The 142,846-nt window shown below is 42.7% G+C and overlaps 6 protein-coding genes across 30 annotated transcripts; 1 reads left to right on the top strand and 5 right to left on the bottom strand.

Annotated features, from left to right (window-relative positions):
• Positions 1–5,826: 5,826 nt before the first annotated feature.
• On the bottom strand, positions 5,827–31,004 carry REEP2 (receptor accessory protein 2). 6 transcript variants are annotated; one of them, XM_083488611.1, is made up of 10 exons: positions 30,828–31,004; positions 30,151–30,223; positions 25,107–25,183; positions 23,565–23,685; positions 18,735–18,848; positions 18,128–18,275; positions 16,676–16,836; positions 14,381–14,571; positions 8,854–13,547; positions 5,827–8,309 (listed from the first exon to the last, which is right to left on the bottom strand). In XM_083488611.1, exons 1-8 carry the CDS (start codon positions 30,857–30,859, stop codon positions 14,497–14,499), a joined length of 801 nt encoding a protein of 266 aa, XP_083344737.1. In that variant the 5' UTR covers positions 30,860–31,004; the 3' UTR covers positions 5,827–8,309; positions 8,854–13,547; positions 14,381–14,496. The 6 variants fall into 6 exon arrangements, with proteins under 6 accessions (XP_083344737.1, XP_083344738.1, XP_083344736.1 ...); XM_083488612.1 differs by having other exon boundaries at positions 14,419–14,571; XM_083488610.1 differs by having other exon boundaries at positions 8,854–14,571.
• A 4,253-nt stretch (positions 31,005–35,257) lies between these two features.
• On the bottom strand, positions 35,258–72,019 carry KDM3B (lysine demethylase 3B). 6 transcript variants are annotated; one of them, XM_083488591.1, is made up of 24 exons: positions 71,646–72,019; positions 65,415–65,582; positions 64,822–64,935; positions 63,330–63,435; positions 61,335–61,459; positions 60,661–60,729; positions 58,949–59,524; positions 56,397–57,642; positions 55,236–55,437; positions 52,186–52,400; positions 50,528–50,680; positions 48,951–49,058; positions 47,989–48,116; positions 47,023–47,305; positions 45,481–45,737; positions 44,480–44,746; positions 43,154–43,325; positions 42,814–42,904; positions 42,577–42,707; positions 41,058–41,177; positions 40,195–40,334; positions 39,684–39,860; positions 37,440–37,574; positions 35,258–36,493 (listed from the first exon to the last, which is right to left on the bottom strand). In XM_083488591.1, exons 1-24 carry the CDS (start codon positions 71,817–71,819, stop codon positions 36,413–36,415), a joined length of 5,238 nt encoding a protein of 1,745 aa, XP_083344717.1. In that variant the 5' UTR covers positions 71,820–72,019; the 3' UTR covers positions 35,258–36,412. The 6 variants fall into 6 exon arrangements, with proteins under 6 accessions (XP_083344717.1, XP_083344718.1, XP_083344716.1 ...); XM_083488592.1 differs by having other exon boundaries at positions 47,023–47,302; XM_083488590.1 differs by having other exon boundaries at positions 47,023–47,302; positions 65,415–65,606; positions 71,646–71,970.
• A 2,634-nt stretch (positions 72,020–74,653) lies between these two features.
• LOC310699844 (C-terminal-binding protein 2-like) lies at positions 74,654–89,919 on the bottom strand. Of its 2 annotated transcripts, none has more exons than XM_083488464.1 (9): positions 89,370–89,919; positions 86,170–86,324; positions 85,481–85,625; positions 83,539–83,745; positions 81,445–81,659; positions 80,438–80,568; positions 80,193–80,320; positions 79,454–79,574; positions 74,654–78,941 (listed from the first exon to the last, which is right to left on the bottom strand). In XM_083488464.1, exons 1-9 carry the CDS (start codon positions 89,416–89,418, stop codon positions 78,773–78,775), a joined length of 1,320 nt encoding a protein of 439 aa, XP_083344590.1. In that variant the 5' UTR covers positions 89,419–89,919; the 3' UTR covers positions 74,654–78,772. The 2 variants fall into 2 exon arrangements, with proteins under 2 accessions (XP_083344590.1, XP_083344591.1); XM_083488465.1 differs by lacking the exon at positions 89,370–89,919 and adding an exon at positions 88,423–88,672.
• Positions 89,920–91,925: 2,006 nt separating this feature from the next.
• On the bottom strand, positions 91,926–110,109 carry FAM53C (family with sequence similarity 53 member C). 7 transcript variants are annotated; one of them, XM_083488484.1, is made up of 5 exons: positions 110,003–110,109; positions 105,687–105,934; positions 97,699–97,756; positions 93,744–94,483; positions 91,926–92,361 (listed from the first exon to the last, which is right to left on the bottom strand). In XM_083488484.1, exons 2-5 carry the CDS (start codon positions 105,762–105,764, stop codon positions 92,089–92,091), a joined length of 1,149 nt encoding a protein of 382 aa, XP_083344610.1. In that variant the 5' UTR covers positions 105,765–105,934; positions 110,003–110,109; the 3' UTR covers positions 91,926–92,088. The 7 variants fall into 7 exon arrangements, with proteins under 7 accessions (XP_083344610.1, XP_083344611.1, XP_083344609.1 ...); XM_083488485.1 differs by lacking the exon at positions 110,003–110,109 and adding an exon at positions 109,913–109,932; XM_083488483.1 differs by lacking the exon at positions 110,003–110,109 and adding an exon at positions 109,714–109,849.
• A 1,552-nt stretch (positions 110,110–111,661) lies between these two features.
• LOC310700341 (oocyte-specific histone RNA stem-loop-binding protein 2-like) lies at positions 111,662–122,666 on the bottom strand. 3 transcript variants are annotated; one of them, XM_083489646.1, is made up of 6 exons: positions 122,537–122,666; positions 121,810–121,887; positions 120,425–120,502; positions 119,455–119,562; positions 118,115–119,201; positions 111,662–111,937 (listed from the first exon to the last, which is right to left on the bottom strand). In XM_083489646.1, the coding sequence occupies exons 1-5, from the start codon at positions 122,584–122,586 to the stop codon at positions 119,039–119,041; spliced, it is 477 nt and encodes a 158-aa protein (XP_083345772.1). In that variant the 5' UTR covers positions 122,587–122,666; the 3' UTR covers positions 111,662–111,937; positions 118,115–119,038. The 3 variants fall into 3 exon arrangements, with proteins under 3 accessions (XP_083345772.1, XP_083345773.1, XP_083345774.1); XM_083489647.1 differs by having other exon boundaries at positions 119,455–119,559; XM_083489648.1 differs by lacking the exon at positions 122,537–122,666 and adding an exon at positions 122,393–122,507.
• CDC25C (cell division cycle 25C) lies at positions 119,559–142,627 on the top strand. 6 transcript variants are annotated; one of them, XM_083489640.1, is made up of 17 exons: positions 119,559–119,630; positions 122,481–122,580; positions 125,174–125,385; positions 127,446–127,528; positions 130,468–130,501; positions 132,255–132,288; positions 132,444–132,533; positions 132,758–132,856; positions 133,574–133,702; positions 134,729–134,809; positions 136,137–136,292; positions 137,686–137,787; positions 139,592–139,654; positions 140,132–140,230; positions 140,451–140,584; positions 140,717–140,828; positions 142,205–142,627. In XM_083489640.1, exons 1-17 carry the CDS (start codon positions 119,626–119,628, stop codon positions 142,343–142,345), a joined length of 1,674 nt encoding a protein of 557 aa, XP_083345766.1. In that variant the 5' UTR covers positions 119,559–119,625; the 3' UTR covers positions 142,346–142,627. The 6 variants fall into 6 exon arrangements, with proteins under 6 accessions (XP_083345766.1, XP_083345769.1, XP_083345767.1 ...); XM_083489643.1 differs by lacking the exons at positions 119,559–119,630; positions 122,481–122,580 and adding an exon at positions 122,928–123,081; XM_083489641.1 differs by lacking the exons at positions 119,559–119,630; positions 122,481–122,580 and adding an exon at positions 122,928–123,081 and having other exon boundaries at positions 132,252–132,288.
• The last annotated feature ends 219 nt before the right edge of the window (positions 142,628–142,846 follow it).

Genomic DNA, 142,846 nt, shown 5'->3' with positions numbered 1-142,846 from the left:
CTCCTAATTGTGGTTTGGAATTTTCTTTTGCTTGTTCTCAATAAATATCTAGGTCAGAAAGGAATGCAGCGACAATACAGTGATCTTGTTAAGAGAATTTATGTTCCTCTCTATTGCTCTCCAATGCAATAAGAAAATTCTGAATTTTGCTTGGAAAGGTGTGTCTGTATAGTGTATACAGCATCAACAAAAGGTTGAGAGGCAACAGCGAGCTTTAAATGGGTGCTATGATCCAAGAGCAGAAATCTCTCCAGCCAACGTCATAGCAAACAGCCTGCCATCACACACACCGAGACGCCAATTTAAAGCCACCGCATCACAATATTTCAACCTGAGCATGTCATAAATGCTACCTCCCTGGCACCTGCAGGGTTAATGCAAAAATATTTCCCCCAGAAACATTTCTGCACAGTTAATTGGCTATGCCTTTTCCTTTCTTTTTTTAACTGTCCTCCATCAGATCACAAAGCTAGCATTTAGTTACCATGGTCACCTATTACCCTGGAAACCATTAGATATTTTCTATATTTTTAGAATTTCACAATTGGTTCCTTTCCCATAGGAGATGGATACAGTTAACAGCATTGCCCTCCCACCCTGTCCCAGGGAATCACATTGGGCAGGGGCCGGGGGGGCGGGGGCACACACAATGTCAGCACAGTTACAAGTGTAAGCGGCATTTACAAGTAGGTTACAAGACAAACAAGTCCTTGCAGGATGCCCTTCCCTGTAGAGACGGCATCCAAGAGGCTGATTGGATATTGCTGGAATGAAACATGTGGAATAATGGGAATGAAAAACACTTTAAGTATGCTTAACTGGTGAGCCTTTCATTAACAGCACCAATAAAGCTGGAAAGGCTTTTTGTAGCCAAAGGCGAAAACTAACTTCATTCTACAGTCCCTCCATGACTTTCAAACCCGTAATTTTACACATAAAGATACAGTCTTTACATAAAAGCTATTTCAGACTCTCAGCCGGCATCATTATTCAAATCACTCTCATCTACTTCCAGGCTGTTGGGCACTTGAGCAAAGTTTCAGCAGGTGTGATACTTACTCCCTCTGGTGGACAAAAGATAACAATCCCGAGTTTTCCTGCTTTAATTTTAGGTGAATGATAACAGTCAAATCACAACAGGCAGGTGATTAAGGTATAATAAACAGTATTTAAACCTTAATTCCTCAATGTCAGCATAAAGAGTAATCATATATTCTAATTTAGAGCTGTCCAATTTCCAGTCCCTGGGGATTAACTGAATTTCAGAAGAGGCAGCATCTCTCTTATTTTGCTTCAAATTATTGCCCTACTCAGGCTTTGCTCAGTGTGGTTTCAGCTCAGTGTTCAGACATCCATGGGAAAATACGTAACAAAGGACAGAACACTGTACAATTCTAGGCAGGATTCTCTTGTTTTAGAATGCTGCCTAAAATTGTAGAACGTTCTGTCCTTTGTCAAGTTCATCAGAAACAAAACAAATCAACACAAATCCCAAGACAACCATGTTGGTAAAAAAAAAAAAAGCCAGAATCTACCTTTGGGTAATACTTTTATTAGGACTACCAAAATGTCACAAAATAGCACACAGGCCATGGGCGTAGCTAAAGGGGGAGGGCAGAGGCGCAGCTCCCCCCCCGCCCCACCCCACAATACCAAGTAAAACAATAGAAATACTTAGTGCTTTTTTTCCTAAAAAATGTTTAGGGGTACTCAAGAAAATCACCATTTTATGGTTCAAATTGGGAAAAATAAAAGGCAGGCCTTATGGTTTTTCCAAAATGGAGATTAGCCATTGGGTGAAACCTGATACCTGCAAGCACCTAGCAGGGACTACCGTAATTCCGCCAGCCTGCGGTCTCCATCTTCAGGCTTCAAGACTTCAACAGTTAGCCCAATTTTGGGACTTTGGGGGGGTGCCCCCTTATCTGCCTCACAAACTTTTGCTTCATGTAACATCCAGCCTGACTTATAAGAATTTTAATGTGTTTATATATATATATATATATATATATATATATATATATATATATATATATATATAAATGTTCATAACTGTATATATAAACCACATGTCTGAAACCCCACAAAAAAAGTCCTGAACAAATGGACCTCAAATATTTCTATGCAAGGTCAAAGTGGGAAACCTCCCCAATGTCTCTTTCCTCACAAATCCTGCCTTAAGAGCACATTCAAGATATGAACAGGGTGAGCCTGTGACCTGTGACCTAGATTCAGGAATTAAGTAGTTATAATAACAAAAGAATGGCCAAAACCCAGATAATGCAATCGGATAACTTGCCGGACAGGAGATAAACAACACACTCAGGATTCTGTTTTAGACCGCCTCTTCTGTGATGTGTGTATGATGTTTCTGGGGGTGGTCTGGAGTTTGAAGGTGGGCAATTTAAAACGTCTATATAAGGGCTTGCACGCCATTGTTCGGGGTCCCTCCTCTCTCCTGCATGTGGTTGTGAAGTACCATGTTGCAGCAGCTTTAATAAAGATCAAGCTTACTAGCTGCCTTGCTTCTCAATATTCTCTGGTTGGCCTCTGTTATTTTCTCCTCCCGATAGAGAACCTAAAAAGAGGACTCTATATGGGCGCTTGGATACCCCATAAGGGGAAAAGAGCAGTTTTTTTCTTATAACACTGACGAAACATTCTGGAGAACTTTACGGATGCGCACATTTTGCAACGTTTCTTGTCAGTCCTAATAAAAGTCTTGCCAATGTGTGGAGCTTGGTCTTTTTAAAAACAAGTTTCTATACATCACCTAATTCTTATAGGCACTCAGCAACTATTATCAGAGCTGCAATGTTTAGTCAATTACTTAGTTATGTGATTAAAAAGATTTGGCAGACTACAATATGTCCCTGCTTAAATCAGTCAGCTGTTTAAAATAATTATTTAAATTTAAGTACTTGTAGAAATGGTTCTGGCCTGTTGAGTTCTCTGGGAAGGAGGGCTGTTCTCACTTCTATCCAATACTGAAGTGGAGGAATAATAATAATAATAATAATAATAATAATAATAATAATAATAATAATAATAATAATAATGTTTATTAAATTTGTTCATCGTTTTATCCTGTCCAAGGTAACCCAAAGCGATTTACAACAAAATTATGGACATTATGTATTTTTTTATATTCCATGTCATTACTTTTTATGCTGTTTTTGGTTGCAAGCTTAAAAAAAAGCTCATTTTTCTATGCAGTTGATCAATAGATAGCCTCTTGTTCTGGTCCTGAAAAGTAAGTAACCTTGCCTTATATAACAATTTAGCAATCTTCTGCGACGATGTCTGCTGCAACACATTTATGCAGAATCTAAAAACCAGTACATGTTCTTTACAACTATTTTCTCCTGTACATTTCTTCAGATTTAATACAGCAATTGACTAAAACTCATACTATCTTAAGTGCCGTTATTATATTTTATTGGTGACAGAGTTAAACCTAAGGGTAAACAAAGGACTCCTTCAAAACACTAGCTCTCGTGTTTTAGAACTGGTTCTCCAAACCTTTAAAGCTAGTTCTACAAGCTGTTACTGTATTTTCTTCTATGCTAATAAAAACTCTGCAATCTGTTGCCAGGAAACAATTGCTTATCTCACAGATGACAAATTTTATCTTAGTTGGGCAAGTTGGGGCCAAGTGTCACAAAGGTGTAGCAAGTTTTCAAGTTCTCCAGCGCTCTTCAACAGGCAAGGTGTTGCACAATGCAGGGGGCAGCGCAGGGGAACAGAAGTACCAAAATTAGACTGATGTTGTAGTTATGGGGTTAGTTTGTAGACTCAGTTCCAAGACAGGGATTGCAGACAGGTTCCAGGTTACACACCTAGAATTCTGGAATAAATAAGCAATGGCTGCTTTCCCCACTTGTGAGTAACTCTCAGGCTTGTAACCCTGATCAGTCCCAAGCCTTAAGCAAAGCACAAAGATTCCTGGGATAGGCAGAGGTTTTACCTTAAGCATCAGAGATGGACTGACTTGTAATGATCATTTTCTAATCCCATATTCCTGTATTTGGTATTAGGGCAGTGTTAGTCACCCTAAGCTGCAAGTGCAGCTTTCTCCCGATTGAAGTTCAGAGTGTTTGAAAATGCTTGTTTACAAAGCCATTGTACTACCAACCTTGCTGTAAACTTGTGAAACATGGACCACTTCCTCGAAAGATTCCATCAACGGTGTCTCTGAAAAATTTCACACTTCACTTGGGAAGACAGGCGAACTAATGCCAGTGGACTGAAAGAAGCAAAGATCACCAGTGTTGAAGCAATGATTCTTCAACATCAACTTTGTTGGACTGGTCATGTTGTGCGGATGCCTGATGATTGTCTTCCAAAGCAACTACTCTATTCCAAACTTAAAAATGGAAAGCGTAATGCTGGTGGTCAACAATACAGGTTTAAAGACTGTCTCAAGGCAAATCTTTTAAAATGTAGTATAAACACTGACAGCTGGGAAACACTGGCCTGCAAGCACTCCAGTTGGAGAACAGCCTTTACCAAAGGTGTCATGGGCTTTGAAGACACTCGAACTCAGGACGCAAGGGAGAAATGTGCTAAGAGGAAGGCACGCTTGGCAAATTCACACCGTGATCAACTCCCGCCCAGAAACCTATGTCCCCGCTGTGGAAGGACGTGTGGATCCAGAATTGGCCTCCACAGTCACTTACGGACTCACTGTTAAAACCGTGTTTATGGAAGACAATCTTACTCACTACGAAAATTCCACTTTAGGCATTTTGGGAAAATGTTTGGGAACTGTTGTGAGTAGACCTTATGACCATTTTTGCATGCTAAGGAAATGGCTTAGAAGTGATGTACAATAGAATAACAATCAAGTTCAATAGTCAAAAGTATTTGAACAGCTAGAACATCTTGTCAGGATATTTCTTGACTGTTTTCGTTCCAGGCACTAGCCTAGCATGGAAAAGCACTTTGACTGGGCCCCAACTCAGGGTTGCTATACAAGAGAAAATGATGGCAGTCATACACTAGGGTGCTGCAGATCTTTTGCCTGTAGCAGCTGCAGAAACAGCAACATTCAGATGCTAGACTAAGAGGTGAAGCTTAAGACTTGTAAATGGGGGTGTATATTTGTAAAAAGCAATATGCAACATATGAAACACTTTTGGAATATATTGTGTGCATGAGTGCTTTCTATGTGCACTACATGTGTGCAAGTGCATGTCCATAAGAAAGTTAAAGTACTTTGGCCACACCCACTGCTGGCATGGAGCCTTTTGAAGCTTGGTCAATCCTCAATGTGGCCCTCAGCCAAAGAAAGGTTAGCCAACACTGGACTATGGGAAGAACAAACTTGGGACATATTGCCTCTTGCCTTTCTGTTGAATCAACAGACATAAAAATAGTCAATGGCAATGCTCACAAGTTATAAAATTCATACTATATGTAAAGCTTTGGATTTTTTTTATTAGTACATGATTTATAGAATTTGAAAAGTGTCATGAAAAGAGAGCTCTTGCTTGGAATCTTTATGAAAGCCCCATGAACAATTTTGTTCATAGAAAATAGAAAATAGTGGCAGGGAAAGATGGTCTCCTCACATATCCCTATTTTCTGTGTAAAAGGGCAAAAACATTCATAAATCAATGTTGATTACTCATTTTGAACAACTTGTCTTTGGCATATTTCCAGTGTGGAAGTAGCTTCCTGAAAGAAAGAGCCCAAATTCTGAAATCACAACACAATACAATACAATAATTGGTGGAAGGAAGCAAGTTATGAACAGCCCTTCCAAGAACGGGGAAAGATTCGTGTTTACTGTACTTAAAAAATTAAAGAGACAAGAGGCCAATATATATTTGTCTACATTCCATATTATTTCTGATTCCAGTTTGTCATTGCAAATAAAACAGTAGCAGCTTTGATACTGGACTTTGCTACAAACACTTGTTCAAATATCTGTAATTCTCAAAGGTCTAACATCAAAGTTCATTCTTCCAGGCCAGAGAATTTCCAGGAAAGGTCAATTTCACAGTCTCAGGTGGCTGCTGTAAACTTTTTCTCCTCTGGAATCTTACTGCATTTGGTCCCACTGGTCCCAATACTTGGGTCCCAGGCTGCAACCTCTCTGCAGCTACGATACTCTTTTGAGGAAGGAGGAAATTCAACCACCATTGTCCTGAAGTGACAAATATTCTAATGAAGAGAATTCAAGGCCTGCTTGGGGTGAAAAAACAGGAAGAGACACAGAATATAGTCATGATCTACCTAGTGAGAAATGGTGCAGAAGCTGTGCTGGAGGCCAATTGATTGATTGAAGTACATTCCGTGGCCTTCAAACAAACCTTTAATGCAATTGGTGTTGCTCTCCTCAACCTTTCATGTGATATGATTTCAGTTAGTACATAAAGTGTAAAAACACTCAAATAACCATGCAAACTGTTCCCAAATATATGTTAGATACCTCTTCTTACTAGATCACAACTTTATAAAGGGCTCAAGTAGGAATAACAACAATTTGTTCTGGTAGAGTAAAATTATACAAGGTCATCTAGCAGGAGCCTTTGCCAGTCACCAAGAGCCTGAAAAACCCAGATAAAATACTACTAAGGGTTCACAAAGTAATACTGATGAATGCATGTATACAGAGGCTCTGGCATACTTACACTGATACGTAACAAGACACCCAGACTTCCAGAGTCTGATGCAGGTGCCTGAAGTGTAAGCACAGATTCCAGAGCATTTGCACAATGGCTACAATATGCTATGGCTCAACCAGGTAACAAGATTGCCACTTAAAAGAGAACAGGGATAAGAGGGTGGTTTCCCACAGAGCAGGGCTAAGTTTTTTCCTGTAATACAGCATCTTCATATCCAGCGATAAAAGAGAACTGTGTGTTCTCTCCATAGGAGATCAATGATTTTTCTGCAAGGCAGCAGGAAATAGGTTTTTTTTGGGGGGGTGCTGAGGTACATAGCTTCCTTCTTAAGAGGTGCCCCTGACTGTGAACATCCTCTATTCATGAGGTGGTGGTGGGGAGATGCATGTTTCTGAATAAATTCCAGTGAGACAGAACATGGACTCCTAGGGAAGCAAGAGATCACGGGGCAATCTTTCCAGGGCTAGTAAAATAATTTGTGCCAGACAGAGCGGTACCGTGAAGAGCTCACTACAAGATGAAAGATGCAGGTGACAATCCAAGTCTGAAAACAGCAGCTGCCAGTAAGGTGGGTACAAAGAATGGTGCAGCATCCAGGATGAATTGTTTCCTGAACATCTATCTGATCTCAACAGGCAGTCTTAGCATAGTCAGTATACGTAAGAAATACCTTGGTAGACAGAATATGGTGGAGGAGCTTTTCATTTCCCATTAAACTGCAACACATGATAAGGTTGAGGGTGAGCAGCTGGGCTCATCTCTCTCAATAAGACAAGGAAATGGCTTCACTCAGACTGCCTACCGATATGTTTCTATTAGTTCATGTAGCTGACTCATCCTTGGAGTCTCACCAGATCCTGAGAATAACTGGCTATTATCCCATCTCCTTGGAAATCCCCTTTCCTTTTCTCAGTTTAGTCACATAAATCCTGTGGGAGGACCTCCTCTAGTCATTTGCTTAACAGCACCCTGTCCTGTCCTGCCTTGTTCATAAGTCAAGATACTCTTCATCCTTCCACCAGTGTATAGATAGCTGCTGTGTACGGATTATTCTTTCTCTGGAGCAATGCAAGCAGTCCCCGCCCCCTTTTTTAATGCTACTAACACTGGCAGCTTGACAACAGCACAAAACAACATGTGGGGAGGAAGGTAGCCCTGCTGAGAAGGGAAAAGTTGTTTATTCAATTTGGAGTCTAACTCCTGACAGAGGCAGCTTCCTACAGTCCCCTACAAGCCCAAGCAGGAGTAAAGCTGACTAGACCCGATCTTCTGCTCTAGCCCATTTCACTCCCAAGGGGACATTTATTTTTTATAAGAACAAAATATTTTTTTCTCTCAGCACAAGCTATTTTGCTGCCTGAGGTGGAACAGCAGATACCCTCCAACCCAAACAAAGTGTGCAGTACCCAAGGCTGACAAAGTTATTTTTTTCACCAGAGACACAAAATCCTACAATCACCTCTACTTGGCAGTCAAAATACAATAATAAATTAGAAGTAAAAATTAGTTGCAAATTCAGGCCACCCAAAATCTGCTTTCTGATGAAGTATACCCACTTAGCCTAATGGTAGAAGAGGCTCTGAAAGAGTGTCATTTCCTTATAATGAACATTGTTTCTACAGAGATCACATTAAAATGGGCATATTTAGTGTTTCTTCTGCTACGAGGTTGCTTCAACTTCCCCTAGACCAGTGTTTCCCAAACGTTTTTGGGCAACGGCACACCTGTTTACCGGAAAAAAATCTCGCGGCACACCACCATTAAAGCCCCGCCCCCGTGACGTCATTCGGGGAGCCGGCGGCCCGGGCCTGAGCTGGAAGGAGAGGCGGTGCTTTTCGGCACAAGGCAATCGGCCTGGAATTGTTTCCCGCGCGCTGCGAAAGGGAACAGCTGCGGTCGCGCGAACCCTCCGGCGCTGGGAGGGGAAAGGGCGGAGTCGCAGAGCACCAGCTGGCCGAGCGGTTGCGCGCAGCGTTGCGCTTTTGGAGAGCGTGCGGCTGCTGCTAGGGGATCCGGGGACGTGAGCAGGCCTGGCCCGACCCGGGTTGAAGGAGGACAAGCCGGCAGCGCGCCAAGTGAGTTCGGTTGCGCGCGACGGCCCCCGCTCCCCCCACCCCCGCCGGATCCTCGCCGCCGCCGCCTCTCGCCCGCCTCCCTCCCACGGCACACCAGCCGATGTCTCACGGCACAGTAGTGTGCCGCGGAACACCGGTTGGGAAACACTGCCCTAGACTGCTTGAAATGCTACAAAGTCTGCAAAACTAGTTTGACCAGAGATCAGAAGAAGAGGGTATGACATATAGGCAATGGTCACTCCAAAATGCTGCCTCCTGTTCTCTGAAAAGCTATTGCTTACCCTCAGCCAGTATACTCACTGAAGACTTGACACAGTGGCCGAAGAGGTACTGGAGCTGCCAATGACAGCTGTAACTGAACTATGATGGCAAGGATCTGACTGACTGGGCAGCAGGATTAAGACCTTTAAATAAGTTTGCTTTACCCAATCTTGTTGTCCACTTCTTACTGACTGACCGCTGTTCCTCTAGCAGGCAGAAGGGAATACACTGGTATAGCATCCTATCCTTGTCACGTCTACTGCTGCCTGTTCAACAAACAAGGGAAATGGCTGGCATTCAACCTAATGAGTCTCCGTTTCTTGGCTCTCCTCCAGACCTGCCATGCAAATTCAAATCAGTCACTGTGAATGTCTGCAAAAGAATGACAGCAGCACTGTCCCCTTTACACAGCAGAAATCAGAGAATGCAAGTACTAAGGCTATCTTAGATTAAAAGAATCCTGATGAAAGGAGGCAAACACAGACTGCTGCTGCTGGAGAACTGGATCTACGTAACAACAGTGGCAGAGGAGTGACTTGTCAGTAAGCAAGCTGCTCCCAATGGAAAGGCTCTGTGAAACTTCAAGGCTTGTATTTGCTTACATTTGAGAGAGAAGGGTTCAACCAATAGGAGTTGGCACTTCAACAGAAGTTGGTTGAAGAGAAGGCCATTGGATAAGACCAGCTGTTGTTCTGGTGCAAGGATAATATCCCGAAGAGGTTCTAAATACCATGTCCAACATGACAACACAAGAAAAGAAAAACAAAAGCCCCCCCCCCCCCAATTCCTGGAGAAACAAGAAACATTTCACCGCTACACAATGTTGAAAGACACTGTTGCCTAGAATGGGGAAGAGCCCAGATTTCATGATAAAAGTCTCTTCCAGCTATATTCTGCCTCTGAAGAACAGCAGTATTAGAGCCTTCTGCTAGCTACATGGGTTCTCTTGCTATTACTCTTCTAATCTTACAAACCCAAAACACAACAGCAGAGCCAGACTGTGGGAAGGATGCAAAAATAGGAGCACATTCTTACCACACTCTAAATCCAAGGTTCTCTGTACCTCAATGAAGTTTATTTATTTATTTCCTAAGATGTATACAATGCTTGATTGTAGAAAAAAAACGCAAAACTGATTAAGTGGCAATTCCATTTTGCACCTGACTAAAAACAAGTTTTGAATTCTTCCATCGTGGACCACCTAACACGTAAGAGGTAAAGAGAGGTTAAAAAAAAGAAAAGAATTCAGATTACCATGTTATTTATATGGTGTTTGTTCTGTCCTATGATAGTCTCAATATCAGACTCTTTCATCACAGAGCCATTAATTGCACAACCCTATAATGTTTACATAGAGATAAGTCTTATGATGTTTAGTGGTCCCAAGCAAGTGTACATAGGATCATGGCCTTATTGTGATAAAGTCTCTTAAGAATAAGAGCAGCCAATAGAGAGGAAAATCTCCATTCAAGGAGCTCTATCATCCCCTCCCCCCATGAATTGTTAAACAGGCTACCCAAGGGCCAGCTACACATGATGTTAATCACATGGTTTAACATCCTGCATATCTCCTGCTCCAAAGATTGTAAATAGCAACCACTGGTCAGGATCAGGTGCATGGGGAGGAGGTTTAACCCTTTCCTTCCACACTGCAGTTCCGATACCTGCCCTCACGGGGGGGGGGATGGGGACGGGACAGCTATTTGGCATATGAGGGGAGTTCTCACTGCTGCCAACGGAAGCTTTCCTCCCATGCCAAACAGCAGCTGAGTGGGGGGTATTTTTGTTGGGACTGTAGCATAGGAGTTGAAAAAGGTGCAGGAAAGGGCAACTAAAATGATCAAGGGGCTAGAGAAACTGCCATATGAGAAAATATTACAGCATTTGGAACTTTTGTTTCAAAAAAAGGGAGAAAAGGTGGGGAGATATTACGGAGGTGTATAAAATAATACATGGTGTAGAAAAAGGGACTAGGGGAAAAAGCAGTCATGTGAAGTACCGTATCTTGAGTCACTCTGTTTCCTCCCATATATGACAGAACAGTAAATAAATGGATCAAGATCTTAGAAACTACCCTATGAAGAACAACCGAAAAGGGTAAGATGTGGAATATTATGTCCCCTGACAGGTGTGTGCAGCATAGGCCACCAGACCAAATGCAGCCCACCAGCCATATACGAGGGCCTGCCAGCTATCTAACCTCTGACTCCATTTTTGCAGCCTGAAGTATGCATCAAAAATAAGTTTATTGGGCCTCTGGCAGGTTCCCATATATATTTGATCATCAAGCTGAATATGAAGCCCAGCTGCAGGATAATGATGTTCTTAAACATAAAACTGATAGGAAATTTAAAATAATTAAGGGACACAAATATGAAAAGACCACATGGTGTTACACAAAAGCAAACCAACAAAAACCAGATGCCTAACAACTTAGATATTTTGTTGCCTGCTGAAAACGTTTCTTTTATGACAATTGTTTTCAGAGGATTAATCTGATTCAGTGTAGGTCAATTGTTCTGTATTTTAGATTGTTTGAATACTTATACATTGCACACCATCCTGATATTTTCTTATGAGCCAGTGGTTTAGAAATACTTTAATAAGTATAATAAAAGTAAAACACCCAATTGGACTACAATTAAAACTGATCCAACAGGATGTTGAGATGGGGACTGAGAAGCAAACCAGGCTAATATGAAAAGGTAGAAACTGCCTCAGGACTTAAGCATCTCTGGGAATGGGCTCAAGTTATTCAGCATCATCCCATCCTTATACTTCACTGGAAGAACTGCTGAAAAACTGTGCACACTTCTAGGAGAAGTGCTAACCCTGATCCCAGTTTATCAACTTCTATGCAAAAGTACTGCCTCATACAAAGGATGCTGGAAAGAGTTTGATGTATGTGCTGTAAAAAACACAAGGCAGTATCTACAAGCAACAACCACAGTGTGCTGCTGAAACACAAGTTGATAAAAGCAAACAAGTTGATAATAGTAGTGCTGCTTTCTCTGTGAAACAGAAAGGCTTTCCCTTTCATATACTACAGCAATACAAATGTCTCATTTACAGCCAGCCCAGCATTCAAATGCACTTTCCCCAGCCATACATATTCCAAGCATAAGGAAGTGCAGCCATTTCACATGTAAACCCCTACTTGATTCAAACAAAACTACTGAAGATTAATTGCATGGTACTAGGAGAGAGGGATCAGCTGTGTAAAAAGTACAGTATGTTTCTACATTCTCACACTCAGCAAACCAAAGTACCTTCCAAATAGTAAAAACCTAATCTGAGATTTAGGGTCTGCATCCTTGACAAATTACAAAATGTAATTTGTAATTATAGCTTGCCAATTTTTTGGCATTAAATAGCTGCTGCCAAAAAGAATGGCAAAAATGTTGTGATTCATTTTCTTTGAACTTGCATAGGCTGAACTATCAGGTGTCCAGAAGAGAAGTACAGCACACGAGTGCAGGTTTGTAACTGATTTGGAAGAGGATAAAAGGAGTCTCTTCAACTATGGAATCTTAATGATAAGCCTTCTCTGCTCTGAAAATATACAAATTAAAAAATGTGCCTAAAGGTGCAATCCTAAAATACACTGATTAGGAAGCAGTCTCACAGAACTCAATGGAGGTTAGCTTCTTAAAAAAACTTATTTAGGAAGCAGTACATGTCAGCCTGTAGTGAAAAGGATTTAAACTGCATAGTGAAGCAGCTGCGTGGGCATGTTGCATACCCAACATCAGCCTGATTTGCCATTAACCTATAGTAGATGAAGGTAACTGAAATTTGTTTCCAGCACTGTTAGATCTCATATATTTGCTCCACTATTTAAAAGACTAGTGGCTTTGGCACATATTCAGAAGTTGGATAATTTATTAAAGGGCTAGGTTAGAGAACAGCAGGGTTTATCTATATACTATGTGTCTCAGTATCCCTGCACTATAGTCCTAGATCAGGACAGTCATATCTGTATATGTTAAACTGTCTGGAACAGAAATGTTTATCATTATTTATTTATCCATTTGATTTGATACAAAACTGAATTCAGTTTTTCAGAGAATGCTAGATGGTTAGAGCGTGGTGCTAATAATGCCAAGGTTGCAGGTTTGATCTTTGTATGGGACAGCTGCATATTCCTGCACTGCAAGGAGTTGAGCTAGATGATCCTCAGGGTCCCTTCCAATGCTACAATTCTATGATAGCCTCAAACACTAAATAATATTGCCTCCAAAATGTAACCAGAGTTAAGAGGGAATGATGGAAGTCAGTAGTGGCAGAAATGAGTAGTTCCTGAGAGCCAAGTAACGTTATCCCTTATCCACCCATGGAATCATTTAGGAATGTCCCATCACTTATTTACCTCATTACAAAATGCCAGAAAAGCTCCAAAAAGGGTTGCTACTTTTTGCCTACTTATCAGGCTAAACTGATCGAGCTCCAACCTTATATTCCCAGTGCAAATAAAGCATAATAAAGAACACAGCAGAAACTTAAGGTACCATCCATATTTCCTCCAGCTTCTTCCATACACATGCCTTTTCCAAACAATTCTTACAGAAAACAGACTGACCTGTAAAATATAAAGGCAACTCTGAAGCAGGGGGCCAAAGTGTTTGGTTCTTAGACAGTGGCAATTCAGGATTTCAACTCTTTGGAGAGACTGATGTGTGCCGAGGCACCCTCACACCCCCTGCTCCAACCGTGGTCCTCTTAGCTTCGTCACCTTCCTCCCAGCCTTATTCTACTTGAAAAAAACCATGCAAATAGTTCTACCATCGCAACATCTACCATGAGCAGAGTTAAAACCAGCTTTCAACCATGCAAAAGAGGCTGCTTAGAAATAGGCACCAGATAGTGGTAAAGAAGCCAGCCACTTGCATTCTCACCTTCCACCCCTCTCCCAAACATCTACAGACTCCCTGCAAAAAATACCACTTTACCCAATCCCACAGGCAAGCAGTTGCCCATGTAGCAAAGCACCAAGCAAACCTACACTTTTGTCTCTTGCTTCTGCCCAAATGAGTTTAGATAACACTTTCCCTCAGTACCAGTCACTTTGCTCCAGGCACTTCCTAACAATTCCCCACAGCAGCTACAGCATGACAACCAGTGAAATGCTGAAATATTATTGGGGAGCTCCCCACCTCCAATTAGAATTTCAGTGGCACCCGTCTTGATTTTTTTTTTCTTCCAGCCTCTCTGTCAAAGATGGCTCTAACCCTAATTGAAGAGTTGTTCCAGCAAAGAGTTTCCCTATTAGGGTTACACACAGAGAGGGAATCCCAAAACCACAGGCTATGTACAGACAGATTAGCATTCTCTCCATCACAGAGATGAAGTGTAAATAATTCCTGAGGATGGCCATCCTCTAATCTGTGTGCCAAATTTCAGTCACCCTCTTGCCTTGGAATGAGCTCTACAAAGCAGTAGCTGTTATGTACATGATCTCAGCTCCCTTTCCTTGGAGAGTGCTCATCAAAGTGTCTGAAGAGCCCTAGGACAGACAGGCTGGGGTGTCCTTAGGCTGACTCGCCAGCAGCACTGGAACCTGTAACTTTCTTCTTGGGACGGGCTTTGACAGTCTTTTGTGGGGGCTGGAAAGCAAGAGAGGAGAGAAATAACATGAAACTAGTTGCAGGACAAGGAGTTTTAAAAAAGAAAGAACTTTGATGAAATTTTTGCTGAGACCTCAGATCATTCACTGAACTCCTGCTTCCAGAACAAAAGGAACTGATTGCTATCCAATTTTAAGCCCTCTTACTTCTGTAATTCTATTAATGAATCAATTCAATTAGTAACCTCAGAATAAGAAATACTTCTGGTACAGCAGCACTAACAGAAAATGACAAAAAAAATAAAACAAACCTATAAAGCAGTCAGCAGAGGGCACTCAAAGAAAATAGGTTATTCTCCTACACAGCCATTTCCTGGCTCTTTACCAGCTCCTTCAAAATTATTTCCAGAAACAGAACCTGAGCAATCAAACTGAGTAACCAGTATAATTTCAGCTACTCTTGAAGGAGTGTCCAGATGTGTAGGAAACCTTTGATTCAGATACAACCCAAAACTTCATGAAGGAAGCCAGCCACAGCCAATTCCTGCCACCCAATGATATACCATCAGCTGTAATCTAGCTGGGGGCCAGGACAGCTAAAGCACTCTACACTAAATGACCTGATGTGCTGCATGTGGCCAGCAAGACCACCACCAAATTTCAATTAATGTCAAATATGTGAAACTTTTTAGCTCTTTAACAAGGGGTGCTTCCAGATAAAGGTTTATTGTGAAACTGGTGCTGTCCGTGCACACAAGTATTTTTGCACAGTCCACAGGAGACTGTCATCATCAAAATGCCAGCCTATGCTTTTTGACATTTAATCCAAATTCCCTCTTAATGTGAAATATATATGGAAGCTCATTAGTGCATTTTTGGTTGGGCCTTTCCCCCTAAAAATAGTAATTTAATTTTGATTTTTACAAACAAAATGAAAATTGATATCCCCATATAGTTGTGTATATACCCAGAGCAGAAAAGGTTACTGAAGGACAAGGGAGCAATTATTGAAGGGAGAGGCCAGAAAACCACAGCATGGAAACATTTCTTCAAGGTGTGGCGTGGACCTGATACAGTGGAATTCCTACGAAAAATCTAAGATTAAAAGCTGGATGCGTGGACATGTGCACAAACTGCGCACACAGAAAATCTTATTTGAGCCAGTTGTTTGCAACATAAAACCACACTATATAATATATTTCGGCACTGGAAAAATCAAGAAGTGGAGCCCAAACAAAAACAGCTGATGGAATGTCTGCAGGCTGTGTCCCTAATGTCAGCAGCAGATCATGCAAAAACTCATAAAACTGGATGCATCCTGAGTGCCAAATAAGATGTGGCAGTAGCACATTCATGTTTATTCATTCATGTGCCTATGCATTCACAAATGAAGCAGGGGAGTCCAACTTTAACATCAAAAGGGAGTACATAAGAGAAGGAAATTGAATCTCCCCTCCTCTGTCTTTCCTTCCCATGTTCCAACACCCCAAGCCCTTTCTCAAAGCTCAGCCAACTTCCAGTACTGCAAGAGGGGAGTGGGGACAATAGAGCATGGGAAGGTAAGCAAATGAATGAAGAAGTATTCAGCTGGTCATGCACATTCTCATTTAAAAATGAGACACTATCCACTCTCTGCTTGGCATAGCAATGGTGCAAATGAACAAACAAGTTGCTACTGCCATCACATCTACTTTCAGCCCTTAGTAATGCCTTAAATTCTTACTAAAGAGGCATTTAAATTATTGACAGAATAGGAATGTGAAACAACAGGAGGAATTCAACATCACACTCTTCTGATTGTTCTGTTACTGCAAACATTTCAGCCTGCCAAACAGAATGATCCCTCTTTCCTTCTCGTGAGCAGTTCTGGGTGTTCTCCTGATCCCCTCCGAGCCAATTTTGGGAGATGCAGGGGAGAAAGCCCTTTTGTACAAGTTCTTGTGCAGGCTTCTGCTGATGGGACCCATTAGTTGAATCCTGTCCAATACTTCAAAATCTAGTGAAAGATATCTGGCAGGCAAGCAAAGCACACTTGCAAGGGAGGGGCAGCTATTAAAAGGGATTATGTGCCAAGCTGAAGCACACAAGTTGTACATGGGGCAGGATCCAGCTGCAAGCTTTCCAAACAATTACATCCAGCTCACCTCAGTCTTTGTCACTTTCTTAGGAGCTTTAAGGCTCTGGGTCCGTTTGGGAACTTTGTCTCCTGTATCGTCATCTGATGGGTCTGTTCTGGCATCAGACTGGGCCCCATTATGTCTTTGAGACAGAGTCATCTCTTCCGATGAGGAATAACAGGATGCACCTGAGGAGAAAACCAAAAACAGAGATGCCCCTTATTTTTTAATATGGAGGAGGAGCAGAAAACGAAAATGCCATCTCTGATACCAAGGTTATTGAAGGAAAGGAGAAAATAAATAATACTAATACAGTGGTGCCTCGCAAGACGAAATTAATCCGTTCTGCGAGTCTCTTCGTCTAGCGGTTTTTTCGTCTTGCGAAGCAACCCTATTAGCGGCTTAGCGGATTAGCGCTATTAGCGGTTTAGCAGCTATTAAAGGCTTAGCGGATTAGCGGCTAAAAGGCTATTAGCGGCTTAGCGGCATAGAAAAGGGGGGGGGAGCGAAAAAAAATCGGAACACTCGCAAGACGTTTTCGTCTTGCAAAGCAAGCCCATAGGGAAAATCGTCTTGCGAAGCAGCTCAAAAACGAAAAACCCTTTCGTCTAGCAGGTTTTCTGTCTTGCGAGGCATTCGTCTTGCGGGGCACCACTGTACTAAGGCGACTAATAATTTATTACACACACACACACACGTGCCCCACCCATCTGACTGGGTTGACCCAGCCACTGTGGGCAGCTTCCAACAGAATATAACAGAACACAGTGAAACATCAGACATTAAAAACTTCCCCAAAAGGGGAGCCTTCAGGTGTCTATGGAAAGTTGTGGAGAATCAAACTGTCAAGGTGACAAAAGACTCAGCGTCTTTAAATGACTCTTTGAATCACTTTATTGGGATTCACCTCCCCACCCCCCTTTTAACAAAAGTAACAGGAGTTTGGTTCCTCCCCCAATCCAGACCAGTGTGGATTGGTGGTGTGCAGTGTAAAGTGAAGAAGGGGTGCCCAGGTGAAGAGGAGATCAAACCCTTCCTTTGCGCACATCCTCTCCCCTCCCCCAGTCTATCTTCTAGCTAGGATCACTGGTTGAATGAAAATTACAGAGAGGTATAGAAGATAAAGATAAAAGAAGTTGTTTTGTGTATGTGAACACAGAAACCTCCTTTTATGCTTCCACGCCTTGCTTTATATATTACTGGAAAATACCCACATTTAAAAATATGGGCCTGCTGCTGTCATGAGTAGCGTGGCCCAAGCTATAATATCTTGCTGCTGGGAAAATGTGAATTCTTTCTTTAAGCAGCATGTCCATTGCAATTGTGAGTACTGCATGAAAAATAGGTGTGCATGAACTCCAAGTTCAAAACATAAACACAGCTAACTACCACTGAAGTTAGACGCTTCAATATTTGCCCCAAGCCCACAACTCTTAGACATCTGCCCTCATTAAATAATATGAATGGATTGCTGTTAACCTGAATCATCAACAGTTTCAAGATGACCAGTAGCAGAAGTACGCATGCGTGGCTCAGGGCTCCGTAAATGCACAGTGTCATCATCCCGAATCAAAGTCAAGTCCTGCATGCTGAAACTCCGTAGTTTTTCAGACAAAACTCCTTGGCCCTTTAAGACACAATTTCTAGTTGTAACTATTCACATGAGTTGAACCATTCAGAACACATCAGAGGACATGCTAAAACAGCTTCCAATGGAAAAGAACACACGACAGCAGTTAGATGAGGGGGACACAGCTTGGGTCTGGTAAGAACAACAACAACAACAACAACAAAATTATTTATACCCCCCCTCCCCAGCCAAAACCGGGCTCAGAGTGGCTAACATCAAATGTATAGCACATTAACATAAAATCAAGCAATCAGTTAAAATACATCCTAAAATCAGATCAGGGTCAGAATAAAATCCAATCAGATGGCAAGCTGCAGATGAGTTTGTCTCATGTCTAACTTGAAAGAACAGCTTAGCAGACAGCATGGAGGTGGGGAAGTGGGATAGAGTTATGACACCAAAAGTCCAACAGAAGGGAACAGGGTTGATATGGCACATAGGTATATAAGGAGTTACCTTTGCAGCTGCAGTAACTGCTGCATTGGCTGCCAAATTTAATCCTCGCTTGCCAACTCGCATCATAGTTTCATAACTCTTGTCACGGGCCTGGCTGATATACTCATCGATTTCCTAGGATTTAATTGGTGGGGAAGGCCACATTAAAAAATGATTTGCATAGCTATAACCCTCAAGAATGATACATACTCACACAAAAGCTTTTAAGAGGAAGTTTTTTGGGGAAGGGCTGAAGCTCAGTAGTAGAGCATCTGCTTTGAATACTGAATTGCTTAGGATTTAATTCTCAGTACCTCCAGGAAGGGCTGGGAATGTTGCCTGTCTGAACCCCTGGTGAAGGCTGCTAGTCAGTGTACACAATTCTTGGCTAGATGGACTTATAGTCCAACTAGGTATAAGGCAAGAAGGTCCAAGTGCATAGGGTTTGAACAACCAAACAGAACAGAAGTTCTCAAAGTCATCATAATGTTTTAATTTTGTTAATTATAAAACCTTTCAAACTTTCTCTAATGACTAAGTAAATCTTTCCAGAGGTTATAAACTATCCATCGACAGCTTGCATGGTGGAATGAGAAAAAGAATCACCTATGGATCATCAATGCCTATACACACAACAGAACAAATGCAGCCGCACTAATTAACAATACACTAGATTACAGAGTACAAAAATAGTTCAGCAGGACAAGGTAACAGAAAAACCAACACCTCTCATTTTGAGAATCATGTACTTAGAAGTACCCATCACATCTTAACACAGGCAACCCAAGTAAGAGGGGAAGAAAAACATGCTTAAACAATTATTCACATGGAAGAATATATCTTTAAGTAAGACTAAGATCAAGCAGTAACTTGTCTTTATGGAACAGAAGAGAGGAATTTCACAAACTAGTTCTGGCAGCAATGAAGCATAATTCTAAAGGCCAGTTTTAAAGTATCATGACATAACAGTAAATGTTAACTTCAATGTCAAGATCAATGTCAACATGTTGACTTCCAGTAAATGTTAAATAGGACATTTCTGGATTTTTTTCTGGAAAGCTTTTTGGAAAATTTCCTATGCAATTTTGGTAGTTAGCAATAGAAAACCTTGTTTGCATTGGAAATTTTCTAGGACATACAGAAAATTTATCTAATTTAGCATGTTTATTTTATATGCATTTTGTAAACAAAACTAAAAACTTGGAAACTTCTAAGTCTGTCTAATGCTATGTTGACATTCATTCACTGATATTAATCACCTTATAAAATGGAAATTTTTCCTCCACTGCCATTCCAAAAAACACACAGGAAGAAATTCTTACACCACTGGTTCAATGACTTACATACATCAGAGGCCGGGCTAAACTCATCTGTATTATGAGTCTGGTGAAGATTTTGTCACTGATTGATTTGCATTTTAGTCTATTGAAATGGAGAGAATGTTTTGTCTATCCAACCTGGAGAGAATGTAGCCCTGATAGACTCTAAATGCATGGGCTAGTTATTGTTAAAGGTGGCTGCTATCAAATCACTCTATCTACAGAAACAATTGAATTGTATGGACTTTGGAACTCACCGTTCACCTGTAGGCATAAACATAGCTAGCAGGTCAATAAGCAAAAATAGCTGCACTTGTCATGTCTAGTCTGATTCTAAAATAGCCAAATTTTATGAAAGATTAACCAATTAACTATAAGAGAAATTTCAGGACTATTATTCTTAGTTTTAACAACAGTGGGGGGATCTCTTCCAAGACTGGGTGGAATCAAGACCCTCATCAGTTTGTTAGAAGTATTGAGAGTGTGACCTCTCCTATTTATCAGAATACAGATACTGTATTGGCCCGAATATAAGCCGCCCCTTTAAAATTGGGGGGGGGGGCAGAGAGACAATACCCGGGCCGCTTCCTGGGGGGAGCTGCACCGCTTTGCTGGCAGCTTGAGGTCACGAAAATAAGCCTCACTTTAACTTTTCACTGTTGGAATTTGGGGGGAAAGTGTGGCTTATATTCAGGCCAATACAATATACCATGACCACTTGGCTCATACTCCTTTTTTTTAGAGCACAAGAGCATACTAATATCCAGTGAGAACTTGAATGATTAGCCACTCAAGAGAAGAGACACAGGTTCTTCACAGCAAAAAAAAACCCTGTGTCCTGCTATTGTGAAATCAGATCCCCAGGAGAAAAATGGGAAGCATGTACCCTTGGTTCTTAAATGAGAAATGAACATCAAGGCTCATGTAATTGTTGTATTGTGTTTCGTTGTGCCAAATTCAGCGTTGTGCCAATTTCAGTCTTCCTCAACATTAGCAGCATCAAGGAGAAAACAAATTACACATATACCAAAACTTTGCCACAGAAAAAAAGCTACTTCCTGGGATCAATTTTCTTAAATCTCTTCTACAAGAAGACCTTCCACACTTCAGACACACATGACAAAAATATCCACTTGTGGTATTCTATACTCAGCAACTGAATCCTTTCTTGATTTTGCATTCTGTATCACAACTATGATGACCTAGCAAGCCGAGTGCAAAAGTCATTGTTGACTCCAGCAGGTGGATGATCAAGGGGAAAGAGAAACAAAGGTTGCAGCTTTTGGAACTTTTTAGTTTCGAGAAAAGGCAAGAAAGAGGTGACACGTTAGAAATTTAAAGTTATGCATGCCATAGAGAAAGTGGCTAGAGAAAATTTTTTCCCCTCTTTCATAACACTAGAACTCATATCCAGTGAAGCTGAATGTTGGAAGATTCAGGACAGATAAAAGAAAGTACTAATTCACACAGTGCCTAGTGAAACCATGTTACTCACTCCCACTGCAGGCAGTGATGGCCACCAAGTTGAGTGGATTTTAAATTTATGGAGGATAAAGTTAACAATGTCTACTAGCCATGATGGCTATGTTCTGCCTCCACAGTTAAGAGGCAGTAAAGTTGCTGGAAACTCCAAGAGGCGAGTGCTCTTTTCTTCAGCCCCTGCTTCAGTTTCCCACAGACATCTTGTTAGTCACTATGAGAACAGGATGTTAGACTAGATGGCCCATTGGCCTGATCCAGCAGGCTCTTCAAATGTCCTTATGCGTAGTGTTATTTAGTGGGAAATTCACCATAGCCACATTTTCCAATGTGTGATACTGACTGTCCTAGTCAGTCCCATGCTTGGAACAGATTTAACATTTAGTTGAAAATATAAAACTTTGAAATCCTGCTATGCTCATGCTCTGGATCTCTTTAGAAATACAGAAGTCTGAATTTCAAGAAGGAATGTGAAGCAGCATGAAAAAGCAGCACCAGTCTGAGAAGTCAGTCAGTGCTAGAGGAAGCTTAACTAAATGTATGCATAGAGACATTGTGATTGAATACAGTGCTTTGTGCCCCCTCCCCCAAAACATAGAGGTGTACAGTGCTTCTCAAGAAATGCAGACTGGGAGAATGTCTGTGTTAGCATACCTTTGCCTTACATGGATCCATGGGATCCCTATCAAATACAGTGAGAATTAGCTTCCTCATTTCACAATTATCAGACCTGTTTATTTTGTGAATAACAGTCATCATTTAAACATACATGTGCTATCATAACTGACACAAGGCAGATATACTAATATCGTTATAAAAAGTATGGTAAGAAGCAGTCCTCAGACAGAGCCAGCCAGCCTTTGGCCTGCTAATTCCTAGGGACTGCCTAGCTCTCTTTTGCAACACTGAGGGATTAGCAGAAAAAGGATTAAATATAGTTCATGTGATTTAAAGCCGTACATGGAACTTGTTTCCTTGTGCAGTACATTCTTCTTTTTTAGCATTATGACCACGTATCCATAATTTTTCAGAATCTCAAGACACTTCTGCCTGAAATCCTAACCCCTTCTTGCACCAACATCATGAAGCCAACTATAAAATCCAGAAATCCAGGAAAACATTACATATTAGATAGCACAGCAGAATGGATCGTATAGCAAGTGCTCTGAGTTTCCCAAAGTAATAATAATAATAGTAATAATAATTATAATAATACTAATACTAATTTATTATTTATACCCCGCCCATCTGGCTGGGCTTCCCCAGCCACTCTGGGCGGCTTCCAAAAGAATATTAAAATACTATAATACATCAAAAGTGTTGCCCAGCACTAACATATAGTGTTTGAAAGGAAGAAAACTCAATATTCCAGTGAATGCTACTCCCAGAAGGCTGAAATATTACTAAAAAAAATTCTGTCCTAAGGTAAAAATGCATAAGGCACTTACAAGTGGATTGAGACTGTCACCCCTTATCTGCAGGCTCAAACTAAATGAATGACAATGTCTATACTTTGCCCTGTGCTAGAACTACATGAGATTAAGGAGAGTAATTATGCATCTACCACTAATCACAGTGTAGACTACGAAGAGTAAAGGTCCCAAAAATTAATAAAGGATCAATTAATACAGCAGCAAATGCTGAAAACATTAGCCAGAATCCATATTGTCTCATGCATGAATGGACTGCAGTTCTGCACACACAGAAAAAGTTTGTAGTTTCTCTTCTGGTTATAGTCCCCTGCCCTGCAATAAATGTTGTTCCAAAGAGTCCCTCAAACTCTCCATGCATGGCCCTTTGGCTCACAGTTAGGAGCCATGAATAAAGCTACTTTATTCAGGTTAGAGCTAACAAATTCTCATCAGGTTACAAACTAGGAATTCACTATTGCTCTGTAAAAGCAGCAGTTGCCACACATCTATTACGAGCAGGCATAAACAGGATTAATATCAAGCACAGACAGAGCTAATACCAGTATCTTTTCTGCAATCTATCATGATCTCATGCCACTAAACTTCCAGGATTTATATGTAGGGCAATCTGAAGGAAGTACCTTCTCCTTATTGGAGAGCGTTGGGTGAACAAACTTCCTGTAGAGCACGCTGGAGCCCTTGGTGTAAGGAGAGAGCAGCCAGATCACAAATGCGATTTTCAGCTCGAAATAAAAGGGAAACCTGAGAGAAATGGAAAAGCTAGAATCAAGCTCAGGTTAGAGATGAACAAAGACTGACAGTCCAGAGAGAAGCAAAGATGAGATAAGCAGAAGGAAGAAGAGAGAAGCTACAGATGGAACAGAATCAACATGACAAGGCCAGCTATTGAACAGGCCACAGATACCCTTTACGGGATGTATTTTCTTAAAGTCTCTTTTTAAGTTTTTGCCATAGCCTTGATAAGTCTATATCCAAAGTTATCCTCAACCCTGCAAACAGAGTTATGTCCTAGCAGTTGCACTACTCAAGTATTTGTGAAGAGAGTCATTGGGAAGAGAGTAACATTGGGATGTTCCATCAGGACTGGCCCTCTGCCTGGGAATGACTGATGTTTTCAACCCAGGAATTACCCCCTTCATTTTAGACTTCTGGACAAAGTGGCAGCTAGGAGTTTTGAACACAGACACTGCAGGATTAGGACATCATCTCTGTCCTCAGTTCTAGTCAGGACAAGTAAGTCAGCACAATACAGCTCAATGTTTGCCTAACAGGGATTTACATTGTTGAGAACAAATCTTTGGAAATTTGTTAGCAAAGCACAAGACATGCAATAGTGTCAGAACCTAACATTTAATCAGAACTAGAATCACAATATTCAAAGATTACTCTACAACTATCCCTATAGTTTCCATTAGGTTTCAGCTTCTCTCCCTCACACTCCACAAATCAGATTCGTAAAACTAGAATCCCATTCTTCATTCACTTTTTGCTCTCTAGAACAGAGGTTGGCAACCTTAATCGGAGGATGGGCGGGAGCATGTGCGCACGCACGCTCTTCCGGGTCAGAGGAGTTGCCTGTGCACACACACGCTATTTCCGGTGCTCTCCCGACACGGAAGTGCACCGGAAATAGTGTGTGTGCATGCACACAGGGGCTTCTTCATCCCACACGAGTGCGCACACGCTATTTCCGGTGCACATCCAGGCCAGAGGAGCACCCGTGCGCATGCGCCATCAACCCAGAAGTCGGTCCCTGCGCCGCACCACGCTGGTAAGGTGGAGGGCGGTAGGGGTCGCCATGGGCTGGTTAGACAAGCCTCGTGGGCTGCTACCAGCCCATGGGCCTTAGGTTGCCGACCCCTGCTCTAGAAGACCCTATATCTTTTTTTTCTAGGTTGGGAGGACAAACAGAACAACTACACATTTTTGCCAACAACACAACCACAACTTTCACTCATTGTGTATATGGTTTACTACAGAACATTCAAATAATAAACCTGAACAACACCATGTTTGTTTTTCTCAAGTACAGGATAACTACAGGGAAGCTGAATACCTTACCAAATTGCCTCACAGCAACCAATTCTAGATGGATAACTGAAAAAGAATTGAAGTATCCAGTAGTCCCCCCGCTTACTTCCTAAGTGTGGCAGGGTACTTACCAAGAGAGAATGATGTCTGTGAGTGTCTCTGCTGTGGTGAAGAAAGCAAACACAATCCAATACATCATCCATTTGACCTGCAAGACAGCCAGCACCATTACATATCATTTGAAAGCTGCAACCTACTTAAAACAAATTCCTGACTGATGCCAAATCTTGTAATTTTGAAGCAGTTCATTATAATTATACCCATGTCCAAATGTCAGCAATTCTGGGTTTCAAACAGTTGGTCTCTCTCTTCAACAGTGTCTAGTAGCAGAGACATCAAGGAAAGTTCCAAAAACAGAAATTCTGCTTTAAGGTTCGCCTGCCAATAATTTTCAGACACCTATAGCTTTTCACCACACTTACGTCTTATCATTACTTGGCCATGTGTACAGCCTTTTTGTCAATTCAAATGACCTGGAACTTTTGCACTTTTGTGAACAATTTGTGCAGATCTAAGATATACATAGTACAACAGTCCTGTTCACAGTGTAATGCACATTTCTCCTCTAACATCTGCACTGACACCATCAAGGAACCTGGGCAGTTGTAACAGATTCTGAACAACCATCCCTCTTTACCAGATTGTGCTAACTTCACAAAGGAATTAAAACCTTGCACATCCTATTTACAACTGGTGCTTGAGAATAGAGACCTTGTTTGCACATCATGGTGATGGCTTATCATGCAGAATTGTATTACTCCTACTTCACTCTTCTTGACTCATGCAAGCAAGAAACAAACAAACAACAGCTCCTAGCTTTCCATTGTGTCTGAACCATACATTGTGCTTTGTTTAACTCCAACAAGCCACAGTTTGTAACTAAGGTTTATTCATGGCTTACTGATCATGGTTTAATAGAATAGAACAAACCATGATTAAACACTCATCTAAATATAATGGTTTGTTTCCTCCAAACGTGTGCCAGCAGGAGCAAAATAGTCCTGCTTGGCATGTTCATGGTAAATTATTAACTATAGTTTACCACAATGTGTGACCTGGGGCAGTCTTTCATGTCTGATTTTCCTATCCCTTGTTCTCCTGCTTTGGTTGCGCTGATCTTCACTAGGAAGTCTTAACCATTTCCAGGATGAGAGACAGCACAGGAAACTGAGAGATACATTTCATGAGTAAATAATGTTGCTACCCACAAATCAACAATTCTCAGCAAAAAAAAGTTGGGGGTGACCAGAACAACCTAATTATAAGATGGACTACCAATATCAAAGCAGATTACCAGGATAATAGTATAAACAATGCAATGTATCCCCACACCAAAAAGGAGGAGTTGACCTTTATCACAGCATGTCAATTTTGCTACAGTAACGTTTAATACTAGTACGAATATTTTGGCAGCCAAGATTATGCCCTCATCTTTGTCTGAACAATTTAACGAGCCTGTTCCACGCTAGAAAGAGAAGCTAGCTCCCCCTGCTGTTCCTTAACTACAAGGCATTATGTAAAAAAATATTGCCACTGAAATTGGCTCCTGAAAAGCAGCTTGTTCTTAAACAGTAACTTTGAACTTGCAATTCCTTCCAAATACCTGGGTGACTCGCAGGTCTATACTACGATGAAATTTGAAAGTGTCCATTTTTAGCCACTTCACTCTGTATTATGGTTGTGAACAATATTTCTTTTTAGATTTCATACCGTCTACCCTTGATTAATTAGGGTTGCCCATGCCATATTCCCCAAAGTGAAAATCCAGACGGAGTTTTTGAGCCTTTTTTAGGAACATTAAAAAAAATAAAAACAGCCCAAATTTACCATACGTCCAGGTTTTCCCTGAATTTTGCTGAATTTTGCCGATTCAGCAAAAATATGCCTGGATGCCATTTTTCTGAGCAATTCTCAGATGTGTCCAGGAAAGCCCAGACATTTGGCATCCCTATTACTAATCTTTTGAAAAATATTTTTTGATGCTCTTGCATTATTCTTACTAAAGCTTGAGGATATCCAAACAGCCTTTTCCCACTGACACTAACATGTATTTTCAGCTAATACCAACTAATGCCAGAGACATCAAATCCAAGTATAGCTGCTATTTTAAAGTACTTTCCTTCAAATTGTGTTCCTCAGCATTCCTCATATTATCAGGGGTTCCTCAACAAAATGATCAGTAATGGCAGACAAAGTAAAAAAACAGCTTGCTTGCTGTTAACAAATTTGCCTTTCAGTGCACAGCTACACAGAAGTGATGAGGTATTTTAGGGTACATACAACTCATGCAGGACAATGGTCAAGATTCTTTGCTCTCCGTGTAGCCCCTCAATAACTGACCATGCAACCTTGAACAGGGGTGAGCAAGGGAGACTGGGATTTAGTAGCGGTTGGGGAAGGGCTGCCAACTTATAATAATAGTTACAACAAAAATTATTTATTTGGGACCAAGGCTGTTCGAATCCCTGAACTTGTATTTGCAGGTCATCACTGTGCATGAATCATGGAACGCAGCAGAGAGCCAAATTTTCTCCCTAATGGGTCTGGGAAACTTAAGGCAATGAAACAACATGGGCAACAACTGGAATGACAATAGCGGGAGACTCATGACAAATGTGATCACACAGGCTAGAGCTCACTTTCATCACCCTGGTGGTGATGGCAGCAAATAAGTCTGACTTTTCTGCCACCATTGAATCTACTCAGTTGTCCAATGAAACTCTTCTAGTGATCAATGTTTGGCCTTAAAGGTGGGGGAGGACCACTCAACTACTTCACTATGACCCGTTCACTGAACACTTCACAGAAAAAAACTACTCACATCCATTCCAAATTGGGTATCACAGTTAGGGCAGAGCCAGATGTACATTTCACACCTCGTTATTTTGGATACATCTGCAATCCATAGATGTGGGAAGAGTTCTTGGAGGAGTGAGACCTACTACATGTATGTTCAACTTTTGCCCTCCCTGACTAATAAAAGCCCTGCTGGGGTTTCTGGGCCCCAGAGCCCAGGCTAGCCTTGCTGCCATGTCCTGGGCCCTCTTGCTGAATGACTGTTTGGCCGGCGTTCGCACGGCACACTCCTTGGAGGCAGGCAGGCAAGGGGCTGTAAGAAGTAGAGAAAGGTTACAAAGCCTATTTGTTATGCTCACTATGGGATTCTGTAATATCTGCTACATTAAAACAATCAATAGTGAGATCTCTGCTGAAGAATCTCACCATGGATCTCTGAAACAGAAAGCTTATGTTAAACCTCCCTTTTTTGCCAAAGTGGTGGAGCAAACATAAGTTGCTGGATCCGACAGTCTCCATTCTAGTCTAGTACCCCATTTCTAACAATGTTCTGCCAGGTGCTACTGGAAAGCCAACAAACAGCACATGAAGGTAATAGTCCTTCCATGTCATTTGATTCCAAGCAACTGATATTCACACACATGAATGTTACATTTAGTTATCATGGCTAACAGCCAAGGACACTCACTTGCCCCCCACATGGCGGAGGTGCATCTCGTGAGGCATCATGTTACATGGCATGTGACGTGTCCCGCCTGCTGTGATGCCGTCGCTTGTGTGCCGGGCGGGGAATGGGGAACGTGGTTGGCCTCCTTCTCCCTGCACAAGGTTGGTCAGGGAGGAGGCGGCAGAGTGGGGCCACCAGGCTCCCCGCTCAGCCTCCTCATCCCCGCATGACATCAGCAGGGTTTCACGACATAGGTGGGGTAGATGCAGCAGAGCAGGCTACTGGATTTGGAGGGAGCCCAGCCCCCTTCTTGAAAAACTGGGGGGCTGAAGACTGCTTGGTCCCCACCACTGTACATTTGCTAATAGCCACTGATTCATTTTCCTTCAGGAATTTGTCTAATGCTTTAAAAAGCCATCTAACTCAAATATTCTGCAAACCTGGAACACAAACCAAAGAGGGGTTTTCTTACTTAAACTGCTTCAGAAGCATTCCTAGTATGCATTTTCAAATGCAGTCAATATGTTAATTTCCCCACAACTGAACTTTTGTGATAAAGTCATAGAAGTTAAAAAAGAAATTTTATTCATTTCATAATTGAATCACAGAGCAACAAAATGTGGTAAATAAGTAAATGAAGCAGCATTGCCCCTTGGACTAAATTAACTCCCTCTCGAATTCTTTTCAACTATATACGGTATATCCTGCCCATTTAGCAACTATACATACGTACATCCTTTTGCTTGAGCTGCACTGTATCCTAAATTAATTATGCCAGGATTTTCACAAGTAATGGGTAAGGATGGTCTTTGGTCCCACATTTTAAAAGGATGGGCCTACATTTTAAAAACAAATAATCCATTCTGGATTAAAAATGCCTCTTTGCTGCTTTCAATTTTACAATAACTTTCAGAAGAAGCACATCCCATACTAAGAAGAATTCTTAGTATTACTCTTGAAAATGCCACAGTATTCTAGATAGCAATGTCAGGGAAACTGCAGCAAATAGAAAGTGGCAACAAAAAGAAACACTTGCATTTTCACAAATGACACGAAAACGACACTTTTCACACTTTGTGCAAACACGCAAGTGATAGAAGCATAGTTTTTAATGTTCAAAAATGTGCAACCATCTGGTTTAAATTGACTAAAAGCCATGCAGAAAGTGGATTTTGCCATTTATGAAGCACATGCTACAGACTAGGCAAGTGGGCTGCAATAGCTGTAACCTTTACTGCAGAAAAAAGCAAAGAGGTAATGCAAATTAGTTGGAGCTGTGGTGAAGTGACATCATGGATTTGTAGGTGCTAAAAAAAAGTCAATTGTGAAGACACCTCAGGAATTTTCACATTTGAAGTTTCTGTCACTTGGTGCTTAAATGGGTCTATAATGTAATTTTAAAACCGAAACTGAGCAGAATAGGTATTTCAGCTCTATTCCACCATTATTTACTCAAATAAGGCAGAAAATGGTCAGATGAACTATTCAGTGTTGTGTAACATGGGTGACATGGACTGTAGCATCGTTTTGCAGTACAATTCCAATTTCCTGCTTGAACAAGCTATGTCGCTAGTATCTTCACACCACTAGGAGACAAACTACAGTAAGGGTTGATGTTAAACCAAGCTTATGGTTAATTGCCTCACACTTACATATTCCTTCACATTTTTCGTCTTCACAGCTTTGTAAGAGGAGTATGCTGGGTACAAGGTGCCGAAAACCAGCCTGGAACAAGAGGTTGTTATTATTATTTAAACAGAAAAGAGAAAGGAAGAAGAAAAACCTCATGAGATTATTCAATCAGCTTAGAGTCGGCTCCAGGCCGGAGAAGCCCCGGTCCCTGCTAGCCCGCCCATCCACCCTCTTTCCCCCTTCCGCTGCCAGCGCAGAGCAAGGCCTAGCGCAGCGGCTGCAAGGCTGGCAGAGCGTCAGAGGCGCTGGGCGCCCTACCTGCAGCCCTCAGGTGGTGGCGCCCAGAGGCCGTTAAACGGACAGCAGCTTAATAAGCGGGGGGGGGGAGGACCGCGGTGTCCAGGCGACGCCCCTGGGCTCGCTCTTGTCACCTGTCAGGGTCAGGGCTAAGCTGGGCGGGGTGGCAGCAGGGGCGGGGGGGGGTGGGCGTCCGCCTCAGGAGCCCCCGAGAGGCAGAGGAGCGGAGGAGCCGAGAAAAGGGCTGGGCGCAGCGGGCACCACCGGGCGGGGTGGGATTCGGGAGAGCCGCCCGTCCAGACGACCCCCGTCCCCATCTTCTTCCCGTTGCCTAGCAACGGGCGAGGAGGGCCTCCCCGTCGCCGTCGTCCCCCTCCTCCCGCCGCCGCCGCGCGCTTACACCACCAGCCGGGAGATGATCCAGGACACCATGGCGAGGCCGAGGCTCCTCCGGGGGCCGGCGAGGACTGGCGAGCTGGCTTTAGGCAGCGGCACCAGCGAGGAAAGGAGAGAGCGCTGTTAAAGGGCAGGTTCCTGCAGCAAGCGCGGCCCCGCCCCGGCTCCTTAAAGGGGAGGAGCCAGCGGCGCCTGTCGGAGGGAAAAAGAGCAGCGCGCGCGTGGCGGTGGGTTCGGCGTCAGTGCGGCGGTTGCTGCTGCTGCTGCTGCTGCTGGGCCTTCGCGTCATCTCTCTGTGGCAGAGCAGCAGGTCCGGCGCCTCCGCCAGGCCTCGCGTCAAGCGACACGCTCCCCGCCCTAGAGGGCAGAGCCAGCCCCGCAATAGCGCTCGTCTGTGGACCAGCGCTTTAGAGGGCTCGCAGCGCAGTCCTTGCCACGCCTCCTCAGAAGTAAGTCCTGTTGAGTTCAGTACGGCTTACTCTCGGGGAAACGGGGTTCAGGTGGGCAAGCCTGTTTCCGACGCCGCAACTCAACCCTGGAATAGGCAGCCTCAAGCCTCAGCCAGCCAGTTGCGTCTTTCAGATATTCGTGCGCAAGAAGAGCCTCCGGATTTATTATATTGGTCGAAACCGTTAAAGGGGAAGGCCGGGAAATAACCGAAAGGCCCCCTCGCCATAGAAGTAGACAATGGATATTGGTGTGGGCGGGGGGCTCTCTTGCAGGTACTGTTCGATTTGACAGAGTTGCCGCGTTATCCATTGGGAATCCCTAAAATCCTTGGGGTTTTGTTCAGGACCGGGCTGAGGATGCGGAGGAAACACCAGTCTGGGCCTCTGCCAACAGCTCTCGTCGGTGTCTCAGGCAGCAGCTACCCCATGCTTATCAGGTGGCTCTCTCTCCAAAACCAAAGGCACCCAAGGTCTTTTTGCATCCCTGCTCCCTTCCAGAAAGCAAGCAAAACTCCATCTTTCTCACCCAATCCCCTCAGCGTTTCCATCAGAATTGAGATTGAATACCTCTTGTAGTTTGTTAGATCATGTAATTAAATCAAATTATCTTAAACTGGCTTGTTCTTCCGTTTCCAGTATTTAAGACACGTCCCACTGTTCTAGTGGGTCTTTTTTAAACCCCCTTAATAAACAAAGCACTACAACGAATAAGATACCAGAAGTTTAAAAGATAACCCTATTTCGTTTTCTTTTGTTTTACAATTTTCTGACATCCAAGAAAGTAAAGTTAAAATGTACATGCATTCTCAGTGGCCTTGCCATTCTTCTTAAAATGTTTTTAGCATATATATTTAATGGATAAGTGGTGAAAGCGTAAAAAAGGAAAAGGCGCACTGGAGTCTGCGCTTTTCAAATGTTCTACCACAACCTCAGATGTAAGGTTGTGTCAGATATATCTTAGTTAGTCTATTACTCTGTTTTGCCATGTACTAAAAAATGATACTGAAACCTTTACTACTTTTAACTGGCTCCCCAGTAGCTGAATAAGCCATAAGAAAGAAGGAAAGGAAGAGCTGGAAAGTGCCTATCAAAAGGCCAAAAAGGGAAAGAGAGTTCACTGAAACCTTCAAAGCATTTCAACAGCCAGTTGGCTGGCTAAAACATTTCACTGCACAAGAATGAGGATGTGAAAGGAGAACTGAAAGCCACAGTATTTTGATGTGCTCCCATGATGAAATGATTAACAGTTACCCATGGCTGGCCTGCTTAATGCCTCCTGAATGGATTATTCAGCAAAAAAATTGTAATTGCTGGCCAGCACATCTAGGAAGAACAATGAAAGAGGACAAAGGGTGCTATTCAACTAAGTTTTACTCAGAGTAGACCCACTGAATTAATGAACATGACTAAGTTATGTTGTAATGGTGTGTGCCAGTCTGAACTTTTTAGATCATGGCGTTGGAATAGTTGGCATAAACTTGATATAAAATATACCCCTAAATGAACTTCCTTGACCCTGGTCCAGTTACTGTCTCAAATATGTCCCAGAAATATGTTCCTGGGCTCCTAATACTTTACATAAAGTTCAGCACAGTAATCTGGTGTTACCAGTAAACTTTAACATCTCCTGTAAAAAGAATGGGTTTCACAACATTAAGAAAACCTTAAGACTCTGGAAACAAATATAACTAGTTTAGTAATTTCTCAGTAAGGGGACATCATTTCAGTACCAAATAAACAAAATGAGGAACAGACAGGAACTTAATAGGAAATAATGTAACAATGGAATATAGGTGTTATGACAAATCAGTAATCCCAAAGACTCTCCATAGCCTAGTGTTGGCTCAGAATAATAAAAAAACTCCAGATGTTCAGTGGCTGGTTTGCTTTCATGGACCCCTTTTCACACTACTCTCTCAAGGACCAGCATGACACTATGCTTTGCTTCAGGACACCATTCTTCCTCCCTCCCTCCCTCCCTCCCTCCCTCCCTTTGCTTTAGTGTGGGTACTGTGACAAATGTCACACTTAATTTCTCTTTGAGCTTTTGATAGGGATCTTTCTTTGCTCTTTAGACCAAGGTATGTTTGTGTTGTACAGTTTGCAACCAGCTTGTATTTGTACCTGCTTTCTTAAGCCGCATCCATATATTTTGCCACATATATTCAAGTTAATCAATCTTTATTCCTTTTGCATGTGAACGTCTTGGGGCATAACGTTAAGGCTAAACACATATTCATAAATAAATATTACAACTCCAGCAAAAGGTTCAGACACACTATAAAACAACATTCATTAATTTTAATAGGTCTACTCAGCAAAATTTGGTTGACTATCACCCAAACAGGTGGAATTCAACATAGTGCTAAGGAGGTCAGGGATCTTAATTTTATTGCTTTGGCTTCTTCTACAACTTGGAGAGGGCATGTTACATGCTCCTCTAGTATTGCTGCTATGTTTTTAGTAGTAGCAATTGCATGACTTAGGATACAAATACTATACACACTCAAGTTTATTTCCTAAATGTTCAGAATCTAAGCAGTAGCTGAGATTTCCCATTAAAAATCCTATGAAATACAGTGCAACATAGCAATATTTTTAATGCTTAGTCACTGGAGCGCAGATGAGAGAAGCTAAAATCCAGGACAGCTTGAAACCACTACAAATAAAATATGGGTTTGCAATTCAAATCGTTGCTGATTTCCACTAGCATTTTTTGTCCTGAGGCTTAGATGCTTGGCAGCCATGATAAAATGTGTAGTTTGGAAGGCATCAACTCCTGCTTAAGAAGATTCCCTTGCTCTGAGAGAATTACTGGAGCATACAGAAAAGGAAGTACTATTAATGTCACCCACCATAACCAGTACAGTAATGTTGGGCAAATGAGACAAACCAATTGCTAGTTATGATGGCGGTATTAACTTCAGCTATCACAGACATGAATACCAGCTGCTGGGGATCATGAGCCGGAGTGTGTGGTTTTGCTCATGCCCTGCTTGTGGGCTTCCCATAGGCCAGGCTAGCCACAGAATGTAGGGCAAGACAGGCCTTTGGTCTGATTCAGCAGGCCTCTTATGTTCTAATGATGAGACCATGTTGACAGTCTGGAATATATATTGAGAAATTTCAGCTGCTGTCCTATGGTCAGTGCTGATGAACTAGAATTGTTGGGGAGTATGCATGCAGAGAGGGAATAGATCTCTGGGGGTGGCTATTTTACCCCTCGGTCACCCAACAAATGTGGAGAGATGTGACCAGAGCTGCATGTCATGGCACTGATTCTGGCCTTGCACCAACGCAGCTCCAAAAGTATGGGAGCCCAAGTATGCTCCAGCTGCCCAAACCTGGGTATCCAACGTTGGTTGCATGAGGCAGATTTCAAATGAGATTGCCAACGAAATTACGGTATAGCTGTAAATGGATGAGGAACACTTTGCAGGTGGGTGAAGGGAAAACTGAAGGCATTTTGAAGGGGCTTTGTAATTCAGATAAATAGCTGAGAGTAAGCACACACAGAGACTTTATCCCAGTTTGAGTGGTATAGATAAGTGGAAAAACACAATGTTTGCTACATCTTGGTTTCTTCTAAGTGACTACAACTATGACATTTTTGCTCTCCCATAGTAACTCTTACAGGGTTTAGCCTATTCTGAATTGGGGAGTGGAGTCTGTGTTATGCCAGAGTGTTTCATGGGTCACGTTTGACCACATCATACATATAAGAGAAATAAAATACACATGGGATTGCTTGACTGGTTCACTGCTGAAACCATGTTGCAGTTTTGCTGCCTCCTGAAAAAAAGATCATTATTACTAGGTACTGAAGGGAAATGGTGCAGCAAACCTTGGAAGTTGCCTCTGAAAAATATGCATGAATGCAGCTCTCAGGAGTTATGGGAGAGGAGTGGGAGCTCAGAAGCAAAGACACTTCTTTAGCCCCACCCACAATTCCTCTTGCACAGATTCAGTGTAGGTTTAAAGAAGATTCTACAGTAAATGACTTTTATTTTTTAAAAAATGAAATAACCGTGAACATATTAACAGGCCTGCAGGTGGCACTACAGTACAGCTGGATAGAAGGTAGATATAGTCCCAATGTACAGTCAAACAATGGAATCCATCAGTTCAATGGTGACAATTCTGAATACAACTCTATCAAGCAGGAACATTTTACTGAAAATATTTCTGGACAAAGCTGATATTGAAAATTAGCTCTGGGAAGTATAAGTCCCAATCTAGAACTGACAACTGGTGAACTATTACCTGGTTTGCCAGTTTAGGGAGAGATGTACAACATCTCCAAAACATAAAAGTTCTTTCCCCCCCTTGCATTTGTGGAAACTGGTGTTGGAAGTCAATTTCTTTTAGCTCTCCTCTGGCCAATTGTGCTATTTTGGATTTATTTCTAAGAATCATTTCTTGAAAGGTTTTACTGAAAGGAAGACTAAACACAATGTGCCTTTCCTTGTAACCCAGGAACAGTTGTGGTATTTCAAATTCTAAAAATATCTACTTTCATGAAATACTGTTTCACTACAAACCTAGTTTTTCACTAAATACACATTTTTAAATCCTGGAGCCATCAGGGAAAAAGTGGTTTCTCTCTGCGATTCTGCGTTTCTACAGTGTATAGCGAACTCTTAAAAAGGGAGCATGAAGAACATCTTTCTTTCCTTGGCCTGTGTCAGACTCAGGAGGATCTGCTTCAGCAGCTAGGCTCCTGGTGATCGCACTCTTTCAGAGTTGGCTACTCAAGTCTGCAAGAGAATGTCCATCTTCACATCATTCTTTCTAACTTCTTGGAAAGACTAACTAGGCATGAAAAAGGTTCACACGTTCTATTCATAATAGGCAGGAACACCACATGGTTTCCATACAATTTAAATTTGCAAAAGGCCACAGGAAAGGGACACAGCACCTTTCATTAGGTGGGAAACTTTGCATGTTATAGTGACCTTCCTTTAGTTTCCTTAGTATTGAGGCAGCATAGAAGACGGTGGCTGGAGAGTGTAATGAATGCCATGGCATCTCTTAGCGAGAAGCATCTGGCTCCTGCACAGGCAGGTATGTGCGCTCCCCTTCTATACTGTGAGCAAAAAAATGACTCCAGAGGGGGGGGGGTGTTTGGAATCACCAGTTCCTACGACCTAGCCAGTTTGGACTCGTGAGCCTTTAGTGTGCCAACAGCATCTTTCACTGCATGGTAGATAATGTTCTTCACCTGCAAAGAGAAGAAAATGAAGACACTGAAAATCAATACTCTGAACAGTCATTTCCATCTACTATGTAAGACAAGCCAGAGTTTCTCAATTATTAATTCATTGTATTCATAAATGAATATGGGAAGGTGTCTGAGCTGCTAATACTTCTTACAAGGATACTGGATCAAACTCGAAAAGCATCCAATAAAATATTACATTCCAATATGAATGCTGATCTCCCTACTCTCAAACCAAAGTCAGGAGAACCCCTTAATTGCCCTCCCCCCCATTTTTGGCAAAACATGTACACATCTACTATGATGATCTTTTCTTAGCAACAGGCTAAGCCTTTGATACTGGTTTAAGTTGGATTGCCTCTAAAAGTATAGTGTGTTAGTGGAAAAGCACCCCCACAAGGCAGCCTTCCTTATGACCTACTGCAAGCCATTCCAGAGCATCCAGAGGAGTCTTTTGAAAGTGCAGGGGGCTACAGTGAAGAGGAAACAGGAAAGCCCCAGTGGAGTTCTTCTTGCCCTTCTTTAGGTTCAAGCCACTTTATAAGCATTCAGCTAACACAGGGTTGCCATATTTCAAAAAGTAAACAAAACCCATGTTCATTGACCTTTTCTTAAATAAAAAAATGCCCCAAACCCCCATGATTTTTTGATTGACTTGCCTAAGATCCAGGACAAAGCACCACATTTCAGAAATTCCCTCCCATGCGTCAATCCCCCCCCCTCCAATGTATGGCAGCCCTAGCTAACATGACCAGCAGCTAGCTTATAACTTTAGTCAAATTTAACCCAATGCATGTGGAAGACAGGAGTGCCTGGCGTGCTCTGGTCCATGGGGTCACAAAGAGTCGGACACGACTAAACAACAACAACAACCCAATGCAGTTTTGCAAATACTTTCGCCAAATCTGATATGTGCTTTAGAGGTTGTTCCATGAAAACAGATGCTTACCTGCAGCTTATCTTCATGGTTTGTGTGAGTGTTAGACAGGTGCCTGAACTCCTGGGTTAGGCGGAAGCAGTGTTTCACATGTTCTGGAGATACAAAATCTTCTGCTACTTTAATGCAGCTATACAGATTATGAACCTGAAAAAATAAGCAACAGAACCGGGTGCTAGAGAAACATCAAAACTCAACAATCCAATGTATATTCAAAATATTGCTTTCTGCAGTATAAATAAGATTGGTAAATGCTATTTCAATGTGTTCATTAGCCACATCTAACAGGTAGAAAGAGATCAGATGTTCAAAGTAAGTTTTCCAAACTGCCTTCCATTCAAATAATGACTTCGCACTATGAGTCAAATAACAGTTTTTCATCAATACAGGCCAGATTGTGTGGGGAATGTGTGATTTTTTTCCCTAGGGTTATTTTATATTTAAAAAAATGATGAGGCTTCAAGTTAATACTTTTAAAGGAAGACCAAGATGACAGTAATAACCAAGATCAAGAAAACTGAGAAAATAAGAGTGGAGAAAAACAGTTCTTCACAATGAAGATAGGAATAATAAAAAACCCGTGTTAGGTAAGAAAAGTTAGGAGTGGGACGGATCACTCTGGAAAACAAATTTCTCACTGTCCCTTGAATGATGACCAAATGGTGAGATGCCCAAGCTCAGGCAATCGTCTCTCAGCTAAATAAGTCAGGATGCAGAGAAAAACCTTCTGCCCATGCTCACACTCCTCCTCACTCCTCTCATTATGACATTCTGCAATCTCCAACTTGCAAGTCTCCAACTAACCAACTTCCTTTTTCATCCAAACCAAGAAACTATGGTTACCAGCTTCAGAAGAAACAAAGATATTTAAATAGTGGCTTAAAATCCTGCCCTGTTCTGAAACTGGTAGGCGTAGGGTTCAATCCAGAGAAGGACTCTTGGAACAGGGCTTTATGGCTCCCCACCCCCAAGACCCACTGTTCCTCCATAAGCTGCTCCTGAAAACGGACAGACTCACTGGACTAGCATAGAATTTGGTGCCAAGTGAATGAGAGAAAGATAGAAAAACTTGAATAATTTAGTGGGGCCACTTTGCACGAGTCAGTTTCCAGGTTCAGATGAACAGCAAACTCTGGTTAACTGCGGATTTCTGAGTTTTAATTGCTGTGTTCTGCAAACTGAAGGAAAAAGGAGGCTACGTGTGAGAGCAGAAGGCCTGTGCATATCTTGGCATATTAGGCAAAATAAAGTTGACATCTGCTGCTTAACTGCCTCCTGAAACAACTGGCAAACATGCAGAAATAATTATCACCACTTTAGCATACACCTATGCTTTATGATGTGCATGATAAAATTTGCAAGGAGAATTGCACTGTAAATAAAGTTTGAATTCTTATTTAACATATTTATATCCTGTTCTTCTGCTCACAGAATACACAAGAGTTTAGTGGTATAAACAGGAATGAGGAACCCACAGTTCTCCACATGTTTGTGGACTACAACTCCAGTAATTCCTGACCATTGGTCATGCTGGGTGGAGCTGATAGGATTGAACAATATTCAGAGCACCATAGGTACCACAATCCTGGTATAAGAGTAATAAAAGGAGACAACTGCAGCAAGCAGACAAGATCCAGAGCTGGGATGAGGGAACAGTTTTAGTTTGAAAACAAATTATTGGTTCACACCTGGGTGCTAGGCACTACAAAGTTATTGAATCCTTGCGAGACTCAAATAACCAGCTGCACCCAGAATCTACAACAAACATTTTATTCCTTCACCTAAGAATCCCAGATAGTGAATTTACCCTAAAGTAAACACGCTAAGAGCATATGCTTATATTTTACTTTTAATTATTCAAGTTTCCAGTATTCAAGGAATATGGATCCCCCCCCAACCCTTTCAAGAACTGGAATAAATTTTTGAGAAAAACATATGGAGCTTGAGACCCAGGAATAGTAGACATGGAACTCTATAGTAAGGTTCTGAAACTTGACACTTCTGAGAACTAGAGTTCTCCTTATTTCAGCTTCTAGAATTTCACCAAGCACAGTCAGCAGGTTTTCAGTACTCTAAACTTGTTCCCGCCCCCCAACAGAAAAAGCTCAGGAAAACCAACCTAACCAATTGTACAATGTTTCTGAAAATTCTGTCACATTCTAAAGTTGTGCTCTTTTTGGAACGCTCCATGAACAACTTGTTTTATGCCCTTAAGTTTTTACCCTGCTCTTTCAGGCCCTAGCACTCCACACTCACCTGGTGAGGGGCCCCTGCAGGAATAAATACAGCATCTCCCAGGAACTGCACTATTGCCCAGCCTTGTACTCCATACTCCTCATACAGACGCTTACGGAGGGTCTGGTCCAGGTACCAGCTTTGGTCATGGATTGGGTCATGATCTGGAGGATTTTCTTGTCCTTGTTCTTCACCAACCTAATACAAATGTATCAGAGTTTAATGCTCCCTACTTGCAGATTTCTTCTTAATCTGTATTCAGCAAACAACCACAAGTTACTTTATGATGAAATTCTTGCTTTGGCTAAGGTGGACTTTGAGGCAATAAGCAAGTATGACAGGAGAAAATCCAAATCTCATAGCAGGTATTACAGCTGCCCTAGTCCATTCCCAGACTATTTAGGGCATTAATACTCCACTCTTCAACAAGGTTTTTAGGGCAGTCCAATTAAAATATTGGGACACAAGTTTTATCAGAAAGTATAGAATAATGTGTGAAATATTAAACTCCTGAAACATCCAACCATCACACCTTGCGAAGAAGTTCCCTGATCTTCTCAGCATCCTTAGCAGCATAAATGTGCCATAGTGCTCCAGGCTTCTCCTTTGCTTCATGGATTCGCTGTTTTGTAACATCATCAGCATCTCCCTCATCAATCGTTTTCAGCACCTCTGAAATTCACATCAGTAAGTTGCATGGCTTTCTAGTGTAATGTGTAACAATCAAATGAATTCAAAGAAGCACAAAACTACAGCCATAAGAAATTATCTAAGAAAGTTATCCTACTTAATGTTACAGGACAGTTAGGAAATTCGAAAGGACCAAATCATATTATCTTTAGTAATTCTGGAAAAAGCACTAAATTTGTTCCGCTTGTCAAGAGCACATCATTTCAAACTTGCAAAGGTGCTTATGTATGCCTAAAAATCATATATTATGTTTGCACTATCCATATATCACAAATATATAACCTAAGAAACACATCAAACTGGTGACATTTGCATTTGTGCACAGGTGATACTTTCAATCAGGACTCCACATCCAAGTTTCATCCTGGCAGAGTTAGCGCCTCAAAGAAGTACTCTGCTTATTATAATGTTCCGCATGATTATTAGACAGGTATCTTATTTGAAGAGAAACTGATACATCTACTCATGAGTAAATTCACATGACTAGGCATTCCAGTTTGCAGCTGCACTATCTTTCCCCCCCTCTGATTACCTTTGTTAATATGTATTACCAATGTGCAAAGAGCAACACAAGAACAGAGAAGAAATCAAAACAAAAAGAAATTAAATGGTGCAGGCCTAATATAAGCAATATTTTGCATATCTAGGGGGAGATTCAGAAGTTTTTCAAGTTAAATCTTGAAAAAGATCATCTTAGAAGTTTACCATCATCATGAGAACCTTCCCCAATGGGAATTCCAACGTACACCATGACGTTAACGGCATCTGACACATCCAAATGCAGATTGGTTGTACCAACTCTTCTGTCTTCTGCCGTTATCAGTCCTACGAAAAGCAGCAAAGAAGAGAGACGATGACAGCAAGCTTGAAGCTGCTTGTTATAGGTATGCTTTTTATGCTACATTCAAAGTATATCACCACACAGAGAATATTCAGCTATTAGCCATGATAATGTGAACAGTAGCAGAGATACTTGATCTCTGCTGATTAGATATCAAGGGTAGCCAACATGATGTCTTTCAGATGTTATTGGATTCTTAACTCCCACCAGTCCCAGACATTAAGGTCAAATGTCAAGGATGAGGGGGTATGTAGTCCAGCAACATCTGGAGGGCATCATAAGGGCACCTACTATGCATGTTTAACTATAAAAGGAGCCAGACTTAAGGTGCAAACTCCCTATCACTTTGTAATTGCAGCACTTAGTACAAACAGATGTTATGGTCCACTGCTTCAAATCAACAAATGCACTTTATTGAATATTTTTTAACATGGCCACTACCACACTCGAAGTGGTACACAACCTGATAAAAATAAAATGCACACAGAAAAACCACTAAGAACTCAGCTCTTAATAGGTGTCCTAGAAACAGCAGCAGAAAGGAAAATCCAGGCCAATCACCTTCAGCCAATAACAAAGTCTATTCCGAAACATCAGGTTTTCCCAAGCCAACAGAACAAGGGGGCATCAAAACATGTTTCCAGAGTTGACGATCAATGCTTCCTTTAGCCCCTTAAGGAAGTAGCCCCTTCTGCTGTGATCTATTTACCACAGCTAGCAAAAGCTTATTGAACTTGGGCCAGGCAGATTTAACAGCCAAGATGGGCAAGGGTTGAGGATTCTTCTCCCAAGAATCACATCCATTTGTTTGGAAAATAGTAGTTGAAAGCTGCTCATCAAAACTGGACAGGCAGATGCTCCTGAATCCCATACCCAGATCTGCACCAACACTGGAATCCAAGCTGGAGCAGATGTGAGTGATTTTATCTGCAAAATATTTTCCAAACTGATCACAGCACATCTCAGGGGGCTTCTCTCGTTGGGATGAGAAGACGAATACAGTCCTTTTACAGGTTAAGAGCACATGGATGCAACTGAATATGGCCACATAAACTAGTGTAAAAACTCATCTGCTCTTCAGTCTGATGGGCATGGGTCCTTGAGTTCTCTTCCCTGATTTGAACAGCATCATTTCATTTTACAAAGTTCTCTTTGATTCTGACAACACTGTCTGATTCCATTTAGTCTACAATTACCAAATTATCTTCCACTTCTAATGACATTATACTTTTAATTGGAAGCAAACAGATTTAAATGAAACAAATTAATTTTATGACTAACATGGGTAATAATCCATCTCACTCATTTACTTCTCAGTCCATATACTTTCATAAGCCACAAAGTATCAGTAGGGACAAAATTATGCTCTCCTGGTCTACATACCATATGCGTTGTACATTTTGGGACCCAGATCTGGTCGTACAAAGTAGCTTGGCAACCTTGATGCCAGATTCAGTCTTCCATCCCTCTTAGTGTACTCTGGGAGAGGAAGGTTCTCCATTAGGTCCTCAAACCTGAAAAGGGCAAGTACCATGTTAGACACTGGCAAAGGCAAGAAGCATTGCTAGAACACCAACAATTCTCACAGAGGCCCAGACCCAGAGCAACAAGGGAGCTTACCTTGTCGGCATCATGTCTCTAAAATCTTCTCCCGGAGGCCAGTCCTTTAACTTCAGTACCATGGGCTGTCCATCATCAGATCTTAGACGCTCTGAAAAGAAATAGTTTTACTTGGCTTGTATGTCGTTCTATCGCTATTAGTTTGCTTTTCCTATGAAATCTACAGGATATTTTGGGAGTAGGGGAAGGAAGAATGAAACCTAAATCCATAATGAGAGATCTGGGTTTAAATCTCCTGTTCAGCTATGACATTAACAGTGTCATAAGTTGGGGCAGAGACTACAGTGATGTGATAGATAACTTTTCACAAGTAGTATCAACAGAATTAGGTGGCACTTACTAGAAATGACCTCAAAGCCATCCCAGAAGTCACGCACTTTCACATCTGAGATTATGGCACAGTTCCTACAATTGACCAGATCTACATCCTGATCTCCAAATTCTTGACTAAAGGCCTCTGGTTTCCAGAGCTCAGGCTTCAGCTTCTTATGAACACCAGAAACTAAAACAGGCTGTGAAAAGAAAGAGGAGGTATTATTCCAAAATGACAATTCGCAGAAGGCATTTTATTTTTTTATTTACTAATGTATAATCTTTCATAAAAATATAGCCAGACAAAATGAAAATAAGAAACCACTATGTTTCCAGTATTATTCTTTAAATATTTTCTGGTCTGAAAATGTAACAGATGGAAATGTTGGCAAAGGACCAAGCTGTTGTCGTTTTGTTTTTAAAAAATGGATTCCTAAATGATGGACTTGTTTAAGAAGAAAAACAACAACAATTTCTGCAGGAAGGCTGCAACTCAGATAAACAAAATAAACATATATTCTCCACTAATCCTCTGTATATTTTACTTGGCTGCCTTAAAGAAGTTATAAGGAGGGAGCGTTCAGAGTTAGAAGACCTTTTAACAGCAGCAAAAATAATTACAGGCATCAACAGAAACAGAAGCAACTATGGAAGTTACTGATTGTATGAAACAACAAAATAGAGGTAATAACAGATATGCTCTGGTTGCTAAGATATCATTTTGTATAAATACAATATAAAAAAGAAAAATTAAATAATGTAAATTCAAGTTACGTAGGTAATACCTTATAGTGATAAATTTTAAGACTATTATATGTTATAGATTATGTATTTCTAATATTTTGGGAGGTTTCGTAAATTTATATACGGATTAAAAAATCAAAGTCCAACTTCTGTGCTAAGAAAAGCTATTCTAGTTTTATACAAATTGAAATCTATGGGCTGATGACCATCTTTTGATAATACCCAATATATTTACCTTTTTAACAGAAGCACTGAATTCTAAGCTTCTGGCTGCTGGAAATCCTGGTCAACCCAGCCAAGTTCTGAATGTTCATCAGGCATTATCCGTATTCTATCTAGCCCAATTTCCCAACCATAAGGGCCCAAAACTTGTTGCTGGAATTTAACTGAATCCCAGGGTTCTAAGGATACCACACCCTGTTCCAAAAATGAATTTTTGTGCTTGTATCACACATAGACAAGTGCCATTAACTGTGTTTTGTCCTTCAACCTTAAACTACTAACAAAGTCTGCACCAACATAATTATCATTAAATAGCTGCTAGTTTTTTTAAGTACAATGAAAATCTTGCCACAGGCAGAGAGGATGTCCACACAAACTTTTTATTTACCTGGCCCTGTTTCCAACACTCCCTGAAGATCTTCCAGTTGTTTTTATTGCTGGGGTCATGGAGACACAAAAGCCTTCCGTCACAGAGCCAAGAATGGGAAGTGTGTGGGTCCAGCACATTTAATCCCATTACCATCTCTTTCACTTCTTTCTGAGTATCGGCCACGTTGCTTGCTCGCTTGGCAGCATCAGACGTCTTCTTATTTTCCACCACTGAGGCAATAATATGATCAAGGAAATTTGGCAAGCTGGCCTTATTCTTAGCACCCTAGAAGACACAAATCCACATAGCAACCCAGGTCTTGGGTGAAGAATTAGAATATACTGCCTGTGCCACAGATTCTGATCTTTCAACCAACTAAACACTTTCTGAAGTGGCTAAAACAATGCCAAGGAAAGAATAACAATGTGTTGAACCAAAGGGGAACTGTTCCAGAAGCTCTGCAAACGCCATCTGGGTAGTCAAGATAACACCACAATTAACTGGTAGTTGTTGTAACAATGAGCTCATATATGTTTATATTCACTTGCTGTGATAGAAGCTAATTGGCATGTTCATCTGTGGGCTTGGGGCCAGAAAGGGGAACAACCTGTAAGATTTGGATATTTGCCACTTATGCCCTCATCTGCTCAGGCGAAATTATGGGACGTCTTGGCCAAAGTGCTGATGAATAAAGAATGTATACCGTAAATGTTTGCTTGGGTGCGGATTACTCATGTCAACCTCTCACTGTGTCTGTAAAGGCTCCACTGTAAGTCTACATTTCCTTCTTATAATAAAGTACCAGAATTGACCACTCCGGCATTTTCGAAATCTTTCTTTGGTATACTTGAACCAAACCACTCCCACGAACCCACCTTTGGGCCCGTGGACAAACAATAATATGCCTAAATAAATCTTATTTTGAAAAGTTCAGTATAGGTTTTCCTACTGAAGAAAGAGATCATACCACTTTAAAGAAGCAACTATCTATACCTCTAAACAAAAATAGTATTACTTACAGTGGAAGCTCCAGAAAAGACAGGAGGAAAAGGGATGCCTGTATCAAGTGAAGCCTGAGGCAGCTTTCCAGGCCCGGAGTTAAGCAAATCGCGAAGACTGGAACCTTCTGTCTTGTTGCTTGAGGCAACTGGGCCCAATAAGAGACTATTAAAAAGCTTTGGAGTTAAAGGGGAGGCCTTTGCATTGGTGTTGAAGGAATCCAATCCAAAAGGTGATTGAGATTCTTTATTGAGCACTGACCTCAGTGATCCAGCTTCTGTAAAAAAAAGCAAAAAAGGCACCATGAGAAGATGTATATTTCCGCCCCCCCCCCCCAAAGGAAGTATTTTGACAATCACAGAGGAGGGAAGTGAGACTATGAATTGTAACAAGAGATTTCAAACTTATCATAACTACCGCTACAATATTTATGAGGACAAAACAAGTAAGCCAAAATAGCAGCTGTAATTGGGAAAAGATAGCAAGTATGAGAGGAAGGAGAAAATAAAAGATTGCATAAATACTAATGTTTATCTTTGGACATTCTTCAACTGTAGATACAATTCTTGTAATCATAAGCAAGAGACTTTATGACTGCTTTTTTAATCAGCACGGAATGGAATGTCTTAATGTCAAAGGGCCAGTGTTTTATGTGTGACCTTCAAAGGTTTAGCTATGCTCCAGCCGGCATCAGTTTAAATTTGTTAGGACACAAATCTTCCAGAAGATTTACAAAAAAATCCTAGTAGCTATCCAGATACCAGCCACTCATACATTTGATCATTAAACACATGAGGAAAAAAATGCAGTAAGGAGGCCTCAGTATGAAATCCAAGCAAAATAAAACCCAAACCACACCTTTACACAAGTTCTTTACCAGTTTAAGATGTACTAAGATGGCCTAAGAAATGGACAAAACCAAGTATTTATGTATCAATTTTACAAAGCCAAAACAGATAGGTTAGTCCAGAATAACCTAGACTTTTAATCTCAAGGTTTTGAGTTCAGGCCCCATGTTGGGCAAAAGATTCCTGCATTGCGGGGGGTTAACTAGATTACCCTTGTGGTGCCTTCCAACTCTACAATTCTATGTGAAATGCAGGTGCAATACTACTGTTTGGCTAGTTACCAAATTTTCAGACAGGCATGGAATTCCATGTGATATGACTCCCCTCACATCAAATAAATGATGTCAGCACTTGTGAAATGACAAGAGATGTTAAAAAGTATTTTTTCCAATACAGTTGCAGCGTATGTGAAAGTGACATGCTGCATTTGTTTTATTAGTGCTGTAATCTTTTAAACATCCCTGAATAGCTAAATACCCAAAATTAATCCCTCAGCACGCTTGAAACTTCACAGAACTATCCGTTTGCCAGTCCCAGTGTGGATTATGAACATCAAGAGTATTAAAACAATGTGTCTTGACATGCAAAAAGCAGCCATCTTGGAGTGTCCCTGGTTTTTTCAGTCTTCTAAATTCTCATCTTCAAAAACATCCCTCTCTCTCCAGGGTGATAATCTGCTCTCTAGCAAAAATCTTCAGCTCCCCAATAACTTACCTTTTGTTTCTTCTTTTGCCTTTTGTGTTGCTAAATCTGCAAGCCAATGCAGCGCTGAAGAGGGACTTGTTTCTGGACATAGTGACTTATTAGGTTTTGTCTCCCCACTGTTACTGGTTCCTTGAGCCTCTGTCTTTATAGGCTCCTCAGCTTTGTCCTCCGTAGCTTCAGACTTAGGAATAACATTAGTGTCCGTCTGCCCTCCTTCTGTTGTCCCTGTGCCACTGGAGAAAGCGCTTTCATTTGCAGGTGTGGATACACTGGGATTCATACTGGGCAGCTGCTGAAACAGAGGATCACACACGGGGAAGTCAAAATGTGGTAACTGAAACTTAAGTATTTCTTTAAACAACTGAGACAAATGTAAAGTTTTTTTTAAAAAACCTAGCAATATTAAGACTAGACACAAGCATGAGACAAACTCAAAATATTTTAAGGCAGTCCATCTTCCCCCCAGATCAGAAGGGTCTCCCTAACCCTTGGTAGAACATTGGGGTGGAGGGCTGCAATGGGGAATAGGGGGATGGGGGACTTAGCTTCCATGAACCCATTACATGAGCTTATTCTGGATACAAGCCAATATATTGGATAAGGAGACCAGGGTACATTATTATTCTATCAAATTTCAAAAACAAACAAAAAACATTTGACACTAACAGGTTGTGTATATTCCAAACTCAGAAAAAAATAAGTATTCCACTGGTAGACACACTATCTGAGGCCATGTAAAAAGGCAAAATAAGTATGAAATACAACATCTTTAGTAATGGCTTTTTCTTTATAATCTGCATTTTCATTAACATAGCACTTCAAATTGCACAAAGCAATAGCAAATAAATATTTGAACACACAAAACACCAACAACTCTTTTTAAAAACAACAGCCCAGATCAGGATGCCTAGAGTAAGTGGACAATATCTATCAGGATCACATAACAGATTTCGGCCATAATAAAAGTTCACATACCTGTGAAATTCCATTGGTGACGGCAGGTCGCAGCACAGATTTATTCTGCCGATTAATACATGGGCAGTTGGCTTTAATTCCCCATTTGCCACGGGCTGCATGAACCATGTCTCCAATACTATAGAGTGCTGAAAAGTGAGAAACCTTAGTATCAAATTTTGTAACAAAATCTGAAAGTCTTAAAATGCAAGGACTGGTATCTTCCTGCTTACGGGCTGAAATGGTAGATCTTCTAGCTTTTTACAAGCGTGAACCTATGTTTAAGAGTATGGCTTTTAGGCTGGGAAGGGAGACCCTCTGTCCATATAAAAATCATTACCTTTGTTGTGACAATACTATTAATGACACTAATTGTTAGGACACTCTCTTTAACAACTGCCTCAAGTAGCTTTAATAACCTATTAAGCATCCCTGTAAGCGATGAGAACTCTGCAACTGCAGATGCATTCTTGTTACAAAAATGCATTCAAATAATGAATCCACGTGGCTGGATCTGATGGCAAAAACGAACCACGACCTAACAAGGACGTGGCAACAGTCATTACCTCAGGCTGTAAGAGAGGGAGTGAAGGGAAGCAGGATCCTATAAAGCTCAGCTGAGAAGACAGCACCATTAGGCCGCTGCTTCTACCAACTGTTGTAGCAGAGAGGAGGACAATGAGGGAAGCAGAGCCATGCCACTGGCTCAGCTAAGAGAGCGGCAACTTTTTGCTCCTGTCAGCAAACTGTTCTCCATTCCTGCTGATTGTGATAAGAAATTTGTTACCATGAACTCATGCCCAAGGTTGCTGTTCTCCTCCTCCCTCCAACCCTTTCCCCTTGTCTTTTAGATTGTAAGCCTGAGAGCAGAGGCCATCTTATTATTGGTATTTGCAAGCTGATCTGGGAACCTTTGTGGCTGAAAAGCGGGATAAAATCTGTCAAAGAAGAGAGACATGACAGGACATGGAAAACAGATTCACCTGTGCCAGGGATTATCTGTGTTGGCATGAGATTCTCTGGTTCATGCGACTGTCCCTTTGCACACTTCAACCATGAAAAAACCTCTTCATCACCAATCTCCTCTGTCTCTGAAATAGAAAGACAATTAGATCGTTTAACTTTCCAAATGCTTGCTTGCATGTTCCAGTACTACAACAGCTTCAAACTAATAAATTCATAGGTGGCAGGTTTTGCTGAGCACTCTCTTCATAGTCAAACAAAACATGCAACAGCCGTCTGTTGTGGTGCTTAATGTGCTACTAAAACCCTTCAGACACAGTCGCAGCTGGATGGGAGTTTCAGTCCAAAACAGCTGGAGGGCTAATGAAGGCTGTGCTAATGGAAGGTGTGTCAATACAACAACCGTTAGGTATGCAAGATTAAAACATGAACACACAAACCTAGAATCAATATTCTGTCCTATTTCCACACTGGAAGATGTTTTTTCAAGCTCTGTTGAAACTCTCCACAACTCCTTTCAGCAATGTGTTTGTGCATCAATAATCTATATGTGTATCAATAACGGGTATTTGTGCAGCCTTGTGCTTGCTTTTCCACTAGATTATCACATTACCTCTTAAAGATGGAAACATCCTGCCTCAAACATTATATTCATTTTCCTTTTTACAAAAGACATGATAGGTTGGGACAGTTCACAGAATAAAATAGAAAAATCAGACAGAAACCCTTGTTCCCATCTGTCCTAAGTCATCACACAGTTCCTGTTTTAGTTTCAAAGAATTGAAAGGGCTTGCATTCTCTAATGAAGTAAAAACTACCCCACCAAGGGCTTCAATTTTACTAGCAAAAGCACACCTAGAGTATTGCAAAATTATGCATGGCCAAGGATTGTTATATGAATCACAACCATAAAGCCTTTTGTAACCTATTCAGAAGTTATTTTCCTTCAGAACTGTCTCCAGGGAGGCTGGGTGAGAGAGACTCACACACCTCCCCCTTGCTCCCCCACCCGCTAAAGAAACATGAAATGGAAGAACCCAAAGTTATTTCAATACAAGACCTTCTTAGCTCCTGGCTGATGGGTCTGTAATATCCCAAACCTTGTTTTTTTTAATGGTAATACCTGACACTTGGAAAATAACTAAAGGCCTACTTTAGCAATTAGATGACATGCTTTACTCCAAAGGTCAACTGTGTCACATTGAAAGTTCCTTAAGAACGCATTGGTGAATTATTTAAGCTATCCCTAGTGCAAGATTAGGAATTTTCCCTGCGATTCCCTATGTTCTTCCTTATTCCAACTGTCCTCATTCTACATGATGATCCTATACATGCCATCCCTGTTCTTGAAGGCATGGCTAAGCTCAACATAGAAGGTAATTCTGTATTATGCTGCCATGAGGAAGCAGGAGGATGAAGCAGCAGCCGAGGAAATTAGGCCAATACTCTCAATCCATATCATCCTTTATCTTATCTAGCAACATAGCAAACTGATCACTTAGCCTTCACACAGAACAATTCCTCCCCAATCCTACCACCAAAAGCAGAATGCCCATCTAAACTTTACAGCATTCTTGGACAAATATCAAGTACTCACCACTGCGTGGACGGCTTTTTCTGAGACGGTAACAGTCCAGACACACCCCAAAGCCACATTTGCGACAAACCCAGTGAATATTGAACAGTGTTGTTTCACATACATCACACATCTCCCTCACTCCGCGTACAGCTCTCTTCCAGGCTACTTTCTCTATTAAAATAAATAAAATCAAGGAGGCACATGTTAACAGATTATACATTAGAACTATGCTGTAATGTTGGTTTACAACAATTTCCTGGTTTTACAATAATTTATTAAAAGTTGTTCAAATTCAAAATGAAAACATGTGTTTGAGAGAAAGACGTGATGGTGGTATTGAGAGACAAGAAAAAGCCTCTTTGAATGCATGGATCACACATCTACAGTATTGGATTCAGGATACGGTAATTCATGCAATAATTCTGGAGACATTGGGGGGGGGGGGAGAGGTGTTTCCAAGATGCAACGATGGCTACCAACTTGGATGTTTTTAAATGACTAGTCAAATTCATGGAGGGTAAGCCTAGCTGTGGCTACTAGTTATGAAGGCTATGTTCCACCTCCACCGTTGGAGACAACATATCCCTGAATACCAATTGCATACAAGTGGAGAAAGTGTTGTTGTACTCAGGTACGGTTTGAGGGCTTCCAACTGGCATCTGTTTAGCTAATGTAAGAACAAGATGCTGGACTAGATGGGCCTTTGGCCCAATCCTGCAGGGCTCTTCCTATACTCTTATTGCCAATTTTAAAGAGATTCCTTTATATGAAGACTTAAGGAAATTACTCACACCTAGTTACATAACAGCATATAATGCAAAAATGGGACTTAAGAAAATTGGTCCTCTAACAGATTAGTAGGCCAAGGTTTGCTTTATTAAGACATTTTCATAAATTTCATGTGTTCCAGAGAAGTGATATGTAAAAGAAAAATGAATATCACTATCCCTTAGATCAGAGGTTTTCAACCTTTTTCAGTGCACGGCTCCCTTGACCAGTTACATTCTTCCTGCCCCGTGGGGCTCCGGAGCCCAGTTATGTCACCCCTTGCCTGCAGAGCTGGCAGCCTCTCACCCTTTTTTGAACACCCTCCCTTGTGGAGTGTTCCCTCAGCCTCCTTCCCTCTCCCTTCTCACTGGGAGTCCTCTGAGCAGCTGCAGCAGCTGCCCCTGGTGTCTGAGCTGCCTCCCCTGCCCGAAAGAGGCGCGCCTCCTCACAATGCCCCACAAGGGCCTAGAACTTGTCTGTCCATTCCCAACAGTAAGGGCTGGTGGACTGGCTGGCTTGCTTACTCCAAGGCCACCTCAACTTCTGGCAACCAGCACCCCCTGACTAGCCCCAGAGGCACCATTCACCTGCGGAGCCTGTAGCCAGGACAGCTGCAACAAACAGCTGAGCAAGCCTTTGGGAAGCAGAGACACGAGACGGCATCAGAGTAGAGATGGAAGGAAAGAGGGATAGAGGCCAGTGTTGCCCGCAGCACCCCAGGGGGCCAGGGCACACTGGTTGAAAACCACTGCTTTAGATCATTGGCTGGACAAAACTAATATGTGAGAAAGAGGCACACCATCCACTTATACTTGCAGAGTAAACCATAGAGTAATGGGTTGGGTATCTTTTCTTCAATAATCGAGTTCCAGTTACACACACGGATTAAAAAGAAAACACCAACTTACGGTGTGGTTCCACCATCATCATTGCCTCCTTCTCAGACATAACTAACTGACAAAACTGGTCTCCAACATTGGCCAGGATGTATTTGGAAGTTTCCAGGTCAATTCCCTCTGCAGGGGCAGTAGACGGGATCCACAAGCTCAAAGCGTCAGTGTCACTCTGTTGGGGGTTCAAGAATCCCTCCACTCGTAGTATACCCTTCCGAGTAAATATCAGTCTGAAACAAAACTATGAGCTAGTTAAAAGAGCACATTAGCTACAATCTCTTCAAAACACAAATGAAATGGAGGTTTCCTCCATGGCTATTCTTTAGAACTAGTACAATTGATAGATTTGTTCCTGAAGACATGGTGCTGTAGAAACCTTTGTTAGAAACTATCATTAGAGGCTGGTAGGCTTAACATCTGTTCTGAAAAAAACTGGTAGATAGCATTTCTAAAAGATAAAAATTACCAAGCATATAAAAGAGCAAGACTTCCTGAATAACAAGCATGGCTTCTGCAAACTAACCTTTTAGAGTTATCTGACAGTGCCAATAAGCACATGGGGCTGGATGTGTCCACTCACTTTCAAGAAACTTTTGATAAAGCCCTACACCAACTATTGAGAACCAAAGCAATAATGGGATTAAAATGACAGATCGTATTATGGTCCAGTAACTGGTTAAAGAGCAGGGAATAAATGGACAGTGGGCTTGGAAGCAAGTACTCCTTACAAAGTGGGGAACTCTGAATTTCAAAACAAATTGTCAAATTGTCACCATTTCTTTCAGAGAACATATAAACTACCTTAAAATGGTTAGCCCTTGGTCAACACCTCACTCACTCTGCATAAACAGCTCCTACCCCCAAAATCTAGGCTAGTCTTAACTGGAAATTTAACGTGGGGATTTCTGCATGTACAGCTGATGTCCTGCTATTGAGCAATGCTTTCCCCCTGCCTCAGAGGGATTCTTAAAAACAAAACAAAAAGAGGCAATATTATTTAGGATGCACAAACATTATAATCAACTATTTTCTTTATTTTGCACACCACCATTTTTAGAAGGCAAAATTCGTAATAACAATTACTATTTTCCCCACGCTTTTCTTCATTATATCACAAATGAGTTAACAGATACTCAACAGCACAACATGCACTCACACGTACAGAGAAGTATGGTTTAAAGCAGGGTACGCATCACTGTGGGTTTTATGAATTCATGATCTTTTGCCACTTCAACTAGTTCCAACCCAGTTTAACCACATTTCTGTAACATTGACATCCTGCCAAGCAACTTAGTCCTTTATATATATTAGTGTCTTATACAATTAACATCCTTCACGAATGCACACTAAAATCTAAAGCTCTGTGAGGCCAGACTCATACAGTTTCCAAAATGCCTGCATATAACCACCCTCTCATGAAACAGATGTCTATTTTTCAGAATGGATTTCTTAAATTAAGGTGATTTTAATATGCAGCTTAAATCACCAAGAAAAAATATGGATGTAGATCATGGTGCTGCATTCAACTAAATAATTGCATGTCTGGAACAGCTTCCTCAACCACAACAGAGCTTTCCTCTTTCCTGCACCACACCCAGATCTGCTCCAGCAGGTTGGGGGAAGCTTCTGTGTGTGCAATAATTTAGCTGGATACAACCCAACTAAATACAAGCATTTCCAGAATAAGAGTACACACCTATTATTTGCTATAATAATCAACACATCTTGTTTTGTAGCTCAAACACTACAGTACTTAGTACTATCTATGAGAATAATTCAAAGTCTCTGGTCATGCAACCAACATGCCTTTGGTATCATACAATTATTTCAGTTTAGAGAAGAGGGTATATTTTGTCAATAATAGGTTTCTGTTTGGTTTTCTGCTCACATGCAAGCAAAACTGTTAACACAAGAGACACAATCCCATACAGCTGGGTATGTTGGTCCATGGACCAATTCCTCAGAACGTTTTAAAAGTAAGGGGGGTAATTACTATGGATTGTATCCAGTTAGTATCCCATCACTACTAGAGTCTCTCTGATCCAACAAGAACTTCTACCAGGGGAAAGGGAAGGGAGGCAATTTCCCCTTTCTCCTGCACCCTCCCATCCTCCAGAACAGATTGGGGGTGGTGCAGGAGAGCTAGTGCGGGGGGGGGGATAATAAAAAATCACCCCCCTCCTTGTTCCTTGATGGACACCTACATGAGATCAAAGAGTCTCCTATCAGTGGAGGCCTATTAGATACCACTAACACCACTATAAGAACACCATCTCTCTCTGTAACAGGGAAAGTAAATGTTCACATTAGCAGATAATAACTCAGTATTTTTTAATATACTGCAGTACCTATAGTATAATGCTTGCTTGCCTCAAAAATACAATATTTCATCTCATGGTTTGTTTTATGATATAGAAAAGCAGGTTTTAATTCAGTATGCCTGACAAGAGTATTGGATTGGGTTTTAAGTGTAAAATTCAACAAGTTTGTTTAAATGATTTTATAGTAAAATATGAATGAAAGGTTTTTTTAAAGTGCAATGTACCTGAAATGTTTTTTAAAAATATAAAAAACAATATTAAAATTAAAAATCCATCTTTGTTTTTGCTTTTAAATCTTAAAATCTTGCTTTAAATGGCCATCCTGTTATTCTGGTGCAATTTTACAGGCCAGTTTCCAGATGATGTGTGGAACTGAGTAACCTGGAAGGTGGTGGATTCTCCACTGGGGGTTTTTAAACAGAGGTCTGTTGGGGATTATTTAGCTGTGATTCCTGCATTGAAGGGATTGAATTCTACAATTCTATGATCCTAAGAAAAAGCGCCGGGTGGACAGAAGTTCCAGTGGGTTCAGAGATCACTGCTCAATGGAAAGTTCTATGAGTGCAATGAGCCCTCAGAAGCTACAGCAGGAATTGCAACTGTCATCGCAACAAGGATGTACAATTTCGAAGAGATGAAATTACTTAGCATTATCTTGCCATTAAAATATTTAAAAGCCAAGTGACACATTAACCAGCAACAAGCATAGTATACCAACAAGACATGCTCAGGGAGCTTTATTACCTGCGGAAGTGGAAGAAGCGACAGGCTACAGTGGAGTCGTCCTGCTCCTGCTCCTTGAACTTCCGGTAGCGCTCCAACCGACACTCCCGGCACTTGTGCAGATGAGGGGCTACGTTGATACAGGAGCCATCTTGGAGGAATGCTTCCCCTGACTGCTTCAGCTTCCTCACCTTACTCATGTCTTTCAGTACAGACTGGCCAACTATGAAGCAAAGTTAACAATTAGAGGCATTTCACAGAACAACAGAGGGAAAGGATGTCAAATCCCAAGTAGTATTTATTTAATGCTGACTCCTGTAGAATGTAGCACTGTACCGATGTTAGATTTGATAGAGAGCAGGACTGGACTTGTCTGTACTTGACATTTGTGACCTGGGCATCGGCATAGGGGCCTGAGCATGCAAGCCTGATACAGATAATCTCTACATATCAAAGACAGTGCTTCAATCAGGCCTACATATTTACATGCCTTTCAGCAAACATAAGGTAATCAGTTAAGTGAAATTCAAGTAACTTATCCATTGATTCAATGGGACTACTCTGTCCACATTTTTCAATGGCTCTATTTGAACTCAGTAAAGATGGCTATCACTCCTAATTTCAGCCAGGCAAAAGCAGGAGCAGGCATGGTTCCACTCCCACTTTGCATTTAGGCGTTTCCCATAATAATAAAAAAGTCTGCATGGGACTTAATTATTCATACCAAGGATTCCTAAACTTGCTCTAAAGTATCAATATTAATTAGGGGTTTCAAGACGCAGAAACATCTAGTCACAGTAGTACAGTAACATACATTGCTGTGCTCCCTAAGCAGTCCTTCTAAGTTAACATTCAGTTCATACATATACTTCTGCCAGCAACCAGATTGTATCCATTTATAATTTCCTGAAAATAGGGGAGTAAATGTTTTTCTATAATGTGAAGACTGCAAGATAATGCTTTCACCCAAAAAATGAACTGAAAGTACATGCAGACAGATGTAAGGCTCTCAGGTTGGTGGTGTGTTCTTCTGATGCCTTGCTTCTGGCTACATGCACAGAGGACATATTTGACAGAAGGTCACACACCACACGGCTGACCACACAGATAATATGGAAGTACAGAACAAAAAGCAGCCCTCCTTCAGCCTTTCTCAAATAACCCTTCCTTTAAAGCTGTCACCTTTCAAGGGCGCTGTGCGAGGCCTGCCCTTAGGGGTTTGTTTCCCTTTTCCTTTGCCCATCAGTAGTTCCGCATTCCGCTCGCCATTAGGACCCAGTTTCCCAATCAGATGCTCTGGGATTCCCTTCAGACAAGCTTTGGTGTGCAGCTGCTCCTCAGAATCACTCATATCCGAGAGGTCGCTATTGGTACTGGAATCAGAATCCTGCTTAGACGGCATGCTCCGCTCATCTAGAGAGAACCTTTTCACAGTTTCAAAGGGGTTTTTGTTCTCCAGTGCCAGCTCTGCCTGTGAAGAGAAAAAGCCAGCCGGATGTCTGCCAAACACATTAGAAAAGGTTTTCATAAGAGGATTGTCCTGCTGCCCAGGCCCAACAGATGGCTTTTCTTCTGTTGGGCTGGAGGAGAGCGTGGGCATTTCAATGGGTTGTGTCAAGCTTCCGATAGGTGAGGTGGAACGGCCATTCCCCACAGTAGATGAACTCTGAACACCGGGAAAGCGAGTTGAAGTAGGTGCACTGGACAGGATCTTGGAAGAATCAGTCGTTATAAACAAGCTTTTCTTTTTAGCCAAAGAGTCTGCTCCAGTGTGCAAATCTGGCCAGCCAGAAGCTGCCTTGGAACCAAGAACTGAAGAAGGAGTAGCAGTTGCTCCTGGCTGAGATGAAGAGGCGAAGCTGCTGAAAGGACTGAGTTCTGATTTTTCTGAAAATGCCAAGAAAGGGTTTGAGGGCTCCTCTCGTGAGAGTTTTGGGGGTTGCAAAAAGAGATTCTCGTGATTTTCTGGAGGTCGAGTACTCATAATGTTTCGGGGGAAAGCTGGAGTAAGCGTGGGCATAGATTCCGCTGGCAGTTTCCGGTCCACAGAACTGCCCAATTGAGTCCCAGCTTTAGCTTCTCCTGCAAGAGCTTTACCTTTGCAGATGCCTGCACTCAGGGTCTCTGAATTTTTTTTTAACGAGTCCTGACTAGCGGGCTCTTCAGCCAGGTTCTCTGACAAGGCTGTGAAGTAGTTGCTGGAGGGAAGATTCTGGGACATGCACTGAAAAAACAAGTTATTTGATAAATCAGAGTCTTTCTGGACCTCATGACCAGTGCTACTACCAAATGGAAATCCAACAGGCTTCTTCTCTGGAGCTATTACTCCATTGGACTGGCTTCGCCCGCTGTCAAACACCACAGGTTGGGAACCAGCTGAGTGTGCCACTCCAAACCCTGATGAAGCCAACATTGAATTGGGGGAAATCTGAAACAAAACAGGAAACCAGTCAGTTGTTCTCCTCTCCCAAGAGAGGACAAAACACTTTCCCGAAGGCTGCTTTATTTCTCCCAATATACTGCCTTTGCAGTATCTCTTGGCAGCTTGTTCTTTATCAGAAATCTACATGTTGCACAACAACAGTCGAGGCATGACACAAAATGCCCAGATTCTGCAGGCTGCCCGAATTAATTTAAAACTTTCAAAATTTTAAATGAGTTTATTGTATCTCTGCAAACCTTGCTTCAAAATGCTAACAAGAATGGGTATAATGGAAAAGAAAAACAAATGAAATTCAATATTTTTAATTCAATTTCTAAAATGTTGCTCTAAAATGGCAACATGTGTATCAAAACAACCATTCCGAAATTATTGACTGCTCCCTCTAGGCTACCATCTTATGGTCCCTAGGTGTCCCAGGGGTCCCAGGACTTTGCAGATCTCCCTTTATGTGAGGAAGAGGGAGAGCTATGGGTGGGGCTGCCTTGCAAGTGTCGAAAATTCAATGGCTGTCATTCATTTGCTTTTGCTCTGATGGCAGAGAAAGCAAAAAGGGGGTATTCGAGGAGTCTGTTGCAGGTGGACTGGGGGAGGCTCTGGATCCCGACATGCCCCTGAAACAGGACGAAAGTACATTACCCCTGGGGCTAGCGGAGTTATTTGGCCTCCCAATGGTCCAAATAGCAGGAAAAATCATTTTTTTAAAAAGCCTCTAGGAGGAAAAAAAGAGGAATGACACTTTCCCCTTTCCTACAAAGCCCAGCAGGGCTTTGGATTTGGTGCTTTGTTTACCTTTGAGTCTCTCTCCCTTGACCAAGTAGGATTGTTTTGCCTATCTATAGAAGATTAAAATATAAACACACTGATCTCTCTTGTAAGTGTAGTTGCCATATTTTCCCCATGAGCTTCCCCCGTAGCTATAGAAATCACTTTTGGGGGGGGGTGTTTGTATGGACAATAAAGATATACTAAACCAGAGGCTATGAATTCAAGTTTTCTTTACTGTGAAACCCAGCACCCTTTCCCTAATGTATAAATTTGGAGAGGAACACACTGTACACTGAGCAAAACGTAAGACCCTACCAGATCACAAGTCTGCAGTCATAGTATTCCACATCCTGCTAGATGGCTGCATCTATCGTAACAGGGAAGGATCTCAAGTCCGCTATAATGCTCCAACTGTACATATCCTTAACACAGCTATTCTAAGAGTTACAGCAAGACAAGGTATGCAAAGTGCTATATATGTGTGTGTTACGTATTATCACTACTATGCTGACTGTAAACGGCTTACCTCTCCCTGAACAGGCAAATGGCCTGCCTTCTGTTTTTCTTGTCCAGTAGCTGCTGACAAGCCAGCCTCTGGAATCCGCACAGTAGCTGGCGTTGGCCCAGCTGCAGCAATAATGGCAGGGGCAGGCACCTGGACTTGGCTGACCTGCTCTAATGATTTTGCCATTTCTTGGTTACCACTGCCACTCAGCAGTGCCTGGGAAGCAGTTGAAGACAAGGAAGTAAAGGGCATAGGTGGCTCACCACCCACTGGTTCATCCTGGACCACAAGAGTTCGGCCATTCTCCTTGGTGTATGTGGCAAAACGAATACTGCGATTAACTTGAGGGACAAATGGAGGAAGTTGCTTGGCCCTTGGATCCAGAGTCACGTCGCTGCTGCTGCATCCTTTCCAAGCTCCCCTATTTGCCTCACCTCCATCATTCCCATTGCTATCCACTTCACCCCTCTCCTTTAGCTTCTTTGTAGCATGATCACACATAGTATCGGAAGAATTTTTTCTCCTTCGCCCATCTTTCCCTTCCACACTTTCTCTCTTCTTTTTTCCTTTTGATGATTTCGCCTTTAGAGAAGCTCCCTATAACAAATAAAAGCACATATCACTACAAAGAGGAAGCCAAAATAATTAACTTCATCTATCCAGTGCCAAAGGTTTTAAATAAGCCTGGCCATGAAACGATTAATACATTGCTTTAAACATCAGGGGCATAGGGGTCAGGTGTCACTAGTACGCTAATGACACATAGTTCTATTTCTCTGTAACATCTGAAACAGCAGAGGCTGTGCAAGAGCTCTGGACCACTGCCTGGACTTTGTTGTGGGCTGGATGAGGGCCAACAAAATGAGCTGAATCAAAGCAAGACAGAGGCACTATGAGTGGCTCCCAAATCCAGATAGTTCATCAGCTGCCTGCTTTGGATGGAGCTGTATACTCTAAAAGGAAGGTTCATAGTCTTGGGGTGCTCCTGGATCCATCTCTGTTACTAGAGAGTCAGGCGACCTCACTGAGTGGGAATGCCTTTTACCAGCTTTGGCTGTTTCTGGACCAGGATACGATGATCACTGTTGTCCACACAATGCTATCCTCTATTACCTCGGGTTAAGAACTTAATTTGTTCTGGAGGTCCGTTCTTAACCTGAAACTGTTCTTAACCTGAAGCACCACTTTAGCTAATGGGGCCTCCCACTGTCACCGCACCGCTGCTGTGCGATTTCTGTTCTCATCCTGAAGCAAAGTTCTTAACCCGAGGTACTATTTCTGGGTTAGCGGAGTCTGTAATCCGAGGTACCGCTGTACTGCTATGCACTCTGGGTAGGGCTGCTCCTAAGGTTGGCCCAGAAGCTGCAGCTACTGCAGAATGCAGTGACTTGACTGCTCACTGGGGCTGAATTGGCACTAGTTGCCAATTAGCTACTAGGCAAGGAGCAAGGTGACGGTACTAGTGTGCAAAACCCTATACAGCTTGGGACCAGGATACTTAAAAGATTTATAGCATGATAGTATGCATATCTACGCATTCATAAGTCCCTTGAATTCAATGGAATTTACTCAGCTTAAGTCTGTAACGGACTGAAGCCTTAACTGGGAAGTCAAACTAATAGCTCTATGAAAATACAGATACATTTCAGACAGCTGTCATAATATGTTTTTGAGATCAGATCTTTAAAACATTATTGCTAATATAATGACCTGGTGCAACACAGTATGTGTACCTCGTTCAGTGCAGAGGTGTCCATCACTACATGAATCAGTCGGGGATCCACTGACCTGATTTCACCAGTCTGATTTTTGTGGTCAACAAAGGGGGAGAGGGAGAGAAGACAAAGTCAATCATAAAGACTGGCAAGATACTGATCATAAAAGCAGCTTCCCCAATGTCCCTCTTCACCTGCCTTTTCCCTGCAAGCTGTGCTCCCATTTGATATCCCTTATCATCTTCAATCTTATAAATGTAACTGAAGTAATTTTACATAACTTATTCCATTTTAATAGTACATACATTTTCACGGTTGCAAAAATGATTTTGGCAAAATATGGAACGCAATCTTTTCTTTAAGGACGACTTGTAAAAGAGCCTGGCTCTATAAGCTTAGGGGACTGGAAATAAATGTAAGAGGGTAGAAAGGCAGGAGGTGATGTTTGTACTTTGAAAATGATGCATTCCCTAACCATTAGAATATTCCACTCCGACTGCTTTTCTTGGCTGCAACTATAAAAGACTAGAATTTGCTTAAATGCTGAAAACTGTCAGAGTTCTGCTTATGCTGAGTGTGCTTGTATTAAATGTCACAGTCCACACAACATAACTAAGACCATGTAAATAACTGTTGGTAGCTAAATGAAGAAAGGAAATCAGGCATCAAGAACTGCAAGAAAAGCTTCACACCTCAGTCAAAACCACCTCCATCAGACAGGTGATAGGATCTTGACAGCTCACAACAGCAGAGACCCAGCTGTTTTCCTCCTCTGGCTGGTACACCTTCACTCTTTGACCTTGGATGCTGCAAGGACCTGGGAAAGAGCCCCAAGCGAGAATGCTATCAGCCAAACCAGTGCCACTGCACCAAGAATTAAAAGTGAGCATGGACTTAAAGCATTGGTTTCTTAATGTAACACACAAATAAAGCTTTATTAGGATTTGTTTTGGGAGAAGGGATAACGAAAGTACAGTGGTGCCCCGCAAGACGAATGCCTCGCAAGACGGAAAACTCGCTAGACGAAAGAGTTTTCCGTTTTGGAGGTGCTTCACAAAACGAATTTCCTATGGGCTTGCTTCGCAAGACGACAATGTCTTGCGAGTTCCTGCTGGTTTTTTCCCCTCCCCCCCCTTTTTCTAAGCCGCTAAGCCGCTTATCAGCTGATCCAATCAGCAGATAAGCCACTAAAAGCCGCTAATAGCACTAATCCGCTAATCCATCAATGGGCTTGCTTCGCAAGACGAAGAAACCGCTAGACGAAGAGAATCACAGAACGGATTCTTTTCGTCTTGCGAGGCACCACTGTAATCACCGCAATACTGTGGAGTTCTGTGTCTTCATTTACATGTCTGTTTCTAAAATTCCAGTAAAGGGTGGACATGTTTATTCTGAATTTAGTTACGTCATATTGGAAACATATAACTCAAGAGCTAACTTCTTAATGAATTCTTCTTGCTTTTGTTTTTGCACCTACAAGTTAACAAACCATTTGTGCAAACACAATAGCTGCTCGATATCTGTGACTACTCCATGAATGCTTGGAGAAAGCCCTCCTTTGCCACAGTAAGTGGCCCAATGTGGCAGGCTAACATTGTAAATCTACAGTTACAAACATACGAGCAGATAAAAATAGAAGCAAAGCGAGTAAGAGTAGTCAGTTAAATTAAAAACTAGCAGCAGCAAAATACCCTCAGTTCAATAACCTACAGGTCTGTCTGAACAAGGACTCCAGCTGTCAGAAAATGGCCAGAGAGCAGGCTGGATAGCTGTTCCTAGAAAGGAAAGCAGTTCCAGGGCCTTGGTGCAGCCACCTTGGTGCAAGGTACTCTCTTGTATCCCCACCAAACACAAATCCAGTGTTGCCGGAAGGATCTCTCCTTCAGATCTTTTTGCACTGATATTCAAAGCCTTTCAAATTCATTACCAATACCTTGAACTGTGCCCAAAAACAACCTGGAATCTAGCAGAGGTGCTCCAACAAGAGGATCACATACTTCTGATCAGTACCCCTTGTCAATATTCTGGCCAGCGTATTCTGGATCCCTTCTGTGCCAAACATGTAATACTAGTCGTCAATCGTATAGCTCCAATATGACATTTGATAGTCATTGAAATCAACTCCTTCAAATCTAAGCCAGTCAGGAACCTTTAAGCTCCTCTGAATAGCTCTCTCCAACTCTTATTTTAATAATATATAATTAAATATAGTCGTTCTTCAATGTCTTTCTTTATTAACCTTTGATTAATAATAACTGTCTTAGCCATTAATTTTTGACTAATGATAGTGGTTCTCCATGGCTGATTCTCTTCTTCTCTCTTGACTTAAGATTAATATAGTTGTTCTACCCTACTGATTTCTTGCATTCCTCTAGCATGCCAGAGTACTATTACAATAAGGACTATAAACATTTTTTTCTCCTGGAAAGGGTAGCTAAAGTTCATACTCAAACAACAAAACTGATTCAAACAAGAAAACAGTGTTAAGGAAATGAAATTTTAGGAAAAATTGAGCTTTCTCCTTCACAGCAAAGCTCAATTAATTCCTCAGTTTCAAGAGCTTGAAACTTCATATTTAACAGACCTATGAAAAAGGTCTTAGGATCTTAAGAAGCAGCTGTAAGCTGAATATAATTTCCAGGAGAACCAATTAGGTTCCTTAAAAAACTAAAACCAGCTGGTCTTACCTCTGCTAAATATCTCCTGAAGCTTCTGATCACTGACCAATGAATTGACAGCTTCCCTCAATATTGGCTGTTGTTGGAGAATTTGGTTCTGACTTTCAGTTGCCATCTGCAAACAATTTTTTAAAATATGTAATAGCTGTTCAAGAACGGGGTAAAAGCATAATTTATATGGCCTAGATTGTTATGATTTATTTCCCCCGTTTCTTGATGTTCCTTCCCCATAGTGACAGAAATGTACGGATTTATTTCTTAATGTTTATCCTGCATTTAAATTCTAAGGAAACATAGTGTACTCAGGCTACTTTTCTACAGCACACACCACTGCATTATAATTTTATAATTTTTATTATTTATACCCCAGCCAGTGCAAATCCCAAAACTACTACGTTCCATAATGCAAGATTTTAAAGCCAGATGGACTTACATATACTAAATATCTTGGAAGTACTTTGCCTATCACAGAGAAAAGCAACTTGCTCAAATTCACATCACACATAATAGACTTTTCCAGCACAAAATAATGTGAGTAGTAGTCCTGAGTGTCAGTTACCTCATCAAAAACTATGAAGGCCTACAAAGCTAAGCTTGGTACATGTAATTGTTTTTCATTTCATTAGCACTAAAGTGCTTTAAATTAAATTCATAATCTAAAGAACTATTTTAGGCACAACAAGGTGGGATTTTCCCATGCCTTTGTTTTCATTGCAGATCCTCATGCCATATTGCAAGCCACTTTTTGAAATCAAAAGCCATTGACCATGTGTTGTTGTCGTTTAGTCGTGTGTGACTCTTCGTAACCCCATGGACCAGAGCATGCCAGACACTCCTGTATTCCACTGCCTCCTGCAGCTTGGAAAAACTCATGTTTGTAGCTTCGAGAACACTGTCCAACCATCTCATCCTCTGTCGTCCCCTTCTCCTTGTGCCCTCAATCTTTCCCAACATCAGGGTCTTTTCCAGGGAGTCTTCTCTTCTCATGAGATGGCCAAAGTATTGGAGCCTCAGCTTCAGGATCTGTCCTTCCAGTGAGCACTCAGGGCTGATTTCCTTAAGAATGGATAGGTTTGATCTTCTTGCAGTCCATGGGACCCTCAAGAGTCTCCTCCAGCACCATAATTCAAAAGCATCAATTCTTCAGCAATCAGCCTTCTTTATAGTCCAACTCTCACTTCCACACATCACTACTGGGAAAACCATAGCTTTAACTATACGGACCTTTGTCGGACCTTAGTCCTCTTGGTCTAATGGAATTAGCTGTGTAAGTGTTCTGCCTGCTTATTGCCTTGCTTCCCTTTTTGCCTGCTTAACTGGCATGGAAGAGAATGCTAAAAGCGAGAGAATTCCAGGACCATATTGCTGAAGTCATGATACCTCTACCACATGTACCTCTAACCGCTAATTGTTGTAACCCACCCTGGACCTTAGGGTGAAGGGCAGGTAATAAATTAAAATAACTAAAATAACTAAACAAACAAACAAACAAACAAAATACCTGGAAGAGACGTAGTCCAGTGGCATCAGACAGGAATCTCAAGTCTCGGTCTACAAGAGACTCTACTGGAACCACAGAACCTAAGCCAAGCTTATCGACCAAAGGAGTGAAAGTCTGTGAATGAGAATATAAAAAACACGACTGCATGAAAACAGAAGGTAGCATACTTATTTCTTAAAAGTGCTTATTGTAACTGGTATTTCCTCACTCTTTTTACCCTCCTTAGATGCTTCCGAGAAAAAGTCTTACTCCATCATCTGCTGAAAGGAATCAATCAACTATCTAGAAAAACTCGAGTTTATTTCATAACTTGGGTGTTACTATAGATACAACAGCACACCAAGTAACTCTTCAAGTTAAAAAGTTTCCAAAACCATATCATTCAGCTGGATAAAAATCCTCAGCTAAGGTTTAATCTTACATGTTTCAGTTTATTAGAATACATTTTCACAATGGCCTAGATAAGAATTACAAGAAACAAAGAAACTTGGACAAAATAGGCCTTGAGACACATAACAAAACAATCCACCATTCAGACTTTGACATAAGGGATGTTTTTTATCAAGGGCAACAAGCTAAATCAAGATACTCACCAACGCAGGCCAGTGCCCAACTGACACTCTAGTTCCCTGAAGCAGAACTGGGTCATTTCGAGGGGCCCAAACGAGAGACCCTTCCAGCATCAAAACGATCACTTCTTCAGCATGAACTTTCACCCAGGCGTGTTGCTTCCAATTGCACCGGTCAAATTCCACAAATATCTGCAACAGATCCCAGAATGGGTTCTTTCAAACACATGTGGGCAAAGTCACAACAATCAGTCAGCAAAATGCTTGTCATGAATAGGGGTCTACAAATATCAGCTTGGCTTACCAGATAAACCTCTACGTGTCCTCACTACAAATTTTATCTTATCCCCAGTAAAACCTCTGACGCAAGCAAAGGGGGCTTTTGGAAGAGGCCAGGGTCTCTTCAGTTTGGGCTGCAGTGCGGAGAAGAAAAAACAAGAGGTTCCTCTGCACTCCACCCATTTCTTCTTCTGCTGCAAGGGTGACAAGATTTCACCCCTTTCCCATACAGGGCTCGGGAGAGAGACAGAGTCTTGTCTACATGCATGGAGGTATGCATAAGGTAGGAAACAGTGAGGGAAGTGCATGGCTTTCTTATGCAAACAAATGCCAGTGCAAGTAAAATTACACCTCACTTCAGACTCCTGTAATTCTTAAAAGGGCTGGAGGGAGAAGCAAGCAATATCTGACTTGCAGAAAACTTTGGAGGAGGACAGAAAAAGTGGGGGAAACACAGCCTGTCTTCAACAAAGCTTCCTGAAAAACAGTAAATACTTTCCCTCTTCCATCAAACCCTCTAGCAAATGTGGAGGGTTGGAAGAAGATACAGATGGGGTCTGGCGAAGTCTTTGACTGTGCACCCACAGTCTTCATCCTTCTCCAAAGCGTCCTGTAAATAAAAAAAGTCCCCATCTTCGGCTCCATCTCTCTGTGCTATGGAAGACAGGCACTTGTTTTACTTGCAAGAAGCTTAAGAGAAGACAGAAACAGTGATGCCTATCATTTCTTATCAAAACTGCTCCACTAAGGAGGTGCCATTTTCGACCAAGGGGTTAAGAGACACTGTTGACGCCCAATTCTGAAACAAAACCATTTGAAGAATAATGTTTGTACACAACATTCCAGATGTGATCTACCTGATGTGATCACAGGAACGAAACCTCATCCGTCCAATCTTAGATTACAATAACTTAATGCCATATATTTATTTGTAAGTTAGTTCCTCAAGCTACATTAAAGTTTGCCCACTGTCATACTGTTTGAAGTTCACTCTGGAAGAGAGTCTACTTGATGCCTGGCATACCTTCTTCCTCTCTAACATCATCTCCATGCTTCTTCCTGGTGATTTTAACACTCAAGTTGATAATTCCTCTTACTCAGCTGCCTTTCATCTCCAGCTCTTGACAGACCTCCCTGGACACTACCATGGCCACTCCTGACCACGTCTTTATCTGTGTCTGAACCTGTGTGCAGGCTTGCAGCTGCTCTGGTCCAACCCCTCTCTTATCCAGAGCTGCTATATAACAGTCCTGTTGTATTAAAGCTGGAAGGGAAACAATCACCCAGGAGAAATTCTGTTCTCCAGGATGTACCATTTTCTAGGAGAGATATTCCACTTTGTATTTATTATATTTGATTTATTAAATTTGTATACCACCCTTCATCCATGGATCTCAGGGCAGTTCACAACATAAAAATAATATTGACTCGGCCCCTTTGGGAGTCATGTCACATCTCAACAAATTGTCACCAGCAAGTACTATGATTTTTGGATGAAGGGGAGCTGGAAGGTCTTCACCTCTCTCTGTTGGGTGGGTTAAGATTTTCTGCCTTCAGTAAATGAGAAGCTGGTAGAAGCAAAAATGGGAGAGGTGCTCTAATACCTGCTACCTCTAGTGAGAGATAAAGCATTATTTACTTCTATTTTTGCCCCCGGAAGACAGCAGGGATTAATAGGTGTATGTTGAACACACAAATAAGGAGCCAGTTGGGTACTTTGTTATTGTTTTTAGTACAATAATGATCTCTGGGGCTAATCAGAATGCTTTTGAGGGTAATTCAAATTTCATATTTTCTGCTTATATATTGCCATTTCCCAATCTTGTTTCATTTTATTTTTTTTGCTTGGATTTTTTTATTTAGATTCCTTAGTGGTTAGTTTCCTGATGTTTAGCTTTATTTCATGAAGTGTCTGTAATGGATTGTTAATGCAAATGTTACATTATTTTAAAAATATTGCCCTGCTCTATATTGAGCTGTTATTAAATTACTATATTATCTGAGTTTTGATGAAAAGTTTGCAAAGTTTTGGCTTTTAACTGTTTAATACTGATTATATTATATATTTAGTATTGCTTAATAATTAAATGTATTTATATCCCACCTTTCCATTAAAAAAAAATCAAAGCACTTGGTAGCATCTTCAAAATAGCCAAACAGCTACTGGTAATCCTAACAAGAGTTTTAAAAATTTGAAGATAAGATACACAAAGTCAGAGCATCAGCAAAAAACCCAGCAGGTCAAGATCACCTTAACCAGATGACAGAAAACAGAAAGAGAGCAGGCAAGACAGGCTTCCCTAGGTAGGGAGCTCCTCAGAATAACCTGAACCCTTCCACATCCTCACTTGCACTTCAGCTGCTGATGGGACAAAAAGAGTCTCCCCAGCAGATCTTCCACACTGTAACTGCATTGCACACCGTTACCCTGGAAAGGACATATCCTCTTTTAGATTATAACATACCATGCACAGAAATTAAACAAATTGTTTGCCAACTGCATATTAAGTAAGCCTTTCACTATCACTAAATAATGACAAGGCATGCTAAGCATGTGAAGTCTCTTTGAAAGCATTTTTACTAAAGTAACTTGCCCTATGTAACAATACCTAGATGACACCCCATTATAAATCGTGGTATTCTGAAAACTTGAACATATCTAAGTCTTAATTTCTCATCCTGGTTCCAATTGTCTCAGACTATCACTCCCGCCAACACAACTCTGAAAAGTGTTAAGAAAGAATGATAAAACAGACCACTTGAAAATTACCGAGGGTTTGGTGCAACACTTAAATTGTGTTTCAATTTGTTACAGCAATTATGACATGCTAGATGCTATACGATTTTAATTGCATTTTAATTGCTGCTTTTATTTCTTTTATATTCAATTTCCTTGCATTACAATTTTAATTCCATAGAATTAAAATTGTAATACATTAAAATGCAATATAACAAAAGCAGCAATAATAAAATCAATATGAATATTTAATGCAAGGGTTCTGCCATCTTGCGTCTTCAACCAAAAATTCATAGATACACCACAGGCCACCTGATTGAAGCTTGATGGTCCATGAACCACAGTTTGGGAATGCCTCAGGAAGAGGAACCCTCAGAGGTCTACTGAAACAAATCCGCAAAACACAGTGCAAAACATCACTCATAGCATGCTTGCACATAAAAATCATACAGGGGCCTAGTTCTTGCCAACACAGAAATCTGTATAGTCCATCTAGCAGCCCTATATTGTCTACATTGACTTACTTTCTTTCCCAGCAAGGGGAATAAACCTCTAGGTTCTTCTGCATGCTAAGCATGTGCACAACCAACTATGACCATTCCCTGTTCAACACTCCAATATGGACAGAAACTGCTACAGAGATCTACTGCTACTTCTTTTTCAGCATGTACAGATGCCCCCGTTTGTTCAGTGTAAAAATGTGGACAGAAATCTTGAAAGGGGGAGGTCAATCATATCTGTATTTGACCATGCCTTTCCTGGAAAATCTAGTCAGTTATACTGGGACTTTTAATGAGGATTCTATGCAGTGTTATAAACTCAAAATATATAAGCTAATCACCAAATGGCACCACGTATGTCCTGAATCTTCCCACATTCAGCTTCACTGGATGTCCATGAGTTCTTGTGTTATGAAAGGATAAAAACTTTGCCACGCTATGCCTAATTTTATCAACTTCTTTCATGTCACCAATTAATCGCCTTATCTCTAAATTAAAAGTACTCATAAGGCAGAGGCTCTGTGAGCTCACGGCTCCCTTGACCAACTACCTTCTTTCTGCGGCACCCCTGTGGGGCTCAGGAGCCCAGTTATTGTAGAGCTTGGGAAAAGTACAGAAAAGGGAAAAATATATCAGGAGACTGGAATATATACCTAAGAGATAACAAGATTTGGGCTATTCAGTTTTTGAAAAAGTTGAGCAAGGGAGCAGATTACAGAAGTGAATAAAATTTGCATGACATAGAGCAGAGAGGGGAATGTTTCTCTCCCCCTTCTTAAAATATTAGAACCCGGGGAATCCAGCTAAGTGGAACTGTGGGAGAATAAGATCAGAAAAAAGAATTGGACTTCTTCAAACAGTTAAACTACAACATTTACTTCCACAAGATGTTGATGGGTCACCAATTTGGGTTGAAAGGGGGATTAGACTAATTCATGGGAGAAAAAGGCTACCAGTGGCTATATACAACTACAGAATAAGAGGCAGTATACCTCTGAATACCTGTTGCTGGGAAGAGCCACAACATAAGGGTTTTGCTCTCATGCCCTGCTTGTGGGTGTCTCATAAGTAATGGGCACTACAGACATAGGGTGCTAGTCAAGGGTGGAATCTATACACATATAAAAACCGTTCTGAAAATGCTTTTTAAAAAAGCATTTTTAAAAATACACTGAATTTTCCATAAGGCTCACCATTGCCATCTAGTGTCACATGGTATATTGTACTTAAAACAGACTTAAAAAGTTTTATTTGCAGCTGTATAGCTGAGTCGTAGGTTAGTGTTTGATCTGTTCCAGCAGAGTTCTTATTTTCATATATGAACACAGCTCACATGATTTGTCGATTATTTAAACAGTTTCAGCTGATATTTTCAGGGGTTTTTAGAAACTCCCAAGATCTCTTTCCTAGGCAATTATTTGCAACTAATTCAATGTTTTCATACTTGTAGGATAATTTATTCCAAATTGTATTGCACCCTGCTTAATAACAGAGCAACAGAACGACAAATCATTTTGATTCTATCATCCAGATGGGAAAGAGCCTTCTCCGGGTCTTCAATGTACTTCGTTTCTGAATAATTAAGTCACCTTAAATTTTAAAAATTGGGGGTAATCTGAAAAATAACTCTGCTTTTATGGCCTAAAGGGATGCTCCAAACATCCTATCTTTATTTTACAGTGCCAGAATAGGCAACCAAGGTATGACGGCAGATGTAAAAAAGGCAACAGTACTAGCATAGCACAAAGTGGTACAAAAAAGTAGTTGCTTCACAGTTGTTTGGAACACAACTTCCTCAGGTACTTTAGCTGAAGTACTTTGAATCTTGGAAATCAAGAGCTAAGTGCTGTGGATATGGGGTTTTCAAAAATAATCACACTGGCAGCTATCCTTCACAGACAATAACAGCATAATCGTAATAGCAACAGCACTGAACTGGTACCCATTATCAGTGCTGGCTTTTGACCAGTGACACAAATATATATATACCATAGAAGGCTGCATGCCATTAAGAAATGAACGCACAAGCCTCAACCTTCCCTATTTGGAACACTTGGCAGCCCTCGACCTTGTACTTTTGTGGAAGCATCTTCGAAGTTTAGATTATCCTTTCTACCTAATAAAACTGCAAGGCATACGGAAAACACAACACTGCACTGAAGTAAACATAAGCAGCGATCCCAACAACTAAGGAAAGTACGGGATCCAAGCTGGAAAACACGAAACGTTTAAAGCTCCAAGACTTCAAACGCGCTGCAGCTAGAGAGAGAGCAGGATACCCACCGTTAAGGGATGTAATCCTAACTACCATGAACAAACATTCCTTAGCAGGAACGCACAGCATACTTCCTTCTCCCACCCGCCACTTCAGTACATCCCACCCCCGAGGTAAATGGGCTCGGGTGCAGCACCGCGCAGTGTCTCACGACGGGGGGAAACACCAAGGACGGCCATAGATGCGGCAACCGAAACCCGAGATCCAAGCGTAACAAGAGATCCTTCAGCGGCAGCGGCAGCTGCCACCAGATAAGGAAGAGGCGGAGCAGGGAGGCTGAGCTACCTCGGCCGAAGAAGGAAAGCGGATAAACCCCTCCCCCTCCCCTCCGGAGTCCAAGCAGAAGCTCAGCAACACACCCCACCCCCACCCAGGCACAGAGAAGAGATATACATAAACACACGTACGCAGGACATGCATTTGCACACGGACCCCAGCTCCCCGCCCCCGAGGAAGGCGCTCACCGCTAAGTCCTGAGGCACGGCCCCGCTCATGGCCCGCACAGTCCCGCTCCTCCAGGCTCGAGAGGGCAGTGCAGGCCCAGGCTCCGGCCCCGCCGCCGCCTCGCCCTCGCCCGGCCCCGCGACCAGCAGCAGCAGAAGTCGCTTCCCCACCGGGGAGGCCGCCGTGTCCGCCATCCCCGCCGGGCAGAAGCAGCCTCCGTCGCGCCTCCGAGCCCAACAGCCGCCGCCGGAGACACAGAGTGAGCGACGGCCCTGCGCTGGGCCCCCCGAACACCAGCCCGCCCTGATCCCGGCGTGCCCCGCGCCAGAACCTCCGTTCCAATCCCGGCGTGCCCCGCGCCGGCCAGCCAGCAGGCCCCGCCCCTGATTCGAGTTCCCAGCGTGCCCTGCGCGCGCCCTTATTTATTTACTCCTCCGCTCCCGGCATGCACCGCAGTCGTCGCGCTCTTGTCCTAGGTGCCTGTTGTTCGGTTTTGCCTGTAGGGGGCGCTGCAGGGGATTCATTTCATAGGCCCCGATACATGCAGCACAGAACCTTAAAGCCTCCCCCCCGCCCCACAAGGCACATCACACCTGATGGGGAAAGTGGAATGGCCACCTGCCGTGCCTTGGTTGACCTGAGGTACAAGAAGGACTGCCCTCTTCTTTTTGGGTGTTATGAGTCATATTACTGTACTGACGAGGTCTCAGCCCGCACTCACAGTGCGGGAGGGAGCTTTCACCAGCTAAAGTTGTGTATGATTTCCTCAACATGCATGTGTGTTTAGGGAATTCTTACTTCATTCTTTTGTGATGGTAAGTACTTTAATGCCTGAATCCTGGTCACAGGCTCACCCTATTCATACACAAATATGGCCTTAAGACAAGTAAGCAAAAGACAATGGAGAGGCTTTCCCATTTCCTTCCTCCTTGCAGAGAAACATTTGAGGTCAATTTAGGAGTCAAAATGGTTGCTCTTTGTAAACAAGCATTTTGGTTCCCTTGCAAATGTCCTGGTCCTCAAACACTCGGTGCTTCAATCAGGAGGAAACTGCACTTGCAGAGCTCAGGCGATGCTCGATTTCAGCATTGATGTTGGCCCTTGTGGAAAGATAACTGTCAAGGTAAGAAAAGTGGTCAACATTTTCTAACACTGCACCATTAAGTTGGATTTGTGGTACTGCATAGGGTTTTTTGTGTGCCTGTGGTGCAGCACTTTGGTTTTTTGGATACTGAGCAATAGGCCAAGCTTTCCATAAGATGTGAAGCTATTTAAGATTGTTTGGAGGTCATCCTCTGAGTGTGCACAAACTACATTGTCATCAGCATACTGAAGCTCTATGATGGAAGTTATGGTAACCTTACTCTTTCCTTTCATCCTACTCAGTTTAAAGATTTTTCATCTGTTCGTTGTATGATTTCTACTCCGGTGGGGAGTATCCCTTCGACAATGTGTTGGATCATGGCGATGAAGATAATAGAATTGGGGTGATAACTCATCCTTGCTTAACGCCTGATCCCACTGGGAATGGTTCATTTTGAGAGCCATTGTTATCCACAATTGTTGCAGTCATATTATCATGGAGGATCTTCACAAATTTATCTGGGCAGCCAATTTTCAGAAGGACAGTCCACAGGACAGTGCAATTTACAGTGTTGAAGGCCTTAGTAAAGGTAAAGGTACCCCTGCCCGTACGGGCCAGTCGTGACCGACTCTGGGGTTGCGCTCCCATTTCGCTTAAGAGGCCGGGGACCAGCGCTGTCCGGAGACACTTCCGGGTCACGTGGCCAGCGTGACGAAGCTGCTCTGGCGAGACAGCACCAGCGCAGCACACGGAAATGTCGTTTACCTTTCCGCTGTAAAGTGATACCTATTTATCTACTTGCACTTAAGGGTGCTTTCGAACTGCTAGGTTGGCAGGAGCTGGGACCGAAAGACGGGAGCTCACCCCGCTGCGGGGATTCAAACCGCCGACCACGCGATCGGCAAGCCCTAGGCGCTGAGGTTTTACCCACAGTGCCACCCGCATCCCAGGTGGCCTTAATCAGGTCAATAAATGCCACATACAGGGATTGGTTTTGCTCTCTGCATTTTCCTTGCCAAGCAGTGAAAATCATATCCACTGTCCCCCTAGAATGTCGAAAACCATTTTGGGATTCAGGAAGAATATCCTTGGATATAGCTAGGAGATGGTTTGCCAAGATCTTTGCAATAATTTTTCCAGCCACAGCTAATAAAGAGATGCCACAATAGTTTCCACAATCCATTCTATCATCTTTTAAAAAAATAGATTTTTTTTCATCTCTGAAGTCTGCTGGGATCTCTTCTTTCTCCCAGATTTTTTTGATGAGCTCTTGAAGTTGTTGTGTAAGTTCAATTCCGCCCACTTTGAAGACTTCAGCAGGTATCCCATCAGGTCTGCTGGCTTTGTTGCTTTTCATTTGGTTAATAGCTGTACACAACTCGCCCAGATTTGGACATACTGCAAGCTCATCTCCAATTTGTTTTTGTGGGATTTGTGAGAGGACCTCAGCAGCTACAGGGAAGTTCCCTTCCATTGCCACATCAACTTTTTATTACCATTTTAGACTTACCATATTTCTCTTATCTTAAAATTTTAAGAGACCACATACGAAGTGCCCAGGATCCGGATCTGCCTATGGAAGGAGGCAGGTCAAAGGTAACTTTCCCAATCCCCTTCTCTTCCCAGCTATTCCAAAGGTCAAGAGACATTTCTGAATAGGGTAGACTGTGATGTACAGGGATATAGTGTAAAACTGGGCAGATGCATCTCCTGTGAGCAGAAACTATACTTACAGAAGTTACTTCACTATGTGTTATTTCTCCCTTTCCCCATAATGCCCCACTTAGTCACTTTGCACCCCACCCCACTTCTGCAGGTTAATCTCTAGAGCCAACCCATCAAGTTTACCAATTGCACAGATTTGCAAAAGTTGTAATGCAGACACTAAATGGTTAGTCAAATACATTGTAAAGGGAGCAGCACAGTGAAATGAGAAAACCCACATGACCATAAAGGAAATATTTATTAAAATATAATCAAAGAAACTGTCAAACTTCTAACAAAAGCCAGGAGAGAGTTGAAGGGAGAAACATCTGTACAGGAAACATCATTGGAAATGCTTTTACATGCTTTATTGTTTAAGTTTCACAGTTTAGTTATTGGCTACAAAAATATATTTCTGAAACTCTGAGTCCTCTATAAAAAAAGCTGGTCAGCAACAGCAAACCTGACAAGCAGAATATACCTTAGGACAGAGTGAGCTCCTCCTGCAGATAAGCTTGGCATGACCCAGGGCACTCCTGCCTCAATGTTAGGAACAAATGTTCTTTGGGATTAAGCTCCACATTAATTCTGAAGGAAGTCTCTTCTTCCTCCAGCATGCATAAAACTTGGAGCAAGGAGTTTCACATCTATACATGTGAGAAGGGGTCACTGAACCAATGTTTAGTGTCAGGAGAGAGACTCCACTTTAGCATTACCCTTTCTTGTGGCAACTGCTAGTCTGAACCAAAAATATACCATGATGTGCAACTGGAGCACTTTCATCAGCACCTGGCCCATCCTGCTTTCTGGGGAAAAACCCCTTGATTAGCTAAGGAGTCTCAAACCTGATCTGGATCCTCAAGCGATGCCACTCTGGCAGTTTCAAAGTTGTTTTAATTCCCAAATGTAGGTCTAGGTAATACTGGCTATCTTTGAGGGCTTAAGGCTTATACAATGTTCACCAGCATTCAGAGACTGACACAACCTTATCATTTATGTATTTCTAGTATGCCAATCAGCACGGTTTCTACAAAACAAAAGGCTCAGTGCTAGCCAGCTGGGATCTTCCCAATTTCTCTCCTTATGGAGGTTTTTACCTGATAAGTCTTTAGAGGTATTCATGTGTAAAAAATAATTTTGCTTACTAATATATGGTTGCCACTTTTAATTAAGTGTATCTTACACTACTCCCTGAAACAGGCAAGATGAACAGACTCTGGGCAATCCCACAACTGGGGACCTTGATCAGAAAATATTACAAACAGAATTTAGGAATTGCCAGCAGCAAGCTGAGCAGAAGACGTTGCTGATTTTCTCTGCTTGTAATACAATGTGACATTGGGGCAATAGGCATCCTATTCTCCACTGCAGGAATGCTCAAACCATGGGTTGACAGAACTTATTAGTTGGGTTGCAACAGGACAGTGAAATACATCAGTATCTCCTATCCAAGTATGAAATCTAATCAAGCTTGGTATCCTGAGAATTTCAGCTTTCATTTTTTAAAGCACCTTCCTGCTCTTATGGTCGTAGCCAACAGCTTGACAATGCATAACTAATGTTGAGTAAAGTACAAGAAAAACTAACAGGCAGAGTGGCAGGGCACCAGAGCCCTGCAATTCTCTGCTCTTCCTCAATGGCTATTTCCTACCGTCTTTCTCACTAATCCCAATTTCTCTACAATTCCCTGCCGTTTCTGTAAAAATACCCTAAACATGATGGTCTATTGGAAGCAGAAATATGCACATTTATATTATTATGAATCAGAATTTTGAGTGCTGTGTAATGGGGAGGTTGGCGGAGAATACACACAACCCCGAACTGCCCTCTGGAGTAGCACCTAATGTTATGGCTATCTGAGGCACATCAGCAATGTGTGAATATTTTGTAGATTGGGATTTCTCCTCAACAGATTGTGAAATGTAATACATGCAGCCCACCTCACAGCTGGCTAGTTTGCCCACTACAGAGAGCAGAGTTTTTCAAGGGCTGGTGCGGACACAATTCTGGCCCTTGGCTCAGGCCAACAGATCAACAGCAAACAATAAGATCACATCTCCGTCTCCTCTCACAGATACATTCCTTTAGCTCTCTTTGCCCTTGTTTAGAGTTAGGTCTGAGCAATGTTAATCTTGATTAACACAGATGTGAACCTAGATTTTGGAACTGAAGTTGGGGAATGGTGTGGGCACAGGAAATTTACACAGGAGAAAGGATGGGGTGAGGAAGTGTCTTGTCACACAGGCTACTCCCATTTTCTTTAACCCTAGTTAAAGGCCAGCATTGTGTTATATTTGCAACAACCCAAATGGCAATGCATTCCAGTTTTCAGGTTGGTTAGAGCAGATTAGTATGCAGATCAAATAAAAAGCTGAAACTGTTATTTTTGCCCCAAGTTAAATCTCTTCAGAGGTGAAGGCTTCACTCAAAGGTTCCCCACATTTACTGCCACACACGTAGCACTAACATCTGTTAGCATGCCCCCCCGTGCACAGACTGCTAAAAACCCTGAGCGACCCAAGAGGTATGTGAATTTTAAACATGAAGTCATAATCATCCAAGAGATTATAAAGCTATTGTGCCCTCCCCCACTACCAGAACCTACATTACACCAAACACTTCCAACTCACATTCTAACAAAGCACACACTACAAGGGCACCATATACCATCTCACAATACAAAAGTAAGATTTTTCTTGCTCGGCGCTTCCCTCACTCAAAAGGGATTCTCTGTACACCTGTCAGTTAGCACTTGGCATTGAAGAAATCCTGCCAATATCTGCAGACAGTCTTGGAAAATTGGGATGCTTGGGGACATTCTAGCCCATTACCAATGTTCAGTTGTAAGCAAGATCTAAGATGAGGTTTCTACTCCACCCAGTTCCCAGGTTACCTGGCTGGCATTTTGTTTGGAAGAAGACAAGGGGAAGTTGAATTCTGATTGGTACAACAAAACATTCCTATTCTTCAGCCCCAATTGTTTTCTGAGCTTAATACTTAGGCGGTCTGATTATAAGCCATAACATTTTGCTAGTCAAAGAGTTCTGTAAAGTCCGAGCAACATGACAAGGCTATCCTCCAACAATAATAAATACTTTGTTTCATTATGAACTATATGCTGTGTGGACAGTGCCAGGGAATAAGAATTTATTCACCTCATAAGAAAGAATGTACAGCACTAGTTCTGCCTTTAAATCTGGTTTAAATGCCTTGGTTAAAACATACCCCTGTTGTTGTTTTTTAAAAGGCAACTGCCATAGTTTGCCACAGACCAACTATTTCTCCCCAAGAAGAATCTGTGTGGCCACCTGTAGGTTTTGAGAATGAATTCTGTTGGTTGGTTTTTTTGCAAGACAAGGACTCAATTCAGAGAAAGGGGTTGAAGTAAAGAACTTGAAAATTCAGCACGCACACACCTGGGACATTTCATACTAAACAAAAATAAGAGGGAACAATCCTGGCTTGGCCTTTGATGCCATGTCAACGAGACTTAGGTCCCAAGTTAAGTTCTAGGATTTCAGCATAATCATCTTATTGTAGCAAAGTTGCACTAATAAGCGTGCAAAGAGCAGGCATTTATGTAACCTGACACCTTGAGTTCTGAAACACCTTCTGCCTCCCTATATGGAGCTGACTCCTCATTCCCTGAGCTGGGCCCAAATCTCAGTTGAATCTTCCTCCCTGTAACTTCACAAGCATCTTGGCTGTCGATGCAAATTCTCTGCATGTCTTGAAACACAAATAAGATTCCAGGCAGAATTTCCAATTCACTCTGGTTCGTATAATTACTTACCCCCAGCATCCTAGGAGCAAATCACCTACCAAGCACATCAGTTAACAGCATACAGGCAGGCCAAAGCAGTAAATGCCCACAACTGAGCCAGGGCTCCCCTTCCTACCAAGCAAACCTACATGCGCACCTTCCCTCCCCATTACAATGTACTTTGCCCCTTGTACCTGAAACTCTGCTGACCTTCAACCTAGGAAACCACCTTAAATTCACACCAGTCTTGTTCTGGAATCACTGGAATTCTCAGTATTCTACTCAGGTACTGTTTTCCCGTATATCACACAGTGGAAGGCAGGGGCAAGGAAACCTGCATGTTAAAACTAAACATTACCAAGAGGGTGAAAAGTCACTGCTTCATTGCCCCAGATAAGGAAAAAGATTCACCAAAAGATTTAAACTAAATCTGATATAAAATATCTGTTTAAAGGCAAGAGCTAGAATTTGCCAACAATGAAATGCATTCTCCTGTCCGGTGCGAACAGGAAACAGTCCACAGGGATCACAATATGTCCTAAAAAAAATGGAGGCATTCCCTGCTTTCTCATGGGGGAATAAAGAGAACAGAGATGCTACTGGTCAGTGGAGATTTCTCTGTCTGGCTCCAATTTGCTTGACTCTCCTGGAGAAGGGGTATGGGGTGCAGAGTGAGACACAGAGGGAATACCGTGAGGTACAATCCCCTCTACTGGTGGCTCTGGGAGCCCTGTGGCTGCTACTCCCACTACTCCTGGAGGAAACCTGCCACAAAAAAGAAAGCACAGGGTGATTACAACCCAGGGAGTGTTTCCTTGAAGGTTTCACCGACATTATATAAAAGGCATTCAGAAATTAAGCAATTAAGTGAAGGTTGGTAGGAAATGGCATTACAGTAAATTCTATTACAGCTTTAACTTGGCATTTATCAGGCCACAATCCTCTGGCCACTATCCTCCGAAGCAGGTTTGTCTTAATTGCTGCAGGGGTAGAGCTACATATTAAAATCATTACTAGGGTGCCTAGCCAGTAACCCATCTGAACAAAGGTCCTGAAGCCCTCTGGCTAACCTGGGTTGGTGCTCTTTGTTCAAGAGCTACAATCTACAAAGCAATGCAGCTTTATTTCAAAGGAGTTTGCTGCCAGAAAGAAGGTGGACAGGGAGGCTGGGTCAGTCTCACAAAGCTAGATAACTTTTCTGAATACAATCCTTTTGAGACCTGATGCATAAATGACCGGTGCAAAAAGCTATTGGTAAAAATGCATGCACATCTCACCTGTAAGCTGCAGCTCCGTTAAGCTCTGGATGCACAGCCGCAGGGTCAATACTGGACCACTGAGCTGCTAAAAGCAAGTACTCCTTATTAACACAGTTCCTCAAATGATCAGGTATGACACCTAAAACAAAGTCAAAGTACACAGAGGTGTATTAGATGCTAATGCCAAAGTTATTTACACCCAAATGTCACAGGGGAAAGATACCCTAACTGCTTCTCTACTTTGTATATAGGATGCAAGCTAGATCCACAAATATAATATGAAAAATAAGAATGGTGTAGTACAAGAAAAAAATTGCTTGTTTCTTCCACAGTGTTCACGAGAAATGATTCCCTCAACTGCGGTTTCTAGGTGCACCAATGCCATTAGACACGACTGCTGTCAAGAAAATCCACCAAGGCATCACTCCATGTTGAAACAGCACCAAACATCTCCCAAACACCAGGGTAGGAAAACAGTCTAAGTCAGGCATCCCCATCCTTCAGCCCTCCAGATGTTTTGAACTACAATTCCCATCATCCCTGACCACTGGTCCTGTTAGCTAGGGATCATGGGAGTTGTAGGCCAAAACATCTGGAGGGCCGCAGGTTAGGGATGCCAGGCCTAAGTGGTCTTAAAAGCTAAAGAACTAATCCAGTGACTTGATTTTCACCTTCACCAATTAGGCAAGGAGCTCCATCACAACAGTTGTATAGACTTATCCCAGTGAAACAATCTCTGAAGCAAAAGCAGAGCTACCTGTGATGGCTCTTCGGATCTCCTTAGCTGCATCCTCTCTAGATTCAATGGAGGCCTGTTCACTATACCAGGCTGTGTGAGGAGTACATATCACGTTGGGAGCATCTTTGAGGGGTCCATTCGCAAAGCTGTGATGTAGAGAAATGTTTTTTTATTATGATCTCTGGCAGCCCTAACACTTGGAGAAGGAGAGGTGAAAAGCGGTATAGGCTGGCAGCAGTACAAGGCAATAGTGGAGTTGTTACCTGAAGGGTTCTGACTCATGCACATCCAGTGCTGCCCCTCTGATTCTCCCTTCCTTTAGGGCTTGAGCCAGGGCTCTCTCTTCAACCAGTCCTCCACGAGCTGTATTCACCAGAAAGCAGCCTTGGCGCATCTGCAAAAAAAATATATATAGGCTACTGCTGAGCTTGAATAACCTACTATTGAGTCCAAATTACATTATTGTTAGTAAAATTTAAATGGAGCACACTTTAAAAGGTGTATGGGACAATCAGGACAGAATAGATTTGAAGTATTTCCCTCACACACATTCTGAAATACACAATTTTCCTACTCAAAAACACACTTAGGGGTCAGCACAACATCACACAAAAATTAGCATAACTCTTCAAAAGGTGCCCAGGGAGCAGGAAAAAGAGAAAAGAAGGGAAATCTAACAACAGAAACTTGGAGGTGGGGGGGACAGACATTGAAAATAGTGCCTGAGAGGTTCATCATCTGTCCATTCTCTGCACTCTCTCCTGAAAGAACAACTGCTTTCAGGTCCTGTTGGGATCCCTCTCAAGGTTTTTTAAAGTAGTAGTTGAAGAGAACAGCCAACATTTGGATCATGGGATGACAACAATTGGGAAGAACCATTACTGCAAACCCATATAACAGAAGTACAAAAATTAGACCTCAAATGAAACAAGCGTTGAGTCACTATAGTATAAAACCACACTCGCTCTAAAAAGAACATTGAGTGGGCAAACCGGGAAGAACATGACATTAAAAGAATCTAGAGTTGTTTGAAACAGTTCAGTGCTGTCACTGTTCTTTGCTTACTCAGCACTGCCAGTTACAGAGTTTATTATATATAGACTGAAGCCAAACATTTGTTACAGGCAGTTTCTAATCACAGAATCAATCTATTCACAACAAAAGAAGCCATGCTCAGCAGAAATGCAAGCACCAGATCCACACATTTCTAGCTTTCACGAAACCACCCTAGAGCAGCAACCTATACTCCCAGCACAATGCAATGTTGCACCTGTTTAATGGCAAAGTCATTGATGAGGTGGTGATTATGTTCGTTGAGGCTGCAGTGCAATGTGATGCAGTCACTGTGCATGAGCAGATCTTGCAGGGTGCTCATCCGCTGTAACCCCAGGGAACGCTCCACTCCATGAGGCAGATATGGATCGTAGAAAATCACATTGAAGCCAAAGGGTTTTGCTCGCAGAGCAACTGCTTGCCCAACTCGACCTTGAAAAAAAGGAACACGTATTCACCTGAATAACAGCACAACACATTCTTCCCAAAGAGCTAAGTCATTTGGAGGAGACTTGGAATGGCCTAAGAAACACTATACTCTTTTTTTAGGGATAGGGAGAAGGGGAGGGAAGACTGATGGTGGGCGCTGAGGTCTTCTGTGTATTCTCTCCAAGGAAACAGACCCCACATATATGCAACAGCTGTGATCAATGGACTAGTTGAGGTTCTTTGCAAGCGCTGCTGAGAGAGTCCGAATAAGACTTGCAGAAAGCAACTGAAGTTTCGATTTTACCTGATTGTTCACTAGAGTCTTTCCTAACTTGGGGCCTTACATGTTTCAGACTGTAATTCCCAGCAGCCCCAGCCAGCATGGATAATAGTCAGGAATGTTGGGAGTTATAGGCCAAAACACTTGGACAGTCCAAATTGGGGAGGGCTGCTCTACCAGATGAACTACTGGCCTAACTAAATATAAGGCAGATACCAATGCCACCCCAAATCTATCAGTGGGAACCTCCCATTCGCACTAGGAGCAACAAAGTTGAACTACACTACCAACAAGGCAGAAAGGGTGAATGAGCAGGAGCGTCATTCAACACGTGACACCCATTTCTGCAAACTTTCAATTTAATGATTAGATAAGTCTCTCCACATCTAGTAAATTTTCCATACAGGTAACTCCCCATTTTCCCCGGGGTTACATTCCAGACTTCCATGCACGTCAGTGAAACACGTATAAATGGGGAGCACCCTGGAGAGTCCTAGGGGCTTGCAAGGAGACCCACCCCAAAGCCCGAAGAGGACATAAGAAGCAGTAAAGGATGTTTTGGGCTTAGACATTCCCTCCTCACCTCACCTCCTGTCTTTTGCCTCTCCGATCCTGGTTTGCAGTAGAAGCACAAACCATAGCAATGGTTTGCCTCAAGCTATGAAAAGAGGGAGAGAGCTGCCACACTGCAAGGCTCCTTCACTACAGGAGAGGGACTGTGAGCAACATCATGGGAGGCATGACTCTAGGACCAAAGTGAAACTGTAAAGCTCCCTTGTTATTTTTGCTATTGGATGCTTGATGTTGTTTATGTAATCTTGGTATATTAATAGTACTGAAAAGTTTATTAGCTGTTGTTGTTATTTATTAAATTTGTATACTGCCCTTCATCCAGATCACAGGGTTGTTGACAACATTATTAATTTAATTTATTTTATTTTATTTTTTATACCCCGCCCATCTGGGCGGCTTACAGTATATCTAAAAACATAATAAAAATATCAAAGCAATAAAAACCTCCCAATACAGGGCCGCCTTCAGATGATTTCTAAAAGCTACGTAATTCTTTATCTCCTTGACATCTGAAGGAGGGGCGTTCCACAGGGAGGGCACCACTACCGAGAATAATACAAAATGAGAACACAAAATACATAATGCCACTCCTCCCACAAAAACATTTAAAGGCCATAAGGCCTAGTTATAGAGAAACATTTTCACCTGGCGCCTGAAGATATGTAATGAAGTCACCAGGCAAGCTTCCCTGGGGAAAGCATTCCACAACAGAGGAGCCACTGCAAAAAAGGTCCATTCTTGTGTTGCCACCCTCTCATGGAGGAGGCACACAAAGATGATGATGATGATGATCAATTATATTTGCTACTGTATTGTATTGTATTGTTTTGCTATGTTATTATGAAATAGTTTTTGCACTCTTTGCTTTTGAAATGCATTCCTGTTTTCATTGCTGCAAGCCACTTTGAGCATTAGTTTTTGTGGAAAGGCGGTATACAAATAAAATGAATAAATGAATGTCTGATCATATAACTCTGAGCAGTTTGGTCTAAGCTATGTCTGTATCTCTAGGAGCAGCCAATTTCTTACCAAGGCCAATGATGCCCAATGTCTCCCCACGGATACGCACAGCACCTCCAGCCACCTCTCTGATTTGCTCCATACTTGAGGCTCTGTTTCCTTCTCGCATGGCCTGGTGGAGCCAAGTAACCCGACGATAAAGGTTTAGAATGTGGCAAAGGGTAGAATCAGCTGTCTCTTCCACAGAGGAAGAAGGGACGTTGCACACTGCAATGCCTACGGAAATAGGAAGAGGCTAGTACAATTCCCAAACAATCTCAATACAGATGAAGAAAAGAAGGGATTCCCCAACACTCCAGAGCTACAAACAAGGCAATATATTTGATACTGACACGAGCACATTGCCCAACATTTTAATGTACAGCAAAATCCTGTTCCCACTATCAACACCATGATAATTTTGGGGGACAGGAAAACTCTCTGTCACAATCAGGCAGTTGGATGAAGGAGAGAAGAAGCTGCATTGCACCAAATCAGGTAAGTAGGCTATCTAATTTAGTCCTGTTTTTATCTGATATTAGCTGTCCAACTTCTGAGGCAGAGGTTCTCCCCAGCCCTGCTACCTAAAAGATTTTAAACGGTATATATCAGTGACTAAACCTGAGAGAACCTTCTATTCACAACATACGTCACTTACTATTTAGCTATGATCTATCCACAAGGGACTCGATTATATACTGCATTTTTCCGTGTATAAGACTAGGTTTTTTTCCCTAAAAAATAATGTCAAAAATTTGGGGGCGTCTTATACACGGATACACCCCCGCACACACCATTTTCTTAAACCGAAGTCCCCAAGAATAGGGGCCATCTTATACATGGGGGAGTCTTATAGATGGAAAAATACGGTAATGTTTTTTCTTGAAAACACTTGTGGAAATCATAGCTCAGGAGACGCTATAGTCTAAAAGCGCAACAATACTCAGTTTGGCATTAAATTTGAACACTTCAAGAAGACTATACAGACAGACCACCACCAAAACTCAAGGGAATTTAGGTTATTCAGTATGACAAGAGTTTAAGGCTAGGACTGCAGAATCTATAGGAACTCCATTAGATGGCTCTCACACAGGTGTTGAGATCAGTAGCAGAACACTTACTGCTTTTAAGCTAGACGTATACCTAGAGTTTAATTTGCAAACTATGCTATACTTTTGTATTGTGTTTGCTAAATTAGTAATTAGGTGTCATGGACTTTGAAGACGCTTGAACTCAGGATGAAAGGGATAAACGTGCTAAGTGGAAGGCACATTTGGCAAACTCTCACCGTGATCAACTCCCATCCAGAAACCTATGTCCTCACGGTGAAAGGACGTGTGGATCCAGAATTGGCCTCCACAGTCACTTATGGACTCACTGTTAAGACCGTGTTCATGGAAGACAATCTTACTTGGCTACGAGTGATTGCCAAAGAAAGAAGACTACTTATTAAAATGGTTTACATCTTGAACCAAAGCATCCTTCTGTAAAAAAAAGGCCCACTGAAATCAGTAAATTATCTCCACATAAATCGGCTTAGGACCAGAAAATTATAAAATTACAGCCTTAGCCAACATAGCAACCAGAATATTAGCAGCCTGCAAAAACTGTTGCTCAAAGCAAACACAAGTACTGTGTTGTTAGTGCATGTCCTCATAGGTCTGCCACTACATGCAACAAGTAGCTATTTAACAGCTTACATTTTATAAAATTCCTAAAATAGTTCTAATCCATAGTAGGCCTAACTTATAGGGGTTCTTATGAGAGCAAATGCTTTTAAATAAAACAGTGGCGCGCTTTGCAAATTTCTCTCTCTCTGCAATAGCGAGCACTTCATCGCTTCTTAGGAGATTATGATTTTGGCTAGCCCCCAATTTAGACCCAGTAAACTGAACACAAAGAGGCAGTGCACATGTTTTCACTCTATGTATTCATTTATTTTTTAGAAAATATTGCACTGGGATCACCATACCTAATTCTGCAGCTGACTTGATATCCACATTGTCATAGCCACTGCCAATTCGCACAATGACCCGGAGAGCTTTGAACTTCTCCAGGTCCTGGCGCGACAAGGTAATGGTGTGGTACATCAGAGCCCCAACAGCTTCATTTAGCACCTATGGGAAGACAGAACAACAGAATAATGCTTGCTCCACAGCATTCGAACTAGTCAGATCAGGATTCTGCAAACCCACTTACTTGATTACCAGCAGCAATGCCCCTCCCTGCCCCATGGTGAGCAGCCCTGCCCCACCCCACACACCCAGCATAAGGATCCCTTTCCCTAAGTTCTGTGAAGCAGTGGTTTTTGCAGAAGACACAAGCAGCATCTCAGGGCTTTTACAGAAGAAGAGAAACCACTCACTTTCCCTCAACTTGTCTTGAGTTCCCAGTGAATTCAAGGGAGGAGTTTTTTTGTCTCCCTCCCCCATGGCGTTCTGAAGTAGACAGAAACAACAAGCCATAGAGTGTGGCTTCTGCACAAGCTCAGTGTGAAGTCTAAGAAAATGCATCACCCTCCCACAAAATCTCTGCTAAATTATTTGCAAATTCATTGGGCTTCTGCAGAATTTGGGGGAGGGGGTTGGAAGCAACTACAAATAGTAGCTAGTTATTAAAGCAATAACAAAATGAAAGATATTCTTGTTTAAGTGTGTTTACCTTTTCATGGATTTCCTGAGTTGACTGTGCATCACAGAAAGCCACTGTGGCAACATCCTTCAGGATGGGCATCTCTACAGTGCAATCTCTGCCATCCAGGAGGGCAACCAGCGGACGGGCTTGCATTGGGCCATTACCAATAGGAGGCCTTATACCTACAGGGAAAAAGCATCTTAATGAGCTGCAAATGTGAGCATGACAAGATTCTTATGTCAGTCCTAAGCAAACATCACCAAGAATTCGTAGTGAAAACAAATGTAAGGGTTGGGGGAATCAGAGAAGAGTCATAGCTCAGTGCTAAAGCACATGCTTTGCATGCAGAAGGTCACAGACTCAATCCCAAATATTTCCAGAACTGAAAAACACACCTGTCTAGAACCCTAGAGAGCTGCTGCCAACCACTGTAGACATTATAAAGTTAGTATGCCAGTGGTCTGATCTGGCACAGGCAGCTTTCTGGGTTGTTTTTAGTAGTATGCGTTTCTTACATGCAAAGGCTCCCATGAATCACTTGTGTCATACCAGCATGCAAACATTGCCTGAATTCATGATGCATGCAGGGCCCAGAGGGCCCATAGATACTTGCAAACTATGTAGCCAGTTCTGAGGTTTGGCTATTCACAGACCTTTTATAAAGTCAATGATCATATAACAGATACTGATAACTCGTTCACAAAAGTATGCAATTTGGGAGTTATCTGTAGAAAAAATAAAATTAGAAGAGCTCTATTTTTCACAAGTTACTTTGAAGGAAATAGGTCTAAAAGCAATCTGAGAGGAGTGTGGAGAAAAGGCAAACAGTTATTCTTGAACAGAAGCAGTCTCTCTAGGTAACCTATACAAAGTGATTACAACCCACAAAAATGACGCTTTGTACTTTGTGCTCATTTCAGGAAGCATGCAGTTGTTTGAAACATGCAAACTTAAAACCAAAATTTTAGTCTGAAACAAACCATAGTTAACCACAGTTTGTCTGTTAGGATGGCACAAGCTGTGGCTAAGCTTCCAGACTCTCAGTCCAGAGATTGAAAAGTGTATCTGCTTGTTCTGGTGAACAGAAGAAGCCTCAGGCTCATCTTGCTATCCACAGGGATAATGATAATCAAGCCTTACAAAGGAGTAAATTCAATAGAGAGACATTGCCGAACACCATGCACAGAATCGTGCTGCAATACAAAACAAGAACCGTTTATCTAACAGAGCTCAAACTTCAACCATGCATGCAAGTAGTTGAAGGGGAGGGAACTGACAATATGTTTTGAGGGTGAATCCAAAAACCTTTTGAAAAACTGGACCCACGCTCCCTAGTTAAGACATTTTGTGTATATGTGTGTGTCCAGGGGGTATGGAGACAGTACAGTTGATGCCTGAGTCTAGTCAGTAAAAATCTAAGATAATGAAGAAGTGAGTGAAGAGCTAAGCACTCTGCTTTGATAAATCACAATATAATCTGGAAAGGAGGAACAAAGGAGACATTTGCACTTGCATCAGCATCTTCCCGTGTCTCTTTAGGATGCTACACAGATACAGGATTATTTGTGCAATAGTGTTAGGCCACAGGGCATTATACACAGAGTGTCACCTAAGAATGGTCCAGCTCACACATTAAAGCATCCTGATAAGAAACCATTGTCAGGCAATTAAAGGAATTAGTCACAAGATGAGGCAACCACTGCATAAGAATTAAGAAAGCATAATGTCAAATAACAGCTGAGCCAGCAACACAACCCGTTTCTTCTGCTGCCAAACAGATGAAGTTCCTTACTCTCTTTTCTAACTTTACTTTAGAACAGTCTTGCAGATGGCCTCTTGACTCAGAGAAAGAACAATACCTTCCAGCCTCACTACTTAGATCAGACTGGGTTACTTTGGCAAGCAGACAAGCTGAAAATTTATATGGAAGTCTGGAGAAGTGGGCGGTGGCTCCAGAGACCACATTAACAGTACTCCAATTAAGAAAAAAGGGGCAATGACACAGAGTCTTAAAAGGGGGCTGTGAATAATGGACTGATTCCAGACTTAGTCCAACTTAAGTCCCATTGAATAAATGAGACTTCACTTCAACTAACCTAATCCAGATCCAATACAATGTTCTGTACTTTTCAGTTAGACTAGCCCCCCAATCTCCCACACAATGCGAGAAGACTCAGGAAGCACCTGTCAGAAGCATCAACAGTTTACTTGGGAGAGGTTTACTTGGACTCTCCCATCAGGTCAGGCACAACCCAGCTGCCAGAGCTTCTAATGACCTACCACCACAGCACAGCTTTTGCCAGATTCTGCCAAGATAAAAGCTGTCAATCTCTTCTGCTCCACTTTGAAACATTAGACAGCTGTTTCCACACCCTGCTTTTATGGAATTACTTTGTCTGAAAATTCAAGATACACTATGTCACCTTATAGTTCTATTTCTCCTACAAGTTTGAATCCACTTTACTCCGAGTCTAGCACACCATGGGAGTAAAACTGCTAGTTGTAGTAGTAGTAGTATCCCATCTTTTCCCCAGACAGGAACTCAGTGGCTTATGTAAATTAACACAGATAAACTATAAAATGCTAAAAACATATAAAGGGTAATTGTTAAAAAGCAATTAAGCTCTAATAGGATTAAAACATTATAAGAAACAAATCTATTAAAATGCAGATAATAAAAACAGCAGTATTAAGAGCCCTTTCGGTTTCTAGTCATGAACTTGTTAAGAGTTCATGACCAGAAAAGGAAAGCCCCCGTTCTCTTGGCCTTGGCTCTTTCTCCAATCTACAATACAGGGATAATGCTGTTGGGCTACCTGATCAGAACACCGTTAAGATTTTTTGAGACGGGAGCATGTGTAGCCACCTGAACCGCTCTGCAAGACCGGAAACGGGATGTGGCTGCCTTGCTCATGGCTCCCTAAAGGGCAGGGAAGCATTTGCACTTGGGCTAATCCTGCTCGTGTACACCTTCGGTCTCTGGACGGATCTGGCAAGGCTACCAGGAGCTAAGCTTTGAGTGGGGAAAGGGTCCAAGACCCCGTTAACAGAAAGGGGCGTGGGGGGCGCGAATAAACCCTCCGCCTGAAGTCGCCTGTCACTGACGCGGAAGGGCGACGAGATCCTCCGCCGCTTGGCGGAAAGGAAGGCGCTCGCTGGCCCCGGGGCCAGGCCCCTTCCCCGCCGCCGCCCAGCGAACGCCTCCCTCCCTCCGCCCAGGGCGTTACCTTCGCAAATGCGGTCGAGCCTCTGGCGCTTCACTTTGTGCCTGTCCATGGGACACACCGAGGCAGGCCCGCGCGACTCTGAGCCCGGGAGAGGCGGGCGCTAGGGAGGCGCAAGCTCCGGGACCGGAGGAGGCGGCGGCGGCCTCGCCCCCGCCCAAAGACTCGCAGAGGCGGCGGCGGCGAGCAGCCCGCCTACAGCCGGAGGAGAAAAGGGCGGGGAGGAAAGGCCAGGCCAGCTCAGCGGATGCGCTCCGGGCGCCGTCCTCCTGCCTCTCGCCTGCCGCGGCCCTCCTCCCACCGCACGTCGCTCGCCACCGGCCTCCAAAAGGGAAGCGGAAGGCCTCGGCTGAGTCCGCGGAGGGCAAGATCCCCGTCGAAGCCGGAGCGCAACGGGCTGCGCAGCCATAGAGTAGCGCGCCCAGAGCGGCCCCCGGAAACCACGATCACTTCCGGTCCTCGGGGATCTCCAGCGGCGCCGGCCACAGTCCTGTGGAGCCAGGCGCAAGGCTAGAGCAGCAGAGATTCAGGGGCGGCGAGGCAGAAAAATTTAAAAGTAAAAGCGAGGCGTGGTTAAAGGTTCTGGTCGCGGCACTATGTACTTTGAAGCAGTGATACAAGGATGTGTTTCCCTCACCCTCTCCGCCTCTTTAGGTGCAAAGCAGAAATTCCTGAGGTGCAGCAATGAGAAAAGCTCCCGTTGGGTTTGTTTCAGCTATAAAGAACCACCACAGCTATAGCAGTTTATTAGGTGTGTTCACTTCCCGCCTTTCTTCAAGCTGTATGTAGCATGAAAACATTAGCCAGGTCACCAGTGCTCATAAAGGGTACCATACAGGAATTCAAACAAAAACAATCCTATCGCAATAAAGCTATGGCGGTGGGCATTTTGTTGAATTTCTGCTTATGTAGCCTTTTAAAGGCACAGGTTTCCCATCCTGAAGCTCAGCTCCATATATTCTAATAAAATCTTTATCCCAATGAAGCCTCCCAAGGGGTGCCATTGAGGCTCCCAGCCTGTGTGTGTGTTTGCACACACACATGTGCGGGGGGGGGGGCACCAAACTGGGTCTTTGACCTAGTTCTGCCCCTGTCCAAAAGCTGTTTTTAAAAATTATTACTCTCACTTTTTGCAGTGTCTCAAAATAACTTACATAAAAAGTGTATGTGTCTTTGTGTGTAAAACCTTCCCTTCACTATAAAACATGAATCCAGTCTCAGCTGTTCAATAGTTCCCTTTTCTCTATACACTTCTCCTTTGGGCATGTTTTCCAGTTACAGTACTCACATATGGTCTGCTTTTCCGACAGTCAGGCAAAACATACAATCTTTACAGTGTAAGAAATTTAGATTCTGCTAGAAGGATAGCATTACTTACGTTGAGACAAGTCCAAGATACAGACTTGTCTCGCCAGAGTGGTGCATGCTCTAGTTATCTCCCACTTGGATTACCGCAATGTGCTCTACGTGGGGCTACCTTTGAAAGTGACCCGGAAACTACAACTAATCCAGAATGCGACAGTTAGACTGGTGACTGGGAGTGGCCGCCGAGACCATATTACACCGGTCCTGAAAGACCTACATTTGCTCCCAGTACGCTTCCAAGCTCAACTCCGAGTGTTGGTGCTGACCTTTAAAGCCCTAAATGGCCTCGGACCAGTATACCTGAAGGAGTGTCTCCACCCCCATCAATCAGCCTGGATACTGAGGTTCAGCTCCGAAGGCCTTCTGGCAGTTCCCTTACTGCGAGAAGTGAGGTTACAGGGAAACAGACAGAGGGCCTTCTTGGTAGTGGCGCCTGCCCTGTGGAACCCCCTCCCATCCGATGTCAAGGAAATAAACAACTATCTGGCCTTTAGAAGACATCTGAAGGCAGCCCTGTTTAGGGAAGTTTTTAATGTTTGAAGTTTTATTCTGCTTTTAGTGTTCTGTTGGGAGCCGCCCAGAGTGGCTAGGGAAAGCCAGCCAGATAGGTGGGGTATAAATAAATTATTATTATTATTATTATTATTATTATTATTATTATTATTATTATTATTTCCTTGTTAATCTTCATAAAGAAACAAAACTAAAATTAAACTGAAGTCTTGACTTTTGGATTGGCTGATATGGGGAAGGAGGACAGCAGCAAAAGCCTCGAGTTCTATACTTACCACCAGAAAGGAAGTAGGTACTGCCAGTGGGGGTGGAGGGAATGAGTATTACAAAGCACTACAACAAAATTTAATTTCCAACTCTGCTTGTTTCGTCCAGCATTTTTATAGAGATTCCTATTTTCCCCACCAAATTTGTGGAATAATTTCACTGGAATGAGGTCACAGTAGAACTCACACCCCCCCCCCAATAGTTTTACGGTATTAGAGACTAATGTTATTATCTCCCTTTGGGGTAATGGAGTCCATTCTGAAACGTGGGTGCCCAAGGGACTTGCTAAAAATAGGCCTATGTGACTAGGGAGAAGGATTATTGGCAAAGTTCTCTGTTTTTCTCACATATGGACACACCCCTCTGGCAGGACTCCATCACTCCATCCCAGAGACATACAGCATCTATACAGACATTTTTCCTTTTTCTTTTTTAATAAAAAAGAAACAAGCAGACAAAACCCCACCAGTCCCACCGCCACTTTCCCCTCTGCACCCACCCCACTTCCCTCATCAAGGAGTGCAGCCTCCCTTTGTGGCTGATCCCAGAGTCAGTTTCTTGTGGAGACATCCAACCCCTAGTTCTCCTCAATCAAAGTTAGATCCAGATCGCTAAAGTCTGGTTGGAAGAGTGTCCTTTTGCTTGCTAAATTCCAATTTAGTCGCCGTGCCGCTTGTTCTGCTGCTTCCTCTTCCTCCTCCTCTTCCTCACTTTCACTAAGAACCTGGACACAGTTGCTGAGGGGACTACATGGAGCTGAAGGAGCTTGTGGGCTGCAGCCCAAGAGCCATGATGAATAGCCACCTTCTTCAGATTTGTCCAGCTGACAGACGCCTCCTGCAAATGGTTTCTGTCAAATGTAACAAAACAAGTTTTTATATACCAATGCACCTTCCATACTTAGATTACATTATTCTAATACTGACAATTTATAACCATATTAATAATCACTTGCACTAGAGCTCTTTTAAGTCATAACTTGCCAAAGAAAAACGCCACTCTCCCCCCCCCTCCTGCTCTGGGTCATCTACCTGTGGGCCAGATTCCAGATAAGGCATGAAAAGCCACCTCAAAGCCTGTTCCGGGCTGCACAATGCAGTGTCCCACCTGCAGTGCCATCTACTACCACATGCAAAGGATCCTTATGTTGTTAAGTACTGTATTTTTTATTTTTTTTTAATGTAGTTTAATGTTTCTTGTGAAAGCTGCCTTGGAAGTTATTTGTATCCTGAAAGGCAGGACATAAATAATTGTCATAAACAAATAATAAACTGAAGATGACGCGAGCTTCTGAAGGCTCACCGTTGGCTATGGATCTGAGCAGATGGGACACAGACTTGAATTTTGAAAAACTAACTGCTCTCATTGCTGACCTAAGCTGACGAGTGTGAGACAGACAATGCTATTCTAACAAAGCCTTCCTGAAGCACTAGCTTCACATATGTATTTCTGTTAGCCACCTTACTTTCCCCACAATATAATTATTAATTTAATCTATGTCTTCTCAGACAATAGTAGACTACTGTTGAAGTTAATGGGGCTAAAGTCCCGAATGCTATTCAAACTACACTTTAATAATAATTAAGCTACCAGTTTTCATATTTGCTTTGCCCAAGGCAGAGGGAGTGGGAAAGCAGTGGCCATAACTGAATACCCCACACTGTGTATGGAGGATGCTATAATAGGAATGGGTGCTCTACCCAAACATTTCTGCCCTAACTCTATGTTTTGAATCTGAAAAAAAACACAGAATGGTTGCTGGATTTTCCAGCAATAATTGAACAACCAATTACTGCTGGTCAAATGTGAGATCTGTAGCAATTGGGACATAAAACAACAGTAGTTTCAGATGGAAACCGGTAATGTAAATGGAGGAGCCCATGGAGCAGGGTCTATTATCACTTCTGTATTTTGTGCAGCAGCTGACCCAACATTACCAATAAATAAACACAGAGTAACATGTTTCGTTGGCATCCTTCAGAGAAATCTCGGTGTGGCTCCCAGCTTTCCCTCTTGCCCAGTGCTTGTAATCTCATCTCAACTATCTCATAACAGCAAATTGTTGTCAGAGGTTAAGGACATAGGCAAGAGAAGCTCTGAAGTAAAGAACAGCCAAATTCTGTTCTTTACTTCAGTAGATTACCCTTTTAATCTCACTGCACCCCAACATTTTCCCTTTCATATGTATCCTTAAGGCACTCAGATGGGAACAGTGCTTGCTTCCTTCCCTACCTGGTTCATCTTGTAGAAATCAAGCGAGGGCCTATGCCACCTCACATCCTCATCGTGGCGCCGCTTGAGACCAGATTTCCTGGTGTCCAAGTCACATGGTTGTGAGCGGCTGCGAGGGAGGCTGTGCTGGTGTCGAAGCAACTCTGGAGTGGAGGTGGTGGAGCTTCGCGGGGAGGGAAGGAATCTGACAGGTGACAGGGAGAAACGTCGTTGCAGAGGGTAGGGCTGCAAAGTCTCTCCCGTCTCCCATGATGTGCTTGCTGGCGATTCTCGGGATAGCGCCAGGCTGAAGAAAGGGGGGCTCCTGCCACCGCCGCCGCTACCACCAGCACCATCTTGAACACACTGGTGAGAGGCACTGGGGGCAGGGTTGAAGCAAGGTCTGTTGGCTCCCTGGGCCAGGTTCTGGGCTTGTACTGCCAAAGTGTCCCCTCCACTGTTGTCCCGGCGTTTGACATGCGTCCAGACTTTGGAGCCCAGGGGCCTCCAGACAGCCTGCCAACGGGAGAGGTCTTCAGGCACTGATAGTGAACGGCAGTGTCTTTTGGTGGGGGGCACAGAAGCCTTTTCTGAGACTACTGAGTTGGTGGCCAGTGTTTGGGATGTGAGGCTGTTCTGAGGACGGTTGTCTGAGCTGCAGGGGGGCAGGGGAAGGCTCAAGCTGGAGTGTTGGTAAAGACCTGTGCTGTCCTGAAGATGGATCTTTGGACAGGGAGCTAGGTCCCTCCATGAAGTTCCCTCTGCAAGAAATATCACAAGATAGAATTTTAAAGATGAAGGCTCTAATTAGCGCCACAAGCCAGATAGCCAATTTATCATTTGGCATGTGAGCAATCAGCACCCTTTGTTGCCTTATTTTTACTTTTTATTAGCACCATCACACATACAAAGTTTCAGAGCCTTCTACAACAACAGTTGTAGAACAAACAACTATTCCAAGCAATTGTTAGATCAGAAACGGCCCTAACTATTCTACTATACCTGATTAAGATTGAAGATCTGGTGTGATCATCTTTGTTGTGCTTCACTCTCGATTAAAAAGGAACCCACAATGACAACAAGATGGGGAAATGTTCTCCAGGATAACATTCCCCATTTACTCCCCTTAGTTCCCTGATTATGATGCCCCTGGTTTCCCTTCTCCTGTGATGCATGAGGTCTTCATATTGAAGAAGCAATTCTCTTCTTTCAGTGTTAGACAGGAGGCACTTGTGGATCAGAGAAAGGGAGTAAAACGAGTGAGGGACAACATAAATTTTATTTAATACTTACACCCCTTTTACAGTTGGAGCAAGATGTTGGCGGGGAGCCAGATTAAGATATCCTACCTTAAAAGAATCTACAATTTATTCATTGTTTGATTACTACAGTTGGGGCAGTTCAACTGTGGAAACCAATTAAAGGAATTTAATTCAAACTGAAGAACAGTTAGAGAAAACAATTCCTGCTTTTTTCCAAGTTCTTCCATGTTTCGTACAACTGATGAATTTGGGGTGCTTTTCATGTCCACAGCCCCACCCCCATTCATATTTAACACACATAAAATAAAATGGCTGGAATATTTCGCTCTCCAACATCAGCACATAGTAAGATCTTCCAGCCACTTCCCTTCTTAGTCACGCCTTATGAAAAGCAAGAAGCAGTCCAACTGCAATCCCTCCAGAAAGGCTGTGTTCATTTAATGACATTGTTCTTATAAGACTCATTTGTCTCTTAGAGGTGGTCAAAGCTGGTAGCAACAATAATCAAATGAGTTAGCCTCCAAGTCAAAATCCAAGCTGTCTTGAAGTAAATCCAGAGAAGAAACCCCAAGTTGCCTATATATAGAAGGTGGTGTTTTTTAAACGACAAGGAGCTAATATGGCTCATTTCATTCAAAAGCATACTGATTGCAAACTGAAATAAGAGGACTAATATGCAAAAGCTAGAACCAAACATGCTGCACAAAGAAGAGAAAGGAGCAGGCACATGACAGGAACCTGGAGAAACACAAACCATGCTTTCCAACAAGACAGAAAGAAGTTTAAATATTCTGTAAATCCCACACGAAGTCACTCACATAGCCAATCTGAGCTCCAAAAGCATAACCATACTAGTCTGTAGCAGCAATATGGAGTCCTGTTGAATCTTAAATACCAACAAATTTATCATGGCATCAAGTTTTAGGCTACAGCGCGCTGATATATTGTGTAGAACAAAAAGCAAAGATAACCATGCCAGTCCATTAGGACTCCCAATATCTACAGGTGAGCAGTACCTTTTATTGGAACCAATTTTACCTCATTGAGGCAGATCTCCGTGTGTGTGTGTGTGTGTGTGTTTAAATCTTTATCCTCCACTTGATGCACCTGATGAAGTAGACTCATGCCACGATACATATGTTAGAGGTCTGTAGCCTCTGAAATGGCCTTCTTCAGACACTCCATTAGAGCAATTATTGTGTAGAAGATAAAGCTCTTTTAACTCAGGTTATCCAGGTGAAAATCATGACAGCCTAATATTGTCCCGTATCAAGCAGTTATAAGCTAACAAGTTTAAAGCCAAGGTACTTTGTTTTGTAAGCCAGCCTGGAAACTTGCTTAAAGGATAAGGTGGAAACTTCTGTAATAAATAAATCAGATAAATAAAATGGCCCATCATGCTACAGCTGAACCAAGAAAACACACTCGCCACCAACACCCACAAAGTCATTATTATGTGGAAAATATTCTAATTCTAAGCCTACAAAGGAGTCACAGTCAGATTGCTGTACAATATGGTTCTAGTACAAGTGACCAGAACAGTCACAGGAATGACTCACTTTGGCAGGGAACACACGCTTTCTTTAATGTGCCTTGCAAAGAAAATGTGGTGCAAACAAAAATGCTATTTTAAAATAAGTGACTAGAAGCTATTCTACTCAAGGCTCAGTACACTGATTGTACAATGTAGGTTTCCTACATTGATCGGAAACACAGTTCTTTGTTTTAAGAGCTACAAAGGATCGAGGAATACACTTTGATAGCTTAGTTTTATGACATACAGCTGAGATTAATTAAGTACCAAAATTCTATATGGGCCAATTGCAGTAAGAGTCAACAGAATTGATGAAGACAGCAGCTAGTATTTTTTTAAAATTAAGATTATGGGTTTTATTCTCTTATCCACCTGGCATCCGCTCTTCCTCCATGCATAATCAAGCACATCTATAATTCAAGTGCCAAAATCAAGTTATTTATCAGAGTATGTATACTGCCAGTGTAACTATGCTACAACATAGTTTGTATCAAGAGTTAATTATTAGCGCTATCTATCCTGAAGTGTTTACATGACCAGAATACCAGTGGTGGTACTTGGCCACATACGCAAACTGCTTTGATCAAGCAGTATATACATTTTTAAATAAATAAATAAATAACTTTTTAATATAGGCAGCACCCAGTATGCATATAGCAATATTAAGCTGTATTAGATTTGATTTTATTGTTTAGACAATTTATATCTTAGATAAAAGAATCTTAGTGGTTTGCAACATCTTAGATAAAACGGTGATGGTTGCCAGTTCAAAAATAAAGGCAGAACAATGAAATGGGAGCATTAGTAGGATTAATTTTTAAAACTACTAAATATAACACCACTTCTTCATTGGATCTCTTTCCTTCCATTCGTCAGAAGCATAATGACATTTCTTTACTGAAAACAGCCATTCCTGTTATTTATTGGGATATCCTCCTGCATTTAACTCTGTTGAATTCTTGTTATTAAAACTAAACCACAGCTGGCCCTTTATTTGCACCAAGCTTTCACTTAAAAGTAGAGATGGTATCACAAAATACATGAGCTCTAGGAGACCTGGAAAGCAAGCTAATCTTATTAACTGTGAGCTGCATATAAAGGACATCAGACGATAAAAAGGACAGACAAAAGAGAAATGGATGTAGGCACAAAAGGTGGAAGTCCAGCCAGACGCTCTTACCAGGCGCTATCTGGAAGGGGCTGCCACAGCTGGCCACATCAGCATGATCAGGCAAAGGCTAGGGAGGAAACACAAGGAGTCACCACATCACAGCAAGGACCAGCATCTCATAAGCACCTCTGGATTTCTAATTCCCAACATGTGGCCTACAACAGAAGAGTGGTACCAGCTGTGGGATTCTACCAACATTCAGATATCTTGCTGTATCTCAGGATTGGAGAACTTGTGGCTCTTCAGATATTGGTGGACCATGATGCCATTCACTTCCCACCATTACTCATACTGGCTAGGATTGATACTAGGTGGAGACCAACAACATCTGGAGGACTACAGGTCTCCCACTCCTGGACCTATCTGAATTCCTTGGATCCTATGACCCCCACCCCTGCCATTATTAGTAGCAAATCTTCAAGCTTTCCCCAAGGAAAGCTTCCAAAACTTGCTTTAATCTGAATGTTGAAATCAAAGTTCAGAGGGGCAAAATAACCAAATGGAAACTCTGATTTGCTCAAGCTTAGCTACCAGTCCTTTCCATGGTGCTGCTCTTACAGTCACCCACAAGCTACTATGCTACAGAGGTTCTACACCAGGCATAGGCAAACTCCGGCCCTCCAGATGTTTGGGACTACAATTCCCATCATCCCTGACCACTGGTCCTGTTAGCTTGGGGTGATGGGAATTGTAGTCCCAAACATCTAGAGGGCTGGAGTTTGCCTATGCCTGTTCTACACAGATTTAAACTGCTCCCTTTATACCATGCCTAAACTATTCATTATCAAAAGCCCGAGGATACTTCACTCTCATTAGAAAGAATGTGAGAAGACACACCAATAAATTAATGTTTAAGATTATGGCCACAAAAATAATCTAAATTTGCACTTACCACTATTTTCTTCTTTCATTCTATCACTTCACTGTTCTTTGGTGACTGGAAGCCCTCTGAGACAAGGACAACGTAGTATTTGTCTGTATGTCAGCTCCCTTAATATAAGGAGAGCCAGACACTAAATACCACAGGCCACCATAAATTAAGATGCACCACTTCTACCTATAGCAATGAGCGATCTTCCCAAATCTCTTGCTTGACAAAAACCCATTAAACATACCTAACAAAACACCACAGCAAAGAGTTATGGAAGGATTAATTCTTGTCATCTTTGCCTCCATGGGTTACAGTGGTGCCCCGCAAGACGAATGCCTCACAAGACGGAAAACTCGCTAGACGAAAGAGTTTTCCGTTTTGGAGGTGCTTCGCAAAACGAATTTCCAATGGGCTTGCTTCGCAATACGACAATGTCTTGCGAGTTCCTGCTGGTTTTTTCCCCTCCCCCCTTTTTCTAAGCCGCTAAGGCGCTTATCAGCTGATCCGATCAGCAGATAAGCCGCTAAAAGCCGCTAATAGTGCTAATCCTTCAATGGGTTTGCTTCCCAAGGCGAAAAAACCGCTAGACGAAGAGAATCACAGAACGGATTCTTTTCGTCTTGCGAGGCACCACTGTATTTCCAAATGTCGATAGAGTACCATGCCTCTGCACATTATCCATGTTTAAAACTTGAAAGGCTGAAGTCCCTTTGTTCTCCAAACCATTGACTCTCTGCTACAGAGCTTCCTCTGCTCAAACATCACTATGCTTTTGGACTGTGCCTTCCCCTGCAAAAGCTTCATTAGGCCACACATCCCATTCTTAGAAGTCTACACCTCAATGCTGCAGAAAAGTTGAGTTCTGTAACTGGCTGCAACTTTGTGCAGTTTTAACTTTTCTTCTGGGCAATATTTCTAGGCAACAGATTAGTGCATCTTTAACTCATTTTGAGGCAAAAAAACTTATGTCCATGGACTCCAGATCCAAGATAAATCAGGAAACGCATGCTTCATATTCCACCATGTCATTCTCTTTTTAATTAATTTTTGCTACAGCAGCACATTGCCTTTCATTTTCCAAGTCAGGCCAACTCTCCTTAGATTACAGGGATAGGTTAGAGAGAGGATCCCTTGGTACAGTTTATCTTATCCCCATTAAGAAAAAATATGGAGAAAGTGTACTGGGAAACACTTTACATTTAATAAGGACTGGGGTGATTGGAAAACAAGGACGATAGAACACATGCACATGAGCAAGAAACTGGTGGGGGAACTTGGAAACTGCACGTCAGTTTCCCTTGTGAGTGGTATTCCACAGTCCTCAAACAGTAACATGCTAAAAAGAAGAAAATAATATGGGATTTAGAGATAATAGTAAAAAAAAAAGGCAAGCTCCCAGCGCAGTAGAATGCTTGAGTAATATCCTATAAAGCAAAGAAATACACCAGTATCTTCTTGATTCCTCCCCAATACTCTTACTCTTTCCATCACTGCCCTGTGATGTATTGTAAACCAACCTGTGATCCTCAGATGAAGGGCTGCATAGAAATTCAGTAAGTAAATAAATAAATCACCTTCCAAAGGAGTGACCTTTACCCTCAGTCATTCAATGGCAAACGAGCCTTTGACCTTTACCTGTTCAGAGCAGCAACAGATATAATGCTAACCTGAGGCATATCTGTAGTCATCTGTAGCAATAACTTCAGACCATACGTGTCCCTCACTTGTCCTTGAAAACAGGAAATTATGGAACTAGCATGGGAAAAACAAAAACCCATTCTCTTGCTCTCACAGAAAGAAAGAAAAATCAATATGTGGGTAATTTTGATAAGCCCCTTGAAAACACCAGATAGGCTTAAGATATTGACAGATGCTAAAGAAAGAGGAGGCTTCGCCCTGCCAGACTTGAAATTGTACTATGAAGCATCTTGCCTCTGTTGGTTGAAGGAATGGACGAAACTAGAAGACACGGATGTGTTAGATCTTGAAGGTTTTGACAATAGATTTGGGTGGCACGCGTATTTGTGGTATGACAAGAAACGGGTACATAAAGGATTTGAAAATCACATTATAAGAAGGTCTTTGATTGAAGTGTGGGAAAGATATAAAAATTTGTTGGAACAAAAAACTCCATATTGGTTGTCACCGCTAGAGGCGATGAGTGTGAAGAAAGTCAATATGACAGGGGGATGGGTGACATATGAGAAGTTAATACGTAAAAGTGAAGGAAAATGGAAAATGAAACCATTTGAAGAAGTTAAGAACTATGTGAATGATTGGCTGCATTTTTTTCAAATTAATGAGATGTTTAGAAAAGATTTAAACCAGAGGGGTTTTGCTGGTAAAGAATCAAAATTTCAGACAGAAATATTGAACAATGATTATAAGATTCTAGCAAAAATGTATAAGATATTATTGGAATGGTGCACGAAGGATGAGGAGGTAAAATCAGTTATGATTGATTGGGCCAAAGATATAGGGCATAATATACAAATGGAGGACTGGGAAAGATTTTGGAAAGATGGTCTAAGATTTACTGCATGTACAGTCATAAAAGAAAATGTTATGAAAATGATGTATAGATGGTATGTAACACCTGTGAAGCTAGCAAAAATGTATAAGACAAGTAACAAATGTTGGAAATGCAAGGAAAAAGAAGGTACTTTTTTCATATGTGGTGGGAATGTAAGAGGGTAAAATGCTTTTGGGAGATGATTTATAATGAATTGAAGAAAATGTTGAAATATACATTTGCTAAGAAACCAGAAGCATTCTTACTAGGCATTACAGGTAATGAGATAAATAAGAAAGAAAAGAAGTTATTTTTATATGCAGTGACAGCAGCAAGAATATTGATGGCCCAGAAATGGAAACAGGAGGAGCTACCTACGACAGAAGAATGGAGAACCAAAATGATGGACTATGCAGAACTGGATAGAATGACAGGAAGGATCCGGAATTGGCGAGATCAAAGATTTATAGAAGATTGGGGAAAATTTATTCAATATTTGCAAAAACTGAGTGATAATCAGATTACGTTTGTAAGTTTTAAGGAAGCTCTGTGAAGGGAAAATGTGAAAATAAGTTTAAAAAAGGAACTGAAGTTAACAGTATTAACAATAATGGGTAGAAATGTGGAAAAAGTAATAAAGTGAAGGAATTGCAGACAGATTGTGGGAAGTCAAAAAAGAGAAGCAAGATGTAATCAAGATGTGTGGAATGTATAATTTTGTTTTTGTATTTGAAAACCAATAAAAATATAATATAAAAAAGAAAACACCAGATAGGCAATGTGATGTAGTGGTTAGAGTACTGGACTAGAGAGACCAGGGTTCAAACCCCCACTTAGTCATGACGCTCACTGGGTGATCTTGATAAAAAAAATTCCTTCCAGTAGCACCTTAAAGACCAACTAAGTTAGTTCTTGGTATGAGTTTTCGTGTGCATGCACACTTCTTCAGATACACAGATATTCTGATATTCTGATATTCTTCAGAATATCAGATATTCTTCAGAATATCAGAATATTCTGATATTCTGTGAATCTGAAGAAGTGTGCATGCACACGAAAACTCATACCAAGAACTAACTTAGTTGGTCTTTAAGGTGCTACTGGAAGGAATTTTTTTTATTTTGACTATGGCAGACCAACATGGCTACCTATCTACTACTGGGTGATCTTGAGTCAGTCACTTTCTCTTAGCCTAACCTACCTCATAGGATTGTTCTGAGGATAAAACATGTTGCTCAACAACTCCAGGTGAGCACCCAGGAAGTAAAGGGCCCTGTGGAAAAGGTATAACTTGGTGCACTACTCACAAATCACTTTACTGTAGCACCTAATTGCATGATGGGGTGCCAAGGCTCTTACTCTTCTAGCATTAAACAGTAACCTTCTGAACACTAAAAGACAACGCATGCCATATATGCAACTTGGCTTGCATCACCAAAATCTGACCGGGTGAGGGGAGGAGAGTTACCATCTCCCAAATATGTCCAACCAAACTTTGCAGTACAGCACAAAGTTCCATTTGGGATGGGAAAAGTTGGCCAGAGTTGAATGTCTATATCTGGTATTGAAGACCCAATAACAAATTGGGATTCTGTCCATGTACCAGACACCTAGCTGCCCAACACTCTCCCCGTTTGAGCTGACAGATGTGGTCAGTGTGGCACTGAGAACTGCACGGTTTATGGTTTGGGGGAACTTTAATAGCCCCACCAAACCTAATTGAGGCTGATTCAGCACACATAGGATGACAAATTTGGAAGCTAGTCTTCTGTACAAAACCAAGAGGGAAACATCTGCAGGTGAGGGAGTCGTTCTTGGTTCTGTTGCGTTGGCATTTGACATTCAGGCTGTCTGTAATCTCCACAGAACCTGATTAATTTCAATGGTTTTCTGTCATCACTGGAGATTTTCTTAAAGGTCTAGCTGATGGTCCTGCCAAGGCTCTGGTATCTGCTTGGAATGAGGAGATCACAATAGCAACTGCTGGGATAGCTCCCAAATATCCTTGACCTGATTGTAGAAGCACGTCAGCTCTGTGGTATTCCAAGAAGCTAGTGGTGATGAATCATCTGAACCAACAATTAGTGTGTAAGTGACAGAAAACATTCAACAAATATGACCAAACACAAGTGAGAGTTAATTCTCTGCCACCACTGCATTTGTTCAACATCATCCACCACAGCTGTTTCTGGTGATGAGCAGACTCCTCAGAGAAGGCTCAGTGATGCAAGATCTAGAGCCTGAGCTTGCTGTTTATTTTGTAGATAAAGTAACTTGCGCCTGTGCCAACTTGGGTGTAATAACTGTGATAGAGTCCAAGATTATGAGCCTCTATGAGAGTCATACTATGATTATCACCACCTCACACCAAACTGAAGACATATACAAGCTGCTTGGAGAGTTGAGGCCCACCACATATTCCCTTAACCCTTGCCCATTTTAGCTAGTGAAATCTGCCAAGGCTTGGATATGCAATGTGAACCTTGGACGTGATTAACACCTTTATCAGGGAATACTGTGGTCACTGCTACCTTGAAATAGGCCACGTTGAGGCCACTATTTAAAAAGCCACGTTTGGAACTACTAAACTCCTGAGGCAATATCTGGAGGCAATTGTGGGCTAGATGAGAGTAAGAAAGATACAACTTGATCCTGGAACCTGAATAATCTGGATGGAGAATTTAAGAGGGTTGCACTCACCCTGAAGTATGAAATTCAGAAGGTTGCATGCTGGACTACTGTAATACACTCTAGATTGGGCTGCCTTTAAAGGCAGTTTAGAAACTTCAAATGGTGCAAAATGCAACTGCCCAAGTATTGATGAAGGTCAGGTGGTTAGAGCAAGCAACAACTATATTGCACCAATTGCACTGATTAATAGTGCAATTTCTGGGCTCAATTTAAAGACCCAGCAATTACCTTTAAAGTCCCAAACCAGGTGTGGTGAACACATGGATCATGCCAAAAGCAGTATCTTCCCCTTAAGGTACTTGGTGTCAGGTACTCAGTTCTACTGTAACATCTCTATAAATATGGAGACTTCACTCCTGCCTAATGAAACTATTAGCCAATGACAGCCTACCAATTTACCTTCATAGACATTATCATGTGGAGATCAGTTCCATAGGTTAATTACATGTAAACGTAGAATGGAATTTCTCTTCTTAAGCAGTGTATAGATAATAATCTCTGAGAAGAAAGACTGCCTACTAGCTACTACCATGGCAAGAACTCCAACTCAGCAACAGTAGCTCAACAATTGTAGAAAAGTAATGGGTAAGAGGGGGAAGGAAGCAATTATCCTTATTTTTATCAATTCTTATAAGTGTAAAATCACAACCCTTTTCTTTAACCCCAAACGCATCACTGGAATAGTGAAATTGACTTTGAGGAAAATAGAAGCAGCTTTTGGTCTACTCGGTTTTACTGCTAAGGAAAAGATGATATTCTTGAATGCCAGGGTACTGCTGAAAGAAGCAGAACCCTCACTTTGAGATGTCTACCCCAACCCACCACATACATATTTGCACAGGTACTCACTCATCTTTTCATCTGCTTAAGAACTTTTTTTAAAATTCCAAATCTCATCTGGCCATGGGAGAAGCAAGGAAACTTGGGAGTGGGGGTGGGGAATATAAGCTGTTTCATGGGTCACAACCATGGCCATAACAAGAGGTGCCCATAACAATCACCAGAATAAGTGTTCTTACTTATTGTAGAAGTGTTAGCCATGTCCCCAAGGGCTGCTTTTAGCTTTGCCAGGGTATAGATCAAAACAGAAAATCTGTAAGAGTGATTGGCGGTAGGGCACTAAACAAAATATATGTACTACTGGCAGTGCTAGCTGTGCAGAACACCCCTTTCTCCCAAGCCAATATAGCAGGCTGCTGGTTCACAACAAAAATAATGCTGTTGGGACTACAACTTCCATTCACCCTTGCCAACATAGTCAATGATCACGGATAATGGGAGCTGTTGTTCAAGAAGATCTGGGGGAGACCATGTTGGTTACCCCGGCTTAGACTGCCACAAAGTGCTTGTACTAGCCCAACAGATTTAATAAAACCAGTCTTTAAATAGCAGATCCTCATGCCATATCAAAAGCTCTGTTGGAACCTCCCCTTACTTCCAAAAGCAGTTTGGCATGCAGTATGGGCAGAAGACTGTTGTGGGCAGGGAAGACCCAAAGTATACTTAGGCAATCAGAATTAGTTATTTGACTCCTGGTCATAGGCAGCAGCAGCAGCAGCAGCTTGAATCACAGCGTAGCAATCTCTCCAATCTTTCATCTATTAAAATGAGGCAACGGGTGAATTCAAGGTCACTGAGGAAATCATTCCACCACTGCAAGCATTTTTGCTTGCCCAGCAGAACAATCTTCCCTCTCTTCCACCCTGTGTACTGTTCTGGGGGTTCTCCCAACCTCCAAAGTGGATTTGGAAGAGGCATGGCGGAAGGGGAGCCCCGCTGCACTGGCAGGAGTTCTTGAATTGGTTTCCACTAACGGAACAAATTAGTTGAATCTGGCCCTATGGTTCAAGATAAAAGCAAACAGTATTTCTTCAACTGATTTGAAAATTATCAAGATGCAAGGCAAGGCAGGGCAAATCTTACCAGGCTGATGCTGAAGGATGTGCATTTCAATTCCTCCAGGCTTTGTTTCTGTAGCTGTTCAGTTATCAAGGTGATCATGGCTTCTTACAGAGGCCAGGCACCAGAACCCTTGAGAGACTCCAGCTCCTGCCACCTGCCACCCTTTCGCCTCCCTCAGCAAGTCCAGCCGCATTCAAGCATCACCATCACATCTGCTAAGTTGTTGCCTTCATACATGCTAGCCATACTCCATCTCATACTCGGGAATCCTGCAAAAGACAGACATTATTTAAGGAAGGCATCTTACATCATATCATACAACCACCCTACTCTCTCCAGAGCTGCTGTTCAAAAACAAACATGCATATGTGTGCAATATACGTATATGACCAAGACACAAACAAGCTTAAGCCTAGAGTATAGATAAGGCTCCCAGCCTCCATAGCTAGCTTCATATATTAAAATATTACATCTTTACCCTGGTTTTTGCTACCAGGAACACCAAGCAGCATATAGGGTCTGTTCCCCCTACTCTACCCAGTGAGGTAGGTGAAAGCAGCAAGATAAGGATGGACCAAATGTCAGCCAGTGAGCTTCTTAGCTGTGTGCGGATCTAATTCAAACTCTATAACTTAAGCCAAGGAGACTATATCATCACACTGGCTGTCCAACTTTTATTTTCTACATGTTGATTTTATTTCAACACTCTCAGAAAGCCCCAACCATGTGATATCTTATTTCTGTAGTACAGAGTCAGGACTCCATCCTCAGTTTTTCCTTCTGGTTCCTTGAATAAATTGATGCCTTACCTTATTCTTCAAATTATCTACAATACTTAAAGGCTAGTGTCTGGGATTCTTAAAAGTATTATAGTAAAACATGCAACGTTCCATAATAAGGAAACAGAACTTAGTATTGTGAGCTTAGTATTGTGAGCAAAATCTAAATCGGATGTGAAGCCTACCTAATTTAATCTCTCATTATCAGCGCTCAGTACATTAAAAGTCAACATCTACTCTGAGCAAGCTTGATCATTTGCCACTGCCACCTTTCTCCCAGCGTGAACTTTCCCTCTTGATGTGGATAACCAATCCCTAATGTTCAAGCTTTGCTAACTTATCACAGAATGCTGAAGTGATGGTTGTACTGTAAATAGCTTACTAGAAATAGATAAGGCAAATTAACTACAGTATTTCACTGAACACCTCTTATTCTGTACAAGTTAATACTTATACCTCTGCTAAACACTGTCACAATGTGCTTTACAAAACCAAAATCAGCAGCCTAGAAGCTCTACTATAGAGTAAAATAAGGCAACAAAGATAAGAGGTTATAGCCTAATAAGTTCTACAGACAGCTGACCCACTGAAATTAAAGCACCTAAGTTAGTCATCTCTCTGTTTTGAGTATGACTAATGTTGACTACAACCAAGGCTACTTATGATATTCATTCTTCATTTAGGAAAGGCAAATTAATATGCATACCAATTTATATAGCACTTTTTGGTATGTGAAGACTGAAATTCTACACACACTTTAGCTGGAAGTAACTCATTAAACTGTCCAAATTACTTCTGAATAGATATGTATAGGATTACAGTGTAAGTGGTTACAATCTTCACAGTGTGGTAATTCCCACCTAGTTCAAAGGGGTTTACCCTCAGTTATGTGGGTATAGGATTGCAGCCTCAATGCATATTTATACATACACACAAACACATACAAATGAATCTTACTTTTTCCAAAAATAGTAGAACTAACTAGTCCTAAAATTGAAGGGAAAAGAAGACTCCAAAGACGATGTGTGAAAATGATTAGTTCAACAAGATGGACTTGCTGGGGGGGGGGAGTAGTTCACCAAAAACTATGCTGTATTTGTTTCAGGTGAAAGGAACTAGCAGTCCATTTCTTAGTTTAGTCCAGAAAGAACCAAGCTGAGAAAAGTCACGTGGCTTGCTTCCTTGAAAACGTTAGTTTTTCTAAGTACTGTACTACATCCCTTCTTTGTTACCTCAAAATAGAAGTTCATTTTAAAATTGCCTCTCTAGGTCCTCCTTGCTGCACCTTTGTCTTCCACACTACCCTTTCTGAAATCATACATTAAGCATTAAAACACAATTTACAATAATTGGGGGAAAGAGTGAGGCTCCATGGATTTACCAAGCTGCGCACACACATTCATCCATTTCTAGTCCTGTCTCTGCCTCTTCATCAGTTATTGTCCTCCCCATTATCTGTTCTAGACTGCAAGATTCTTCAGGGCAGGAGCTGGGGCCTATCTACATTTTTGCTTATGGAACTCAGTAAACTAAAATATACTCCAGTGGTGCTCTCTGAGCAAAATAACAAATACATTTTCAAAACTTCACAATATTATTTTCTATATGTTCTTGATAAGGTGGGGTGTACTTTTTTCCTCTACTGCTTTTTACAGATGCCAGAGCACTTTCTGACCATAAATCTAGTAAGTCCTATGCATTTTGCTAGGGATTAAGTGAATGTGCATAGGACCACGCTGCACACAGAGAAATAGCTTAATTTTGCCACTTCCAATTTACACAAGCAACTTAGTCAACAATTAATATTTCCCCTGGCATACACTGCATACATTGAAGGCTCCACATAACTTTCTCTGAACTTAAAATACTCCATAGACTCTGTTCTAGAGAGCTTCTGCCAGGAACAATTTCTTTCCCCACGTTAATCCTGGTTAATTTAGCAGCTGATAGCATGCAATAGATTTGCATCTGAAAGACGGAAGTTCAAGCCCCTGCTCAGTCATGAAGCCTACTGGGTGGCCTTGGATAAGTCAGTATCTCTCAGTAACAACCTAACTGCAGGACTGTTGTGATGAGAAAAGATAAAAAGATGAACTGTAATCCACCCTGGGCCTCAAGGATAGGGTGGAGGAAGTCTGCAAGAATAACTAAGAACAAGTCTCCTAGGATGTGCCCAAAATCTTGTGGCTGTTTTTCACTGTAAAGGACGTGCTAGAATTATTTTTATCTTTCATGTATTGTCCTCAGGCAATTAGTTATAATACTTTGCTATGCATCTTCCTCCATGCCTACTTATTCTAATAGCTTCAGGCCACAAGCCTTTAGAAAACACTGATCCACCAAGCCCCATTACCAGACACCTTAAAACTAGTGTAGAAAAAATTCCAACAGCTTAGCAAAGTGTTGGGTTTTCATTGCAGCTGCTTCCCCTCCTCCAGTCCTACACGATGCGCCCAATACTTGATTCCTTCGTTTATATAGCGATCTAATTATTTTTAAAAAAAACACCCAAACACAAGCAGGCCTTAAGCAACCTCGAGCCTGTGCGATAGGGAGACAGCGCGAGACTCCATGACAGGATTGTGCCATGCAGTGCGATTCTGCTGTGTTTTTAAGAATGGGTCCCGTCAACCTAGTTTTAGGAATGCATCCACAGGGGACGCAATACCTAACAAAGCAGAACCATCCCAGCCTCCGCGGAGGGAACCACTCCCCCCCTTTCTCCACCAAGGCCCTCCATTCCACCCCAAATTCCCATAGATTCACGCGCTCCCTTGCACGCCCAGGCAAGCCCCTGAACCCACATCTTCCGCCGAAACCCCAACGTTATCCAATCCAGTGAAGCAAGCGCCCATAACGTAGCAAAACAAAACAACCTCTGCCTTGCAGGGTTCCTTTTTCCCCTTTTTTCTTTTATGACAACAGGAGACGTCTGTAACCAAGGCACCTCACAAAGACAACCCCCCTCCCTCGCCGGAGACTCCCAAGATCCCCACCCCATAAACACACACACACACCTGGAACCACCAAAATCCCCCACCGCGCGCACACACACCCCACAAATTTCAGCATTACACCCGCCCGAGCTCCGCAGCCCCCCCCCCCGCTTTGCCACCTTTCGCGATACCCACCGCGCCAGCTGAAGGCGGCGGCAGCGGCGGCGGCGGCTCCAGCACCTCCTCGCGGGGCCCGCAGCCAGGCAGTTGTGCTCCCCCCCTTCTCTCTCGCGCCCCCCACCCCCGATTCTGAACAGCACCGAGACCACCCGCCCGCCGTGTGTGGGGGGAGACCTCGTTCCTGGGCTCCCCCGACACGCCAGCATCCACCGGCCCTCCCTGGTCCAGCTGCCACCCCCAACCCGGCGGACAGGGCTCCCAGCCCCACCACCACCACCACCCCGCCAGGAGCCTCTGCTCCCCCTTCGTTCGGGAGTGGATCGACCTGCTCAGGACAAACCACCCAACTCACAAGGGGGGCGGTGAAGCCCCACAGATCAGCTGCGACCCACAGGGGAATTTCAGGAAGGGGCTCGCCTCTCCACAACCACCCACTACGAACCCCTCTTGCAGCAAGGCAGGGACTTGGCTTTCTGTCGTCCTGGGTTGCCCCAACGCTAGCCTCCTCTTCTCCCCCTTCTACGGACCGTACCAAGTGGCAAAGCATGACGGGATATGTAGTTCGAAGTGAGGTTCTGGGAGAATAGCGTTTTACCCCTTCCTCTGGCTCATTCTTTCTATGGCCCAGAGGCATTTTCCACTTCTTAATTTAAGCCAGCCTCGGTTACAGAATAAATACCTTTCAGCGAGAGGGCTCCGCCTCATGAAATGTGAAATATATTGTTACTAAGCATATATATACCCTAATGATGTCAAGAGTCCCTTTCTTTCTCCACCTGAGCTCTTTATTAGCCAACCTGGCCAGCCACTGCTTGCATTGAGCCCTGGCCCCTCATAACACAAGCAGTATTTCTGGTACTACTAGACCTAAGTATGAATGCATGAACAACTTTTGGCAAAGTTTGACAGGTTGTAGCTGCAGAAGGTCAACTGATAAAACCTATGAAACATGTTTTGTGCCCTGATTCATAAGCTGCAACACATACAGAGAAGAGAATGGCATATACTGAGAGTGACCAGCTGGAGGTGCATAATCAGAAAAGTAAAGGTCATGTTTTCGTAACCAAGCCACACTCATGACTAAATGATAAATGAATAGGGACAGTCATATACTTAGGTCACAAGCAGGCATGTGTAACCTGTGGCTCATGAGATGCTGCTGGACTCCCAGCTCCAAGCAGCTTGGGCAATGGTCAGAGACGAACAATATATGAGGAGCCACAAGGTTTCCATCCCTACTCTACAGCTTTTCCCTGATGTGGGGCAGGGGGGGAAGCAGGTAGCGCTTCGTGGTGCACTTTTCCCCCCATTTTAAACAGAAAGAGGCCAAGGTTTATGCATTTGATAGGACCCCCTCCAAAAAAAACCAAACAAAAAAACAACCCTTAGTCCCTTACTAAGCTTCATGCTTATGAATTCTCTACCTCCAACCCAAGGTTTGGGGATGATGTTCTCACCTAAGCAACAGAAGGATCTTAACTGAGAACAAGTACAAAAGAGGCTTTCCTCACACCACTGTACTTGTGAGAGCCAGTGTGGTGTAGTGGTTAAGAGCGGTAGTCTCGTAATCTGGTGAATCGGGTTCGCGTCTCCGCTCCTCCACATGCAGCTGCTGGGTGACCTTGGTCTAGTCACACTTCTTTGAAGTCTCTCAGCCCCACTCACCTCACAGAGTGTTTGTTGTGGGGGAGGAAGGGAAAAGAGAATGTTAACCGCTTTGAGACTCCTTAAAGGGAGTGAAAGGCGGGATATCAAATCCAAACTCTTCTTCTTCTCTTCTTGTGTCAAGTAGATCTAAACAAGCCAGGCCAATGAGGAACTCAGTGATAAGCTGATCCTGGGTGCTTACCTTCTAAAGTAATTCATGCTCAAACTTTTCATCTTTGGTTATCATCTCCCTCCTTTCCCCCTCCAATGCAAGGTACTGTCACCAAGTATTCCACTTCTGGAACATACTTTACTGACTTTACATCCTCCACCCATGCTTCAACAATAGAAATGTCAATGATACAAACAGGGCTTCTTCAAAGTAAGTGGGTGAAGCAGAGGCAGTAACAAGTGCTCTCTGTGTGAAAACTGCATAGAGCAAATTACTCAAGAATGGAAATAGATTAATGTATTACAAAATATTGCAGCAATCTAGGGAAGCAAGAGTTGGCCACATTGGAAAAAAGCTTGAAGATAGCTCAGGTTCCCACTCTCCACTTCTTATTTTATTTTAAAGATGCTGCCTCTTCTAGGGCACCAGGTGCTTTGGGTTTCCAGAAGATATCATTCACACCCAGAAGCAGTATGGATGATCTTCTGTATCTTCCATAAAGTTATCATCATGACGCAGCAAAGCAGAAGAGTGGTCAGAAGATGACAAACCAGCAAACTAAAACCAGAAGAGACAGTGTTAAATGAGTAGTCTAATAAAATGAGATTTCGTAGTAACAAACCTTTTTCCCCCTTTAAAGTTATTTTCCCCACCCCATCTGTCATTGAATCGCACATGAACATCTAGAACTCTACAATTTATGTTTCTTTTTTTAAAAAAACCAACAACCACCAAGTTTATTTGCATTTTATCAGTAAAACAGAACAGTTGCACTTATTGGATAGGAAGAAGAAATGTAAATTCCACCTTAACTATAACTTCATATAAGTGTATCAGTCCATAAATGGTCATGTTGTCTAATCCATCCTTCCTTGAGAGTGCATGACATAAAGCCAAACCGTTTTTTCTTAAAAGTGTCTTTTTTTCTTGTTACTCCTGCGTTCTCTCATTCTGTTAGTTAACTTGTCCATTAGGGCTAATTCCCACAGCTGTGCCAGTCACATTTCATACAAGTCCATGTTCAATGTCCTCCAGTTTTTAGCTGCTGTCATAAGCTGTATAGTAAGTTCTTTAAAAGGTAAGCCAACAGTTATAAGGCTATCAGGTGCTATAGCTATTTGTTGTTTGGTTGTGAAAGACCAGTTCCCAAAAGGAGGACACTAAGGAGCCTATCTATCATATGTGGAAAAAGGAGGCTGGCCACAGGTCCTGCAGCAGGTAGCTGGGCAAGTTGCATTTATTAGTAGTGAAGAATACATGCACCACCAGTAAGTTAATTTGAGGGCCTTTTAGTGAACTCTAGCGGAGGAAGAGTGTTATGTACTGAGTTGAATAGAATCCAAACTGAAGCAGTCTGATTGGTCCTAGAACAATAGGATCCAAATTGCAGCAGTCTGATTAGTCCTAGAACAATAGGATTGAGAATGCAGCAGTCTGATTGGTCCTAGAACAATGCAGCAGTATGATTGGTTGGCAGGAACCACCCAATCCTGCTCCAGATAGAAGTGAATCCACAACCTGATTGGCTTACAGTAGAATTCCGGAATTAGCCAATCATGTGCAGCCCATTGTGTAAATAATGTATATAAAGCAGATACTGTGAGGGGACTTTCATTCATTCCTCCTCACCACTATGAGCTGAATAAAGAGCATGAAATCACTTTGCGACTCTGAGTATATTTCACCGGCGACGAGGATGGGATCCCGCTGAGCTGACTGCCACACACAGCACCGCAGCACCGCCACCTGCCGCAACGCTGCCTCGCACCGTGGATCCAGGCTTCAGCTCCGGGACACAAGGAACTCAGAATGGCAGCCAACAGCAGCTTCTCGCCATTCAACCCAGCAGCTGGAGACTGGGAAGCGTATGCCTCCCGTTTCACCTTCCTCCTAGAAGCCAAAGGGGTCACCGACGAAGAAGACGCCAAGAAGAGGGCGATATTCTTCAGCGTCTGCGGAGAGGAGACGTTTGAAATCGCCCGGGCTCTCCTTGCACCTGAAGACGTTGCTACTGTTCCATACAAAACAATAATGGAACAGCTGAAGGGGCACTTTTCGCCGCAGCCCTCAGTGGTGGCTCGTCGAAATGCCTTCTACGCAAAGCGACAAGCCCCTGGGGAAACCATAACTGGGTTTGTGACCTCTCTCCGCCAAGCCGCCCGGTTCTGCAACTTCTCAGAGCTGGAGAACATGCTTCGTGACCGCCTCGTCGGTGGCCTGAAGGATGAGAAGCTGCAACGACGCCTCTACGCCAAGAAGGACCTAACGTTCCAGGTCGCTCTGGAGGAGGCCCTGGCAACGGAAGCTGCCGAGAGGTCGACGCAAGAGGCACGGCCAAGCCTGCCATCCCAACCGAGGGTCCACCACGAAGACCTCACCGACGACTCAGGATCCGACAGGGAGGAGGTGCACCGAGTACAGCAGCGCACTCAAGCAGTGCACAGACCACAGCTGCCTCGACGAGAAGGAGGAAACTGCGCAAGCTGCGGGGAGAGTCACGAGAGGAGGACTTGCCGTTTCCGCAACGCAGAGTGCAGGCAGTGCAGAAAATCGGGACACATCGCCCGGGTGTGTCGGGCTCGGCCCACCCGACACCAGGCATCAGATGACCAACCCAAGAGCCCCAGGTCCCGGGGCCCAACGCACCAAGGCAACTCGACGGAGCTCACGGACTGCCAGGTATACCAGTTGCCCCACCCCAACGTAGAGAAAATTTATGTAGAGGTACAGATAGAGGGGGCCCCATGCCGCATGGAGCTTGACACGGGTTCAACTCTATCCATAATCTCGGCAAGGACCTTAAGGAAACTGTGTCCTACTGGGGGTCCCAAACTCAGGCCGGCCCCATTCACCCTACGGGACTTCCAGAAACGTAAGGTCCCCACAATGGGGGTGGGGACCTTCAGGGTGCAATACCGAGGGCGGACGCGGCAACTGGACTTGCTTGTGGTCAAGGGCCCCTACATTAGCTTACTGGGATTGGCATGGTTTGGACCATTGGGGCTAGCTGTCACGGGGGTGAACCACACTAGCTTACAAGTGGACGTGGATGCCATATGCAAGGAATTTCCAGGGGTTTTCGACGGGAAATTGGGACAGTATACGGGCCCCCCCATTGCGCTACAGCTTGACCCCGCAGTACGACCGGTCAGGCTCAAGGCCCGCCGGGTCCCGTTCGCCTTGAAACCCCGTATAGACGAGGAATTGGACCGACTCGTGGAGCAAGGAGTGCTGGAGCCGGTGCCTAATGCCCCCTGGGAAACCCCAATCGTCACACCCGTCAAGCCTAATGGTTCGGTCCGCATCTGCGCAGACTACAAATGTACCATAAACAAGGCCCTCACGGCCCACGCATACCCAGTGCCAGTGGTCAGCCATGTCCTTGCCACCCTGGCTGGGTCGAAAATTTTTGGCAAGCTGGACTTAGCCCAAGCATATCAACAGCTGCCAGTAGATGAGGCCACAGCAGAGGCACAGACGATTGTGACGCACAGAGGAGCGTTCAGGGTAAAGCGGCTGCAATTTGGGGTCAGCGTGGCACCAGGCATATTCCAGAATCTAATGGACTCTCTCCTTAAAGGGATTCCTGGCGTCACCCCCTTCTTCGATGATGTGTTGATTGCCGGGCCCACACCAGAGGAGTTTGAGGACCGCCTCCGCACAGTTCTGCACCGTTTCCAGATGGCGGGTCTCAAGGTGAAGCGGGAAAAATGTCTACTAGGAGTGCCTCAGGTGGACTTTCTGGGATTTATGGTGGACGCAGAAGGGGTCCACCCGACTGGGGACAAGGTACGGGCCATTTGTGATGCCCCAGCACCCAAGAGCAAGACTGAACTTCAGGCCTTCTTGGGACTATTGAACTTTTACCATTCCTTCCTTCCCCACAAGGCGGCGGTAGCGGAGCCCCTACACAGACTCCTGGACAAGCGGGCCCCTTGGGTGTGGGGCCAGCGCCAGGAGGCCGCATTCCAGGCAGTCAAGGACTTGCTTGTCTCAAACTCTGTCTTGGCACACTTCGACGAGAGGCTGCCGGTGGTGCTAGCATGCGACGCCTCACCCTATGGCATTGGCGCTGTCCTGGGGCACCAACTCCCGGATGGAAGAGAGGTACCGGTGGCGTACTTTTCACAGACACTCAACGCAACCGAGCGGAACTATTCGCAAATCGACAAGGAGGGTCTGGCAATCGTGAAGGGAGTAAAAAAATTCCATGATTTCTTGTACGGGCGGCCCTTCACCGTGGTGACTGACCACAAGCCGTTGCTTGGCTTGTTTGCTCCCGAAAAGCAGACCCCCCAAGTGCTGTCTCCTCGCGTCCTCAGGTGGTCAATTTTCCTTGCCAGCTACCAGTATGCACTGATTCACCGACCTGGGAAGGCGATGGGCCATGCGGACGCCCTCAGCAGGCTACCACTACCGGAAACAGGCCCCGACCCAGCACCTGCACAAGAGGTTATGACCCTGGAGCTGCTTCCCGACCGCCCCATTCAGGCACAAGAAGTTGCACACCATTCCAAGAAAGATAGGGTCATCTCCCGGGTCCTGGACTGGGTGTGGAGGGGATGGCCCAGCAGCAGCCCCGGGCCAGAATTCGCCGGCTACACAACCCGCAAACATGAACTGTCGGCCCACAAGGGGTGCCTGTTATGGGGAAGCAGGGTCGTTGTTCCCCAGCCCCTCCGCAAAAGGGTCCTCACAGCCCTACACGAGACACATCCAGGGGTAGTAAGAATGAAGGCCCTGGCCAGGAGTTATGTGTGGTGGCCGGGGATCGATGGAGAGATAGAGGCCTGGGTCAAACACTGCCAGGCCTGCCAAGAATCCCGCCCAGATCCCCCAAGGGCCCCAGTCCAGTCCTGGGAGTCCGCCCGAGCACCATGGTCACGCCTGCATGTGGATTTCGCTGGCCCCTTTCAGGGGAAAACATTCTTCATAGTGGTGGACTCCTACACCAAATGGCTGGAAGTCGCACTGGTACCGTCCACTTCCACGTCCGCAGCCATCCGGGTACTACGCAGGCTGTTTGCAACCCACGGGCTCCCTGACACTCTCGTCTCAGACAACGGGACTGCATTTACGTCAGGAGAATTCCAAACCTTCACAGCACAGAACGCCATCCGCCACATCCGTTCGGCGCCGTTCCACCCTGCCACCAATGGCCAAGCAGAACGCATGGTGCGGACCACCAAGGACACCCTCTGCCGCATGACACAAGGGGACTGGGAGTACCGCCTTGCCACATTCCTTCTAGCACAGCACAGCACCCCCAGCTCAACGACTGGCCGGAGCCCCGCTGAACTACTAATGGGTCGGCGCCTTGCAATCAGATTGGACCGCCTTCACCCCGATAGAGCTCAGGATGAGGTAGTGGTGGGGGAAGGCAGGAACCCCCGGACCTTCGAGGCCCAGGACCCAGTGTACGCAAAGAATTTTGGGGCAGGCCCAGCATGGGTACCCGCCACAGTCACCAGGGTCACTGGCCCAGTGTCTTACGAGGTGCTAACGGATGGGGGGCAATGCTGGCGCCGCCACTGCGACCAGATACGGTGACGATTCCTGGGAGAAACCCAGGAGGAGGACAGGTCAGAGGAGTCCCAAGGAAACAGCGGGGCAGTGAGGCCCATAGAGCAGGAGGGGCCAGCAGGAGAGGCAGAATCAGTAAATACAGAGAGGACCCGTGAGGCCGGAAGGACACCGGAACCAGAACCACGACTGAGCGAGCCGGTTGCACCAGACCAAACAGCCCCATCACAGCCAGTATCCTTGGAACACGAGCCAGAACCTGGAGCCCGGACCAGGGAACACCCCAGGCCGCAACACACACGTAGGCCGCCGGCATACCTTGAGGACTATGAATGCGACCTCCCGGGCAGGACTGGAACTTAGAGGGGAGGGGTGTTATGTACTGAGTTGAATAGAATCCAAACTGAAGCAGTCTGATTGGTCCTAGAACAATAGGATCCAAATTGCAGCAATCTGATTAGTCCTAGAACAATAGGATTGAGAATGCAGCAGTCTGATTGGTCCTAGAACAATGCAGCAGTATGATTGGTTGGCAGGAACCACCCAATCCTGCTCCAGATAGAAGTGAATCCACAACCTGATTGGCTTACAGTAGAATTCCGGAATTAGCCAATCATGTGCAGCCCATTGTGTAAATAATGTATATAAAGCAGATACTGTGAGGGGACTTTCATTCATTCCTCCTCACCACTATGAGCTGAATAAAGAGCATGAAATCACTTTGCGACTCTGAGTATATTTCAAAGAGCAATTGGAGAACATGTCCAATATTTTATTCCAAGAGATCTTGTCTACAGAGTCACCAATAATATCCCATTCCCAAAGGGTTTTCAACGGTAGTGAAGATTTTGTACAGAACTGTGATAGAGAACTTGTAGTTTAAGGAAATTATGCTTTCCCCCCAAGCCTATGAATGATTTTTGTAATACAAGTCAAAATATATTGTTCTTTTAACCAGTGCTTTTTTCCAAAAAAATGTTTAGGGGTACTTCATTTTCCTACTCATATTGAAATACTGCCCCTCATTGAGGCCAAACTTAGATTCACAAAATGATTAGGGATATGCTTATTCCTACATCCCCCCAGGAAAAAAAAGCACTGTTTTTAACTATGGCAAAATAAAGCTATAAGGAGCACAACTGAATAATGTTAAATTTCATTTCATTTCATTTATTTATTTACGGCTATTAGCCCATAAATAATGTTAAATACCTGCCCATGCAAGACTTCTTTACAAAGTTTTTCCAGGGTCCCTTGGGCAACAAGCCAGTCATTTGAAAGAGCAGGCAGAGACCCACCAGCTCCTGCCTTGCAAGCAAACAGAATTTCATTCACACTGAACCAGGCAGCAGATATCATTAGATGTCTTTAGATCCCAGATCAGGCATAAGGAACCTGTGTACAATTCTCAAACCATGGTTGATAAGAAATAACATTTAAAGACCTAGAAGTCTCACGTTGCCCTGGACGCCAAGGATGAAATCCCCCCCCCCCATGATAACCATACTTAAAGAGAAGTGTATGGCTTCTCTTTTCATCACTGATGGTAACTGAACTCAAATGACTAAATTCTTCTTCACCACATACACTTCTGGGGAGATCACCAACTGCCAAAATATAGGCAATGATTGAAATCCACTAAAATATAAAGTTGGCTACATCTTTCTCACTTCTATACCACAGCAGTATTTCTCCCTCTTATCAATGCACATGTGACCACCACCACATAGGCATTCACACAACAGTGTACAAAAATACTCCCAGACTTTGATAAGCCCAAGAGCCATTTGCTCTCAGCAAGGAGCACAAGAGCTGTGTTGACAATTAACCCTGTCTCCATGGCGATAAGGAATACCAGGGAGAGAGCCTACATAGACTAGGCCCGCAATTCCTGAAGAGTGTGTTAAGATTGCTTTATAAATGGGTCACAGGGCTGCTGGCAGTGAATGCTCCACAATGAAAAGGTAGTTACTTTCTAATATGGAACCAAGGTTCAACAGGAGTATGTCAAAGAATGAATTCCATTAGCAAGTTCTCTAGAGCAAAAGATTTGGGCAGGGAAAACTGGACATACATGTCCATATTTCATCTCCAAAAGCTTCTTTCCCCAGATTATCCAGGAATAGCTAAGAGAAACTAGCAAATACTTCCCTGTCTAGTTCCTGCGAACTCAAGTCCAGGAGGGTCCCAGCCATGGAGTGCCCGTCGCCACAGTTTGATCTGCGTGTCCCAGGAGCGGCGACTGTACTTCTTATATTTATTTGGAGTTCTTGGGTGAACACCTGGCTGCCGAGCAACCCTAGAACAAAGCATGAACACTTGTTAGGTTCTACCGTTTAAGACCACATTAAGCCCGCACCTCCCAAAAAAGTGGTAATCTTTCCCAATGGTTCATCAGGAGCAGATGCCAAAGTGAATGTCTCAAATGCCAGTCCCTTGAAGTAGGTTTAGAGAACTGCTGCCAGCCACCGTTTGGAAAGGAAAGCTGTGGACTCCAAGCCCCTGCTATGTGAAGATAAAGACTTGGTAGATAAACAACTAGCTTTGCTCACTTGGGCACCTGCTGGATAAAGCACTGGTAACCAATGGTGTTTTTCCCATAGTCTATCTGCTTCTGCCTCCTTTGCAAGACAGCCACATCTGTTTCCACGCCAGACCTGCTGAGAGAAGAGATGTAATGCTAAATGCAAATTCTTCATCAGTAATAAACAATATTAGAACACATGAGGTGAATGAGTTGATGTAGTTAAGAATGCCGTGTTTTCAGCATATCCAAATAAACATTTTTTGAGGAATCAAAGCAAATTTTGTTTTTTATTTAAATTGAAAAATTAGCAGCAGCAAATAAGCAAAAGCTAACCATATGGGATGCTACTGATTAGTAAGAAAAGTGCCAATGAGAAAGTGGTGCAGAGATTGACAGAGAGAGGTCCCAGATGACATTTTGAAATTATTTATCACAAGAGGTTCGTGGGTCTTGTTTCTCAATGGCAGCTCAATATAGGGAAAATTGGTTTTAAATGAGTGCACATCGTAGGGAAAGTGGAAGCTTTATAAAGTAGAATTATTACAAAGAATATGAGATAAGGTAGAAATTATTAGATGGTTAGGGGAACAGAGATGTATATATGTTAATATGAAATCAATATGAACTAGGAAATAAAATAATGATAATAAAATAATTAAAATAATAATTTATTATTTATACCCCACTCATCTGGCTGGGTTTCCCCAGTCACTCTGGGCAGCTCCCAACAGAACATTAAAACACAATAAAATATCAAAGATTAAAAACTTCCCTAAACATCTGCTTTCAGATGTCTTCTAAAAGACAGAAAGAAATCAGGATATAAACATGTGAACAAAATAGAATGTGAACAACATGTAAACTATATCAATGGATGTACATATAGGCATAAGTTTGTAGTAAGTGTGTTTATGACATAAAAGCTGCCCCACCCCCAATTAAATGCAATTAAAACATCCTCAAAAACATATAGCTGCACTCCTACTAAAACTTACCTGGATTCTGTTGTCCTTTCTGGACTCGTGCCTACACCCACGCTCACCATTCCAACAGGAAAGACTTGGGATGAAGGCCTGTTCCAGGAAAATGAGAGGTGATATCCAATGGTAGTCATACTCGGAGTAGGCCGAGTTACTTAAATCTATTGACTTAAGTGCGTCTCTTTCAAATATGACTTCACTGTTTATCATCTGTTTTGATTACAAAGCATGAAAAATAGGCTAGAGCCAGCTATGGCAAGATCCCACAACCCCCAATCTACCATGGTCACTACTGAAAGGTATTCCTGAGTTAAAACATGCCTCTGAAAATCAGTAGGATCTTTTATTAAGTAAAGTGTACCTTTAAGTATTGTAGTTACTGCCATCTGAAGCCACAAAAGCAGCCTAAAGGGCACACTTCCAACTAAGAGCTGCATAACAGGATGTCTCAATGTACAAATAGCAGTTATTTCTTGGAAAATGGAGCCGACGCATCAGGATCCCTTTAATAAATGGTTTCTGCAAAAGGTTTCTGTCTCCAGGAACTAATGGTTGAAACTCAATAGCAAGGCAACCATACAACTTTCATAGCCAGTTGAAGATCATTCAAGCAGTCTATAATTAGAGGAGGTACAAGTTGCTGCCAGCTTCATTCCCCAATTCATGTACTATATACAAGGTAGTCTCCTTACTGTGTTTATTTCCAACTCAGCAGTCATTAATTGCTCTCAGAAGGAACCTGTTCACTAATGAGTAAACCCATGACCATGAATGACAGAAGAAAATAAAAATAATAAGGCATAACACAAAAATCTTGGACAGTTTTCAATGCCTTGGAAAACATTAACTATTTTATTCTTTGTTAAGTATCTTATGCTTCTCATAGTAATACTCATTCAAGGGAATGTGGTCCCCAATGGTCCCTCACATTCCTTGCCAGACACCAACACTTATTTTTTGGAGCACCAGGCAAAATTTTAAAAAATCGAGGCATTTTAACTGATTTAATTTAAACAAATCTTAAATGCTTAAGCAAATGCAGTATCTGCTGCTTTTATCTTTGTTTCATTTGTATTTAAATGCTTTAATATGACCACTAGAGGCTGAAAAAGGTTTCTGGTTCATTCCCTTCAATATTACATTCATCCTGCTCTCAAGCTCCATTCTAAAGCATCAGACATTGGCTGAGATCAAACAATTAACCCTCTTCAAAGACATTTGTTACTGATTTGTATCACAAACTGGTGCCTTCATTACACCAGAATTCCCAATTGATTTCCTTTGTGAATCATAATCCACGTAACTAATGAATTGACTCTCATTATTTGGAAAAAGTTTCTTCATTGCTGCTAATAAGGTATATCTTACTTCATCCCATCCCCCACTGAATTGTTACCTACCTGTTTCTTTGAAACACAGGCGACATCCCAGCAGCAAGTGCCCCATGATTGAAAACCAATGACCCATAGTACAGAGAACTGAGGGCAGATTAAAAGACAGTAATTTGTTATAAATATTCTACAGACGAGACTATTACCAATCCCAAAGACCTCCCAGAGGGGAGCAACAGATCTTAGCCTATACGGATATTCTAGCTAACGAGAGTGGACTGAAAACTGTTTCCAGGCACTTACGCTCTTATCAGTTCTCATCTCATTCATAACACGCAAACAGCAAAACCCCTGCAGCATGAAGCCACATTTGCAGAGCAAAGCAAAACATAACACGTTTGCATAAGAGGTTTTTAGTTATCCGCATTTCGCCTTTCCATACGAGTTCAGAAAATAGGAGGATCAGAGCTGTTGGTTAGTCCCAACACAAAATAAAACTGAGCCCGGGAAATGGGGGCGGGAGACAAATTGACATGGTGCTGAGCCTAGTTGTTTTTTACTAAGTGGTCAAGCTAAATTTAGAACAATATTTTTTAAAATGTTGTGCTACAAGGAAACCATTTATTCCGTGGCTCTGCAGCACTCTTCCTACCAGCTTTGGTAACCAATACTCGGGTGGAAAGAAACAGAACAGAACGAAGCAGCCAACTAACAGCAGCTTCCTTCTCGTTACATTTCAGGAGGAAGAAAACTGAGCTTCGCTTTCCACCCACTCCAGAAATCCAGGAACAAGCACCTGTCGCTCACGGGAGCCCACCCATCACCCACAGCACTCCCAAAGTGCATGACTCAAATGGAACAGCAGCGTGTCTGTCAGGTGCAGAGCAGAATCTTCCCGGGATTTAAATCTCCCTCCAGTAGCTCAGAAGGGCGGGGCTTGCAGCACACTCCTGACCTATCGCGTGGTAGTGGGGGCGGGCCCTCCTTAAGCGATTGGCTGCACGAAAAGCACAAAGGAAGGCGGAAAGCCGCTGCGGAACAATAACAAGCGTGGTAAGCAAAGCCCCGCCTACCCCCACTACGCTCTCCCAATAGGTGCTCCGGGGCGCCCTTGACGCCCGTGGCTATGTTGACCAATTGAAAAGCTGTTCAAGCCGTAGCTAGGGCTCCTCTTCCTCCGCGCTTCGGTGGTTGGTCGACGAAGAAGACGGCGTTTGGGATTGGCTGGCTGCTCGGGCGGCAAGTTTAACTTCCCAGACTGCGGTCCGCTTTCGAGCCTGTCCCTTCAGCCTGGCGAGGGAAGGGCTGGGCCAGCGGCGCGGCTGCGTCGATGGGCAGCAGGTGAGTTTGGGGGAATGGGAGCGGTGCGGTGCGATGAGCTCTGCTCGGAGTGGCGGAATCTCGAGGGGACGGAGAGATTCCCTTGGTGGGGAGCAGTCGAGGCTGTCTCTGCCTGCGGCTGCAGGTTTTGGCTGCCCTTGTATGTTTGCAGTATGGGGTCAAGGGAGTCTGGAGGAGAGTAGAGCCAGATTTAGGTGTGATAAGGCCCTAAGCTACTGAAGGTACGTAATGGGGCCCTTGATATGTCCAGCTGTCCATTGTCAACAGCAAATTGTCGCTGTTTTTTGTGTTGAATATATGCTCTTATGGTAATTTATGGACCTAATAGGTATCTGAAGCCATTTGCACATAACAAAAGTATGTATTTTATCAACGTAATTGTTGAACTGAAATACAATTAAGTATATTAATAGTGAAATAATTATTAAGCTCTAACTTAAAATGATTTTTTATTCATAACAAACTTAATAATGCAAACACATTGGCATTTGGTAATAACAAAAGTTCCTTTAGAAACACAATTTACAAAGACTCATTATCTAGTCTCTAGAAACATGCTATAACATGAAATAATAATAGCAAACCAGTGATATTTTAGGGAGCAGGCTAGCAGGCAGGGCCCATTACTTACATCATAGGAGCCTACACAACACAAAACACTGTTGCTGTATGTAGGTTCTATTTTATTTATCTTATATTTTTGAAATGTACATCCAGTTTTCCCCCCTTTAAAATCTTTTGGGGGCCCCCAAGACAGTGGGGCCCTAAGCTATAGCTTGTTTAGTTTATACGTAAATCTGGCACTGGAGGAAAGAGTCTTCAGACAACCTGAAGAAATGCAGCTTTGTGAGGGATTAAACTTCCATGGACAGATGGGTGCAGGAAACTAGCAGATATTCCTACATGCGTGGGGCCGGGGAAGGGTGAGGTCGCTGGGTGACAAACTGCAACAGGAACACACGGCTGCGTTGGTGATAATTTACCAACAACAGGATGCTTTCCTCCGCAAACCCATAAGCTTGATTCAAGCCATGTATGACAGAATTGGCTCTAATCATAAATTGCCAGAATTTGACCTTTGCTTAGCTTTGGAAATGGAAGATGCGTACAGTGGTACCCCAGGTTACATACGCTTCAGGTTACAGACTCTGCTAACCCAGAAATACTTTGAGTATACTCAAATACTTAAGAACTTTGCTTCAGGATAAGAACAGAAATCGTGTTCCGGCGGCGCAGCGGCAGCAGGAGGCCCCATTAGCTACAGTGGTGCTTCAGGTTAAGAACAGTTTCAGGTTAAGAACGGACCTCCGGAACAAATTAAGTACCGTATTTTTTGCTGTATAAGACTCACTTTTTCCCTCCTAAAAAGTAAGGGGAAATGTGTGTGAGCGAATGCAGGCTGCGCAGCTATCACAGAAGCCAGAACAGCAAGAGGGATTGCTGCTTTCACTGCACAGCGATCTCTCTTGCTGTTCTGGCTTCTGATATTCAGAATATTTTTTTTCTTGTTTTCCTCCTCCAAAAACTAGGTGCGTCTTGTGGTCTGGTGCGTCTTGTGGTCTGGTGCGTCTTATAGAGCGAAAAATATGGTACTTTATCCGAGGTATCACTGTATATTGATGGGTTTATAATCTTTTAATTTTATAACCCCTTAATTTGCATGAGGGTTATGTTCCAGGGTTCACTCCCAAAGCCAAAATTGTGTATTGTCAAAACACATTGAGTGAAATGGCAAGTGGGATTGCCAAAGGCTTTTCCTGGATGCCCACCTGCATTCTACTCCTTCCTTATTTATTTTTTTTAATTGCCAAATGCATAAAGCTGAATGCACACAAGTTAAATGTGCATAAATTGCAGGCTTACTATGTATTTTATTTTAATCCTATCACTACCAGTTTTGAGTGGTTCTTTTGAACCTCACTGCTGTCAAGTTTGTTTTATGTATGTTATACATAAAACAAACTGTATATAACAGTATACAGTTATATACAGTATACTGTACTGTTTATATTGCAGTTTTTGTGTTTATGCTGAAAGATAGTCTGGTTATAATAAAAAGCAGGATGTAAATAGTAATTGTTGTTCTCCACAGGCAGCTGCTCAGTGGATTCTGTGTCAAACCATGTCTGAGAACTTTCCCCCCATAGAAGCTGATGCTTCTCATTTGTGTCTTGGGTTCCGATCCAGATGCCGGATGATTATGTTCCAGGATGCTGAGTTCTCACTACCCTTTACTCCAGAGGCACCTCTTACCCCAATCTCTAGCCTAACTCAGGGTTTCAGGACCTTTAGCACCTTAACCGGGTAAGTTTCTCTTTTCAAATTTCCTTAATTTAGCAGCATAATGAGTGGATACAATATGGTTCACGTTAGGTAGTTCCAAATGTGTAATTAATTTTTCAGGTGACTATCTCTGCGAAGTATGCATGCACATATAACTTACACACTATCGCTACCCAAACACAATGCAGTCACGGGAAATCATTCTTTAGGTGAATGTTTGCAGAATGAGTCGACAATTTCCATTAATTCCTATGGGAAAATGTGTTCCCTACCACAGAATTTTGAATCCTAAATGACAAAAAACTCTGAAACCTTGCAAAAGGCAAACAAGGAAGGAAAAACGCTTTGTTTGTCCAATCTCTTCTCCCACTGTTGTCTCTGGCAAAATGGCCAGTGGGGACCAGCAAAACACAAGGCTTGTTTAAGGCTTTATTTGTTTACAGTACTACACACTGTTCTGTTTGGAAATCTGAATCTGCAGTATGTATAGTAAGGTTTGAGTATTAACATGAACATAAGTGAATTTTTGTATAGCAGGACCTGCATTTATTATTGTAAGACTGGGGTTTGAAAAGCAGAGGGCTAAATCAGTTGAACTGCTGGAAATTTAATGGCCTTGGCAAGAATGTCATTTGTTAGGGAAATAACAGGTAAATAGGCTACAGCCCAAACAACTATGATTATTTGAAAGCTGTGGTAAAGGCATAAAAACAAATGTCAATTTTCATCTCTTGTACTTTGGGTGGCTGTCTTTTTCATGGATACTGGTGAAATAATTACAGTGGTACCTCGGGTTAAGTACTTAATTCGTTCCGGAGGTCCGTTCTTAACCTGAAACTGTTCTTAAACTGAACGCACCACTTTAGCTAATGGGGCCTCCTGCTGCTGCTGCCGCACCGCCAGAGCACGATTTCTGTTCTCATCCTGAAGCAAAGTTCTTAACCTGAGGTAGTATTTCTGGGTTAGCAGAGTCTGTAACCTGAAGTGTATGTAACCCGAGGTACCACTGTATTGAGAACTGACAGCATAACCATATTGCATTTGACCTAGTTTGTATTTAGTGCTGAGCAGCGTACATTGTGATTCCCCCCCCCCCTTCCATAATTAAATCTGGCTTGTGCTAATTAGTCACAATTTTTCTTTCATTATTTATAAAATATTACTTCCATTGAAACATGCAATTTTGCTCTGTACATGAAAAGTACAAATGGTGGTAATGACACACACTGGCAATGTGGAGAAAATTCATGCAACAGAACAATGCACTTGTTCTCTTAGTGCAACAGAACACCCCCCCTTTCTTATTTGTGTGTGCCCCACACCATCCCCAAATTTGCCTTGGAGGTTTGGGTGGGGGACCTGGACCAGAATTAGGGGGCATATGAGGAAAGGAAGAGGGGAAGTTCCATTGAGTCCTTGTGTTGACAGAATGAGTGCATCAAATACCACCCAAAATATTCATAGCAAAGCAAGAGTACATAAAATCACAGGTGATAGCCACTTAAAAAAAAGTGGCTGCAATTAATCAAAACACAGCAGCTAATTCTAAAGCAGATCATAATAAAAATTAGATAAAAAAGCAGATCATAATAAAAACAACTTAAGTGCTCTCTAAATGGTGTCCCTATGGCAGTGATGTAGTGCTGGAGCCAGACTGCAGCTGCAAACTTAACCCGGTTATCTGGAATTAAGCCTCAATGAGTTCAATAGGACTTACTTTTGAGTAGACATGGTTAAGCTCCTGTTGGAAGTTGGCAAATGGGGCTTAAGGTAGTCAGTGAGTCTTAAATGCATCTCGCTTAATCTAAATCCTAATCTGACTTCAGTCCTTAGTAATGATTTCTCTGGTGCAGCATTCTAAGGTGGTTGTCATCCCCTGATCATGTGTAGTAGAAGCTGATGAAATGGCAGCTGAATGCAATTTGTCTACTAACTGTGATAACTGTCTTAGGAGAGAAGCACACAGACCAGAAAACACTCACAAACTTTATATTTCAATCAGAAATTCAGTCTTTTATGTCCTGTATTTGTGTAAGATATGTGTGTTTCTCCCAAGCATTCCTGTTACTTTGTTCATGCAGGGATACACCAAGACGCTGCCTAGATCTGTCCAATCTCAGCAATGGTGAAGAGGAAACTGCCTTCAACTTCAGCCAGTCCCCAGGTACATTGGAAACTGGTAATAGTTGTTGCCAGCAGCACAATTCTCTGCATGCTGCTGCTTGTCTTTATTCCTGTAGCTCTGTTCAAGTGGCTAATGGGATAGGGCATTTATATTTATAATGAAATGAAAAAGGTACTTAAATATACCTTTCTGAAGAAACCAGAGGCCTTTCTCCTGGGTATGGTTGGCCAATTGGTGTTAAAGAAGGATAGAACTTTCTTTATGTATGCCACAACAGCAGCAAGAATACTTATCACAAAACATTGGAAGTCACAAGATTTACCCACTCTGGAAGAATGGCAGATGAAGGTGATGGACTATATGGAACTGGCGGAAATGACTGGCAGAATCCGAGACCAGGGAGAAGAGTCGGTGGAAGAAGATTGGAAGAAATTTAAAGACTATCTACAGAAATACTGTAAAATTAATGAATGTTAGAATGATGTTGGAATGAAGTTAAGGGGTTTTTAGCAGCAATGTTATAAGGAGTATGTAAAAATGGACTGTTAACAGATGAGAATATACAGTTATTACATATTAAGACAAAGGTTTAAGATAAAAACAGAGAGGGAAAGGATTTGCTGAATTAACTTACTGAACTGGAATACAAAAAAGGGGAGGTGTGAGGAGGTCAGGGAAACAAGTGAATGAAAGACAAGATATGGAAAGATTGATTTGCTTTTAATTGTTTTTATTTTTTTCGTATTTTGTACTCTTTTTTCTTTTTTTATTATTCTTTTTTCTTTTCCTTTTTCTTATTGTAACTTCTTTTTTTATTTCTGAAACTTTAATATTTTATAAAAAGTGTATATATATATATATATTTGCTTTCGTAGATTTTCACGGGTACAGGAATGCAGGTTTTGGTGTCTTCGGGTGTCTTCCCGTGTAAGAGTTGGGGTGTCTAGGCGACGTTTCGACGAGGTCTCACTCGTCATCTTCATGATCCTGCTCTGTTCCAGTAACAAGAAGCCGATAGCACCAGCCTGAAGATGACGAGTGAGACCTCGTCGAAACGTCGCCTAGACACCCCAACTCTTACACGGGAAGACACCCGAAGACACCAAAACCTGCATATATATATATATATATATATATATTTGCTTTCGTAGATTTTCACGGGTACAGGAATGCAGGTTTTGGTGTCTTCGGGTGTCTTCCCGTGTAAGAGTTGGGGTGTCTAGGCGACGTTTCGACGAGGTCTCACTCGTCATCTTCAGGCTGGTGCTTTCGGCTTCTTGTTACTGGAACAGAGCAGGATCTCAGTGTTTGAGTTCCTATAAATACTGTTGAGGGGGTGTGGTGTATAGCCTCCAACGTTCTGGGCAGAGAGGAAGTTCCCAGGTTAGTGTGCCTTTTCTTCTTTTGTTCCTTAATTACTTGAGGGATATCTTGAGTGATTTCTTGAGTGATATTCTGAGTACCACTTAGGTGGGTCATTAAGTGTGGATTAGTTGCTAAAGCTTTCGTGTCTTGACCTCTTGAGCTTGTGAAGAGTTTTTCTGAGATAGAGAAACACCCTCACAACATGAACAAGCGTGACGACACGTCCCGCCTGCCAGACATCTGGAAATTAGCCCTCCCCACAAAAACCGACACCAGAACCAGAGGCACACAGAACGCCATCACCAATCAACCACACCAGACCCAAACCCAGACCCTCTCCACAGATAAATTACAGACACCATCCAGTAGCCAAACCATAGTGGCACCTCCGGATGCTGCACCCCCCTGCAATCCCTACACAGATCTGGCTGGCACAGGGCACAAAACCACAGCTCGCCCCTATACACGAAGCCAAGCCAGAGCACAACTAAGGGCAGTACAGCCATCTTCTCAGAAAAACTCTTCACAAGCTCAAGAGGTCAAGACACGAAAGCTTTAGCAACTAATCCACACTTAATGACCCACCTAAGTGGTACTCAGAATATCACTCAAGAAATCACTCAAGATATCCCTCAAGTAATTAAGGAACAAAAGAAGAAAAGGCACACTAACCTGGGAACTTCCTCTCTGCCCAGAACGTTGGAGGCTATACACCACACCCCCTCAACAGTATTTATAGGAACTCAAACACTGAGATCCTGCTCTGTTCCAGTAACAAGAAGCCGAAAGCACCAGCCTGAAGATGACGAGTGAGACCTCGTCGAAACGTCGCCTAGACACCCCAACTCTTACACGGGAAGACACCCGAAGACACCAAAACCTGCATATATATATATATATATATATATATATATATATATATATATAGGCTGCCCAATGACAACATTCTCTGAATGGCTCACTAAAATAAAATAACCATAAGAAATGCAGCATAAAATTGTCAGTAAACCAAGCCCCCTCAGATAATTTGATTACATGTTAACATGCCAGATAACTTGTGGAAACAAGTGCCCTGGACTCTCTCACTGCCATTTTATTAGAACCCTGGGAAAGCTCTCTTCCCAAGCCGCACCCCTCATTGTGTGCTTTCAGTAAGCTTTTGTGATTTGTTTTCTGGTTAGTCTAGGGTAGGGGTTCCAAACTAGCCTGTTGTCCACCAGTGGTTCACAAGCTTCATTCAGGTGGTCTGTGGCATGATTGCAATAAATATTAATATTGGTTTTTAGTTGTATTTTCATTGCTTCTTTTATTTCTTAGGTTGTATTTTATTGTATTCCAACTTTAATTATATGGAATGCAAATTGTAATACAATAAAATACAATATACTAAATAAAATAAGCAATTTAAAAATGCAATTAAAAGTCACCATCTAGCATAGCTGTTACAATTGCTACAAAAGGAAGAAAAATCCATTAAGTGGTCTGGCAAGTTTGGGAACCAGTGGTTAAGCCATTTTTACAGGTAAGAACAACTTCTGGCTTTTATCTTGTCACTTACACTTCAAGCCTTGATCTTTTCTGGTCTTTGCTGATTTTTCTTTATTCTTTTACAGGTCAGAAGGGTTCAATGGGACTCCAGAATAAGCTGTAAGTTATGCCATCACATTCTTATAGCATATTAGTATTAGCTCCCCACCCCCACCATTCGTTTAAAATGTTGATCTGCTTTCAAAGCTGAGAATAATGGGGGATAAAGCTGAGAATGATAGAAGGAGAGAGGGAAGATGCTTTCCCAATTAGGTGGTTTCCTTCTTTGAGTCCTGAGTGCTAGAAATCTGTGAACCTGAGCAAAGCACAGACATATTTGGGTTCTTTGGCAGCAAGTATGTTTTATAAAAAGGTAAAGGTAAAGGACCCCTGACAGTAAAGTCCAGTCTTGAACGACTCTGGGGTTGCGGCACTCATCTCGCTTTACTGGTCGAAGGAGCTGATGTTTGTCCGCAGACAGTTTTTCCAGGTCATGTGGCCAGCATGACTAAGCCGCTTCTGGCGAAACCAGAGCAGCGCACGAAAATGCCGTTATCTTCCTGCCGGAGCGGTACCTATTTATGTACTTGCACTTTGATGTGCTTTCAAACTGCTAGGTTGGCAGGAGCAGGGACCGAACAACAGGAGCTCACTCCGTCGCGGGGATTCGAACCACCGACCTTCCAATTGGCAAGCCCTAGGCTCAGTGGTTTAGACTACAGTGCCACCCACGTCCCTAGTATGTTTTATAGCTTACCACTATTGTCTTTTTCTAGGGTTTGCCAAAGTATATTTAGAAAATTGTAGAGATGCTTGCGGAGGCTTTTGTGCTTTTTTGCTTTTCTACCAAACAGTCTGGCAGGCCCTAGATTCCTTTCTTCTCACTTTCCTTAAGACAACGTATTTGTTCATTGCTAAAGAAGATGCATTGGAAGTGCCTTGTAAACTGGGGAACAGCTTGCTACTAATTTGCATGGTTTAGTTGCATATGACGTAACTTTCATGCCTGGTGGACACAGGTAGAGCAGATGTGCCTGTTTCACCATCTGGGTCTACCAGGCAAATTGAGTTGCCAAAGCTCTTGATATTTGCAGTCCCAAACATTCATATCAATAGTTTGACCCAAACTGTAGTGAAATACAAGCCAGACCTCTTCAGCCTTAGATGGATTTATTCACAGTACAGGTGAACTACTGTAGCCGGATTCATTTACATGATTAAAATGTGGGTTTTTATCAGTAGAGGGAAAGGGTGCATTACCCTCTGAATGTCTGTCTCTCTCTGTTGGAAAATTCCAACCCAGGTGCAGGTGGAGAGTGGTTGGCTCATTGCTTAATTTTCATGCACCCACATCAGTAAGTCCCTGTCCCTGAGCTGAGGGTGCTGAATCTATAAGATGCTGGTCCAATTGATGATATTTTGCTCATCAGGATTCATAAGCAAAATGGCTGTACAAAGGACTTACACTGCTTTTTCTTTTGTACACCAGCATTCTTAAGATTTGGTCTTTGCTAGGTTAGTTTATTGTGAGAATAAAGAGAACGTTGGGGTTTAGTTTTGTGTGTCATCTGAAAGTTGACCCCAGATGTTGGAAATATCAAAAGTGAGTGGGTAGCGTGAATTTAACACCAAGTTTATAAAATATGGAACTGTCCTGTGAATAAACCAGGAGGTGAACTCTAAAGTGATTTCCAGGAAGGCCAGGACACCTTGCCTCAATTCTTCAGACTGAAAAATTGGCTGAAATCTCCTCCTGCTGGACAAGTGTTACCATCCTAGTGGACTTCTAGGAAGTGTATGCAAGGCAGATTGGGAGTGACCACTCTTTTTCAATGAGAAGGCTTTCTGACTAGTTGTTTCTTTCTCCCAGCAGACTTTCAGGGAGGCAGTGTTCACAATTGCTCCAGGTGAGTGTTTCCTGTCTGGTGAGGTGGAATTCATTCACCTCTTTGTAATATTCTGCTGCCAGAGAACTGTGAGTCAGAGGTCTTGGGGCCCCAGTTCTAAGATTCACAACCAACATTAATTTACTGAAAATGTGTTTCTCTGCATGGTCTTCCAGTCCCGGGTACTGTGTAGCACACCGGACACTCCGAGCTGCTTCCGACACATTAGCAGGGTGATCAGCAGTCCTTCCATGAACAAAGAGAATGTGAGTATTTATTTATTTTTGCAGCAAGCTGGGGTTTCCAGCCATATTAGTAAGCTGCAGGCCAGGTTTTCAGGCAGGCAGAAGTCTTTGCTTACCAAAGCTAGGCCCTTCTTTTCACTTCATGGTGATAATACTTAGCTTAACTTCCCTGAAACTTCCCCAGGTTCTTGATTCCAGAGAGTTCTCAACTCTAAAAGCCACCTCCTTTCTTTATCTCCTTCCAGGAGGGTAGCCCTTTTAAGCGCCCAGGGTGGAGCATGCCCAAATCCCTGCTGTTCTGGAAAAAACCACGAGATGCACAGCAGACTTATGCTACTATGCTGGTAAGTTAATACTGCTTACTTGCTGTTCAAATAGAACTAGGTTTGAAACTTTTCAGCTATGTGTGGGTATAGATATTAAGTAGTAGTCAGACCTACCACTTATCAGTATGCCAACACTATAATTTGATTTACTGATACATGGGAATCCATGCATTGCGGGTTTACATATTTTTTCTCCTCTACAAAAATCATTGTTCATTGGGAGTGTTAGTCTAACAGGCCAGTCTTTCAGACTTCACGATGCAGGGAACATCTCCATTGGACATGAATGGGGATGAAGCATTTGGTTAGGGAACTCAGAATTAATCTCCCAGCAGCAAGGCATGTAATGGTGATGGATGCTGGTCATTTTTAGGTGCCAGTTATCATTGTGGGGTGCATCGTTTGTCCCTTCTTACAAGGGAGGTGTGGCTCACCAAGGGAATCAGTTTATGTGCAATTATATATATGGTTACATTTTGAATTGCCAAAACTAACAAATAGCATGTGCACTTACAGGAATATTCAAGTATCGAGACAAAAAGGCATACCAACAGAACAAGTGCTTTCATCTCAACAGTTAAGGACAATCAAATATTTCCTAGTACAGAAAACTAATATAAAACCCAAATTACCCAACCACAGATATATAAAAGTTCTAGGGGAAAGATATATACACACACATATATCATGCCGGAGAAGCAATAGGTGCCAGCTGTGAGCTTCTTCTCTTGACAGGAAGCAGGTGATCTAGAGGAGTATGAGATGAAAGATCTTGGCAGCCCAATTTCTGCAGTGACACCACCAGGAATGCCAGAGTCCTTGGGTGGCTTTCCAGAACTCTGCCCTGAACAGGAAGAGACTGAGGTGAGACAAATGTGACATGTTCACTCCATTATTGGCATTTGTGAAAAGCAAGAAATCTTAGAAGATGGAAAAGTAGATCTTACCAGTTATGATTCTCAGGGCTGCCAGAACACAGTGGTCTTGGATCTGTTCCTACTACAAAGCTGCCAATGTGGTTGGAGAGAGAGCTTAGAGCCTTTTGAGAAGTGTGGTTTGGTAATGGCTAAATCATGGACTTGTGTATTATTGCACTGAAACATCATGAAGCAGTAGAAGACTTGTAGGTATTTTGCTCAAAAGTATATGTTTAAGTGTCCCAACACCTGTAATAGTAAAGCGTTCACAATGGGCACTGAATTTTTTCACACTGTTGCCATAGCTGTGCTGAGCAGCTTCTGTATTTCACCCGCTACCTTAAAGATGATCTAGTCTTGATTTCAGCATTGTGACTTCTGAAAACCTAGATGCAATTCAGTTTATTTTCCATCCATTGTCATTTCCGCAAGAGTCATCCAACCGTCTGCAGTAAATGGTTAAGAGTAGGAAAATGATGAAATGCGAAAGTTCCTTGTGAGATCTCAACAGGGATATTTGATCCAAGTGCAGTAGTTTTTATATGGAGGAAGGCTCAAAACATCACACAGTGGTTTCATACATTATGCTTAATGGGAGTTATAGGCAAGGTTGTCAAAAATAGGTTCTGATTATTTGTCCCATTTTTGTTCTATCATACCAGAATTACACTCCTTGTCCACCCCTAAAACTCAAGGTTCCCTTATTCCATCTACTATTATTTGGTCATCTGTCCCCAAAGCTGAACCACCATATGCATTTATTCCTCCCTGTGGCAAGCTTGTATGTAAAGCTTTTGGGCATCTGTAGTACTAATAAGCTGTTTTTTTCTGTACAAAAACACTATGTCAGTTGAATTACGGGGAGGGTCATGTTGTTTCTTCCTATGGGCAGAGGAAACAGTTTTAAGTTCTCCTGTCTTCATACTGTGAAATACTGCTTGGGTTCTGCATTCTTCTTTTATGTTTCTCTTAGAAGCCACTTTCTGGGCATCTCTCCAGCATGGCGATTTTGCTCTCGGGACCACTTCTTACTCAGGACATCAGTGTCAGTGAGGCAAGTAGCATATAGCAAACCTAGCCTTCCTTGGTTGCCCATGGCAAGTAAGATTCAGACTAGAGGGAACCCTGAAAATGTAATTAGAAACTGCATCAGGGTTTATTAAAGAATTTCTTAACGTTTAATCTTAGGCTGAATAGGTAATCCAGGATGCAGCACATAGGGAGCAGAGTAGCTTAGCCCTCCTCTCCAAGCTGTGATGTTCCTTCAGATGAAGTTAGAGATGGCGAACCTCTAGCTTGCATGCTTAATCAGGCCTGCCAGGCCAAATTAGCCAGGTTATACCTACCTGCCAACCACCTGATGTCATAATTGTCACGCGTGTGAAGGAAAGACTTAAACATGTTGCAGAGTTCCCCAAAAGAGACCAGAGGCAATTGTACTTCATCCAGCAGAGCTTTACTGCTACTGAAGTAAATGAGCATAATGGTCACAAATCCAATACATTCAGGATTGACACAGTTCATCAGAAATCCAGTTGCAGCAGACTTAACTTAATAATAACTTATACCAAACTTTTCCATGTACAAGACTAGGTTTTTTTACTAAAAAATGTTAAAAGAGGGGTAGCCATACAGGGGGGCAATTGTCCCCATTTTCTTAATTTTGAATCCCCCAAAATAGGTGTGACTTGGCTAATTTGTCTTATACACAGGCGTGTTATACATGGAAAAATACGGTAATAAGACCAAACTTAGCTCTATATACAGAACAGAACACCACACCAGAACAAAGAGATAGAAAGTAAGTGAAACCAGGCTCCTTCTGGCCTGACTATTATAGTGAGCATGACCTTGACAGAAAGTTAATAGAACCAGTTTAAACCAGCTGTACTCAGCTTCTCAGAAGGAATAACCCAAACAAGAACCTTCTCTCACACAGAGAAGAAACCTTCCAGAACCCTCTTGAACTAAGCAGAACAGGAAAGATCTCTACACATCAGATCAATACTTTCTGACAATACAAACTGACAATAATGGCACAAGGTGTGCACAGGTAAAAAGATAAGTGCTTTGAAGTCGCCCCAAACAGCTGACCTTTGTGCTTTAGAATGTTGTATCACCTGACATCATTGTGGCATCAGGTGGATTCCTACTTGTCAAATTTGGGCCCGGGGTGGGAATAGGGGAAATAAGAATCTGCTCTTTCAGCTCCCCATCCCTGATCTTTCTAGTAATTATTAAAAAATTAAAATCCTGATGATGAGGCTGGTGCTGCTGACCATCAGCCTTTTTTGTAGGAGCCCTGAAACTTTGTCAATGAAGCAAGGGAGTTCCCCACTGCTCCCCAACTTTCATCGCTGCCTATGTGCCACTCTGAGCAGGTCTCTATGAACAAGACCCGACTCTTCCGATCCCCATCACTGCCAGAGAAACTGAACAGCCCCGTGCTGAAGAAGGCAGCAAAGAGCCAAGATGAAGACGAAGCACCCATCAAGGTGAAACAGAAGCACAGCCCAACCCAAGAGGAGCCGGATGGGGTAAGATCCTGGGTATGAGCTCCTGGGTTTAAGTAGTGACAGCAGAATGGCAGTCCCATGTGCTGTATCAACAGGTAGCTATCGGGGCATAGCTGCTGTCATGAGAGCATACCTGATGATGCAGATAATAAGCCCATCTAGTCCAGCATTCTCCTCTTTCAGTGGTCCACCAGATGCCAGGGAGGCGGGGTGTTACACGCAGGACCTGAGTGTTGCAACACCTTCCCCACTTGCTTTCCCCAGCAACCAGTTATTTCTTTGTTCCTTGAGGCAGCATATAGCCATCATAACTTAGCAGCCCATCAGACCGCTGTTTAGTTGTGGATGTATGCAGCAAAGTGTTTCTGATTCATAGTGCATTTGAAATGGATTTGTACTGAGCCATCCAAACATCACCCCGTTTTCTCAGTTGTTTTGTGATGCTTCCCCAACACACCTGCGTCATTGCATCCACACTTCAACTCTGCCCGTTCCATTGTTCGTGTTCCGGCTACCCGTAATTCCCAGCTGTGCAAATTAGTCACGCCATGACGCCATGCCACTACACTTTCATTTCAACACCTTTTCAGTCTTTATATTTGGGCTGCGATTGCTGTGCTAAACGTTTTGCTCATTTCCATTAAAAAGAAAACACCCACAGGAATGCCAATTTTGGGCGTTAACAGGAGGGATAGGAGAGTGGCTACGTCACAAAGGAGCAGATGCATTTTGGCACATTGCCAGGGCACTTTTGTGTGATAGTACATTAACAGCAAGAGTGAAAGGATGAACCGTAACATTTGTAGTGTAAAAAGTTACGGGGTTTTAGCTGGAAACTTGAGGATGTGCACTGATTGCAGCCAAGGCAGTACCAGCAGAACTTTTGCGTGCGCAAATGGTATTGAAAGTTTGATTGCATACAATTGTCCTGATAGCATCATGAGCACAAACCATGATGCATGCACAGTGCAGTGGTACCTCAGGTTACATACGCTTCAGGTTACATGTGCTTCAGGTTACAGACTCCGCTAACCCAGAAATAGTGCTTCAGGTTAAGAACAGAAATTGGGCTCCGGGAGCGCGGCAGCAGCAGGAGGCCCCATTAGCTAAAGTGGTGCTTCAGATTAAGAACTGTTTCAGGTTAAGTACAGACCTCCAGAACGCATTAAGTACTTAACCCGAGGTACCACTGTAGAAAGGATGCCTAGACGGAGCCCTAGAAGCCATTGATAGCCATGAATTTCTCCACAACCCTTTTAAAGTCATCCAAATTGGAGGCCATCACTCAATCTTGTGGTAACATGTAATTTCTACTATCGCACTTGTGTGACCAGCGAGAAACTAGCAAGTAGGTAGCTGGGCAGGGATTCATTTGCTTACATGTTGCTGATGACTGCCTGCTTTGTTTATATAGGTAATGCATTTGAAGAAGGCAGCCTCCCTTTCTGACATGGAGATTGTCAGAGCACTGGATCAAGACCACAGCTTCAGGCAGCTAATTGGAGATTTCTCCTGTGTAGGTTTCTTCAACCTTTGTGGGGAAGGGAGGCTGGCTTTTGTCTTTCACTCTCCAATGATGCTGAATTTCTTACCTTGATTGTTGACCGATGCTGGGAGGTGCAAGCTTTCTACATATTTAAACTGCCTGTTGATAGTTTATCCTCCTTTGGGGGCAAAGCAGGGCAGGCACAGAGTTACAAGTGGACTTGGGGTGTATATTGATATACCACACACAAACACACACACACGCCTGATTTTGTGACCTAGCTATAAGACCACTTGCATGTTTTGGGTGGGGTTCCAACTAATAATGCATTTCTAAAAGCAGCTCCCTACATGAGTCAAGAAGATCTTAACCAGATTGGTACACATATGCGTGAGAATTGTATTGGGGTAGTTCAAGGGTGGGGAACTTTTGTGGCACCAACTTTGATAGATGGGGTGGGCGAATCTACCTGTAAGTCACATGGCATAACTGATGCCACATGACTGACATATGGGTTGCCCTGCCCATGTGTCAAAATGCCTTTCAGTTCCTACAATCCCATCAAAACTTCAGCAACTATCTTTAAAAGGATGGGAGAAACAGTTCTTCATGTTAAACTGTTCTGTACTAATTAATGAGAATTGAATGTTATAGTACAATATGGCCTAGATGCCACTGTGCCGTTCATTCCCTCAAGTCTTGTTTTACCAATTGTAGCACAGAATCAGATAAGATTTTTTTCACAATCCGGAGACTCTAAGGACATGGTTCCCAACGTGGGGCACATGCCTCACAGGGGGGCAATTTGATTTTTAAGGGGGGGCAATTCGATAATGAGTTATAACAGTTAATGGCCTTTTAGGCTTCCTCCACATGAATAGGAGTTCTCTTTTTGAATAATAAGAATTATATGTCATGGGGGGGCACTTTTTATTCTTATTGCAGGGAAGCTTTAGAATATGGGGGCTGTCTGCTGAAAGTTCTGAATGGGTTATCCCATTTGTCTCTTGCTGCATCATCCTGATTCATTTTACAAACAGGAGTGCAACATCACTCCTCAGAAAAAGTGTTTGCATATTACCCCAAAAGCCTATTTGCAACTCCTCAGTGTTGCCAAAATAGCTGTCCTTCGTTACGTCTTTAACTAGTTGCTGGAACGTTACTTGCACATAAGCTGAATATAGCTCTGGTGTTTAAGAGTTAAACAGCAGTACTGTACATTTCTCCAATGCAAAAGTGGAATAAAATGCCATTAATCATACTATCAAGAAACCAACTGGAAAATGAAAAGAACAAAAATAATCTCCCTTCATTCACAATCTGCTGTGTTTTGCTCTTTACAAGGTTGTATAGGGCTACACTCCAGGCATCTTCCCTATGTTGTTATCCCTTTGTGGCATCACCCATGTTAATCTGCCCCCGACAATTCCAATAAAATGTATACTTCCCCCAATTTGTGTAATTCTACCAACAGGGTATGAGTTTTCAGACTATAAAGGATTTTTCTTGTAGAACTCTCAACGCTGCCTTGTAATCTTGCGGAAAATGCAGCCTAGCAAATAAAGATCAATCAGGTGGTTACTTTGCTTTTCAGAGCATAAGGAGTGCTTTTGAACCAGGAATAAAATGATACATTCAGTGCTTGCAGCCCAAATGTCTGCATGTTTTCTAAGAAGTAGGTCTGATTATGGAGTTCACTGGGGCTTCGTTCCAATTAAGTGCACTTAGGATCACAGCCTTGGTTTTAGAATTTATCTTGCTGAGGCTTAGGAGATCTGGGGGGTTTGGGAGCTATTGCAAAGCCTGAAGTGGAATGTGGCTGCATTGTCTCTAGGTGTATTCACTGCCAACAGTAGCAGGAAGGCATCAGGACCTGAAATACATCACTTCAGAGACCGTGAGCAATCACCTCTTCTGTTATCTGTGTGCGTCTGTGTCTTTGGCCCTTTGGTTTCCTCCACATCAGCTGAATTTTGGCTCCTTGACCCACACTTGGTTCTATAAAAATCCCAGAAGGTACTTGGGGGGGGGGGATATAGCTGTCCTTCCCACCCCAATACAGATTTGTGTTTTGTGCACTAACTGAAGGACCCCAGCTATACCTCAGTCTACCTTTAGTGTTACCTGCTAGAGCTATCCTCCACCTTAGGATATAATAGGTAACCATGTAATGACAGGGAAGAAATAGTAGAGCTTGTAGTTTTGTTTACTTCATTTTTAGCCCATCTTCCCTCCCAGGAGCTCAAGGTGGTGGTAGAGATGATACTTCCACCATTTCTAGCTGCGTTTTATCCTGACAACCGCCCTGTGATGTAGGTAAGGCTTGAGAGATAGCGATGAGTTGAACTTGGGTCTTGTTCTTCTATTCTTTTAGATGGCTGCTCTGCTCCAAGGCCAGTTCCAAAGCCTTATAGAGAAGTTCTGCATTATTGACTGTCGCTACCCCTATGAATTTGATGGGGGGCACATCAAGGTGAGAGAATCATGCGCTTAAGTAAGGGTGGTGATTGGTTTTCGTGGGCTGCATGATGGGATGGCCTTAGCTCAGTGGCAAGGCATATGCAGAACGTCACGGTTAAATCCCCCACACCTCCAGGTGGGGCTTCTGCAGATCAACACTAGACAACCACGACCAGCTGATGTTGATGCCTTAGACCTCATTCTGAGAATTGGTTTTCTGTTTCTAACTACAGGGGGCTCTGAATATCCCCAGGGAAGATGATCTATTTGAATCCTTCCTGAGGAAGCCTCTACTCTCATCATTGCCTCAGAAGCGCCTCATCCTCGTTTTCCACTGTGAATATTCCTCAGAGAGGGGCCCAAAGATGTGAGTGTGGGTCTCAGTGAGGCAGCTCTTGGGAGCAGGATAAACAGGTGGGGTTTTGGAGGTCCTTTGCTTGATAGGGTGGCTTTTGTCTTGCCTTTCTGCTTACTCTTCCTGCCTTGCTGTTACTGGAAGGTGTCGCTATCTGAGGGAGGAAGACAGAGCCATGAATGAGTATCCTGCGCTGCACTATCCTGAACTGTATGTCCTTCAGGGTGGCTATAAGGACTTCTTCGTAGAATACAAGGTAACAGCCAAGACTTTGACTTCATAATCCTACCATGCAGGAACATCTCATTCCAAGATTTGGGTTCTCCTAGCAAATGAAAAAAAATGATGTCTTGTCAACCCTCTTGTGCATGTTTTGAGGGACAAGAAAACAATAACTAAAAACAAATCCTAAAAAGATCAGTATAAAATGTCTCTATAATGCAGCACATTGAATGCCAACAGCTGAGATAGAAAGAAGCAATCAAGAATCAATTATTGTTCATTTAAAAAGCTCAGGCGAATGAAATACTTGTAACCAGGCACCTAAAATTAGGTAACATATGCACCAGCCTAACAACCCGGGTGAGGGTGTTGCACAGTTGTGGTGCCACCTCAGTGAAGGTCCTGTCTCCACTCTTCTACCTCTGAAAGAGGAACACCAGAGGAAGTTCACCTTAATAAGCTTAACAAATATGGGCACAGTCAGTCCTTTGGATTCCTTGATCCAAACATAGATCTCTATAGGTATAAACCAGCACTTTGAATTACAACTGAAAGCACATGTAGCTGCAGTATTTTGGACCAGTTGAAGTTCATTGTTTGTTCAGTTTGTATACTGCTCTTCATCTGAAGATCCCAGGGCAGTACACAACAGGAAAATACAAAATGAGAATACAAAGCAGTCTTCAATGCATTTGTCGTAGCCTTGCTTGGAACTCAAAAATTATAGCTCCCATGTTTGTGTTGTGGGCAGACTGTCAGGGCTTTCTCTTACTAGATGCTGGTCAGCAGGTTGGTAAAAAAAAAATATCTCTCTATTATGATTATGCCAGGCCTCATCACTGAGGATGTAGGTGGGTAAATGTTGTTGTTGAGTGATGTGCAGGAATCCTGGAATTCTGTGCTTAAAGAAGCTTGGGGAAATCTATATTGCACACATTAAAATCACGGGGCAGGAATGCACCAAATCTGAAGGAATGTTAAACTAGAATCTGGTCAACTCAACCTAAGCTCCTTGGAGGAGGCCTGGGACATATATGTAATGTTTCCTGTGTAGAACTTGAAATCCTTTGATGTGACATAAGAAATTAGATGGGGAAAGAATGCGTTTCCTCTAGGGAACAATGTTGAGCAGCTAATTGTTCATAGAAGCAGGAGAATATGGAAGGGAAAGGAAACCATATAAGAATCTGCTTGAGGTCCCATCCAGACCCTTTCTTGGTTTCTCATCCTTTAACTGAAAAAGTCCACAAGACTTCAGTTTTCCTCCTCCTATGTGCCAAAGAGCTGGAAATGTGCTGTATGGGGTTTCTTAAGTTGTAGCTTGATATGTTTGTGATGAATTCACTGGGTCTTTGGCTTTAAAAGAAAAGCTCCAGACCTTGCATTCTGCTGCATCTCCCTTCCCCTTAGGAGCTGTGTGAGCCCCAGAGCTACTGCCCCATGCGCCACCAGGACTTCAAGGCAGAGATGCTTAAGTTCCGCACCAGAAGCAAGACATGGGCAGGAGAGCGGAGGTGGAGGGGTCAAGTTGCGCGTCTCATGAAGCCGTGAGGACAAAGGCAGTCTTGGAGAAGGGATTCTGCTCTAAGAGGCCTCTTCCCTGACAAAGGGATAACCTGAGGTCTCTATAATTGACTGCGCCACACAGAGGCTCAGAAAGTGAGGAAGCCAGCACTTAGGAGTGCGTGTCAGTTGTTGCAATACGGAGAGCTCAGAAATGTTAGGGAAGCGTCATTTGTGTTTCCACAAGTTTTCATTTAGGAAAGGAGCTCAGTGGGAACTGGCACTTAAGCGTCTGGTTTTAATGGAAGAATAAACTGTACTGGAACATAATACCTGTTACTCCTTTGCATATGCATTTCTTCCTGTGCAGTGTAGTGGCCAATATATTACAATTTTGGGGAAATATATCTCCTAGATTTATTTCTTATTTATTTATTGAATTTATATACCGCCCTATACCCAGAGGTCTCAGGGCAGTTTACATAAAAAGATCACAGTATATAAAATAAAAACAAAAGCAATAACCCAATAATACCCCCCCCCGAAAGA

This window comes from Podarcis liolepis, assembly GCF_965112155.1.
Source record: "Podarcis liolepis genome assembly, chromosome: 2".
In the NCBI taxonomy this organism is placed as follows: Eukaryota; Metazoa; Chordata; class Lepidosauria; order Squamata; family Lacertidae; genus Podarcis; species Podarcis liolepis.
This window is presented reverse-complemented; position numbering and strand designations above follow the sequence as displayed.

Bases quoted from the DNA above. Each gene is read 5' to 3' on its own strand.
- REEP2 (XM_083488610.1), bottom strand. From the start codon at position 30,859: ATGGTGTCCTGGATCATCTCCCGGCTGGTGGT. The intron at 18,276-18,734 runs GTAACTCCTTAT...TGTGTCTTAAAG, and splicing joins CAGTTACTGCAGCTGCAAAG to GGCCAAGGAGTTTTGTCTGA. The intron at 14,572-16,675 runs GTGAGCTGGATG...CTTGCTTTCCAG, and splicing joins AGAAAGTGACAAAGACTGAG to CCCCCACAAAAGACTGTCAA.
- KDM3B (XM_083488589.1), bottom strand. From the start codon at position 71,819: ATGGCGGACACGGCGGCCTCCCCGGTGGGGAAGCGACTTCTGCTGCTG. The intron at 57,643-58,948 runs GTAAGCCGTTTA...GTTTTGTTTCAG, and splicing joins ATTTGCCTGTTCAGGGAGAG to ATTTCCCCCAATTCAATGTT. The intron at 48,117-48,950 runs GTGAATCTGTTT...CTCACTTTTCAG, and splicing joins ACAGATAATCCCTGGCACAG to CACTCTATAGTATTGGAGAC.
- LOC310699844 (XM_083488465.1), bottom strand. From the start codon at position 88,495: ATGTTTCAAAGTGGAGCAGAAGAGATTGACAGCTTTTATCTTGGCAGA. The intron at 85,626-86,169 runs GTAAACACACTT...GTCTTCCCATAG, and splicing joins CTCAGGAAATCCATGAAAAG to GTGCTAAATGAAGCTGTTGG. The intron at 80,321-80,437 runs GTAACAACTCCA...TCTACATCACAG, and splicing joins CATGAGTCAGAACCCTTCAG to CTTTGCGAATGGACCCCTCA.
- FAM53C (XM_083488484.1), bottom strand. From the start codon at position 105,764: ATGATCACCTTGATAACTGAACAGCTACAGAAACAAAGCCTGGAGGAA. The intron at 97,757-105,686 runs GTAAGATTTGCC...TTTCCTCCCTAG, and splicing joins CATCCTTCAGCATCAGCCTG to CCTTTGCCTGATCATGCTGA. The intron at 94,484-97,698 runs GTAAGAGCGTCT...TATTTCTTGCAG, and splicing joins CCCCTTCCAGATAGCGCCTG to AGGGAACTTCATGGAGGGAC.
- CDC25C (XM_083489640.1), top strand. The intron at 139,655-140,131 runs GTGAGCAATCAC...CTATTCTTTTAG, and splicing joins AATACATCACTTCAGAGACC to ATGGCTGCTCTGCTCCAAGG. The intron at 140,585-140,716 runs GTGAGTGTGGGT...TGTTACTGGAAG, and splicing joins TCAGAGAGGGGCCCAAAGAT to GTGTCGCTATCTGAGGGAGG.
- LOC310700341 (XM_083489646.1), bottom strand. From the start codon at position 122,586: ATGCACTTTGGGAGTGCTGTGGGTGATGGGTGGGCTCCCGTGAGCGAC. The intron at 119,563-120,424 runs GTAAGTTTTAGT...CTCTTCTCTCAG, and splicing joins GAAAGGACAACAGAATCCAG to CAGGTCTGGCGTGGAAACAG. The intron at 119,202-119,454 runs GTGAGCAAAGCT...GCTTTGTTCTAG, and splicing joins TTTATCCAGCAGGTGCCCAA to GGTTGCTCGGCAGCCAGGTG.